This window comes from Rhinolophus sinicus, linkage group LG06 (genome assembly GCF_036562045.2).
Source record: "Rhinolophus sinicus isolate RSC01 linkage group LG06, ASM3656204v1, whole genome shotgun sequence".
NCBI classification, from domain to species: Eukaryota; Metazoa; Chordata; class Mammalia; order Chiroptera; family Rhinolophidae; genus Rhinolophus; species Rhinolophus sinicus.
The window spans coordinates 70985989-71107884 of record NC_133756.1 but is presented as its reverse complement, the minus strand read 5'-3'; the positions used below and the strand labels follow the sequence as shown (position 1 = coordinate 71107884).

The 121896-nt window shown below is 40.3% G+C and overlaps 2 protein-coding genes and 1 long non-coding RNA gene across 6 annotated transcripts in view; 2 read left to right on the top strand and 1 right to left on the bottom strand.

The window, feature by feature from the left end:
• Positions 1-431: 431 nt before the first annotated feature.
• DSP (desmoplakin) lies at positions 432-41611 on the top strand. Of its 3 annotated transcripts, none has more exons than XM_019745418.2 (24): positions 432-1207; positions 13015-13117; positions 15026-15174; positions 15955-16129; positions 19824-19952; positions 20872-20922; positions 21836-21997; positions 22599-22703; positions 23568-23663; positions 24036-24161; positions 24716-24868; positions 26061-26215; positions 27017-27143; positions 27896-28097; positions 28355-28581; positions 29260-29426; positions 29869-30007; positions 30576-30769; positions 31734-31896; positions 32392-32475; positions 32922-33029; positions 33592-33690; positions 34473-34970; positions 37698-41611. In XM_019745418.2, the coding sequence occupies exons 1-24, from the start codon at positions 1008-1010 to the stop codon at positions 40920-40922; spliced, it is 6837 nt and encodes a 2278-aa protein (XP_019600977.2). In that variant the 5' UTR covers positions 432-1007; the 3' UTR covers positions 40923-41611. The 3 variants fall into 3 exon arrangements, with proteins under 3 accessions (XP_019600977.2, XP_074191360.1, XP_019600976.2); XM_074335259.1 differs by having other exon boundaries at positions 34473-35438; XM_019745417.2 differs by having other exon boundaries at positions 34473-36767.
• A 3552-nt stretch (positions 41612-45163) lies between these two features.
• Positions 45164-68959, top strand: SNRNP48 (small nuclear ribonucleoprotein U11/U12 subunit 48). The gene is made up of 9 exons (XM_019745423.2): positions 45164-45365; positions 49485-49598; positions 49855-49915; positions 50766-50840; positions 57143-57331; positions 57828-57949; positions 65201-65289; positions 65629-65793; positions 67965-68959. Exons 1-9 carry the CDS (start codon positions 45210-45212, stop codon positions 68011-68013), a joined length of 1020 nt encoding a protein of 339 aa, XP_019600982.1. The 5' UTR covers positions 45164-45209; the 3' UTR covers positions 68014-68959.
• Positions 68960-118171: 49212 nt separating this feature from the next.
• LOC141572406 (uncharacterized) overlaps positions 118172-121896 on the bottom strand; it is a 15478-nt gene continuing 11753 nt past the window's right edge. For both annotated transcript variants that reach the window (XR_012497769.1, XR_012497768.1), the window contains exons 3-4: positions 120955-121360; positions 118172-118905 (exon numbers count right to left, since the gene is read on the bottom strand). This is a non-coding gene — a long non-coding RNA (uncharacterized LOC141572406). The remainder of the gene's footprint in view (positions 118906-120954; positions 121361-121896) is intronic.

The window sequence follows — 121896 nt, the reverse complement described above, 5'->3', positions numbered from 1 at the left end:
TTAAAAATGACCACAAACAGGCAAAATAAAAAGAATTGCAGTTTATATTTTCATGTTACCCCATGGAAAATGGGGCATAGTTTTTTTATCTTCATGCCAAAGAAATTAATTATTTATGGTGAAGACTTCTCCACAAAGTGGTGGTTCAGTGTAAAAATAGTTTTACGTGTCGGAAATCTGGCTTCTGAGACAATTTTTCTGGATTACTGGAATCAAAGAAAATAAAGTCCCCAAACAAAACCTCATCTAAGCACTCTCTCAATTATGTTTCTAGTTAAAGCTTGGCACCGTTTCCAGGGATGAGCAAAAGTTTTGTTTAGGAAGTAATTGTCCAATTGAATGACCCTTACTTTTCAGCTTATTTCCGCCCTGGGGATCATAGAATCCTAAAAAGCAGGGGCCACGCTTTCCCACCACTGCAGCCAGTTCTCAGAGTGTGGCGGCCCGTGCAATCGTACGTCCTTCCCTCGGTCCCCGCGCTCGGGGCGTTCGGGTCTCAGGGACCCCTCCCCTCCTTGTGTTACTCAGGCCTCGGAGGCGCAGGGCGGAGCCGCGGACCGGCGGGCTCAGGTGGGGAGGGGCGGCGGGAGCGCGTCTGTGACACTCGCGGAGGACGGGGGAGGCGCGGCGGCCGCACCCCTCCCTGGGAAGAAACGGGCCAGGTGTGGCTCGGCGCCGGCTGCCAGCTGGGAGGAGACTCGCGCCCTACCGACCAACACCAACACCCAGCCGCGACCCAGGTCCTCTGTGCCCTCGCCGCCCTCCGAGCTACAACTCTTCCTCCCGCTCCGGCTCCCCGCCCGTCGCCGTCGCCCGATCTCCGCCCGCCGCGCCGCGCCCGCAGCGGCCTGGACGGCCCCGGTGGAGAGGAGCGTCCTCGCGACTCGTCTGCACTTCCCTCTCCAGTTCCCGGGTTTTGGCCTTTCCTTTGAAGCACTCCGCCTTTTCCGAGCCGGGCGTCCTCGCTTATGCCTCCGTACTGAGTGGCTCTTTGAGTGCCCGCCAACATGAGCTGCAACGGAGGCTCCCACCCGCGGATCAACACGCTGGGCCGCATGACCCGCTCTGAGTCCGGTCCCGACCTGCGCTACGAGGTGACTTGCGGCGGCGGCGGCGGCGGCGGCGGAGGCGGCGGCGGCGGAGGCACCAGCAGGATGTACTACTCCCGGCGCTACACGGTCAATGACCAGAACTCGGACGGCTACTGGTGGGTACTGGGGCGGCACCGGAGCGCGCGGCGTGCGCGGGGCTCCGGGGCCGGGGCTGCGGGCTCTCCACACTGTCCTAGCAGAATCAGCCCCAGCCCGTTGGGAAAGCGGGACAGCCCTTCCCTGACGCCCGGGGATACCCTAGTCCAGAAGGAGGAATGTCTTTTTGCTCGAGGTCATGATAGCATTTCCTGTTCGCGCTGGGGCATGACCCAGGTGGTCTGACGTCCTTTGCGCTGCGGTGTGGGTGTGTGTTCCAGCGGGGACTACGTCTCGCCTTTGTCCCTTCCCGCGAGCCGGGGCAGGGGGCCACCCAGCGAGGGGTCGGGGGTCCAGGCAGGACGTGGCGGGCAGGCCGGGCGCCGGGGGTCTCGGCTGCTTCCGGGACTGTCCCTTGCACGGCCCGCCTGGGTGGTGTCCCCTTTACCGGCCGGCAGGTGGGGAGGTCAGGCAGGCGGGGCTGCGACAATAAAACCCAACTTATCCGACTGTAACCAAAAGTAAACAGCAGAGGAGCGGGGGCTCCAGCCTGTCCAGTGGCCAGGGTCGGACTCGGGGCTCCGTTGTGTCTACTGGCTCATCCCAAATACCTGGTCACCCCGAGACCATGTCTGCAGCGGCATCTGGGCTGCTTGGCCAGTCAGGGGCTTTTTGATAGAGGTTGCGAGTGCTGGAGGCGCGGGGTCCCGTCTCGAGAAGGCCCCCGCCTTGGTCTCCCCTGCTATTCAAACGAAGTTTCCCGGCAGGGGCAGTCACCTGGCGCCAAGTGGGAGCTCCGCGGGAAGAAACCTGTCCCCGTCAGTCCGCCGCGCGGTAGCCCCCGCAGGCGAGCGCACCTGTGGCCCCGCGCCTGCGCCCTGTTTCCTTTTTATAAGGCACCGGAGGAACGACCTCAAGGTCTTGGTCGCGGAGCGCTTTGCAGGGAAATTGCCCTCTAAGCAGCCGAGGTCGGCAGAGGCTTGTGGAGCGGAGGGCGCCGCGTCCCACCGGTGCGGGCCTGCGACGTTGGAGGCCGGCCCTGGCCAAGGTGCCCCAGAGAGGCCCACTGGGAAGATTTTTATCGAGGAAACCGATGGAGGGGTTCATTTGGGTGGGTGGAGGAAAACAATGAACCTGCATTTACCGGGTCACTGGTGCCGGGCTTGGGATGCCCATGTGAGGCGTGAGAATATTGTAGCTCGCACCCTCTCCTCCCCCTGCAAACCTTCCCCCCGCCCCCCCGCCAGCGTTTTCCATAGAAGGCTTTTGGAAAAGACGTCTGGGTTCCAGAATCCAATTTACGCTGCCTTGTGGCTTCAGGCTGGGGAGGAGCAACCGGGATAAACTCCAGGGGGTTTTGTTGGGCCAGCAGTTTTGAAGGCGGGACTACTCGAGTTGCAACCTGTTTTCTTAGCGATTTATTTTCCCCGAGCATCTTAATAATTTATTTTGTTGTGAGTTAGCAAAGAATTGCCTCAATCTTGGAGCTCTTTGTTTTTTGAACAAAATACACCTGGGGGTTTCCAGGAAAAATGTGCCAAGCAAAAAACTGGAGAAACTTTCCAGTTTTACTTTGGTTTTCAAGTCTGTTTTAAAACTTGGCCAGCCATTTAAATCTGAAACTTTACTTTTCCCTCCCAGCCTTCCAGTATTTGGAAAGCACATATTTTATACCCACGCATTTAAATCCAAGTCAGAGTTTGCAAGGATTCTCCCGCAGCTCTTTTTTTTCAGCATTTTATGAGCCAAGGGTTTTTTTGTTTTGTTTGTTTTTTAAATATGCTTCTGTTATCCTAGAGTCTATTTTTAAATTGACAATAAACATTACTGTTAGTTGAATATTTCACTCCCTTGGCTTCTTGTAGAAGAAACTTGTAATGAATCAATATATTAATTAATGACCTACATAACGATACGTGGTTTAAAAGGATTCGTCACTAAAACAAAATTTTGGAGAGTCTCGGTGTTTTCTCATAGTATAGCATCATTTCTTGTATTCGGTTTTTCCAACCTAAAAGCTGTTTGTTTATAAACTGTCAAGTTTTACATCTTGCTGAGAAGGGCAAACAGACTCAAATGAAAAATTACTTAACGTGGAGAAAGGTGTTTTACTGCGCATTGATGTTGATTTGCCCGGGCAGCGCGGCGTCAGGCTGGGGTCTTGAGTCAGCATGAGGTCGTTCTTTCCGGATCAGGTAATGGAATTACCCCAGCCTGTCCCAGCCTGGCCCGCCCACCTGCTGCCGACCCTTTTTGAACTGAAGAATTAGCACAATACAGAATAGCCCGCAAATACTGACTTCTGCATTTTAAAATACTGGTGACTGATGGAAGACAGACAGGGCACAGACCCATACATGTTCTCCTGGTGGCTTTTTGGTTTTGTGCAGAGGGATTTGTTTGTTCACAGCATGCACTTGGTAGAAGTAGGATGCCACCTCTGACCCGACTGCCCTCTGCTAAATGAATGATGATTAAAAATTTAATAAGTGTTTTTCTGACCAAATGTTTTCCTAAATATGTAAAGGTGTTTTGTTTTTAAAGCACAAAAGCAGCATGAAAAACACTGGTTGGATTTAAAAGCATTTATTTCAAAAACTGCTACTTTATTGGCTGAATTAGAATGGTGATTTTGAAATAATCAGTGTTTGTATTTAGCCTTTTTTTAATAAACTAATTTGAATGTGTAGGGAGCTCAATTCTTATTTTACCTTTTAAAGTGACTTTAAAACATCTTCTGTTTGTCCTTTACATTAATTAATATCGCTTGTCAATTTTTAGGGCAGTATTATATTAACTTCTACTAATTCTTCCTTCTTCCCTGACCTGGCTTTTGTGTCATCTTTATTTTAGGTTGGATGGAATCTGCATCTACTTTATTTAATTTCTTCTTGTGCTCTACTTAATATTTTAAAGTTTGTAAATGTTACGTGCTTGATAACATACTAGGTATATATTTGAAAGTATAAACTTTGGGCTTTTCTTTTATAGGATGTTATATTATTTTTAATTAAGGCAGAATTATTCTAGTTTTATTCCTGTAGTTCAAAGAAATTACAAATCTGTAGTGAAATTTGGTGGCCAAGTGACCAAGTCCCACAATTAAATCTTTCACTGGTCCAAGTGTGGATTTTGTAGGAGGATTAAAAGCGAATGTAGCCATTAAGCTTCAGAAATATGTGGTTTTAATGCTGTTACTTTTTCTCTAGAACTCATGATTTAAAAACCAAAATGCATGTGATTACTATGTGATATACGTTTTAAGTTTGTTTTAAATTACCTTTTAAAAGAAGCCTATATCGTGGCATGAAATAAACAGGTCCATTTGTACTGAATTTTGGAGTGGGAGGCAATATTAAGGAGTACAAAATAACCTCACTTTCCCACTTTAGAGACAAGGAGATAAAGACTTGCCCCAAGTCCCTAAGTCCACTCCTGGCTGAGTTGGCAGGAGAACCTAAGGTCCCTCCCCTCTGCCCTGCTGTCACCCTCTACCTTTAGAGAGGGTTCTTTGTGTATCAGACTGGACAATCCTGTACTTACATTAAACATATCTCAATTTCATTTATTCTTTCAGCAAATGTTTACTGAGCATCTGCTGTGTGTTAGGTGTTGGGAATTTCAAAGGTGAAAATACAAAGGCTTCTTGAAAGAATTGTATGCTCTTTAAAGGAAAATAAGTACACAAGTACTGGAATACGAAAGGATAATGGACAGAAGGGGTATAAATGACTCAGAGGCTTCAAAAGGAGACAAGATAACACCTGTAGTAAGACTTTAACTAGTAAGACTTCATAAAGGAAGTGGTGTTGAATTAGGCTTTGGAGTATTTATTTTATCTGGTAAAGGTGGGTAGGTAGAGAGCATGCCAGGGGGAGAGAAGAGCATGAGAAAAGCCTGAGAGTTGGGAAACCAGGAGCAAATTCAAGGCCTATAGAGCAGTGTCCCTTCTGAGCATTCACTCTGTGTGGGGAAGCAGTAAGACCTAAGGAGGAAGGATAGGTTGGAGCCAGGGCTTGAGAGACCTTGAGTCCATGGTGGGGAGTTTGGATCGACCATTCCAGACTTGCATTGAAGCTGGTGAATCTCCTGCATTGAAAGAGCAGGGAAATAAATAAGACGATCATAAGTGAGTTTTCGGACTGTTTCTGCGGCTGCAGTGTGCTGGGTGGCATGAAGTGGGGAGAGCCTGCAGGAGGGAGTTGGCTTAACACGTTGCGTATATGGCGGGGTTTAAATCCCTCATGAAGATTCTCGTGATCCGTACGCAACTTAAGGAAGCAATTATACTAGTGCAAAGAGGGAGGTGATGAACGTCTGATCAAGGTCGGAGGCAGTGGGACAGGAAAGTAGACATTTATTGATAGGTGGAGTGGCTGCTTCAGATAAGAATTTGATGTGAGAGGCGAGGGAGAGTCTGAGAAAACAGGCTAAGAGTTGGGTGACTCATAGAATGGATTTCCTAAACATTTTTCTAGGAAACGATTGCAAAGTAAGATTCAGTTCAGCTTGCTATGAGGCAGATAACATTTACATGGTTATTAAGGTTGAGTAAGTTACATATTTTACAAAAAGATCGGTGGTTAAAATAGTTACCATCACCTGGCAAACACCTATGATGTGCCAGGTATATTATGTATTTATCTCAAGCCTCAGGACAGACTTCCCACTTTAGAGAAGGGAACACTGAGGTAGTTACACTTGGCCTTGGTCACACAGCTAGTTAGTGGTTGAGCTACATTTGAATTCAGTGTACCACAATGACTCAAGAAAAGATCAAATAAAAGTTATTAGAATTCATCTTGGTTTCTACTTGTAAACTCTTCTATCTAATGTGAGCTGTTACTTCTTTTTAATCTGTTCCATTTCTGTGAAATATTTATTTCATGACCATTGTGTTCTTTTATTCGTATTCCTGTAGAGTTTCCATCTGCTTAGGGAAAAAACACAAGATGCTGCTGCACTAAGCCAGCTAGTTGGTCACATCTACAAAACAGCTTTCCACAGTAGTTAATTTTTTCTCTAAATATAGGCATCATTTCATTGTTGTTCAGGTGATTGAAATATCTTGGGAAAGAAGAAAAACTGCTGATGCCCCTGATGCCTCAATGCTGACTTCTTAGGGTGGAGTGAAGGAGGGCTTGGGTGTGACTGGGGAAGGCTAACTCAGTTCTTTGCTAACCAGTCTTTCCAGAAGAGGAGGTTCTAGGAGTGCTTCTTTAGTCTGGAGGCACCGGTACTTGGAGCACTGCCCCACCCTTTGTCTTTCTCTTTCTCCCTCTTGCACTTATGGGAAAATGGTCAGGCGTGGTTCTGATATTGAAGCCACCGCCCACAGACCCCAAGACTCAGTGAGCCACTCATCTGTGGCAATGTCCTGTAAAGTGCAGGCCCATAACTTATACTTTACCACCAACACCTTGGGCTGGAAGGGTCCAGGACCTTCAAAGGCATCATGAATGTGAAATCTATTTCATGAAAATGATGACACGTTAATAAGAGGCTACAGCAAATAGGTCTAAGTTTTTGTTTGGAATTAAAAATTTTGACACGCGCACATAACATCCCTTGCTTCATCTGGCACCTGAAAAATATGAAAAAGGACTTGGCTTGTTGATGGATAATCAGATAACTTGTAAATGATTTTTTTAGGCTTCAGAATGAATGTAAGTTTTCACACAGAGAAGTAATTCAAAATAGAAACCCTTATTTTGACGTTGAATTTCTAATATTCATATGTCATCCCCGCCTAATAAAGGAGAGGAATACATCGGTTTCTGAATTTTCTTACCACTTCGATAAGTTTCCTTCATGCTGTTAAACTGATGTATCACTTTCTTTGAATTATCTCAAACTCTTATTTTCAGGCCTTGTAGGTAATTTTAGGAACCTCTGCAATGTCTCACCCTTATACCTAATCCTCCATTTCTTCTTCTTCCTTTTTTTCTTTTTTTTTGCTTCTCATCCCACCTCCCTAATTTGCTTAAAATTATGAACTGAGGCAAAAAAAAATCACAAAGTAGAAAGTGCAATCTGAGCAGCAGCCACCATGTAAGAGCTGTCTTGCCTGGGGACTTAGATTCTGCTGGGCTTTGCAGCATTAGTGGCTCCACTAAGCATCACGCCAACCCCAGGAGAGGGTTGTGCCTCCATGTTGCAGATGCTGAAACTCCAGGCGCGGGAACCTCACTTGCTCAGTGTCACACACACGGAAGTGGCTGAGCAGGGAGTGGACTCCAAGTTTGCCTGGCTTCAAAGTCTTTTTGAAGTTAATGATGTGATCAGTTTACCCTGTCCCCCAATCCACCAGGAACTGAGAGAATAATAAACATGGAATGGAGGTGGAACTTTTACTAGAGTACTGCTTCCAAAGCCCCTAGGTGAGGACAAAATGAAGGATCAGAGGAGGCCCTCTTTATAAAATTTATAGGAAAAAAACACCTTTTTTGTCCACTGTTGGCGTGAGGATGGAGGGGTGGGGGGAGATAGATGCACTGTCTGACTGAGCTTTGGAAATGAGGGTAATGAGATGGGTGGTAATATTCTCATCCCAGCCTTTTATTTAACTTTTACTCCTCTTGTGCTAAACCAAACAAACATGCACCAGTACCTTCTGTGTTGTTAGGTGCGTGTAGGAGTCCAAGATGACTAAGGTGTGGGACTTTGCTCTCCAGGAGTGGAGGAGACAGGTGCGTAAATAACTAGTGTGGAATGAGGGCAGAGTGTGCGCAGGAAAATTCAATACAGGAGGCAGCATTTGCTCTGTAACTTCTGAAGGATGGTAGAGTGTTTAGTGAGTCTTGAATGTAGGGTATTGTCCTTAAATTAAGAAGTAAAAATATTTTTTACAAATGTTATGTTTTTTTTTCCTTTTTACTTAAGAGTCTTTAAAGAAACTCAAACAAAATAGTACATGTGAAAATTATAAAGAGCTAAGCAAATTGGTCTTGAGATCAATATTAATGCATTACATAATTATACTTCCAACAAATATTTATTGAGCTTTTCTGAGGGAGAAGGGGGCATGGAGGGGGAAAGAGAGAGAAAGAGATGGAGGAAGGGAAAGAAAGAAGGAAAGAAGGACTCCAGTAGGAAAAGCATATAGACAAAAGAAATACAGCTAGGTGACATGGGCCAAGTGTCTAATATACAGAATAGATTATTATAAAATTTTATGAAACAAGGAGAGTATTATTATTAAAAAATAGTTTTTTCTCGTAATACTGCATGGCTTTCTTCAAAATAATTTTTCCCCCTTGGCAACACATGTTAAACTAATACCTTAGGACAGCTAATTTTGGAGTCATTTTTTTAAGAAAAGAGTATTATTTAAAGATAGTAAGATAAAACATAGAAAGCTCTGTAATATTGTTCACACGTTCATGTGCTCCATCCTTGGATTAAAATCCAGAACATGTTTTCCTTTTAGCCATTGATAAAGGGATCTTTAGACAAACTGTTGGAACCAATACTTGTTTGAACAAGTTTTAGAGTGAACTTAAAAAAAAATGTTTATGCAGGCAGTTCTTTGTAGTATGAATCATTTGTCTTTGTGAGTTTGAAGATAAAACAGAATTTCAGAAAATTTAAACACTTAAGAAAAAATGTTGTTTTTTCAAGGACAGCTATTAATTTTAGTTTAGTCGATATTTTTTTGATTGGTTTGACCCAAATGCGTTTTTGTTTTTTTGTTTTTTTTAACATGACATCTTTCATCTTCCATGAAATGGAATTTAAAAATTGAACTTTGAGCTTGTTAGTTCAATTTCTAACATGGTTTTAAATCTCTGCACCCCTAACATCTACATGTACCAGTATTGAAAATTCTTTGATGATAGGTATTTTAAAAATCCTTGTATATTTGTTAAATAAGTCAATTTATTTAAAAATTATTTTTTCATATATGGTAGAATTTTGCATTTTCCCAAAGTGCACTATATCAATTGAAGAAGAAACTTGATTACCATTAGATGTAACAGACCTATGTATTATTTTCCATTGGAGGAGTGAGTTTGGTGGTTTCATAAAAGAGAATTACAGAAAGAGTGAGCTAGAGAAATCTTAGTTACCATCTAGAGCCCAACAGATGGGAAACTGAGGTCTAGAAATTTTCTGGGATTAAAAAAAAGATATAAAATTATGTGGTCAATAAAAAATAGGATTTGACTAAAAAGTTTTGAGTGACACACAACTTTAAAAAAATGTGTGTGTTCCCTGAAGCAAGCTCTCCTGGCTCTCATGCTGAAGAATCCAGTTTCACAGTGTGGAGTGTCTGATGCTGGACTGACCCAATGGGTCCAAATTCTTTCCACCTCCCTGTCCTCCTTGATTTGAGTATTGCCAGCTGTCTGTGTGTGGATTCTTCACTGGGCTAAGGCAGCAACCTGAAAGGTGAAGGTGGATTCTCTGCCTCAGTGTTAAATCTCCGGGGCCTGAGTCTGCCTTCTTCCATCTCTCTTTGATGGACTGGGCTATTCAAAAGCTTCCCTTTCTCACTGAGGTCTGGTCCCAAATGATGTCCTTAGCCACACTTCAGACTGAAGTGAGATTCTTACAGATGAAAGAAAAACAGGAGAGGTAGATCTCACTTAGGGACTAGATACAGTCTTGAAAAGTTATGGACAAGATGAAATTTGGTTAATCAGATCATACTTTCCATAGACAAGTAGTAATACCAAAGATTCTTCATTACATTGTTCTAACACTTTAGAAATTAGATTTTTCTGCATTCCTCTTTCCCATATTTATTAATTGTTTTACTAAAATGTCAAGCGAAACACATAGGGCTTTAGTGGATGTCAAGGGCATGTGTGGTAAACATGCGAGTCCTGTAGGAAAGCATGAATGATTCTTTTTAGCATATGAAGCCCCCTGTTTCTTTTTGTTTGTTTTTTCAACTTCAGATGTATGTGGGTGAGGGGAAGCAGATACGATGACTTATTTTTATAGAGATATCAGCTGCTGTCTCTAGAAGTAAAGAGAAACCAAAATAATGTTGAAAGTCCACGATTTTAAGGCAACATTTAATGGCCTCACCTTTCTTTTTCCTGGATATAGTTAATTTCTAAGTGTCCTGCAACTAACTACTTCAGTAGTTGGGTTAAAAGAAGCTGGTGAGTTTTATGTTTTGTCAAATGACTTTCGTCATAAACTCACTTGAAAAAGACTTGTATGTTCATTTTGGTACATTCATTCACAACTGAGTTTGGCCTTCCTGTTTTGTTGTTTTTTAAAATACATTTTTATTTTGGAATAGTTTTAAAATACATTTTTATTTTGGAATAGTTTGCATTTATAGAAAAGTTGCAAAGATACTGGAGAGCTCTCATATACCACTCACCCAATTGCCCCTCTCTGCCTTTGTCCAATAGCTCAGTTTGTGGGTTTTTTACAGTAGCACACGTTATAAGTAATTTAAGAAACTCTGACTTTCCATTGTGCTAAGAGATAACATTTTCATATGTCCTAGGGACTGGCTTTCTTCACAGGAATTACTCTCTGAACCAAACTGCTCAACAGAATTACTAAATGTTTCAGAAGAAAGGTACTCTCATCCCCCTTCAATAAAAGAAAACAAATAAATTACACAGGACCTTCCTAATTCTTTCTCCATCCTAGGGTTCTAAATGAGGTATTTCTGAATTTTTTCCTTTGTCTCTTGAATTTCTTTCCTCTATTTTATAATAGGTACATTTTGGAAAGTGTTCTGATTCTAAGTCAAGTGGAATTTTGTACAAGTTTGGACAACAAATGTAGTCCTGTTTATATCTCAGCACTTCGGGGTTGTGCCAGGTTTCCTGTATAGTTCCAGTGGAAGAAAGAGACTGCATTCATGGGGTGTGGGGTGTCCTGGTTTTGATAGGTGGGCAGTTCAGGCGGGCCCGTTGCCCAGGCCTGCCTGGGGGAGGCATGTCATCATCTGGGAGTGGTTCCCAGGGAAAGCTTGGTTCCTCACCCACATAGGTTCAGCTAGTGCTGGCTTGTTGGGGAGCCTTGCTTGCAAGGAGGGACTGTAAATAGGTGGCAGAGAGAGAAAGTCAGTGTCCTCCCCGAGTGAAATGACGCAGAATCAGGCACAGTGGGAGCAGGTTCCCACATTCTTATGCCTTTACTCCATCTGTGTACAGCCTGTGTTTTTCAAACTTTTTTTTTCAAAACACACACACACACACACACACACACACACACAAACCCCAGTGAAATTCTTTAAAACATGTACAAACACAACCATCCCCCACATAGACATATATACATATAAGAGAAAGTTTTATCTGCAGGCCCCCCCATCCCCCCAAGGACTGGACGGCTCTGAGGTCCTGTGAAGAACTCAGGCTTCTTGTAGCACATTCGTGAGGCCTTTTCCAGGACATTAAGCAATAATTTAATATGCTTTATTTATTTTTTAAAAATATGCTTTAAATTGCTCTTAATCGCTTGGTAAAATAAAAAGTAAGACTTTTATTATACCTTGCTCTTATATCTGGAGCAAGTTAAATTCCTGTAGTCTCTTTAAAATATGGAATATCTTTAACTTTATTCTTAAACACTGCTGTTGTTTTAAGGTTTCTGCCATGTGTCCTCCATAAAAGTGCTTCATTTGAAATGGACATGTGGCTGAGCATCATTGTGGAGAAAAATATTCTAGGACCATCTTGAAAGGAAAAGTGGCTTGTTTTGCATTCAAGATGTACACATTTCCTATCACTTTCTTCATACCTCTCTTTCTTTCTCTCTCTCTCTCTCTCTCTCTCTATCTCTTTTCTTTCTTTCTTTTCTTTTTTTTAAATAAATTTTATTGGGGAATATTGGGGAACAGTGTTTCTCCAGGGCTCATCAGCTTCAAGTCTTTCTCTTTCAACCTAGTTGTGGAGGGCGCAGCTTAGCTCCAAGTCCAGTTGCCGTTTTCAATCTTTAGTTGTAGGAGGCACAGCCCACCATCCCATGCGGGAATTGAACTGGCAACCTTGTTGTTGACAGCCCACGCTCTAACCAACTGAGCCATCCTGCTGCCCCTCTGGAAGCTCAGTGGTAGCTCATTGTCTTCAATCTAATTGTGGAGGGCACACAGCTCACTGGCCCATGTGGGAATCGAACCGGCAACCCTGTTGTTCAGAGCGCAGGCTACATCCGGCCGCCCCACACTATTATTTCTTTACCATTATTGTGTTTTACTGTGATTGCAGAGAATATTTTTGTTGAATAAGGTTTTCTCTTGCCTCCAATTGTTTCTTCAGCCAGACTTGCCAGTACACCTTAATGCTCCCCATTTGATCCCCCAAGGACTTGGGGTGTTGAGGGCTGGGCATTATGGACCCTGGTGGGATGAAGCAGGAAGGGTGATAGATAAGCTGCTAGAAACATGTTTTTACAACTCAAAAGAGTATTTCTGGATTGGATCTTGGACCTGGAAAGAAAACTCGCTGTGAAGGTCATTATTGCGCTAATTAGTAAAATTTGAAAAATTCCACTTTGCAGAGTGGAAAATAGTATTCTATTCATTTTAAATGTCCTGATTTTTAGAATTCTACTGTGATTATATAATTGCATGTCTTTATTTTTAGGAACTATATGCTGAAATATTTTGCGGTAAAGGGGCATGATTATTTCCAAATAGTTCAGAAAAAATGCATATATAACGTATGTAAACACACATACACACACAGAGGGGGATAAAGGAAACTCGGCAAATGTTAACGATTGGGGAATGTGGGCAAAGCATCTATAGGACGGTTTGTCTCATTTTGGCAACTTTTCTGGAAGTTTGAAATTATTTCAGAATTGAAAAAAGAAAGTCACACGTCTGCTTTCTTTGTGTTTGCCTCATCAGTCAAACCGGAACAGTGTCCAGACACCAGAACCAGAACACCATCCAGGAACTTCTGCAGAACTGCTCCGATTGTTTGATGCGGGCAGAGCTGATTGTGCAGCCGGTAAGCCCTCTTGTTCTCCTCAGGTATCAGCCACACCAATTTTGTTCCGGGTTTGCTTAGACTCTCATCGCCCTCACCTGTGCGTCCTTAGTCACTGCCTTCCTTCATTGCCCTCTTAGTGTTTGGAGGTTATCTTTTTCAAAACAGACTGGAGAGGAATGTGTATCTTCTTAACCTACTTGCAATGTTGGTTTAACAATGGGAACCAGTTTTCACACAGTGTTTTTTGTTTTTTTCCCAACAAATGTTTATACTGTAGATTGCCACCCTTTTGGAATTGTAACAAGCTGTTGTCATTAATTTTGTAATACTTTCTGTCCCTAGAAATGTTACCTGACATGTTTATGTCACTGGATTGTAATGTACGCCACTCATTCAATAAGTTTCTTTTTTTTTTTTTTATTTTAGGAGAACATATTTGAGAAACAAAAGATACAGAAAAATAAGCAATTGAAAGTTGAGGAAACTTTCTTGATATGAATGAGATAGATTAGGATCTCATTGAAACCGATTTAGAAATCATCGGTTCCATGATATTTTCGGTGGAAGATTTTTATTTGAAAACACTGTAGCATGTTCACATTTGCTCTGAGTTTGCTAAAAGCAGACTCGAGACTGGTGGGGCCATGGCCACCTTTTTTATCCCTTCGCCGATTGTATCTCTTCAGCAAGGGACTTGAGTGCTTCTGTCCTTGATGCTGACTTAATGCAGGGGTTAAATCTGGAATCTGGCGCATCACAAAGTCCCCCTGTTATATAGAAAGAGGGATTTTAATCAAGAGAATTTATGTGTTCTGTTTGGAGAATATGTTCATATTCTAATTTCTTAATTTTAGATGTTGTGTGGGTTCTAGTTCTGGTTTACTTCATCCAGCTTAAAACATAACTTCACTATAATCCATGGAAGAAGATTTGGGGGCTCGGCAGACCAGCTTGGTTGTAGTTGTGGTTGTTTCAAGTCTGACGTGAAACGCCCTCCTCTGTGTTCATCGCAGGCCTGGGATCCCTTTACGGAAAGCAGAACAGGGGCACCGGGGACCTTCCACTGAGCACAGGCACACCAGTCCCGGGCAGTGGGCAGTGGCTGTGGACCCGTTCTACACGTAGCTCCACAAATGTACATGGAGTCATGTTCTCAGTTTATTTTCACTTCTGCTCGTTGCAGTGCAATCATGTCAGGCTCACTTGGCCCAAGCCGAATGAAAGCAATTGTAAAATTCTAGAGAAAGCTCATATATGGCACTGAAGCAGCAGCCTTTTGTATGTAAACAGAGGAAGCTTTCTTTTCTTTTTTTTAAAAAGAAAAACAACTTTATTTTGAAATAATTGTAGACTCACAAGCAGTTATAAAAACAGTACAGAGCAGCCTCGCGTACTCATGACCCAGCTTACTCCAAAAGTGACATCTCACGTAACTGTAGTGTATCATCAAAAACAGGAAATCATTTGGTCCAATACAATGAATTAGACAGCTTTTTGTTGAAGAACTGAAAAGTCCTTTTCTCATAAGATTCAGGAAAAGCTCAGTTTGTGTGTAAAAGACCTTATCCAGCATAACTGTACAGCGTTCTTACCTTAATGGAATTCCCATTAGATGAGAGTTCTGTGTAAACATGAAAGATAGGCATTTAATAGTAAAGAAAGGGAAAGATCAGCATTCTGTAAAAATGCTTTTAAAAGCCTGGTGAAAATTTAAAATATAGTCCACAAATTTTGGTTCATGAATCTCCCTAGATTTGCCCCCTTTCTCAAATTAATAAGATAATTTTCAGTTAGCAATATTTTTGCAAAATGGAAGAGTGTAATATGTAAGTTTACAGCAGAAGCTTTTGCTTCCATTGACACACATGAAGCTTTTTCCCCCAGTACAGTATTCTGTGTTTCCTTCATGTGAATTCTTTCTTTTAGGAACTGAAATATGGAGATGGGATGCAGATAGTTCGGAGCAGAGAACTGGACGAGTATTTTGCTCAGGCCAATGACCAGATGGAAATTACTGATAGCTTGATCAGAGAGATGCGACAGATGGGCCAGCCCTGCGATGCTTATCAGAAAAGGTATTGCCCAGGGAGCACGAATGCAGGCAGGCCTCATGAAGAATGTCGTACACCCGGTTACACTCAGTCCCACGACTCAAGTCTTCCCTTGGAGGAGGCAGATATTCCCAGGGAAAGTCTCGCTTACTTGGTATTCCACAGCTTTCTGTATCTCTAATACAAATTGACTAAAACTTGACTTCATCTTTTGTGGAATCACAAAGCTGCTGTAGGAAGAACTGAACAGACATGCTCAAAAGAGTGTGCTTATTTTGAAGAGCTGAGTTTGTTATGAGTTGTTAACTGTACCTCCCTTGAGAGGAATAGCAAAGGCCTTTGGCACAGCATTTGACATTTAAGAATCTAATGTCAAGTCAAGCTCAGGTTTAATGGAAAAAAAAAAAAAATGACTCTTAGAGTTGAAAATGCAGTGTAAAGCAGAGGTGTGTAGTCTGATTTTGCTCTCAAGGTACCCGGAATTTTGATCTCAAAATTCCTAGGGTGACTGAAACTCATGAGAAAGTGAAAGCTGCTCCCAGGTTAGACAAAGCCAATGACACTTGTAAATTTTTCACATACAAAAACTTAAATAATATGATGCTCAAAGACTGAAACATCATAATATTTAAGTTTTTGTGTGTGATCAAGATTCAGATCATGTGGTAAAGAAAAATCTTCAAAGAAAGCATTTGTGACCTCTCTACTGAGACAAAGGAGACTCAGAAAAGGGGACATCTGCCCAGCACATGTTTTCATAGGCTGTTTTCCTGCCATGGTATAATGGTTTTCCTTCCCTTTCAGACTGCTTCAGCTCCAGGAGCAAATGCGAGCCCTGTATAAAGCCATCAGTGTCCCTCGAGTCCGAAGGGCAAGCTCCAAGGGTGGTGGAGGGTACACCTGTCAGAGTGGCTCTGGCTGGGATGAATTCACCAAGCGCCTCACCAGTGAATGTCTGGGGTGGATGAGGCAGCAGAGGGTAAGTGAGCGGCTTTCAGAGGGATGAGGGCTGGTTCTCAAACCTTCCAAGTCTGTGTAGGCCAGAGGTGTGGAATGGGGCAGGGCCAGCCTCAGTGGTCAGGCCATAAAAAGTGTTCTGGACCTCAGCTGGCAGCAAAAAACATGCTGATTTTGGAATTTTTCTCATATGTAATTTGAAAGTGGGCTTCTGTTTTGAAATGAATGAAACTTGACAGTTTTTCTCCCCTGCTTGTGTGGCTTACAGAATCAGCCTCATTGCTTAGTAGTCATACTTTATCACTCAGGTAATATTTAACAGGTGTAATGTAATTAGGTTTTGGCTTTTTACCTCTTACTGTGCACAAATGGAAAATCTGTTGTGGGAGTTTATGTGCTAAAAAACTCCTCCATTGTTGTCCTGAGTGGTAACTGACCTCTCCTGTTACTGATAGGTGCTTAAAAAAAGAAAAAACACGTTGTGGAGGCTCAAAATGTTAACAAATTTGGAGGAGCTAGAAACAGTAAAACTGGATATTCTGGTTTGGGCTCATTAGTTGCTTACCTTATATTTCTGAAGTGTCAGCTGTCTTGTTGTGCAATCATTATGTCACTGGTGTGGGAGTGAAGTAAAGTAATGGCAACCGGAGTATGTACTGAGGCTTTCGCTAGAACCGGAGTTTCTACAAAGTATTTTTCAATGCTAATTACTGTTTTGTTGTTTTATGTAGTAATTATGTGCTGTAATGAACAGGTGGCAGTAGAAATATGCCATAATCATGGAGATGGGAATTTTATAATGAAAACCTGATACTAATGAACCATTTTCCTCTTGAGAAGGTGGATATGTTAGCATGATAAGTTGTGGAGAGATCGTTTGTTGTGCAATGTGGTTGTGGTTGTAAGAAATACTGGTTTTGTTATTACTTGTTCTGGACCAATTTAGGAGTGGCTGTAAAATTTCTTGACCACTAAAAAAGTTCTGTATGCGTACTTTGCTAAGTGGTGAGGCTTATGGGACTAAACATTGATTCCTTCAGTTAACTTTTTAAACCACTTATTATAAGGACTAGATAATATTACAGAAATTAGGGCTTATACAGGATCAATGTAAGTTATTGTCATGCGGGGTCTCTGGTCCTGCTCCACGCACAAGAACACAGGACATGGTGAGGCCAAAAAGGAACAACAACAGAGCCATAGATAGGGGAGTCATACCACTATATTCTCGATGGTGGCTGGTCGAGACACAAAACAAACATCCGCCAGTACCCCAACAGGGGTTCTTCCTGCAGCCCAGTCTCGCTGGCGGCTGGGCAAGACACAGGAAGTAGGATCCACACAATCCGCAATCCACCCACCATTCACGCTTGCTAACCTCACTTGCTGGCTGCAATACGCCGCTTGCTTCTCTGCCAACCAACCAACCTCCTAGCATAGCCACAGCAGTTGTATTAGTGGCTAATGGCCAGTTGGTTACAGCTGATGGCCAACTAGTTACAGCTGATGGCCATCTACTACCCGACCCAGCACCTTTCCGTGTGAGGTTGAGAGCCAGGAAATTGCTCTCTAGGGCTCTGTCCCCACAGTTATAATCCCAGAAACCTAAATGCAAAAACTTATTTGCTGTTTTCAAATTCCCTTCTAATCTTTTAAAAATTGAGGTACAATTGACATAGAATGTCATATCAGTTTCAGGTGTACAACATGGTGATTTGACATTTGTATACATTGCAAAATTCCCTTCTAATCTCTGAACACACATTTCTTGAGCATTTATATGTATTGGCACCATGACCAAAAAATGAGGGTTCAAAAATTATGTTCCAGGGCCCTGAAAATGAATATTATGGAAGAAAACAAGATATGTACACCCAAATGCCAAATTTCTCTCCAGAGCAGAGTGGGATTAAATGCTGTGTTTGAGCTGTAATAAAATCCTGCTCAGGTAGGAGTGGGGGAGGGGTGGCACTCCAGTTCCTGTGGAATGGAGAGGTCCAAGGAAGGTGTGGTGGGGCTTGAACTACATGTTAAGGGTCAGCAATGTTAGGTGAAACAACCTTTGAACCAAATTATGAGACGTCATATCCCTAATTTCTTTTTAGTATGACAGTTATGTAAAACATCAGCTTAGAATTTGTCACTTTCTGTGTTCATGCTGGGTGTAGCTTTGTAAGAATTTCTTTGTAGCAAGGGCTCAACATTTTTAAATTTTGGAAAATGGCATTACTATACGGACTCAGTTTTCCTTTGTGGTGGTGGGAGCATTTTCTAACAGATGCAGCTGATGAATGATGCTTTTTGGAATAGGTATCCCCTATGGTTTCAAAAGAACTGTGCAGTTTTATCACTTACTGCTGGTTGTCTCTGGGATTCTCTCAGGCCCCTTTTGTCTTACCCCTTTTCCCCCTAAGCATAGCTTGCATTCTTGCTCTCACTCCCAGGAGACTGAGCTGCAGGGCCCCAGCTGATAAGGGAGTGCTGTCCCCAGCAGTATAATCAGTGGGCAGTCACACATCTCTGATGCCAGGGTTTTGTGTTGTTGCCCTGATTTGTGTTTCTGCTGATGGATCAGTCAGATACTATACACCTGGCTGGTAATGAGGGGCATGAGCCGGAGCCTGGTCATCTCATTGACTTCCCAGGGCACGCACCTGTTTCTGTGGAAGCCAAAATGAGCTGTGGGAGAAAAGGGTCAGAGTCCTGGGTAAATTTCAGTCGTCTGACTCTGAAATGGCTTCCCTTTCTGAAAGCTTGCCAAGTATATTGGAACATGGATGTGGCTTAGAACAATGTGTGTTATGTTCTTGCTGCAATAGCAGACTGGAATGTTTGACTTTGGCATGTCTAAGAGATGACACAGGTGATTTGGAAATTTACATGAGCTCAGGCAAAAGAAAGACGAGATAACAGACTTGACACAGTACGAAATTCGTGGCATAATGTGTTTGATTCTTATTATGTGGCATTCTTAAATTTGAAGGAGTGGAGACTCAAAATAGAAAGTTAGATTTAGTGTTTAAAAAGCTAATATAAATCCATGATCTTGGTGTTGCCAGCATTCATTGAAATTCAGGCATTGTGTATACATAGTAACTTCTCTTTGAAATGAGCCATAGGGAGGGAGTTCTGCTTCCTGAAAGGTAATAGTAAATGCTCACTTTAAAGATACATTAATCTAAACAATTTAGAGAAAAACAACAAAAAATACTTTTACATTAGTTATTTAGCTTGGGAAGTAGGATGTGATTGAGCTTAATGAACTGTTTTTGGTGCACATTTTAAAATGACTGACTATAGAAACTTCTATCAGTATTTTATAACATACAACATGTTGGATATAGTACAGAGACAGACACACATACTATGCGCATGTACACACACACCTCTTGCATGTGTACATGTAGATTTTTTTTTTCTTCAGAGGACATGATCTAGGTTTCAAGGATCTCTTTTTCTGCATCCTCTCTCCTCAGCATATCTTGAGCTGATGTCAAACAAGTTGAGGGAAGTATTTGGCAACCCCCATTAGATATTTGGAAATGCCAAGCCTTTAAACTTTTTTGGGGGGGGGGTTCAGTGGTGAGTATTCACATTTCCAGTTTTACCGGAATGGAAGCTGTGTATGTCCCTTGGCCCTCTGGCCCCTGATGCTGTCGGTGAGGGGAGGTGGGTGCATGGGATTCGGAATGAAGGGCTCGCTCTTTCCCTCGCAGGCGGAGATGGACATGATTTCCTGGGGTGTGGACCTGGCCTCCGTGGAGCAGCACATCGGCAGCCACAGGGCCATCCACAATGCCATCGGGGACTATCGCTGGCAGCTGGACAAAATTAAAGCCGACCTGGTACTTTGAAATGTTTCCCTTTAGTGGTTTCGGAAAGCGTACTGCAGGATTGTGCGTAATGACTTGATCCCAGGCAATTTTGTCTGACACATTAGTCTATGATTTCTTTCCCCACAGACTGGAAATTTTTAAAAATCCCATTTCATAAATGGGGAAGTGGAATCCGATAGATCTACTAGAGATTAACTCTCGAGGCGGGGGCAGTTAAACAAAAGGCTAAGGGAATACAGACACTCATTCGTGTGCAGTTTGTAAATGAGTATTTTTTGGGGTGGTAGTTCTTTTTTGCAGAAAGCAGAGCATCTCTTCAAATAGAGAAAATCCGACAGTCATACAGTTTTATGTCCTTGGTGAATCCTTTTTTATGTGGTAATTAAAATGTATTTCTACTGAGGGAAATTATGTTTCATACTGGTACCTTCCATTTGGTAAATGAACTGACTTGAAGCTGGGTTGAGAATTACAGCATAAAATATTCATCTGATTTTAGGTGCTTGATTTCCCCCAGATGTCTATACTTTTTTTTTACTTAGAACCGAGCTATTTACTACTCATCCTCCTTTCTTCCGGCTTTCTTTTTTGCCTTACTTTTGTCCACCTGAGTATCTGACCAATTTTCTCTAAGATCTAGGGAGTCCTAAATTGTATTTTTAGACTTTTACAATTTTGTAACAAGTTGGTCTTTAAATGACAGTGAGCACGCCTTCACTCTGTGGAGATGGCACTGCCAGGCCAGGGAGAGTTTGTCTTCAAACCATCTGGGGAGATGGCCCTGTAGGTAAACGATTTCATAGAGCGAATCGTCTTTCTATAGAAGGATGTGAAGTCAGTATCTGACAAAAAGGAGTTTTATGGGGGCTGCTGTTTCTATACAAACCCGCAAGGGGAATGAAATCATTACCTGCTCTTTGTCTTCTAGCGTGAGAAATCTGCCATCTACCAGTTGGAGGAGGAGTATGAAAACCTGCTGGTAAGCCAACTTCTTTCTGAGGTTTCTGTGTTCAGTTCAATTCAGTTCCATCCATATGGAGCACAGTCTGGGGGTAAGGTACGTTCCAGGTCATTGGTATACTAATGACCCTGGAAGTACCTGGAAATATACGTAGGGCCTTGTAGATGCTAATGTCATTTCTACTGCTGTGTTTCCTTTAGAAATGAATTTTAAAAGAATTTTTTTCCCCCTGAACACTGTACCTTGTGCTGTTCTACTTGCAAGTTAAGGGTCACATAAATAGCACTTGTCAAGCACTTGCAGTTAAAGCAATAAAGCTTTTCCACTTGAGGATTACAGCCTTTTTTATGAGGTATAAGCACAAATAAGGCTTGTTTCCCTTAGACAGAGGTTTACTAGACCATCATCACCATTTTGTGATGGACTCGGAATCAATTACTTGATTCATGAGAAGAGATATTTCCATCTTCTGCCTATTTGTGCCATACTATCTTCACTCTTCAATATTTCCTTATTGGAAGTGACACTATTTGAATAACATGGCTAGTAGTGACACAGTAGTTTTCATATTAGGTCTGGTGTGTGACTGACTGATGGCACCATTAATTTTTGGGCTGTGAGAGAGGGCAGAAAAAGCTTGATCTATCTTTTTAAGAATCCCATTTCCCCCTTTGTAATCCAAAACTAATCATTGAACCCAAACATCATCTGAATCGAGAGTCTTCAGGATTAGGCTGTTCAATGAATCTAAAATTGCTCCCTTGTTCATCGCAAGTTTGGATGGTCCTTTTCACATACCAGGTGGTCAGTGAATACAGGAGGTTAACCTTTTACTGATTCTTGTGCTCTTTTTGGTAAAAAGGACCATGTGGGTGTATCCTTGAAATTTGCATATTGTTATCCTAACGCTGCTTCTGAACGTCCTGTGCAGAAAGGGTCTTTTGAGAGAATGGATCACCTGCGACAGCTGCAGAACATCATCCAGGCGACGTCCCGAGAGATCATGTGGATCAACGACTGCGAGGAGGAGGAGCTGCTCTATGACTGGAGTGACAAGAACACCAACATCGCTCAGAAACAGGAGGCCTTCTCCGTAAGCTCCCCCTCCGCCCCCTTTCCTTGTAGGTGCTTGCCTCGAGGCTGTTGCCTTGGAGGCCGACAAGGTGACAAGGTGGGGATGACTGGACTGGTAATAATTTCATCAGCCAGTTGTGATTCAGCCTGTGTTAAAATGGTCGTGAAAAACCACTCCTTTCTGAAAGCTTTTCAGTGGACTTCAGAGGAGTAATGCGTTGTTTAACATCCCAGGAGACAGTGGAGGGTGTAAGAATGGGTTCACTCACATATCCCAGAGTGTGTGTACCACAGTAGCCCAGCGGATTAAAACCTGGAAGTAGAAAATCTCAGTGTCAGTTGTGGCTCTGTCACTTGACCTGTGTGAATTTGGACAAGACGTGTCATCAGTCTGGCCTTAGCCATATACCAGATGATTTCAAACATCCTTTCAGGTCTTAAACGTCTTTTCCAATATTAAAAATGCGATGATTTTTAATGCTAGGAAAACATAACAAGATTCTTTGGCATTGTTCATTTCCATAATGCAGTTTTGTATTCACCTTCCTTTAAATACGGTGGGAGTGATGGAAGACCAACGGTGACTTGCTCTGAAGGATTTGTTTTTCTTCCATTCACAGATACGCATGCGACAACTGGAAGTTAAGGAAAAAGAGCTCAATAAGCTTAAACAAGAAAGTGACCAGCTTGTTCTCAATCAGCACCCAGCTTCAGACAAAATCGAGGTAGGCTCCTTGAGATTTACGTTTTTATTAGGGAAAACAAGGGAAACTTTTCATAAAGTAGGACTATACAAATGAATGCTTCTTACCCGTCATAAAGACACAACAAGTTTATTTTGTATTTTGGGGTCAATACCCTAGACTAGGGGTTGACAATCTTTTTCTGGAAAGGACCAAATAATAAATATTTAAGGCTTGCAGGATATTTGGTCTCTGTCAAAATTACTTAACTCTGCCATTGTGTGAAAGCAGCCATAGCTATACGTAAATGAATAAACGTGACTGTGTTCCAATAAAATTTTATTTATAAATGCAGGCAGTGGGCTGGATGTGGCCCTTGGGCTGTAGCTTGCTGACCTCTGCCCTAGACTGCCATCTGGGGCTGTGCTCACGGCTGACATTAGCTGGTAGCACTGGTATGTTAAAAAATTGGTTGTTAAAAAATGTGAAATAGTTCCGTATCAGTTGGTAAGAATCACTGCCTTAAGTCTCTCCAGCCCTCTTTGTGGGTGCCTTGGAGCTCCCCATCTAGCTCCTGTACAGCAACAGGGCTTGGTGCAGGGGAGGAAGGAACCCTGCTCCAGTGTCTGTTCTGATTGGTCAGTAGTCATGTCATTTGGGTGAATACTTTGACTAATACTCTTATGGTATCTATTTGTTAAAACTGGTATTACACTTGAATTTCTACCATACCAGAAGTTCCCTGTTGGGAAGTTCTGTTTTTAACTTTTGGGAAAAAGTTTGCTTGATTTGGAATTTGATAAAAAGTATTTCATAGCTTTCATTCAGGCTCACATATCTACCCAAGAACAGATGCCTCTATAGGGCTGAGTGGTGGTGAGACAGCTGATGTTTTCTTGTTTCCAGGCATATATGGATACTCTTCAGACACAGTGGAGCTGGATTCTTCAGATCACCAAATGCATTGATGTCCATCTCAAAGAGAATGCTGCTTACTTTCAGGTTTTTATACTTAGTAATGATTTAATTGTCTTTTAGGTCTTAATACCTTATCTTTTGAATGTGTTTTTAAAAGCACCGAAAATAATCTTCAAAATATTGCATAAATTTATTTGCCATATAAATTTATTTGCAATATAATTTGCAAAAATCTTTATTGATTTTTAGTTTAGCGGAGTATAGATTGGTAACCTGGTTATCAATCCCTCAAATAGTCTCTTGTCATATCAGTAAATATACTTCCTTCTGTAATGCTTTCTTTAGCTACCTACCAAGTAGATTCTTAGCGAAGATCGTCCTTGAAATAAAACTACTGGATGATATTGCTCATTGAGTTGCTTTTCACTGACATGGGATCACTCTCATCCTTAATAGTTTTTTGAAGAGGCCCAGTCGACAGAAGCCTACCTGAAGGGCCTTCAAGACTCCATCAGGAAGAAGTACTCCTGTGACAAGAACATGCCTCTGCAGCGTCTACTGGAGCAGATCAAGGAGCTAGAGGTATCGTCTCAGACCCAGGCCCTCGGCAGCCTTCCGCAGGAGAGATAAAATGCCCCCACCAACGCAGTTCAGACCGCAGATTTGCATGATTGTACAGAACAGCGTATGCCCAGCTCAAGCAAGCATTTTCTTCATCTTTCAATGGCATTTCTCAAAATAAATTTCTTTACATGCTTGCTACCTTTGAAAATGACTTTTGCTTAAGTAATTTCTATTGCTCAAAACAAAAATGGAGAGAATACTGATTATAATACCTAACATGAAAATTCCTCTGGAAAAGAATACTTCAAGTTTTATCAACATAAATGTCCTCTTACACAATGATATTCTTTTCCTGTCCACTTAATTCATGGCTGTGCAGCTTCTGGAGTCACTTCTTATGACAGGTTCCCATAGTCCCTGAAGATAGATGAATTTGTGGTTTTTAACAGCTAATGCAATTATAACAGTATCTCATTTGTAATGTCATAGTAGCTATATTAATGTCATTTGAAGATCTTATCTAAAATTCACAGAGTATCTATGTTAAAGTATGATTTTATTTGTAATTGCAGAAAGAACGAGAGAAAATCCTTGAATATAAGCGTCAGGTACAGAACTTGGTGAACAAGTCCAAGAAGATTGTGCAGCTGAAACCACGTAACCCAGACTACAGAAGCAATAAGCCCATTATTCTCAGGGCTCTGTGTGACTACAAACAAGACCAGGTGTGTACTCGCTTATTCAGAGCAATACACAAGCTTTCCCTTCCTCTTCATACAGATTTTTGCCAGTCAAGAGAGCAGAATTTAATCTAGATTTCAGTGAGCACCATAGTAAGTGTCTTTTCTTTTGTATACAAAGCAGCAAGCTGCAGCAGCTTTGTTCTGAATTACATGATAGTTGTCAGTAATCAGGACACAGGGTATTTTTAAACCATTCAATTTTAAGGCTTACTACTTCTAATAGGAAAAACTTATTTATCTGTGATCACTTATCTTTAAAATACTGAATATAGAAGAAATGAGAAAGATGACCAGTATGCTGGATACAAAGTGAGTGTCATTGCAGATTTTATGCAGTAATTGAGCATATTAATTCTGCAGGTTCTGTGGTAAACACCGGCATTTATATAGAAAGATAACTTGTTTTTAGTAATCATTTATTATTAATTATTATGAATTCCCACAGTTCTACTTTCTTATAGAAGCTATGGAGGATTTAAGAAATATAAAATGTGTTTAGTTGATTAGATAAATGATATAAAACAGCGGAGTTTATTCTACCATGCAGAAATGTTTTAAGAGCTTTTGTGTGGAGAAATAAGAAGTACGAGTTGAAATGGAGATTGAAATACATAAATATCAAGGTTGTTACGTTTTACTAGTTAAGATACTTGTCGTATTTTAAATACCCATTTTAAGGAGCTATATAGAGTTAATTTAGAAAAGAAGCTATTTAGGTGCTGGAGTTAATTTAGAAAGGTACTTTTCTGAAGACCTGATACCAGAACTTTTTTATTTTTATTTTAAAATTTTGAGCGCAAATGAATGAGACAAGTGACTCCCTCACACTAAACTCTAATACATAAAACATGAACTCACAAACATAGAAAAGCCGTGGATTGAGTTTTTGCTTTACAAAAGGGCTTTTCACTTTATGGATGGATTCCCCAGGCTACCTTTGGAAAGTTACTTCACCTAATTCACTTTATACACACCTTTCAGGCTCACATGTATTATTTAAAGCATCAGTGTTGCTGGGTTATGTACAGATTATCTTCATGTGAGGAAAAAAGAATAAGATAAAAAGCTCAAACAGTTTGCATGTTGTCATCTCTATTTGTATCGTTGAGAAGAAAGATACAAAGGTATACTCATGCATAAAGCCACAACATGGATGGGGTTGCTTGCCTTACAGAAAATTGTGCACAAAGGGGACGAGTGCATCCTGAAGGACAACAACGAGCGCAGCAAGTGGTATGTGACGGGCCCAGGAGGCGTGGACATGCTCGTTCCTTCCGTTAGTCTGATTATTCCTCCTCCGAATCCCCTGGCCGTGGACCTCGCTGGCAAGTAAGTTGTGGAAGTTTCTAGTAGCCATGACGTGAACGAGAGTGGAGAGAAATAGGGCAAATGCTTCTAGAAGACACTTAGACACACGGTTCCCTGTGATAACCTCACACCCCAGGGGAACCTCACGAAGGTCCCTTTACATTGTCGTACAATCCCATGTTAAAGATACTATAGTTTTTAAGGGAGGATGAAAAGAATGACTGTAGGAGCACTGGACTATATAATTGCTGTTACATACTTTAAAGGCATTATTTCAAAGCTCTTCCCTTCTTAGACCATCAATAATTTCGCATGTAGCCACAAGTATAAAATGCCCCATATCAATATTTGCTCGTCAATAGGTGGAGCGTTCATTTTACAGATGGTCCATGGCAGATTCTTCTAAACCTTCAGTCATGGAAATCTTCAGCCACCTTCAGAATAGGGAGGGTTGCATAATGAGCCCTGTATGCTAATTTCTAAGCTCATTCCCAACCGCTTTCTCCCTGGTGTCCCACGCAGTCAGTAGTAGACTTCTGTCAGTTAAAAAGTGTGTGCTGCAAACAACACACAACAAAAAAAAACATAGTATTTTGATCAAAATGATTTGCGCTGTCTGTACTAATATAGGTCATTGAGAATGTACTTTGGGGGAGTACATCAGTCCAAATGCCTTGAAATGTTCAATGTTTTGCAAATTATCCATTTGCCCCTTACTCTCTTAGTTCGTGTTTTAGTTTTTTTGTGAGTTTAGGTAAGCATGGCCAGGTTTCCCATTTGGGATACAGTCTGACAGCTGTGATTTCCTTTTGTGCTGCCTAGGATCGAGCAGTACTACGAAGCCATCTTGGCTCTGTGGAACCAGCTCTACATCAACATGAAGAGCCTGGTTTCCTGGCACTATTGCATGATTGACATCGAGAAAATCAGGGCCATGACTATTGCCAAGGTAGGTCCCCAAGACCAGCCAGGCTGCCTGGAGGAGGCGCCAGGCTACTCCCTACCCTGCATGCTTCCACCCGCAGACCTTCTAGCGGTGCAGCTGATGCTGTTGTAGCTCATCAAGAGAACCAGCTCAGCCTGCCATAGAGGTTCTGGCCTGTCTGACACAGAATGGGAGGAATTCACATGTAGCTGGTTATGAGACAAATTAGTTACCTGACAAGCTGGTAGTACCTGTGGGGAAGGCATGGGGTCCTATAGTATTCTGGATTCTATTCTCCTTAGATGTAATGGTAAGTTAGGTTATAAATTACTGACTGGATATCACAGAAGTAAAAGAATTCTTGGCTGAACACCAAAGCTTTAGTTACTGAAGATCAGTGGTTATCAAATTGGGGTCCAAGAATCCCAGGTGAGGGGACTGTCTTGGGATGACTAGGGTGGCACTGAGGAGAGGGGCATGAAATGGGTCAAATTTGGCTCCCCTTAACCTTTCCTCTTTTTAGTCAGAGCATCTGCTTTATGTTTGGAGCTTCTGAATACTTCCTTTGAAGAATAAAATTGTGTAGCAAAAGAAAATTGAGAGCCCATTGCTATCCCTAGGGGCAATCTCTACCCCTCAAAGACCTTTTGTATTCCCATGGTCCCAGGGTGAGCGTTGCCTCAAGCCCCATCTAGCACAGGGTACTTTCCAGCAAACTTTTCCCTGGTCACACTATGGGGGCCACCATAAGTCACTTCTACCTGGTTTACTTCCAGCTGAAAACAATGCGGCAGGAAGATTATATGAAGACAATATCTGACCTTGAATTACATTACCAAGAGTTCATCAGAAACAGCCAAGGCTCAGAGATGTTTGGAGATGACGACAAACGGAAAATGCAGTCTCAGTTCACGGATGCCCAGAAGCACTACCAGACATTGGTTATCCAGCTCCCTGGCCACCCCCAGCACCAGACAGGTTGGTCTGCAGCATCCTTCTCTTTGTATCAACCCTACATGCAGTTTCAGTACAAAGGAAGTCGTTGGCATAAAACTAGTTTCAGAATTAGTTCTTTGAAAAATAATGTGTCAAAAGTCATTTATGTATACACTAAATTTTCTGAATCAAATCAGAGGAAGTAGCTATACTATTATGGAGTGTGGATTTTTTTTGAGGCCTAACACCCTTCTAACTAGGAATTCTCTGATTTTTGTGGTCCTAACATATTTTCACAGTAACCACAACTGAAATCACTCATGTTGGTTCCTGCCAAGACGTCAACCATAATAAAGTTATTGAAACCAACAGAGAAAATGACAAGCAAGAAACGTGGATGCTGATGGAGCTCCAGAAGATTCGCAGGCAGATGGAGCTCTGCGAGGTCAGAATGGCTCTTAAAAACATACTTCAGGCTGACCAAGGGTCTTCTCACCATATCACAGTGAAAATAAATGAGCTGAAGGTAGGTATCCATTAATATTTTGCCTGATTCTCAGTATACTTATATTTATCTGCAAACTAATTAAAAAACTTCTTGGTTTAAATATTTATAGGCAAGAAACATTGATTTTCAAGAAAACAGGATTTGGGCACAATTTCCTTTTTTCTTTCCCATGCTTCCAAATTTATAGAAGTTCATCAAGCTGGGGATTAAGCCACTTTTGTGTGTTGCTGAGTCAGGCTACAGGGTTCTTCCTTTGTGCTATATCTTCCTTTGTTCATTTCAAAAGTTTTCACAAACAATAATTTGGCTTCTGCCCAAAACAACCTATGATATGGGTTAGACAGGTGGAATTATCCTTACTTATGGACAGGAAACTGACACTAAGAGATTTGGTAGGTGAAGTAAAGTCTCAAAGCCATCGACAGAGCTAGGACTACAGCCCAGGTGTTTCACTTAATAGCTCAGTGATCTCGTCTGCCCAGACAAGCCTAGGCACTATACCGGAATGTCCCAGGTATATATTCTAAGTAAGAGGGTCACAGTTACACAGTGCTGATCAGGCCTTCCTGAAGAAGGAAGTGAGGGTCAAGTCAGTCTCTTGCTTGAATCCTTTACATTTATTGAACTTTATAAGGACAAAAATGATCGTAAGAATGATACAGCTAAATCAAAAGAGCTTTCCTTCTTTTTTGACAGAGTGTGCAGAATGATTCTCAAGCAATTGCTGAAGTTCTCAACCAGCTTAAAGATATGCTAGCTAACTTCAGAGGTTCAGAGAAATACTGCTATTTACAGAATGAAGTATTTGGGCTGTTTCAGAAACTGGAAAATATCAATGGCGTTACAGATGGCTACCTAAACAGGTAATCCCAACTAATGCTGATCTCAGGTATTTTGCTTTGTTTTAGCTTCACTTTGTCAGACTTCATTTGCTTTATATGTGTGGCTTGCCAGAGCCTTTGCCTGACAGTTTCTCTTTTCACTGGAGGCTTACTTACATTCTTCTGTGCTTTTGAGAAAGGATCTTCTAGCCAAGGGTGTTAATTTCACTGTTCTGCGATCTAATGTATCTTACAGCTAAGGTATACTCTAAGGGCCAGAATTTGGAATTCTTCAGTTAATGCAAAATGGTGGTCTGAAACATGACAGAGGGAAAAAAAATACGTTGCTCCTGCAGCTTATAAACTAGGCAAAATAAAATTTATCTGCTTTAATATTGTTTTCTTTCATTAATGGTGGCAGGAGCTAATATCCAAAGTTTAATGAAATGACCACAATATTATTTGCCTCTTTTGCTTTTTACAGCTTATGTACAGTGAGAGCATTACTCCAGGCTATTCTCCAAACAGAGGACATGTTAAAGGTTTACGAATCCAGACTCACCGAGGAGGAAACTGTTTGCCTGGATCTGGATAAAGTGGAGGCTTACCGCTGTGGACTGAAGGTAATGTGAAAGGATGTTAGCAGTGGCCCAGTTTACGGAGAATAATCCAGGACTCGGCTCCTAATTATAAAGCTGCGCTAAGTTTTCATGCGTTTCGAGGACTACCAGATTTCGTTGGCCACACATTGATGTCAATCGTTAATCTCTAGTACACTGTTGTTCAGAGCATGTGAGCAGGAACTATGTGAGAAAGTAATTTGTGGTGAGATTAGTTTGGGGAATGCTTAATTAAACATAGTTAAACTGGTTTCTTCACCACAGGACTTCTCAGAACCGTTAATACAGTAATATATATTACAATTATTCAGGAATGGAATGGAGTGTGATATTTAGCATTTCTCAAACTAATTTGTACATTGAGTCCTGTTGAATGGGGTAGCACAAGGAACGAGATCACTGACTCAAATACTGGAAAATGCAACCAGTAAATATATTTTCTTGAACTGATTGTTAATCACTTTAAAGTACGAATATTCGAAAGGGTTTTATAAAATTTTTGCATTTGGTGACTGTCAGTGTAGCATCAAGTAGGAGATGAGATGAATTTGTACTTTTTCTCTTATGACAGAAAATTAAAAATGACTTGAACTTGAAGAAATCATTGTTGGCCACCATGAAGACAGAACTGCAGAAAGCCCAGCAAATCCACTCCCAGACTTCGCAGCAGTATCAACTGTATGACCTGGATCTGGGCAAGTTCAGTGAAAAAGTCACACAGCTGGGCGATCGCTGGCAAAGAATAGATAAGCAGATAGACTACAGGTATGCCACATTCCTTCTGTACTTTCCTTCCATTTGGTTGTTCCCAAAATAATGTCACTTAAAATAATCACTATAAAAAAATCGTGGTTTTGTTGTGTGTATAAGTTAGGCATAGTAGGTGTTCTATTTACGGACTTCCTGTGGACAGCTTTGTTGGAAATGGAGAGAGAGTACGCCACAGTAGCCAAGCTTGAATCAACCCATGCCAGGTGCCATCTAGGTTCTTAGGGAAATAGCGGAAACCATTGATCAAGCTCTTTTGTGTCCTATAAACTCCTGTTATGACTGTTGGAAGAAGTAGAAGCTTTGAGTGAATGTTCTCTAAAAGTTTATGAAAATTAAATCTTTTACTGCAAATGAAGGTTTAAGAAAAAAAATCTCCAGAATCTTGTTCATGGTTCATTTTACTAGCAGTGCTTTCTAAAAATACCTTTATTGATATAAAATTCACATGTCCTACAATTCACCCATTTAAAATGTACAATTCAGTGGTTTTTATTATTCAGAATTGTGTAACCATCACCACAATCTAAGTTTAGAACGTTTTCATCACCCCAAAAAAGAAACCCTATATCCACTAGCAGTCACTGCTTCCAATCCCCCCAGCCCCAGGCAACCACCAGTCTACTTTCTGTTTCTGTAGATTTGCCTATTCTGGACATATAAATGCATATATGGTTGTCTGTGACTGGCTTTATTCACTTAGCATAATGTTTTCAAGGTTCATAAACGGTGTAGGATGTTTCAGTACTCCATTTCTTTTGATGGCTGAATAACATTCCATGTATAGCTATGACACATTTTGTTTATTCTTTTATCTGTTGATGGATATTTGGGTATGTTTTCATTTCTCTTGGGTACATACCAAATGGACTTGCTGGGTCATATGGTCACTTTGTTAAATACTTTGAGAATGGAAGCAGTGCTTTAACAATTTTAATAATATTATCTGTGTTTTCCCTAGATTATGGGACCTGGAGAAACAAATCAAGCAACTGAGGAATTATCGTGATAACTATCAGGCTTTCTGCAAGTGGCTCTACGATGCCAAACGCCGCCAAGATTCCTTAGAATCCATGAAGTTTGGAGATTCCAACACAGTCATGCGATTTTTGAATGAACAGAAGGTACAAGCCAAGTTGTCATTTCATAGCTGTTTTGAAATTATTTGGGTGTAAGCTGTATTTTCCTCTGGTTTTCAAAGCAGCGCCTGGGTTTGAAATGATAAATACTTAATATTACTAACCCATTTTGTAAATGCTTAAAAAGACTGCCCAGAGGAAAAACCATTGAGGTATTTACAAAGAAATGCAATTATGAACATAGAAATAATGTAATGTTGTATGTAGTAAAGGATCTTTATAAACTGACAGGAAAGGACCAGAAAAGAGTACTGACTAGAAGGTAACTTCTTAGGTAGATAATCAGAGTTGAAGGTCTTCCTTCTCTTTTCTGAATAGAAAAACATGTTCATCTCCTAAGATTTAACTGTGAAAATACGAGGTCAGTGCATGTAGTAATAAACTGAAGGAATAAAATAACAGTGATGAAAGAGGGAAATAACATTTATTTAAAAATATTTATGCACTTTAACATTTGTAAATATTTTATTTTTTATATAGAACTTGCATAGTGAAATTTCTGGCAAACGAGACAAATCAGAAGAAGTACAAAAAATTGCTGAACTTTGTGCAAATTCAATTAAGGTATGCTGGTTTTACAAAGAATGTTGGTATTTCATCCAGAATATTATTAACTGCATTATTTTCTGATTCACTTTCAAGATTATAAACTAATTGAAGATTAGTTTATATGGATTTTATGGATTTTATTTATTCTCTCCTGAATAAACCATAAACATTTGTTATCCATTAACTTGAATTCATCACACATTGGCAATATCTGTGGGAATATCTGTCTGATCTTCATTCTTTAGACTGGTAGTTGTGCAAAATTCTCCAGTTAGCTATAAAGATGTACTGCTTGGCTTAATAATATAATATTAGCTGCTTGGGCATTAGCTGCACATGATAGCCTTTGGGGTTGGTGATTAGAAGTAGAGCTTAATGATTTGAAACTGTGGAATTGTAGCTGTCAGTGACTCCTTTTAAGTTCATTCGGTATGTTTTTCTTAAACTTCATTATTCTGCAGGATTACGAACTCCAGCTGGCCTCGTATACCTCAGGACTGGAAACTCTACTGAACATACCTATCAAGAGGACTATGGTTCAGTCTCCTTCTGGGATGATTCTGCAAGAGGTATACATATCATTACATATCTCTGCGGGCTCACCCTACCTTCTTCCTCTTCTCTATTCCCTGTCCTCTTCCTGTCTTCCCTATAATCCTTGAATTCATCCCTTGTTATAGGGTTCTACTCAAAAAGGTTGAATAGTAGGTTATGTACCTTCTATTCAATATGTGATGCATTTTAGGAAATTATCTGTAGAAGTCTGAATCTGTATGTTAGAGTCTTTGCAGAAATTGGGCTCTGGGTTTAATGACGGAGACTTTTAAAGAGTGGAATATTTAGTGGATGTTTAAAAGATAGCTTCTTCCCAAAGATGTCAGAGAGCATCCATCACCTGTCAGATGGTTTAGGGGGAACACCTTGGATTGATGAGGATGGAATACAATGATTTTAGCCCTCTGTTTTGTTGTACTTCTAGAATTTGGCATTAGCACGCATGGAAGAAGGGAATTCACTCTTTAAATTATAATTTTACTATTTTACTGTTTTAGAAAACAAAATCTCTCAACTTGCATAGGACTGCTTTGGAATGTAATATCTTTTTCCCCCCTTTTGTTCCTTTTCTCCAAGGCTTCAGATATGCATGCTCGGTACATAGAACTACTTACAAGGTCTGGAGACTATTACAGATTCTTAAGTGAGATGCTGAAGAGTTTGGAAGATCTGAAGGTAATTTACTTTATTTCCTTGGTGCATCAAAAAATAAAATGGGATAGAACCTTATTATTCCTGCCTCATTATAACATGGATTTGGACATACTTAACTGATAAAACTCTATTTCCTCTACACAGTTAGTATAATACAGTTTGCTTGTAAGCCCGGGGTTTGTCCCATGCTCTAAATGGATTTAGGTAATATTTGCGTAATTACAGGTAATTTTACTTGCCCCCAAACAGTAATTTCATTCACTGTTTGGTCAAGGAATTATCTTTATATCCTTGTGTTAAATTACGAATAAACATCCTGGACTAGCTGCATTTGAGTTTGTCCTGTGGGGTGATTAATTTATTCCTCATTTCTAATACTTGAATGAAGTTTATATGGAAACTTACTTTATACTTGAAATAAAGGAAACAAGATTTATGAAATTGTAAGCTTTTGATCTTGGAAGAAATTACCTCATTTATAGATGAGGAAGCTGAAACTCAAAGATATATCATTTGTTAAGATCATGCAAGCAGTTGATAGAAGAATTATAAGGAAAATACAGATTTCTTGAATTTTTGTCAAGTAGTTTTTGTCTTATATCACTCTGTGTGTGCTTATATGTGTGGTGTGTGTGCGTGCTCGTGCGTGTGCTTGTGTGTCCGTATGTGCATGTGTGTGCATGCATATGTGTGTAAATAGAAATGAGAATGTACATTGGTCTGGGAGGGGAAAAGTACAACTGCTTCTTTCTTGTGATATGAGGTGTTTTTCTTTCAACGTGTCTCTCATTTCACTCTCACAGCTGAAAAATACCAAGATTGAAGTTTTGGAAGAGGAGCTCAGACTGGCCCGAGATGCCAACTCTGAAAACTGCAATAAAAACAAATTCCTGGATCAGAACCTGCAGAAATACCAGACAGAGTGTTCCCAGTTCAAAGCAAAGCTTGTGAGCCTGGAGGAACTGAAGAGACAAGCTGAGTTGGATGGAAAGGCAGCTAAGCAAAATCTAGACAAGTGCTATAGCCAAATAAAGGAGCTCAACGAGAAGATCACCAGACTTACTTATGAGATTGAAGATGAAAAGAGAAGAAGAAAGACTGTGGAAGACAGATTTGACCAACAGAAAAATGACTATGACCAACTGCAGAAAGCAAGGCAATGTGAAAAGGAGAGCCTTGGCTGGCAAAAAATAGAGTCTGAGAAAGCCATCAAGGAGAAGGAGTTCGAGATAGAAAGGTTGAGGGTTCTTCTGCAGGAGGAGAGCGCCCGGAAGAGAGAATATGAAAATGAGCTGGCAAAGGTAAGAAACCACTATAATGAGGAGATGAGTAATTTAAGGAACAAGTTTGAAACAGAGATTAACATTACGAAGACCACCATCAAGGAGATATCCATGCAAAAAGAGGATGATTCCAAAAATCTTAGAAATCAGCTTGATAGACTGTCAAGGGAAAATCGCGATCTGAAGGATGAAATTGTCAGGCTGAATGACAGCATCCTGCAGACCACTGAGCAGCGAAGGCGAGCTGAGGAAAATGCCCTTCAGCAAAAAGCCTGTGGCTCTGAGATAATGCAAAAGAAGCAGCATCTGGAGCTAGAACTTAAGCAGGTCATCCAGCAGCGCTCTGAGGAGAATGCAAGACACAAGCAGTCCTTGGAGGAGGCTGCAAAGACCATTCAGGACAAAAATAAAGAGATTGAAAGACTTAAGGCTGAGTTTCAGGAGGAGGCCAAGCGCCGCTGGGAATATGAAAATGAACTGGCTAAGGTAAGAAACAATTACGATGAGGAAATCATTAGCTTAAAAAACCAGTTTGAGACAGAGATCAACATCACCAAGACCACCATCCACCAGCTCACCATGCAGAAGGAAGATGACACCAGTAGTTACCGAGCCCAGATAGACAACCTCACCCGAGAAAACAGGAGCCTATCTGAAGAAATAAAGAGGCTGAAGAACACCTTAGTCCAGACCACCGAGAATCTCAGGAAGGTTGAAGAAAATGTCCAGCAGCAGAAGTCCACTGGCTCGGAGTTGTCTCAAAGAAAGCAGCAGCTGGAGATCGAGCTGAGACAGGTCACTCAGATTCGAACAGAAGAGAGCCTTAGGTATAAGCAGTCTCTTGATGATGCTGCCAAGACGATCCAGGATAAAAACAAGGAGATAGAAAGGTTAAAACAACTTGTCGAAACAGAAACAAATGAACGGAAATGCCTGGAAGATGAAAATGCTAAATTACAAAGGGTCCAGTATGACCTGCAGAAAGCAAATAGCAGTGCAACAGAGACGATAAGCAAATTGAAGGTTCAGGAGAAAGAACTAACGCGCTTGAAAATCGACTATGAAAGGATTTCCCAGGAGAGATCCGTGAAGGACCAGGACATCACCAGATTCCAGAATTCTCTGAAAGACTTGCAGTTGCAGAAGCAGAAAGTGGAAGATGAGCTGAACTGGCTGAAGAGGACAGCCTCAGAAGACTCCTCCAAGAGGAAGCAGCTAGAGGAGGAGCTGGAAGGCATGCGGAGGTCTTTGAAAGAGCAAGCGGTAAAAATCACCAGCCTGACCCAGCAGCTGGAGCAGGTGTCCATTGTTAAGAAAAGAAGCGAGGACGAACTTCGGCAGCAGAGAGACGTGTTGGATGGCCACCTGAGGGAGAAGCAGAGGACCCAGGAAGAGCTGAGGAGGCTTTCCTTGGAGGTTGAGGCCGTGAAGCGGCAGTTGCTCCAGGAACAAGAAAATGTCAAACAGGCTCACTTGAGGAATGAGCATTTCCAGAAGGCAATAGAAGATAAAAGCAGATGCTTAAATGAAAGCAAAATAGAAATCGAAAGGCTGCAGTCTCTCACAGAGAACCTGACCAAGGAGCATTTGATGTTGGAGGAAGAACTACGGAACCTGAGGCTGGAATACGATGAGCTCAGACGGGGCCGAAGTGAAGCTGATAGTGATAAAAACACGACTATCTCTGAACTAAGGAGCCAACTGCAGATCAGCAACAACCGAACCCTGGAACTGCAGGGGCTGATTAACGATTTACAGAGAGAGAGGGAAAATTTGAGACAGGAAATTGAGCAATTCCAAAAGCAGGCTTTAGAGGTATTAACAAACATTTGATCACAGCTTTACTGTCTCTCTAATAATTCACCCCATTGCCATCTTACCTGAACTATGCCCTTGCTCCTGATGCTTGCAGAAAGTCTAATTTTTCTTTTCACCGCTGTACTACTATCTGTCATCATCCAGACAACTGCTCTCGAGTAATTTCTATTCTGTTACAGCATCAAATGCCAATCTGTGTATAACCCATGTTTGGCCCTGCTTTCAGAACTTTTAGCATGGGTATAACATCTAAGATCACTTCCTCTGAGTGTTTCACTCTGTTTTCTAGAAGATAGCTCTTAGTGAGCTATTAAAGTTTTCCTAAATAAAAGCCATGTTATAGGCATTTTTCTATGCAATTTTAAAATCACTTTTTCTCTCTTGCTTACATGATTTTTCTGCACGCATTATTCTGTTGTCTTGCTCATGGCCCTTTTTGTTTGGCTTTTATTTTTTTAACCCCTAATTTAAAAATAACTTCTTTGACTTCTGTAGACAGGCAATATTTGTGTGGGGCTGGATATGGGGTGTGTATATATATCCATAGAATTTTATTTCTTTTTAAACATGTTAGTATAGCTGTAACAGGTGAACTGTAAGTATAGCAGGTGTGTAATTACCTGGAACAAAAATCCCCATATTTTTTCAAACCATAATTACTGTTAAGAATAAGACAGGTCTACAACTTCTAGATTTTTAATGGAAAAAAAATAGTAAGTATGAAGCCATTTATCAAAGTGGCAACATATATCTACAGAATTTTTTCATAAACTTGTACTATAACAAAATACTAGTATATCCAGGAAAAAACAGAGAAAGGGAAAGTAAGTAAACAAGTTTTAAAAAGTAGGAAAAGAGGTTAAATTATGGTAGTCATATGATATAATTAAAGCATTTTTTCCCCATTTCTTTCTTTTTAACTTCTAGGCATCAAATAGGATTCATGAATCAAAGAACCAGTGCACGCAGGTGGTGCAGGAAAGAGAGAGCCTTCTGGTGAAAATCAAAGTTCTGGAGCAAGATAAGATCAGGCTGCAGAGGCTGGAGGATGAGCTGAACCGTATGAAAGCAACGATAGAGACAGAAAGTAGGGTGAAACAGCGCCTGGAGTGTGAGAAACAGCAAATCCAGAATGACCTGAATCAGTGGAAAACTCAATATTCCCGCAAGGAAGAGGCTATTAGGAAGATAGAGTCAGAAAGAGAAAAGAGCGAGAGAGAGAAGAACAGCCTTAGGAGTGAGATTGAAAGACTCCAAGCGGAGATCAAGAGAATTGAAGAGAGGTACAGGAGAAAGTTGGAGGACTCTACCAGGGAGACACAGTCACAGTTGGAAACAGAACGCTCCCGACTTCAGAGGGAAATCGACAAACTCAAACAGCGCCCATATGGATCCCATCGGGAGACCCAGACTGAATGTGAGTGGACTGTGGACTCCTCCAAGCTGGTGTTTGATGGACTGAGGAAGAAGGTGACGGCGATGCAGCTCTATGAGTGCCAGTTGATTGACAAAACAACCTTGGACAAACTGTTGAAGGGGAAAAAGTCAGTGGAAGAAGTTGCTTCTGAAATCCAGCCTTTCCTTCGGGGTGCAGGAGCTATCGCTGGAGCTTCTGTTTCTCCTAAGGAAAAGTACTCTTTGGTAGAGGCCAGGAGAAAGAAATTAATCACTCCAGAATCCACAGTCATGCTTCTGGAGGCCCAGGCAGCTACAGGTGGTATAATTGATCCCCATAGGAATGAGAAGCTGACTGTTGACAATGCAATAGCTCGGGACCTCATCGACTTCGATGACCGTGAACAGATATATACAGCAGAAAAAGCTGTCACGGGTTTTAATGACCCATTTTCAGGCAAGACAGTATCTCTTTCAGAAGCCATCAAGAAAAACTTGATTAATAGAGAGACCGGAATGCGTCTGTTGGAAGCCCAGATTGCTTCAGGGGGTGTAGTAGACCCCGTGAACAGTGTCTTTTTGCCAAAAGATACAGCTTTAGCCCGTGGGCTGATTGACAGAGATTTGTATCGGGCCCTAAATGATCCCCGAGATAGTCAGAAAAACTTTGTTGATCCAGTCACTGAAAAGAAGGTCAGTTACATGCAGTTGAGGGAACGGTGCAGAATCGAACCTCACACTGGTCTGCTCTTGCTGTCGGTACAGAAGAGAAGTATGTCCTTCCAAGGAATCAGACAACCTGTGACTGTCACTGAGCTGGTAGATTCTGGTATATTGGGACTATCCACTGTAAATGAACTGGAATCAGGTCGAATTTCTTATGATGAGGTTGGTGAGAGAATTAAGGACTTCCTTCAGGGTTCAAGCTGCATAGCAGGTATATACAATGAGACCACAAAGCAGAAGCTTGGCATTTATGAGGCCATGAAAATTGGCTTAGTCCGACCTGGTACTGCTCTGGAATTGCTGGAAGCCCAAGCAGCTACTGGCTTTATAGTGGATCCTGTTAGCAACTTGAGGTTACCAGTGGAGGAAGCCTATAAAAGAGGCCTGGTGGGTATTGAGTTCAAAGAGAAGCTCCTGTCGGCAGAACGAGCTGTCACTGGGTATAATGATCCTGAAACGGGAAACATCATCTCTTTGTTCCAAGCCATGAACAAGGAACTCATCGAGAAGGGCCATGGCATTCGCTTGTTAGAAGCACAGATTGCCACCGGTGGGATCATCGACCCGAAGGAGAGCCATCGATTGCCAGTGGACATGGCATACAAGAGGGGCTACTTTAATGAGGAACTCAGTGAGATTCTCTCAGATCCAAGTGATGATACAAAAGGATTTTTTGATCCAAACACTGAAGAAAATCTTACCTATCTGCAACTGAAAGAAAGATGCATCAAGGATGAGGAAACGGGGCTCTGTCTATTGCCTCTGAAAGAAAAGAAGAAACAGGTGCAGACATCACAGAAGAATACCCTCAGGAAACGTAGAGTGGTCATTGTTGACCCAGAAACCAACAAGGAGATGTCTGTTCAGGAGGCCTACAAGAAGGGCCTTATAGATTATGAAACCTTCAAAGAACTGTGTGAGCAGGAGTGTGAGTGGGAAGAAATAACCATTACTGGATCTGATGGCTCCACCAGGGTGGTCCTGGTAGACAGGAAGACAGGCAGTCAGTATGATATTCAAGATGCTATTGATAAGGGCCTTGTTGACAAGAAGTTCTTTGATCAATACCGATCTGGCAGCCTCAGCCTCACTCAGTTTGCTGATATGATCTCCTTGAAAAATGGTGTTGGCAGCAGCAGTGGCATGGGTGTCAGTGTCAGTGATGATGTTTTCAGCAACTCCCGACATGAGTCAGTAAGTAAGATTTCTACCATATCCAGTGTCAGGAATTTAACCATCAAGAGCAGCTCTCTGTCTGAATCCCTGGAAGAACTGAGCCCTATTGCAGCCATCTTTGACACAGAAAACCTGGAGAAGATCTCCATTACAGAAGGTATAGAGCGGGGCATTGTGGATAGCATCACTGGTCAGAGGCTTCTGGAAGCTCAGGCTTGCACAGGTGGCATCATCCACCCAACCACAGGTCAGAAGATGTCACTTAAGGATGCGGTCTCCCAGGGCCTGATTGACCAAGATATGGCCACCAGGCTGAAGCCTGCTCAGAAAGCTTTCATTGGCTTTGAAGGTGTGAAGGGAAAGAAGATGTCAGCAGCAGAGGCAGTGAAAGAAAAATGGCTTCCCTATGAGGCAGGTCAGCGCTTCCTGGAGTTCCAGTACCTCACTGGAGGCCTAGTTGACCCGGAAGTGCATGGGAGAATAAGCACGGAAGAAGCCATCAGAAAGGGGTTTATTGACGGCCGAGCATCTCAGAGGCTGCAAGATACCAGCAGCTATGCCAAAATCCTGACCTGCCCCAAAACCAAATTAAAAATATCCTATAAGGATGCTATGAATCGCTCCATGGTGGAAGATATCACCGGCCTACGCCTTCTGGAGGCCGCCTCTGTTTCATCCAAGGGCTTGCCTAGCCCTTATAATATGTCTTCTGCCCCTGGCTCCCGTTCGGGCTCCCGCTCCGGGTCTCGCTCTGGTTCGCGCAGTGGGTCCCGGAGAGGAAGCTTTGATGCAACAGGGAATTCTTCCTACACTTACTCCTCCTACTCCTTTAGCAGTAGCTCTATTGGGCACTAGTAGTCAATTGGAAATTGTTGCTATACCTTCATTTACATGAATTTTTACTTTATTAAGTAATAAAGAAAATCTAGTGCTTGCAGTACAGTGATAGAATTTTCTATGCTTAAGCAAACATAGTTATGGTTGAAACCAAATAGTAAAGGCTTTTCTGGCCTTTTATCTTCTTAGCTCATCTTAACTAATATAATACACTGGATGTAGTGTATGTGAAGTGGTAATCAGTTGTAAGGATAACACAAATTGGATTTAGAATTTGTTTCTTCTGTGTTTAGATTTTTGATCCATTTTTCTTGAACTTATTGTTGGCCTATAATACAGATTTCTGTTCTTGGGGATGAAAATTAAATTGATCATTGATATTTTAGTCATCATTCTGTTTCTTATCTAAGTATTTCCATTTTCTATATTAGGAGAAAATTACACCTCTAGCCCTCATCTCCCCCAAAACTGACCCAAACCTAAGCATTTTGGAATGAGTCTCCTTTAGTTTTAGAATGTGGATTGTATGACCCATATACTCCCATGTATCTCTTTGGTTTGGTATTAATTTGACTGTATGTGCATAATAACCATCTTTGCTTTTCTTTGGTCAAAGTTCTGTTTATTTTGCTTGTCATTTTCGATATACTTTAAAAACGTGTCTAATGAAGTTGGCTCTTCTGGCAATAAACTTTTAGACTTTTGAATTTTTGTGTTTTGATTTAATGGCATGTTTATATACACAAGGGCATTTAGCAGCAGCTTTTTGATTATTGTAAAATATGTCTAAAACCACCTGTTTATAAATACATATGAAGAAAGGCCATTTACAAACTATTTTAGTTCTGAATTCTTGTTAGAATTTGGTCTTTGAAGTTAGTTTTTTCTACATTTCTTGAGTGCCTGTTGTATACCAGGTAGAGTCATTGGAAAGAAGCCTGTCTAAAGAGGCCAGGCTAGAGGTCAATACCCAGTTCTAGTTTATTCTGGACAGTGAGTACCAAGTAGCATGGGCACAAATCATCATAATATTTAAAAAACAACATATTTAAAAAAAACATTTTGGGTATACTCAAAATACATGGTATTTCATTTTGTCCCCTATAAGAATTGCCCTTGAATCTATGAATATAGTTCCTGAAGAGTTCTTGGCTCCCTGCCCAAGGACTAGGAGATACAAGACTATTCTTTGGATCAAAGAGAAACTTGGAATTCAGACACTTGTCATTAGTTAACATGACTACTGAATACTTATTTTGCATCTAGTATTGGGCTAAGTGTTATGAGGATTCAATAGAATGTAGATGCCTCTTGACTTTAGGCCTTTGCAGTCTAGATGGGCAGAAGACCTAAAGCAATCAGTGGGACAACTTGCATATGTCAGTATAAATTAATAGTCAAATTTTATAGATAGAAAACAGGAAAACGAAAGGCTAATTGTGTAGAACAAAAAAGATCATACTTAAGATAATACTTAAATTATTAGGGCTTTTGGTACTTAGGGTGAAAACCGCATTCGTGTCTTAACTCTTCTTGCTCCTCTTCCGATCTGGAGGACTTGTAATTAATTTCATTCACTAAATATTGAGTTTTTCTCAATGCCAGGCATTATGCCAGAAGCTGTGGATCCTGTGGTAGGAATACGTGGTGCAAAAATAGCCCTTGTAATATAAAAGGAAGAAAAACAATATGTGATAAATGTGTTGGGGAAAATGAAGGAGGTTCCTTATGGTAGAGCTAGGATGATGCTGTGTTACCGTGTTTCCCCGAAAATAAGACCTAGCCAGACAATCAGCTCTAATGCGTCTTTTGGAGTAAAATTAATATAAGACCGGGTCTTACGTTAGACCCGGTCTTATTTTACTATAAGTACAATTAAAAAAAATAAATAGAAAGTAAAATTTAAAATTACTTTATAGTAAAATAAGACCGGGTCTTATATTAATTTTTGCTCCAAAAGACACATTAGAGCTGATTGTCCGGCTAGGTCTGATTTTCAGGGAAACATGGTAGCGCTGGCTGCCATAAGATAGCTCAGACTGGTGGCTTAAACAAATTTATTTTCTCATAGTTCTGGAGGTTAGAAATCCAAGATCAAGGTGTCATCCCTGATTAGTTTCTGGTGACAACTTTTCCTGGCTTTTAAGCAGTGATGGGTAGGGAGGGAGCTCTGGTGTCTCTTCACCTTATAAGGATACTAGTCCTATCACATTAGGGCCCCACTCTTAGAACCTCATTTAGCTTAATTACCTCCTTTAAAGACCACGTCTCCAAATACAGTCACACTGAGGATTAGAGATTAAACATCAATTTTTGGGGTGGGGGGGCTGATGACAGTTCATCCCATTACAGAGGCCTAACCTAGAAAGGCAGGAGACTGCTCTAGGAAAATGATTAAACAGATTAACAAGCATCAGTGCAAAGCAGTTCCCAAGGTTGAACCAGTACGCCCCTCCAAGCTGTTGCCAAAGTTGTCATTAAGCTCTGAGATGCGAAAGTACTGTGTCCTAGAGAGAGGACATACTTGACCTGCACGAGTTTTGATTTGGTTCACATACACAGTGCATCCACCAAAAAAGGGAAATATATAGAATTTTCAGTGAAAATCATTTCACATCCAAATAGTCTCACATTTGCCAGGCTGCTGGGCTATGAAAATGCAAATAAAAAGGAAAAATACTGTGGGCAGAGTATGAATAAACTACTTCTAGAACTCACCGTAACTTACCCCACATCTGCTTGCAGCTACTGGCCTATTTATACATTTTCTGGTACTGCCTTTTCACACATCACCATTTTTTTGTAGGTCATGTTCACAAAAAAAATTTACTTCGCAGTTTGTTTCTTCATCTGGTAGCTACAAGTGCAAAGGGAAGCAAAAGTTTGACATCAGGCTTGAATAAAATAAAGATAAACAATATAAGAGGGATTCGATTCTGGGAGTTAAAACCATTTGGGGAAACTAGAAGGCTGATTCCCGGTCTTGGGTAGGAAATGTACAAAGTAAGTTTGGGTTAGTCTAAGTAAGAAAGTACTCAAGGACTAACGGGGACATGTCGAAAAGACCTAAGGTGTTTTAAAGTGGCTTCTACTGGTCAAATTTGGGGCAATTTGAGCATCAACAAGAATTATGATGGTAACAGAGTAGTAATAATGAATTAGAAGCAATTTAATAAATCAATAATTTAAAGAACCCCTTGGTTCCATCGTGGAACAACAAAATAAAGGTGTAAGAATGAATGCTATAATAGCTAATTAGTGTAAAAACCATGATAGTATTAAAGAATCATTTATAATTTCTAACATAACAGATTCAGTGAAGGACTGTGTGAGTTTGTTGGTGGAATAGGACATTTATATAACCTCAAGGTATCATCCTACACCAATTACTAAGAAGAAATGTACTATTAAAATAGAGTGATACTCCCACCTCCTTTACCAAGTGATCAAATTTTGCATTACTAGTAGCAGGAGAATCTAAAATATGTGTTCTCTATGAGATACAACAAAGAGGTACACACATCTTGCAAAAACGCTTAAACTGAATCTAATCCCAGAGGAAAAAAATCTGACAAATCCCAAAAGGATATTTTACAAGACAATTGGTTGAGGCTCCTGACAAAATTCAATGATTTAATTTAAAAAGGAGAGTAGGGGATACCGTACTAGATTAAAGAGAAATAATCAATTGTAGTTCGTGGGTTGAAAAAAAGTAGATGACTATAAAAGAAATTTTGGGGACAACTGGGGAAACTTGAATATGAACTGTGTATTAGATGATAAGAAATTATTTTCTTAGGTTTGATCATGTACTGTGGCTATGTAGGAAAATATCCGTATCCTTAGGAGATTCATATGGACATTTGGAGGTGAAGTACTATAATTTACTTTCAAATAATTCAGCAAAAATAGTGTGTGGGGCTGTGTAGGTGGAGAGAGCGGGAGAAAGCAAACGCGGCCAAATGTTAACAATTAAGGAGCTGGAGGACGGCTATGTGAATGCTCACTGTACTATTCTTTAAACTTTTCTTTAGATATAAACTTTTTTTTTTTTTTTTTAAATAGGGGTGGGGGCACTGCCGTTCAGGGAATACCAGGCGCAAATACACCCAGGAACAGTAATAAAACCAGCGGTATTTGGTAGAGATAGGAAAACCTCTTAAAATGACAGCTCCGCCCTTTCCCGGGCCTTCCCCTATAGGCGGTTCTAGTTACGTGACCTCGTGGCCCCGCCCACAACTCCCAGAAGCTCGCGCGCGCCGCGGTTAATTTCCTGAGCCTTTCTTTGGCAGGCCGGATGCGGCCATGGAGGGCGATCCTCCGCCGGTGGAGGATCGGCGGCGGCTGCAGGAGGAGCTGAGCGAGTTTGTGGAGAGCTGCTGTCGGACGCTGGAGGAGGTGACGGTGTCCTTGGGCTGGAACCTGGATCGGCTGGACCCCGGGGAGGAGGAGGCGGCAGAGGTGAGGGGTGTGGGCGCGCCGGGTACCTTTGGGGGCCCTCAGCCTGCGGTCTTCTGTGGCGGTAGAAGAATTAGCGCGGGGGGCCGTGGGCGCCCCCAACCCTCTGTAGAGCCGTGGTGGGCGCCCAGGACCGGGCTTGGAGCGCCTCTGACGCCCCTGGACCCTGGGTTGGGGCGCGCGAGTGGTCCGGGGCACTCCGCACCCATCACCTGTGCGGCAAACCCGCGGAACCTCGGATTTCAAGAAAAGGTGAAAATGGAATGGGTAAGGAGGGAATGTCAGATCTGGTGTTTATTAAGAAAATAAATGAATGGGTCTCAGGGTGCTTCTAGCAGAGGTATTGGCGGTTTGCTTTGTCATTTGTCACATGGATTCCACAATTGCACCAGTTTCACTGTCAGGAGAGCTTGGGTGCTCAGTTTACCTTTCTCTGCCTTAAAATTGCACATTTCCGACTGGGGACAGCACCGGCTCTAGGATTATTAAAGGATATCACTAAGAGATGGTGACTGCCAACTCTCCAAAGCATTAGAATTCTTTTGGAAAAAAAAATGTAGGCTACTATATTAGAGTGACCAATTCTGATTTCTTTTTTTTTTGGAAGTGGGGTGGGAGCAAGGGAAGTGTTCCAATGTGGGATAATTCATGATCTCTGAATTCTTTTTGGGTTTACCAAGCTATAATAATTTCTCTTAGGTTTAAATTACATAACTGATTCCCCACAGGCCTTAAAATTTTTTATTTTATTAATTTCAGCTGCACAAAACAACATAGTTATTGCACATTTACACACCTCACAAAGTGATAACCCCAAGTCCGCTACCCATCTGGTAGCATACATAGCTATTACAGTACCATTGACTGCATTCCATATGTTGTACTTTATATCCCGTGACTACATATATTTTTTAAATTATAGTTGACATTCAGTATTATTTTATATTTCAGGTGTACAATGTAGTGGTTAGGCATTTGTATAATTTATGAAGTGACCTCTTGATAATTCTAGTACCCATCTGCCACTATACATAGTTTTTATAATATTGTTGACCATATTCCCCATACTGGACTTTACATCCCCATGACTATTTCATAACTACCAATTTGTACTTCTTAATCCCTTCACCTTTCTCACTCAGCCTCCCAACCCTGTTCCCATCTAGCAATCATCAGTTTGTTCTCTGTATCTATGAGTCTATTTTTGTTCGTTTATTATGGTCTTTATATTCAATGTGGAGGTTCCTCAAAAGTTAAAAGTAGAAGTACCTTGTGACCTAACAGTTCCACTCCTGGATATTTATGCAACAAATCCAGAACACTAATTCGAAAAGATATATACACCTCCTATACTTCTGCAGCGCTATTCACAATAGCCAAGATATGGAAACAACCGAAATGCCCATCAGTAAAAGATTGGATAAAGAAATTGTGGTACATTTACACAATGGAGTATTAATCTGCTCTTAAAGAAATCTTAACCATTTGCAACAACGTGGATGGACCTAAGTTGAAATAAGTCAGATTGAGAAAGACAAATACCATATGATCCTAGAGGCATTTAAAGTGTATTTGATTTATATACAAACTGTTCACATTTATTGTATTCACAACATAGTGGAATTAAAAGAAAACACTTTATTTTTTGTTTAGAGATATATTTTAAGCTGTGAATTTCTATTGGGATCTACCAAACCTTTCCATGCCATTGTTTACTTAGCATTATAGTAAATTTGGATTTCTTGAATTAATACTTATATCGTACTTTGTATAGGCCACTTACTATACATTACCTTACCATTTACTCATTACCTTAATGAAGTAAATAATGTTAAGCCACGTTTTGCAGATGAGGAAACAAACCCAGAGAGGTTGGAATTTGTCGAAGGATACACTGCTAATGTCAGTTGGGATTTGAACCCAGGCATTCTGGCTCCTGAGAATCTGCGCTTAACTGCTATGCTGCCTTTCTAAAACTCCTTTGTAAAATTCCAAAATTCTGACAGTCAGCTGTGGGTATACATCTAACTTCTGCAAAACCAATAGCTATTATTCAGGAGAGTGACTGGCTTAAAAATCCTGGTAAATGACATCTGTAATTCCTAGACTAGGTGCAGTCCAGATAGTTAATGAATCTATACTGCTGGAGTGTTTTAATACTGAAGTTGAGTGAACAACAGTCACGGTTTCTGTCCTTACAGAGCTTACTGTCTGGTAATAGTGACAGAAATCAGCCATTACATTATAATGTGACGAAATCTATGACGGGTGGGATGAAATTGCTGTAGTACAGGTTGTTGTAGGCTGTGGTGGTACAGTGAAGACTTCCTGGATAAAGTGAATTCTAAGCTGATAAATAACATTGAGTGAATTAGCTAGGGGAAGCACAGAGGAAACATCAACAGCCTGTGTAGAAGTCCAGAGACAAGGGCATGACCAGGTCAGGAAACCTCCTGCATTTAAGGACAGCTAGAGCATAGGATGTGGAGAAGGAGGACAGTGATGGTGGGTAGGGGCCAGATCTTACAGGTCCTGTGTCAGCCATTTTAAAGAATCTATCTATCTATATATATATGTATATTTTTTTTATGAGGGCAATAGAGGAGGCATGGAAGTATTTTACGCCAGGGCATACCATAATTATATTTACCTTTGAATAAAGTAATATTTGCTTATATTTATTGAATACTTGCTATGTACTAGATCCCGTTCAAATTGCTGTATGTATGTCAATTCATGTATAACTTCATCTTGATAATAGCTTTGTGAGAGAGGTCCTGCTATTATACCTATTTTATAAATGAGGAAACTGAGGCAAAGAAAGGATACTTACCTTGACCAAGTTCATACAGTCAGTGAGGCAGAGCTGGGATTCAAACTAGTTACAGTTTGAGAATGGAATGGACAGCAAGACTGGAAGCGAAACGAGTTAGGCAATGGCTGTTGTAATCCAGGAGAGAGATGATGATATCTTGAGTTGGGAAAGTGGTAGTGGGGATGGATTATGTGGAGAGATTTCACAGAGTTATTTAGGAGTAAAAACAATAGGTGATTGATTAGATGTGGATGATGTGGGAGAAGAGGAAGTTTCTTGCTGGAGCAAGTAGGACCTTTCACTGAAATAGGAAACAAAAGATGAATGGGTTTGGGGGTCAGGAGATCATGAATATCATGAATTTGTTTTGGTCATGTTGAAATTTTAGTGTAAGGTACTCAAAGACAAACAAGGTCTCAAGATCTAGATTTGGGGAATCATCACGATATAGTGAAAATTAAAGCCATGAGTTCTTCTAGTAAGTGTATGTCAGTTGGTAAAAGACTGCTGGTTAGACCTACATGAAACACCAGCATTTAAAGGGGGACAGGTAGTGGTAACATACACAGTGGAATGTTATTCAGCAATAAAAATAATATTTTGCCATTTGTGACAAAATGAATGGACCTAGAAGGTATTATGCTAAGTGAAATGAGTCGGATAGAGAAAGACAAATACTGTGTAATTTCACTTATATGTGGAATCTAAGTAAAAAATGAATCAACAAAACCAGAAACACCTGTAGATATAGAGAATAAGCTGAAGGTTGCTAAAAGGGTGGGGTTTGGAGGTTGGGAATTAAAATAAATAAATAGGAAAAAATATGTGTAACCCAGGTATATAAGGTCACTTTGGGGGGGTGGAATAAAGGGGGACAGATAGAACACAGAAGACAGATCTTTAGAGGACCAAGTAGAAGGAGCTGAAGAGGTAGAAGGAACATGAAGAGTGTATCAGGATGACAGAAATAGACAAGTGGATTGTGACCTATGTTATAAGGACAATGGCATGTGCTTTGGCTATATAGTAGGAAGAAGGTAGGTGAGGTTGTTGAGGCAGTGAGTGGGAACAAATCCTAAATCCTCACAATTGGGTTTTGAAGGGGTGGAGAGGGGGCAGAGGGGTAGGGAAATTGAGGGAGGTTGATATTTTTAATATGTACATTACATTCAAACAGGGTTGGGAGTGGCCTGCAGAAGAGGACGTAACTAGATAGTACCACTTAAGTATAAACATTTAATGGTATAATTATTTAAATTTTTAAATATTATGTACCTTTTTTCTTTGTTTCTGTTTGATTTTCATAGGATGAAATTGTGATATGCCCTTATGATTCCAATCATCGCATGCCTAAATCATCTTTAGCAAAGCACATGGTATCGTGTAGATTGAGGAAACTGGGCTACACCAAAGAAGAAGAGGTATCATATTTATTATGTATATGTCATATAATTGATGCATTAATAAATTCACAATATATGGAAAGTACAATGTGAGATTTTTCTGACATAAAATAATAGTCATCTGTGGGGTAAAATGGTACTTGCCTAATATCACGAATTATTGCAAGAAATATTTAAACAATACTAATCAATTGTTGGTTTATGTCAAATCTTAAAATAGGAAATCCTCCGATACTCAAAATCACTAAGTGTTGTTTTTTGTTTTCCTGTTTAGGATAAAATGTATAATTCTGAATTTTTCTATGAGAATGTGAAGATACCTTCAATTACTTTGAGTAAGTATTAACTTAATAGGTTATAACTTTAAAATATCTTACTATAGATATGTCTATGTAGATATTGATAATTCATTTTTGAATTATCAAAAGAATAGACTTTATAAGTGTGCTTATGATTAAAGACATTTTATACCTTAAGAGGATGTAGGATTAGTTAATATATAGTGAGATTAGTTTTTGTAACCCGAACTTTAGAGACCAGACTTATATTAATAGGCAGTGAAAACCCTGCAAAGCTTTGTACAGTAGGACAGACACTGTTCTTGGTTATAACAAAAATTTGGCCAGACAACACAGTTTGAAGATAGGACTGAGGATGGAAATGTGTCCCAAGAGGTTAAAATCTTGGGCTCTGAAATCAGAATGCTCTGATTCAGCTCCTGGTTTTGTCACTAATAGATATGTGACTTTCAGCAAGGAAATTAACCTGTTTGTTGCCTAAATTTGTTTATAAGATGGGTATCATGGTAATAGTTCCTTTGTGAGGATTAAATGATATAAGTAATATTTTTAGAATGCTGCCTGACACTTAGCTGGGAATCAAGAAATGTTAGATATTATTGGTTGCTAAGAATTATGGTGGCTACTGCTGCTACATGTCTGATTATAATGTTTTCTGAACCACTTGAACTCTGGTTACTGACTGGGATCTAGCTAGACCTGGAAGAATTCTGCGTTCAGATTACGTAGGCAGTGATGTGGGTGTTTCCTCTATTAAGGTTCTTGAAGGTTAGTCTCTATGTGCCCAAAGAGCTTGGATTAGAAACCAGTTAATAATTTAATTGTGGACACTGATGATTCGTATTGTGTTTATGGGCTTTTTTTTTTTTTTTTTTTTTTTTGACAGATAAGGATTCACAATTCCAGATAATTAAGCAAGCTAGAACTGCAGTTGGAAAAGATGGTGACTGTTACAATCAAAGTAAGTGGCATCATAGTTTGAGCTAATTAATGAATCAAACTGTTTTCCTCCCACAAACACATTACTAATTTTTAAGAAAAATCTTGTGAAAACAATTACATGGGAAAGGTTAAGTTTTACATTTAATATTAGGCTGCTGTGCTTGGTGTCAACTTCATTTGTTAGATATTTTCTGCTCAAATATACCAGTCTCACCAGGAAACTATCTTAGCTAGCTCTTCATACTTTGGAATTACCCAATAGGAGAGATTGCCTTGTACATAATTTTTAAAATTAGGATTATTTAGTAAATAAATCCCATTGAGTGGAAGTGTTTTACCCTGAGATTTCCTCTTTTGAGAATTCGCCCACTGTTAAGTATAAGAATGTTGAGATGCAATATAAAAGGAAAGGCTAAAAGAGATCAGTTTCCACAGCTGCCTCTCAGAATTTAAAGCACAAAGTTTTACATGCACTTTCAGAGCGTTTGTGGATCCCTTCATGCCCAGCTTTGGAGCTGGGGTAGTGTTTCTGTCTGGGATTTACTTCAGCAGAGCCTAGGTGAGAATTTTTAAGTATGAGCTTTTCGTAAATTGAAAGAAAACTTAATCCATCAAAAACATAGACGTATATGAGTAAATAAAGTTAATTAGATTTCTGAACCTAGATATGACATCTAGTCTAAGCACGACTGGCTCCTTTTATAAGGATTTCTGAGTTGTCTTTTGAATCTTCTGAAGGTAGCTTTCTTTGGACATCATAGCTTTTTTTTTCATCACTCTTTTTTCCTATCTGAATTATATTCACCAGACCATTGTTATGATTTGTTTTCTTCCTTTTTGAAGTTCAGGATCTTAACCCATTGTGCTAGCAAACATCTGGGCTTGATTTCTCCATAATCACTCTGTGGCCTCAGAAGGAGGAAGTCTCTTAACCCTTAGTCTATATTATGTTAGTGCCTTACAACAGCCATAAGCACATTTCTTGTATTTCCTCTTTTGATGTACTCCCATTTTTATGTACTTTTGTGCTAAATTCCAGGTTTTTTTCTTTGAGGAAGACATTTGACTCTCATCTTATTTGACTCTCATCAAATTACTGATCTGTGATCAGTCAAGCCTTTTTTTGGCTCTTATTATTGGTTCTATCCATTGCCCCTGTTTAGTTATCAACCAATTAAAAAGAGGATGTTGTTTTTTGTTGTTTTGGAAGGGTTAATTATTAAAGGACTTTATGTGACCTTAACTAGTTAGATAGATTTACTGAATTTATTTTAGAGTTGAAAGAGACTTTGGAGATCATCTAATCCAGCGTCTGCTTTTTACAGATAAGGAGACAAACCCTCTCTGATATAGGTGATAAAGTCCTGGTGTGTTTGTTCTAAAGGTCCTCAATATTTTTATATTTGCAAAGAGATTCTTTTTTTCAAAGCTCTTATATATTTCATTACTCCTTCACAACAAACTTATGGTAGGTTGGATAAATCTTTTCCCCTCCATAATAGGTGAAGAAATAGAGGCACACAAAAGTGAATTAACATTCCTTTGCTAGATAATAGCAAAGCTGGATCAAGAACCAAGTTCTGAATTTTGCCACAGACTCTGAACTGAGTTATTCTGCTTTCTGTTAGAAACTCTACAGTTAGTGAAATTTGTGGATTCTAGATATTGCTCAAATATATTCATTATTTATTATGCCTGTCATTAAATAGAATATCACAAACTTTAAATCTGTACATACTGTTACAATTCGTACTGTTCATTGTTTATTCTATTTTGTGTAAGACTGTTTCAAAGAAATAAATTAGCTGCTTCGTCTTGTATAAATGACAAGTTTTCTGAGTTTTTGCTTCCTTTCCTGTGATATAAAACTATCTTGTGGTGTTGTTTAGAGCAATAGAGATAATGAATGCTGAACTAGCCTTAACTAATAATTGGTAGCTGCTATTGGTTAAGCAATTTAATTTCTAAGTAAATTAATGTATAGAAAGCAATATTAAGATAATGTATTGGGTGATCATATTTTTATATTTATGAGTAATTTTCTACAACATTAGAAAATGTTCTAAATTTTTTATTTATATAATTGAGTAATAAGGCAGATTAGGACATTGAGTTCTTTACAAAAGCAAAGCATTACTTTGAATGAATACTTCTTTCAATAGATAAGAGGAACTTATTTGATTTTGAATTTTTTGCACTAGCTTAAATTAAGATTTAATTGTTAAGAATATTTTTATATGATTTGTAACCCTCTTTTTAAAACTTTTTTTCATCTTGGGTAAAGTTCCACAATTTCTCAACAGAGATGATTTTTTATGGATCACTTATGTCTTAGACCTTTTAAATATTTTACCCCAGGACCTCTTTAATATCTTCTTAATTGATGTATTTACTTTGAAGGAAGATGACAAACATGAACAATTTTCCATTTTCCCATTTAATTAATATTTTGTCTGTTATTCACTAAATTATAATTTTCGATGGGATTATATTTATGTTTTCATTTCCTCAGTCTTGTCGGATCTAAACTTATGGTACAGAATTCACAATCCATTAACCTTTGTGAAAGCTTAAACCACCATTGGATCTACTTACTTATGTTTAGATCCAGTTACTTTGGTTAGTTTTATAACCAGGATGTTAATTTCAATCATAAACAATCATTTTGTAGTGGCTTATCTTTTTCCTTCAGTATTAAAGATTCCCGTTGCTGTCCTTCAGTTTCATGACGTATACAGTTGACCCTTGAACAACATGGGTTTGAACTGTGCACGTCCACTTATGTGTGGATTTTTTTGGCCTTCTGTATCTGTGGGTTTCGCATCCATGGATTTTGGTATCTGAGGAGGATACCAAAACAGTATTTTCGATCCACAGTTGGGATATCTAGGGATGCAGAGGGCTGACTATAAGCATTGTTCTACGCCATTTTGTGTAAGGGACTTGAGCATCCGTGGATTTTGGTATCCACGGAGGATTCTGGAACCAGTCCCCTGCGGATACCAAGGGCTGACTGTAGTTAAGTTTTTAGGGAGTCAAAAGTTATACGAGGATTTTCGACTGTGTGGGGAAGGTGGGGTCAGCGCTCGTAACCCCCACATTGTTCAAGGCTCAGCTGTACTGGCGTCATGGGCATGGTTTGAAGGTCAGTGTACTATGCTGAAGAACGCTAAAATTCATTACAGTGGTTCTAGAGCTGATCTGTTCCTACTGCATGGGAGACTTTGGCAAGTCAGTTTGCTTCTGTGGGCTTTAATTTCTTTATCTCTAATGTTAGGAAATTGAGTCTGTATGAATTCTCCCTAAAATTCTGAATTTATATCTTAGGAACAACACCTCTTGTTAATATTTAATATTGTATCTCATATGTTTAAGATGTCCTATGATGGCAAGAGTGACTAACAAGGAAGAATTGAGAGTTTGAGTTATTAAAAAGTTGATTAGAGTTTCAGTTTGGGGTGATTGAAACTTCTGGAGTTGGATAGAAGTGATGGTTGCACAACAATGTGTACTAATGCCAATGAACTATACACTTAAAATGGTTAAAATGGTAAATTTTGTTATGTATATTTTAACACAATTTAAAAAACTGTACAAAAAAGGAGATAGGTCACAGAATTGATACGATTATAGTGCATTCAGATAGATCTCTAAATCATATAGAAACTTACGTTTGAAAATTTACGTTTTATGTAAGCTTATTTAAGTGTGTTTACCCATTTTTTCTTCTCAGAAATATCTGTGTTCTGAATGATTTGAATGCAGTTTGTTTAACTTTTCCTGTACTTTTTCTTTTTCAGTAATTGGGGTGAGTATAAAGAGGAATTAGGAACCTGAATGTACTCCTTATTTAAAGATATGCAGTATCCTTTTTGCAAATGATATCCTTTTAAAAGTATCACTCAAATTTCTAAACTTTATTTTAATCACTGTCACAATATTATAGTCTTGATTTGGAATTAGTATCAATCTTCACCATACAGAAATTTAAGATGAATAAAAGAAAACTGCAGAATATTTTAAGGAGGAAATTATATTTCTTTGTTTAAAAGTAACCAGCAAAGGTTTATGTGGAGCTTGTTTACCATACAGTCATGCACTGCATAATGACATTTTGGTATACAACAGACTGCATATACGGTGGTGGTCCATAAGGTTACAATGGATTATAAGCAAAAGTTTGTAATGTTGAAAGAAAAGGCTGAATCTGATTACGTAGGATGTTGGATTTATTGCTAGCTCTGGGTGATTTAAATAGACCAAGAGGCTTAGCTTGTCTGTCTACCTGCCTTATGCCCTGCCCCTGGCTGGGGCCTGGAGTTGGTGAAGGAGTGAGGGGAGCAGGCTGAGGACGAGGGGAGCCCAGGAGCCCCCCCCCCCACATATGACCACCCACACACTCCTGCATACAAGCTCACTTCCCTTGCCTTCCTTTCTCCTTATCTCGCCTCCCAGTTGCATTCCTCCCTTTCTGTCTGTCTCTCCCCACTTTATTATTTCTTAGCTCAAGCTTTATCTGTCTCGTGATCTCTGCTTCTGCTCTACCTTTCTTTCCCCTTCTCTTTCTTCTCTCTCCCCCTCCCTTCCTCCCTCCTGATGTCTGTTCTCCCTCCCATGGTGCCTCTCTCTACAGTGCTCCCCTGCACCCCAACTCACAAGCCTACACACATACTTTATCTTTTACACTGTATTTTTACTACGTTTTCTAGGTTTAGATATGTGTAGATACACAAATACGTTGTATTACAATTACCTACAGTATTCAGTACAGTAAATGCCGTACAGGTTTGTAGCCGAGGAGAGATAGGCTACCCCAGAGAGTGTAGTGGGCTGTACCACCCACGTTTGTGTCAGTGCACTCGGTGATGTTCGTACAATAAGAAAATCGCCTCACGACGCATTTCTCAGACATAACCCCGTCATTAATTGGGGCATGACTGTACATCAGTGTTTTCTAATCTTTGTGTTTTTCTCCCAGACTTTTATAGCCTGTATTGAAAGGAATTAGGTTTATCAAAGCTAACTCATTTATGTTTTAACATCTGGCTACATAAAAGGGCTTTTCCTGGTGTCCACCAGAATTCGAATAAAATTGATTGACTTGAAAGGAAACCCTTCTTCCCCACTTACTTGAAATCCTTTGACTAGTACAAATTGCGGTGTATTGTTATCCCTAGCTGTTAAACCACGGACATGTTCAGAGTCAGTGTAGCTATCTATGCTCTTAATATGTAGACAAATGTAAAGTCAACTCTTTTTTTGTGTTCTAATGCTTAGTTCCTAGTATGCTTTTATTTGAACTTTTTTTTTTTTTTTTTGCCTCTTAGGAAGTCAACAAGGTTAGACTTTATCAAATATAAGTATCTGGGAAGAGCTACTGATTTTACATTGTTCTGTGAAGCAAAGTTATTACTTTGGGGTGACCTAGCAAAAATTAAAAGGATTCCTTTAGTAGCTCATGTTCTTTGTTTGCATTAGTGAATAATGAAGTCTGGGACTATCGTTTTAAAATGCTTTATTTACAGTTACAATAATTTTTTTATTTCACTGAGAAAATTTGAATCTCAAAACAAAAAATTTCTTCAGTGTTTAATACATCATATCAAGGTATTGTATTTACTTTTTTTCGTTAATGAGAAGATTTTAGAAGTTCTGTAACTGTCGTGGGGGCACCGCTGTTAACTTTTTTCAGTTAACTTGGTTAAGCTAATATGCTTCCTCTTCAGAAAATTAAAACAAGTTTAGTCTCACTTTAATCTGTCTTTCTCTGGTCTGAGGAAGTATAGGGTTTTTGCTACTGAATTGTTTTTTGGTCCTTAGCTCTAAGTCATTGCACAGATGGGATATATTTTGAATATGGTATAGCTAGCTTGATGAAATATTTTTCGTATTTCCATAATTTATTTTCAAAGGGACTATAATGTGTATTGCCTATTAAAAGTTTTTTTACTCTAGCTTTTATGGGAAAAAGCATATAAACAGAAAGGAAGTTAATATCTACTTTATAATATGGGTAGCCTTTTAAAAGTTGTTATCCAAAAAATTTTCTTATAAGCAAATGGTAATTACTGTCTGCCTTCATGGAATCTGTCTTTTAATGTTGTTGGAGAGAATAACGAACAGCTACAATACATCCTTTATTTGGATATAGCATTCAGAATACCATTTATCACTTAGGTTGATATTTTGTATATTTAATGATTATGAAAAGAATGTGTTAATCCCGCATTATTGCAGCACATGTTTAAATATAAGTCGTAGAATTTTAAGTCCACAATGCTTCATGTATTGTTTATTCTTGTGGTTTTATTTTTACTTTAGGGATTTATTCTTCATTGCCTGTTGAAGTTCCTCTGAATCACAAACGGTTTGTTTGTGATCTGACCCAAGCCGATCGTCTTGCCCTCTATGATTTTGTAATTGAGGAGACAAAGAAAAAGCGCTCTGATTCTCAAACTGTTGAAAATGACAGTGATCTCTTTGTAGACTTGGCTGCAAAAGTCAATCAAGGTTAGAAATCAGTATCATAATTTTATATTTTATAATTTAAAAAATATTTTACATTTTTATAATTTTATATTTCTATATTTTTATATTTTTTGTTGTCATTCCATTAATATATGCTGTGTCAGTTTACTTTGAGTTGGATAGGATGGTTTTGTATTATCTGATATTCACATATGTGTATATATTAAGATGTTTACTTAGTACATGAAATTTTGCTCTCTGATTTTTACATTAAGCATAGCTTCCTTCTGTAAGAATGTTGTACAGCTGTGCTGTTCCTTGAATCTTTTTACCTAAATACTCTTATGTTCAAATAATGGCTAGAGAAAATGAATGATATAAAACTTAGCATATTTACATGATATAGAATTTTTAGAATATTTTTGCATGCTACATTGAAAAGTTGAAATATAGTATGATTGTGGTGGTATTCCTTCCTGCTAATTTATAAGAATTTAAAAGGTAAGGACATACTAATTTTATTTTATTCTTTTGTTAGATAATAGTAGAAAAAGTCCAAAATCTTACCTTGAAATCCTGGCAGAAGTGAGGGATTATAAAAGAAGACGCCAGTCCTATAGAGCTAAAAATGTTCATATAACCAAGAAATCATATACGGAGGTAAGTTTTACATACTCTCGTAGAGCTTTGCCGAGAACAGAATTTCCCGTAGGTAGTTTTCTAAGTCTGTTTTGTGGATTTCCACAGTTCCTTGGAAAGGTTTTCTGAAAGTAAGTATCTTCTAGGTGGCCATACCTGATTTATATTTGCTCCATCACTTTCAGATTCACCCTTTGCCAGACAAAGGCTATTCAGATTACAAAAACCTTATATAAAGAGGTTGTACAGTCCTAAGAAACTACTTGTTTTTTTTTAGCTTTTATTTGTTAAGTGTGTTTTTCTAGGACCCGTCAGCTCCAACTTAAGTTGTTTCAGTCTAGTTGTGGAGGGCACAGCTCATAGTAGCCCATGCGGGATCAAACCAGCAACCCTGTCGTTATGAGCACCACCCTCTAACCAACTGAGCTAACTGGCTGCCCAAGAAACGACATACTTTTGAAAAAGTGGTCGGAACATGAGTTTTGGCTTTAAATAAACCGGTGCTTAAGTTTTGATTCTAATGTTTATCATTGGCTGTTTTCACTTGGTTGGGCAAGGTAGTTTTGAGCTTTTTAAGATTCGATTTTTTTTCACTTAATAATACAGACTTTGTAGGGTTGTTAAGAGAATTGATTGAGATTATGTATGTTGACACAAATTGCTCAATTAATAGCTGTCTTTTTTGGCAAAAATTTTAGTGTGCTTTTATGTATTCTACTAAATATTTGGGCTTAAGAAATATCTTAGGATAAATTATTTATAATTCATACTATAAATTATAGTATAAATAAATAGTTGATTTCTCATCTGAAATGCTTTTTGTTTTGCTGTTTTAAGTCTTTTTTTTCCTGTTGTGTAAATTCCACATGTACGATACTATAATTTGACATCTGTAGACTACAGAGTAATCACCTCCAAAAGTCTAGTTACTGTCCATCACCATGCAATTGTCCCCTTCCCCCTTTTTACCTACTGCCCACCCCCCTTCCCCTGGTAATCACCAATCTATTCTTCGTGTCTATGAGTGTCTTTGTTTTGTTTGTTCATTTTTTATTGTATTTTTTAGAAGATCCCACATATGAGTGAAATCATGTGGTATTTGTCTTTCTCTTCTGACTTATTTCACTTAGCATTATACCCTCAAGGTCCATCCATGTTGTCACAAATGGCAAGGTTTCATTCTTTTTTATGACTGAGTGGTATTCCTGTGAGAGAGAGAGAGAGAGAGAGAGAGAGAGAGAGAGAGAAAGAGAGCGATCCATTCATTCATCCATCCATGGACACTTTGGTTGTTTCCATATCTTGGCTATTGTAAATAATGGTACCATGAGCATAGGGGTACATACATCTTTTCAAATCAGTGTTTTTGTATTCTGGATAAATACTTAGAAGTGGAATTGCTGGTCATATGGTACCTCTATTCTTAATTTTTTTAAGGAATTTCCATACTGTTTTCCATAGAGGCTACAGCAACTTACAGTCTCACCAACAGTGTATGAGGGTTGCCTTTTCTCCACAGCCTCTCCAACATTTGTTAATACTTGTCTTTTTGATAAAGTCATTCTAACAGGTATGAGGTGATAGCTCATTGTGGTTTTGATTTGTATTTCCCCAACGATTAGTGATGTTGAGCATCTGTTCCTGAGCCTATTGGCCATCTGTATGTCTTCTTTGGAAAAATGTGTATTTATGGTGGAATCTTTAGTGTTTTCTATATATAGTCATGTCGTTTGCCAAGAGCAACCGTTTTACTTCTTTTCTGATTTGGATGCCTTTTATCTAGTTCTTGCCTAATTGCTGTGCCTAGTGCTTTTTCAAATATTATGTTGAATAAAAGTGGTGAGAGTTGGCATCATTGTCTTGTTCCTGATCTTAGAGGAAAAGCTTCCAGCTTTTCATCATTGAGTATGGTATTAGTTGTGGGTTTGTCATATATGGACTTTATTATGTTGAGATACTTTTCCTGTATATTCACTTTGTTTAGAGTTTTTATCATAAATGGATGGTGAATTTTGATTCAACAATGATTTTTCTGCATCTATTGAGATGATCGTATGATTTTTATTGTTCATTTTGTTAATGTGTATCACACTGATTGATTTATGGATGTTGAACCATCGTTGTATCCAGGGAATAAGTCCCACTTGATTGTGGTGTGTGATCCTCTTAATATATTGTTGAATTTAGTTTGTTAATGTTCTGTTGAGGATTTTTGCATCTGTGTTCATCAAGGCTATTGGCCCGTACTTCTTTTGTGTGTGTGGTGTCCTTATCTAGTTTTGGTATCAGGGTAATTCCGGCCTTGTAAAATATGTTTGGAAGAGTACCTTCCTCTTCAGTTTTTTAGAAGAATTTGAAAAGGATAGGTATTAAATCTTTGAATGTTTGCAAGAATTCACCAGTGAAACCATGTGGTCCTGGACTTTTATTTGTTAGGAGGTTTTTGATTACTGATTCAATCTCCTTACTAGTATCTTCTTGTTAGATTGACATCTTTATCATATACTGCCCTTCATTGTCTTATTAGTCTTTGTTTTAAAGTATATTTGTCTGATATGAGTATAGCAACACCAGCTTTCTTTTCATTTCCTTTTGTGTGGAATATCTTTTCCATCCTTTCACATTCAGTTTGTGTTTATCCTTCTGAAGTGAGCCTCCTGTAAGCAGCATATAGGTAGGTCTTGTTGTTTTATCCATTCAGCCACTCTTTGTGTTTTGATTGCTAAATTTATTCCATTTACATTTAAAGTAATCATTGATAGGTATGTACTTATTGCCATTTTGTTAATTGTCTTCTGGCTGGTTTTATAACTCCTCTCTGTTCTTTCTTCTTCTTTTTCTCTTCCCTTGTGGTTTGATGGTTTTCTTCAGTGTTATGCTTATAGTCCTTTTTAATTTTCTTTTGTGTGGTTTACTATATGTTTTTTCTTTGTGGTTATCATGAGGTTCTCATGTAACATCCTATGTGTATAACAATCTCTTTTAAGTTGATAGCAACTTAAATTTGAATACATTCCAAAGCTTTACATTTTTTCCCCTTCCCCCCACGTTTTATATTTTTGATGACACATTTTACATCTTTTTATTTTGTGTTTTCCTTGACTAATAATTGTAATTTTAATTTTCCTTCTTTTGTTTTTAGCCTTCATACTTGCTTTATAGATGATTGATCAGCCTTTACTGTATATTTACCTTTTCAAATGATATTTTTACTTTTGTATGTTTTCTTATTATTAATTAATGCCTTTCTTTTTAGCTTAGAAAAGTTTCTTTAACATTCCTGGTAAGGCTGATTTAGTGGTGATGAACTCCTTAAGCTTTTGCTTATCTGGAAAACGTGATCTTCAAATCTTAATGTTAACCTTGCTGGATGGAGAATCCTTGGTTGGAAATTTTTTCCTTTCAGGACTTTGAATATGTTAGGCCGCTCTCTTCTGGCCTATAAAGTATCTGCTGAAAATGTTCTGGTGGCCTTATGGGGTTTGCCTTGTATGTAGTAAGTTGTTTTTCTCTTGCTGTTCTCAATATTCTCTCTTTATCCTTCATGCTACCGTGTTAATTATAATGTGTCTTGGTGTGATTCTCTTTAGGGTCATCTTATTTGAAACTCCCTGGGCTTCCTGGATTTGGGTGTCTGTTTTCTTTCCTAGATTAGGGAAGCTTTTTGCCATTATTTCTTTAAATAACTTTTCTGGCCCTTTTCTGCTTTCCTTCTGGGACCCCTTTAATGTGAAATTTATTCCACCTGATGTTGTCCTAGAGGTCTCTTAAGGTATTTTCGTTTTTTAAAATTCTTTTTTCCTTTTGCTGCTCTGTCTGGGTGTATTTCGTTCCTGTGTCTTCTCACTGATTTTTACTTCTACTTCATCCAGTTGCTATTGAACCCCTCGAGTGTATTTTTCAGTTCAGTTATACTGAACTGGTACTTTCTTATATTTTCTATCTCTTAAAGTTCTCACTATGTTCATCCATTCTTCTCTCAGTTTGATGAACATTTTTATGACTTGCTTTGAACTATTTGTCATTAGTTTGCTGTTATCTCTGTTTATTACGGTTATTTTTCTGGGTGTGTTATGTTCTTTGGTTTGGAACATGCTTCTTTGTTTCCTCATTTTGCCTGACTCTCTGTCTGTATATATTAGGTGAAATAGCTACCTCTTCCAGTCCTGAAGGAGTGGCCTTGTGTAGGAGATGATCCATGGGCCCCAAAGTTCCATCTTCTCTTACCACCAGAGCCAGGTGCTGTAGGGGGGCTGTGCCTACTCATGGCCTGTGGCAGGGCCAACTGCAGTGTAAAGATGGGCAGATTGCAGAGCACTCATCAGGTGTAGCTGCTGTGCAGGGAGCGTGGGGCGTGTGGGGTGTTTGCCTGACTGGTTGTGTGGCTGCGGCACAGGTGGGCAGGGTGCAGGTGCTTGCCTGGCCTGGTAGCAGTGCCAGAGGGATAAATCACTCTACTGGTGCTGGCAGGCTAGAAGGAGGGCACCAAAAATGGTGTAAACCAGCTTCGTCACAAGCAAGTTAGAATGAGATTGCAAAAATGGTGCCAGCTAGCGCATTTGTCCCTGGGGAAAAATCTTAGCAGGTTCCTGCCTCTTTGGCAGCTGCTTTAAGTTTAGTAAGTGGATCTTTCTCACTTAATGATCTAGGCCTTTTCAGACTGCTTTGTGCTGGATCTCAAGGTGCGTGGGTCTGCACACATGCCCTTTAGGAGCAGGAGCTACATGCCCTACAGTTCTGTTTCTCCTGGATTTAGTCCCCATTGATTTTCAAAACCAGGCATTTTGGCAGCTCATCTTCCCAGTGCTGGATCCAAGAGTTGGGGTGCCTAATCTGGGGCACGATCCCTTCACTCTTCTAGGGTGAGTTCCGTATTTTTTTGGATCCCTCCTGGTTGTGGATCACCATGTCTGGGGTGGGGTCCCAGGTGAGACCGTTCATCTCTCCTGCCCATCTTGATGCATCTCTTTTATCTTTTGTTGTGGAGGCACTGTTCATCTAGCTCTCAGGCCCTTTTCAGAGGAAATTGTTCCACATGTAGCTGTATATTTGTCATGTCTATAGGAGGAGACGAGTTCAGGGCCTTCCTATGCCTCCATCTTGGACTGGAATCTTCACTGTTTGAAATCTTGATACCCCCTGTTGCCATGAGGTGCTAGTTCTGAGCCAGGCACTGGCTTATTGCATTTGTGCTCTGTACCACATGGCTTAGCGTTTAATTTTATGCTGTTCTTTTTGCAATTAAAGTACGTGTTTTAGACTTACCTCTCCCAGTAGAGGTCTGGGACCATGTCATACAACCTCAGTGATTCCTATAGTCCCTCAAACACTTGGTTGTACATCATTTGTTTCTTCAGTAGTCTCATAACCTTGCAATCAAGTTTCAGTGTTGCTGCTAGTGTTCTTTATAATTTTATGGTTAACTTTTTATTATGGAAATACTCAAACATGTACTAAAGTGGATAGAATAGTCTAACGAATCTGTATGTACCCATCACCCAGCTTCAACAATTATCAACATAATTAAGGAGTTTGGATCTCCTTGTCTTATTTATACTCCCACTCACTACCTAGCTCCCCTGCTCTGATGCTTGGTAATTTTGGAAACAGATCCCAAATAATCTTTCATCTCTAAATTACTTCAGTGTTTACAATTCTTTTAGTGACTTATATCTCTGATTTATATTTATATTCAACATTTTAGCCATTCCTAGCTTCATTTCTATCTTACATAATTTTTGTTTGCTTTGAACTAGAACCTGAACTTTGATAAATTTCAGTAAAAATGTATTAGGTAGTGTAGTTACTGTGCATAACAAACTACTGTGGGGTATGTAAGATAAATGTACACAGACCCCACTCTCAAGGAACTTCTTATAGTTTAACAAGTGAAAAAGACCTTTCAAAATACAGATTGCTATAAGTGCTAAAAGAAGGTGAGATCAACGTATGTATAGAGAAGATAGTACTTGAGGGGTAAGGGCATGTCTGTTTATTGGCTCTCTCCTTATGCCAGGTTGACTGTGTGGAAACTGCACCAGTAACATTTGGGCTTCACAGAGCTCACAGAGCTACTAGTCAGGGAGTTATATAGGCTACTCCGGAAGTGCTAGAGCTGGAATTGGGATTCAGGTATGTGTGACTCATGTCACTCCCTGGGTTACACCTTGACCTATCTTAGTTTTTCTACAAGACAATGCATGAAGGAGGGGAAATGGTGGATAGGATTTTCCAGGTGAAAGGACTAGTGTTCCTAAAAGGAAATAAAAGTACAGGGGTTTTCCAGAGACCCGTTAGTAATCCAGGGTGGCTAGAACTTAGTGTTTTTGAAAAACTATCAAGTGGGAGATAAGGCTGCTTCTACTATGTGATGTAGTAAAATTGTGGAAGGCTTCGAAGGCTCTGTTAAGGAATTTGGATATTGTGCCACTTCACTTCAGGCGCTGCTGAAAACTTCTTTGAGGTGGGGAGAAACGCAGTCTGACCTGAGCTATAGTGTGTCTCTGAGACTGGCCCTGTTTTCCATGCCTTTCTTCTTAAAACTTTCTTAATTAGTCATGAGGGAACCAACTGTAAGCTTCTATTTTAGTTTCATTTACGTAGTGACCAGCGTGGTGCTTGATGCAATAGGATAAATAGGAAAAAAAGAAAAACTTTTAAATATTCTTAGGTGATTTATAGCCTCATTGGGAAAGTATCTGAAGTGACTGTAATGTTTCATGTTTTGTCTGTCATCTTAATGATAAGGTTTTTAGAAAAGTTTTATTTGTAAATAATCTGAAACACACAAATAAATTGCAAAACTGAAATAGTACAAAGAACTCCTATCCTTTATACAAATCACCTGTTTTAACATTTTGCTCCATTTGCTTGTCATCTTTTCTCTCTTTATCTGTACATTTTTTTTCTCAGTCTCTATCTACATAATTTTTTCTGAATTATTAAAGGGTTACATACATCATGATTCTTTATCCCTAAATACGTCGTATGTGTTTCCTAAGAATAGGGATCCTTCCTTACATAATCATAGCATGGTTATCAACTTTAGCAAATTTAACATTGATATAATGCTTTTATCTACCATTCATATCCCAATTTGACTATTGCCTTTTTTATGTTTTCTAAACTGCACACGTCCCACAGTCCACTGTATCAAAGCTCTTATTAATAAATATTTGATTGATTGTCAGCAGTGACTTTTTTTTTTAGCATTATAGTCTTAATTGTTTGAACAGCTTCCTTATCTGAAATTCTGTGCTTACCTCTCCTAAGGTGATTCGGGATGTGATAAATGTGCATATGGAAGAACTCAGTAATCAGTGGCAAGAAGAGCAGGAAAAAGCGGAGGATGACACTGAAAAGTATGTCATTGTATTTATCAGTGAAAATACTCTCTATAATCTGTTACCTATAATTGTTTAACTAAACTTTAGCATTTCCAAGGCCCTTAGTAGCACACTATAATTCATCAGAATGCTGATGGTTTCTTGTCATTGCTCAGGATTATTATACCAGAGTTGTAAAACACATTATAAAAGCTATGTTTCTTTGATTACCCTCTTATATGGAATGTAAGATTATACACATTTATTTAGACGCTGTCTATCACTGGTCTGATACAGAACATTGGGCTTTAGGATGGTCTATACTGGAGACCAGTGGTTAAAACTGACTGATTGATGTTCCTTTTGATGTTTCAGGAATGAAGAAAGGCGATCAGCCTCCCTAGATTCTCGGCAGTCCGGTGGGAGCTATTTGGATGCTGAGTGTTCACGACATAGAAGGAATCGGAGTAGGAGCCCACATAAACGAAAAAGAAACAAAGATAAGGATAAAAACTGGGACTCAAGAAGAAGGAAAGAGAGGTAAGTCTAACTCTACATCATCCAACATTGAATTGTTTAATTTTGAAAAATAGTTCATTTTGTTATAGACCATGTTGAAAAAAATAGATTGTAAGAGTAAATTAAGGAGAGTAAATAATTGATAAAAATTCTTAACATTTGTCCTATTTCAGTTCAAATAACCACAGCTCTGATGACAGTTCTCTATATGCCTGATTGGATATAGGTTTCTGTTTTTTATTACTTGTTTTTTAACCAGGGTGTATGAAAGTAATGTCTAGGTAGAAAGTTAGTTATGTTAAAAAAAGTATTTGCCTTTCTTCTGCTCCTTCCTTCCTTCCTCTCTTTCACCCTCTCTCTCTTACTTTTTCTTTCTCTTGCTAATTCCTCAGATAAAGGGTATATAGTGTCAGAGAGAATATCCAAACTTTAATGTCAGTCAGTGGACCCTTGTTAATATCCTTGATGACGTTTTGATAGCTGAGAGATATGAACTTGTACTAAAATAGTAAATTTAAATCAATTGAGGTCTCTTCCTGTATTCTAGCTGCTTACTGGGCATCTACCTGGATCTCAGGTTCATCAAGTCTGTGACTGAACTTATTTTCTTTTTCTCAGTTTGCTCCTCCTTCCCCAGTGTTTGCTGTCCTAGTTAATGGCTGACCATCACCTGTTCATCTGAGCCAGAAATCAAGGGGTCATGTTAGATCCTCCTTTTTTATTCCTTACCATCTGGTCTTAATCTCTGTCAGTTCTACCTGAAGATACCTTATATACACCTTCTCCTCCCGTCATTATTGCTGTCTATCTGGAAAGTGATGGTAGTTTTCCTAATTGTTCTACCTGTCTCTAAGCTTGTCCCTTATGGATCCAGTCCTACCCTACTGCCAAAGTGAATTTTCACCTCTTAAAACTCTTTAGTGGCAAAATTCACATTCCTTAGAATGGCTCTCAAGACCTCCAGGATCAGGGCATCTGCCCACCTATCCCTGTATTTTGTCACTACCCCATGAAACGCATTATTTATGCTCTAGCCAGCCCAAATTTCTTACAGTTCCTCCTCCACACTGTGCCCCAACTGTGCCTTTCCACGTCATGTTCCGCTGCCTAATTTTATTTTAAAGCCGGCTTGGTAAACCCCTCCTCATCCTTTAGACCCAGCTTAGTCATTCCCATGAAGCCTTTTTTCACTCATTCAACAGAACTGATCTTTTCCATTTGTTACCGGTCTACCTAGCACATTCTTTTTATGGAACTTAATTATTACTCTCCCTACTAGACTGTGAGCTCTTTGAGGGCAGGTCTGTGTCTTACTTAGTATTACGTGCACAGCGCTTGTCTAATCATATGCTCTCAAATGATATCTCTCCAGGGCCCCTGGTGATCAGGAATTAATAGGTTTATTGGTTTAATCATTTTGCTCATATGATCATGCAATTCATGTTTTTAAAGCTAGCTATGACTTAGTCCTTCTCTTATAAAAATGAACTATTTGCTTAGTAATCCCTTTTGATTCGTATAATGAATGATATTTTGTAATTATATACTCTTGTATATATATATATATAATTATATACAAAATTAACTGTTGATTAGCTATCAGAAATTGTGCACTCTTCTTTCTGGTTCGTTAGTGCTTCTTCTTAATTAATTTTTGACATGTCTGATCAGTCCCTATTGACTTAACTACATTAGACAGCCTCAAAATCTAAACATGAACAATTTTCTTTTAGAAAGGATAAACTGTATATTAGCAGGAAATACTTCTCAATAGGCTAATCTTTGATATTCCCCTGAGATGGAATGAATTGTGGGGAGTTGAGATAGGAATCAGGGAAGGATGTCAGATAGTTTCTGAATTCCTTTTATGACTTTAGTAGTCTATTGAAAGGAATTCTCTGGTCATAAACCACGTATGAGTATGTACATTCAAAGTTAATTTTAGAGTGGAACTCCAAGCTGCAGTTTAAAAAAAGTCCATTTTGTTTATCCTCTTCTCAGTTTTGTCCCTTAGTTTTAATGATGCATTTTTCATATATACTCTTAAAATAGTCACTGTTCAGTTCTAAATGCTGTTTTTACTTGTTCTGTTTTATATCTGATGTAGGTATGTTACTGATGAATGATTATTTAAAGCTCTTATATTAAAATGTCATCATTTATGATAATTTTTTTCACCCCTTCCATTTCAGGGATGGGGAAAGACATCATAGTCATAAAAGAAGAAAGCAGAAAGTGTAAATGAAGTATTTGCATATATCAAGCTGATGCCATCCATGATACCAACATGCCAATATTTTCATTATAATTGCTTTGAGTAGGAGAATGTGTTTCTGTGACCTGTTTAGTGCTCAGATCATTATTTTTCATAACTGCTTATATCTCACACCATGAATACACTATTTGCCCTATAACTTTGTTTTCCTTATATTTTAATAGGTGATTGCTTCCTATTCCTATTTTGTTTCATTCTTTTTTGATAATTTATGTATCAGAAAATTCTTTAAAGGCAATATTCAATTATATAAATAATACACAAATACATTCTCATTGTAAAAAATTCCAACCTTACAGATAAGGCTAAAGTCTCCTTGGAACACATCTGCAATCCCGATCCTCTCTTACCCCTCATGGTAACTACCTTACTAACCATTAATGCTGTGCAGACTGGTGAAGTGTAATAGGGAAAAACAACCTAAATGTCTGTCAGGAGCGGAAAGGCCTGGCTAAATAAAATGCACTGTAGTCATACAATAGGTTACTGTATTGGATTTAAAAGAAATAAACTTTATCTATATGAACATGCATAGATCTCAGAAACAATGCTAAGTGAAAATAGCAAGTTGTAGAAAGGGTGTACAAGTTATATATCTTTGTACAAAACAATACGTATTCAGTGGCTGTATATGGATTTAAATATATTCTTAAAAGTCCAGAAGAACCCCTGCCAGACTCACAATTGATTATTTTGGGGGAGATGGTACAGATAGGGGGAATAAGGGGTGGAAACCAGGACTGGGAGGGTGGTCAAAGGAAATTTGAGCTTTATCCATAATATATTAATTTTTTAAAAATAAGGTTTTCATGTTTTACTTGTTAATTGAAAAATACTGTCATTCTGTTTTTTGTACGTGAACTTTATTGAGGTATTGTTTACATAAAATAAAATGCACCCATTTTAAGTGTACATTTCGTTGCGTTTTGACAAACTTATACCCCCCCATGTAACTATCACCTCAGTCAAGGTAGAGAATATTCCCATCACTCCCAAAAGTTCCCTTATCCCCCTTTTCATAATCAATTTCTCTACCCACAGCCATAGGCAACCAGAGACCTGCTTTTCGTTACTGCTGATGAGATACGTCTTTTGAGAATTCATATAAATGTAGTGTACTCTGCCTTCTCCCACTACACATACTTTTGAGATTGAGCCCTGTTGTTGTGTGTGTCAGTGGTCTATTGATTGTTGTTGCTAGTAGTGTATTCTGTTGTAGGATAGATCATTCAGTGAAACTTTGGCAGTAAATGTTAAGCATCTCATGTCTGAATTGCAGTATCTTGAGTCTTGAAAACCTAGCTTAAAGATTCCAGGTGGGTTCCAAATAGAAATGAAACCTTAATTATTTCAATATGTAACTGACAATATGTAACAGAAAGGTTCACTGGATTCAGATCCGATTGGCTGTTAGACTTCAGGTATAGAAAACAACTTTCAGATTCATATGTTGGAAATCAACAGGTCACTTGCCAATATGAAGCCATATTACTGCCATTGTATTTAATTTCTAAATATATAAAATTCAGATTTAAAAATCTTAAAAACGAGAGCTTTGGAGTTACCATAATGATGAGCTCTGTGAAATTACTGCTTTTGAAGGTCAAAATTATTTGAATTATCAGCAATTTCATATAGCATAATTTAATTTATAATTTTGGTTTTCATTATAATTTTAATGATTTTACTAACTGGAAGAAACTAAGGGGAAAATTAAAAGGAATACTTGGGTTTTTAGTAGAAGAGAAGTAAGTGGGAAGGAGTGCGGTGGTGTGATTGGGGAAAAATAGGGTAGTATGGAAAAAGATGGTCTAAAATGTAACCAGAATTCTTTACAGTCCCAAATTTAAAGAATTAACTGCTGCAAACTATCTAATAAAATGTAGAATTAGATAGTGTCAGGTATAGTATTTGTGTGATCCTTGAACGTATTAATTTTCCATGCTTATCTATTTGTGTTTTAAACTCCTTCACTGCATTACTAGCTCCTTTATCAATATAATCCCCATGCCTAGCATATAATAGTTATTATTTGTTATTTTAAATTTTGACAAAAGCATTTGCAAACCCGTTACCTAACCCGTTACCTAATTTTTTTACTCATAAAGTGCTGATATTAATAATTACTGTAACTGCTGTCCATCTTAACTATCCATTAATTCCTAACTCAGATGACATCTTCTCGTCTACATTTTTTATCTAACCAAACTTTTTCTCTTGAACTCTTTAAAAACAGTAAGGATAGTTAATGTTTATTGAGTATTTACTATGTGGCAGACTCTGTTCTGAGCTTTTTTTTATTGTAAAATCAAAAAATTTACCACTTTATCCGTTTTTAGATGTATAATTCCCTGGCATTACATACATTCACGTTGTACAGCCATCAACACTGGCTATCTCCAGGATGTTTTCATCTTCCCAAACTGAAACTCGGTGCCATTAAACAACAAGGGTCCGTTTACTCCTTCCCCCAGCCCCCAGTAACCAGTATTCTACTTTCTGTCTATGAACTTGAGTATTCTAGGTACCTTTTATAAGTGAAATTACAAATTATTCTTTGGATCCTGACTTACTTCCCTTAGCATAGTGTTTCAAGTTAAATTCATGTAGCATGTGTCAGAATTGAAAGATTTTTAAATTAAAAATGTAGCTAACATACAATATTGTATTAGTTTCTGGGGTACACCATAGTTATTCAACCTTTCTATACCTAAAGAAGTGATCACCATGATAAGTCCAGCAACCATCAGATACTGTACCACACACACTATCCCAGTATTATTGCCTATATTCCCTATGCTGTTACTACATTCCAATGACTTACTTGTTTTATAACGGGAAGTTTGGACCTCTTATTCCTCTTCACCCCCCCTTTTTAATTTTCCAACTACAATTGACATTTAATATTAGTTTGTATTAATTTCAGGTGTACAGCATAGTGGTTAGACATTTATATAATTTAAGAAGTGATTTCCCCTGACTAGTACCCACCCGGCACTATACATAGTTATTACAATATTATTGACTATATTCCTTATGCCATACTTTACATCCCCATGACTATTTTGTAACTACCAATTTGTACTTCTTAATCTCTTTACCTTTTTCACCCTGCCACCCAAACCCCCTCCCATCTATCACCCTGATAAATGTAGTACCCCTCTGTAGTACCATACGTAGTTATTGCAATATTATTGACTATATTCCTTATGCTATACCTTACATCCCCATGACTACTGTGTAACCACTAATTTGTACTTCTTAATCCCTTCCCCTTTTTTACGCACATCCCCAACCCCACTACCATCTAGCAGCCATCAAAATGTTTTCTGCATGAGTTTATTTCTGGGTTTTTTTGTTTATTTTGTTCTTAAGATTCCATATATAAGTGAAATCACATTGCATCTGTCTTTCTCTGTCTGACATACTCCACTCAGCACAACACCCTCCAGGTACATCCATGCCACCACAGACGGCAAAACCCATTCCCTTTCATGGCTGAGCAATAGTCCATTGTATATATGTACCACCTCCTCTTTCTCCCTTCATCCATTGATGGACACCTCAGCTGCCTCCACGTCTTGGTTATTGTAAACAGTGCTGCAATGAACATATGGATGCACATGTCTCCTTCAAAGTAGCATTTTGGGTTTCCTTGGATAAATACCCAGAAGTGGAATTACTGGGTCTTTCTTTGTCTCTTGTTATAGCCTTTTTAAAAAGTCTATTTTGTCTTTTGTCTGGTAGAAGTATTGCTACCCCAGCGGTTTTTTTGTTTGTTTTCATTTTCATTTTCGTGAAATACTTTTTCCATTGTTTTACTTTATGTCTGTGTGTGTCTTTTAATCTGAAGTGAGTCTCTTGTAGGCAGCATAGGTAAGGGTTTTGTTTTCTTATCCGTTAAGCTTTCCTATGTCTTTTGATTGGAACATTTATTCTATTTACATTGAAAGTTATTGATAAATATGTTGTTATTGCCATTTTATTATTCATAATTTTGATTCCCCCCCTCCATCTTAAAGAAGTGCCTCTAACAGTTCTTATAATACTAGTTTGGTGATGATAAGCTCTTTTAGCTTTTTCTTGTCTGGGGAGCCCTTTATCTGTCTTTCGATTTTAAATGATAGCCTTGCAAGGTATAACAACTCTGGGTGTAGGTCCTTGCTTTTCACCATGTTGAATATTTTGTGCCAATTCTTTCTGGCCTGTAAAGTTTCTGTTGAGAAATCAGCTAACAGTCTTATGGGGGCTTCCTTATAAATTGCTATTTGCCTTTCTCTTGCTGCTTTTAGGATTCTCTCTTTGACTTTAACCTTTGCCATTTTAATTATGATGTGTCTTCGTGTGGTCCTGTTTGGGTTCATCTTGTTGGGGACCTTCTGCATTTCCTGGGCTTGTATGTCTATTTCCTTCACCAGGTAAGGGAAGTTTTCAGTCATTATTTCTTCAAATAGGTTTTCAATCCATTGCTTTCTCTCTTTTCCTTCTGGTACCGCTATCATGTGAAATGTTGTTACACTTGATGTTGTCCCAGAGGTCTCTTAAACTATGCTCATTTTTATTTTTTATTTTATTTTATTTTTCCTGTTCCAATTGGGTATTTTCTGCTACATTGTCTTCCAAATCGCTGATTTGATCCTCTGCTTCATCTAGTCTGCTGGTGATTGCTTCTAGGACATTCTTCATTTCAGTTATTGTGTTCTTCACTTCTGACTGGTTCTTTTTTATGGTTTTTATGTCCTTTTTTATGCTTGCTATCTCTTTGTTGAAGTTCTCACTAAGTTCCTTGAGTATCCTTATAACCATTGTTTTGAACTCTGTCTCTGGTAGGTTGCTTGCCTTCATTTCCTTTAGTTCTTTTTCTAGATTTTTCTCCTGTTCTTTCATTTGGGATGTGTTTCTTTGTTCATCATTTTGGCTGCCTCTCTGTGTTTGTTTCTATGTATTAGGTAGATCTGCTATGTCTCCCAGTCTTGGCTGGGTGGCCTTATGTAGTAGGTGTCCTGTGGGGCCCTGTGGCACAATTTCCCTGGCCACCTGAGCTGGGTGCTCCAGGAGTATCCCTTGTGTGGGTTGTGTGTGTCCTAGTTCTAGTTGAGCCTTGATTGCTATTGGCACATCAGTAGGTGGGATTGACCCTCAGGCTGACTGGCTGTAGGGTTTAGCCACATCCACAGATTATGGGATACTTACCTCACTGACTAGGTGCCTGTTGAGACCACCCTTTTTGTGTGCCACTTGTGGGGCTAATTGGGTGGTTCTCTGCTGTGGTCTGAAGCAAACCTCCAAGTATGTTCATTCTGGGGCCTCTTGGGAGGGCCAGGTCAGTCACTGCCTGTGACTGGCCAGGGGCTACCTGGTAGGAGCTACAAAGTGATTCACAGTTGTTCACTGCCTGTGCTAAACCTAAAGACACATGGGAGAGGCCATGCTGCAAACCTGAGGACAGCTGCCATAAGTACCAGGCCTGGGGTAACTCTGCAAAAAACCAGGACACCCAGAGGCCCGCTGCCACCTGCCAGCTCCCTTAAGGTTCAGCTGTTGATAGAGCCTCATTTGGTACACAAGTTGGGTGAGACGGTCTCTGAGTCACCAGAGTGGAAGCGTTGTGGTCACCAGATTAATAAAGACTGGTTTTGTGCCAATGCTGAGCCTGGGGTGACTCAGCAAAACTCTCAGAGCTCACGGAGGCCAGTAATTGCGCCCCCTGGGGCCTGTGGACTCCGATAGTTTTCCAGGAAAGAGCGCAGTATGGGCAGGGCTGGCTGCTCGCTGTGAAAGTGCCTTGGCAGTGTGGGAGTTGGGTGGAGTAGTGTCCCAGCTGAGTCTGCAGGGCAGAGCAGCAGAGCTCACCAGGCCAATCAGATTCAGAGTTGGCCTGTGGGGGAGGGCTCAACACAGGAAAGATGGCACCCACCTGCCAGCTGCACAGGAAAGGACTCCTTACTGGGAAAATGCAGACTGTCCTCCAGTCCTCCCCCTGCAGCCACACACATAAGTCTATCCCCGTATTCCTCTGAGTACCTCTGAGTCACCATGCCTCCACTGGAGCCCAAGGTGAGTGCTCACGAGTAAGTCTGCATGCGGCCCATTTAAGAGGATGTCTGGGTTTCCCCACAGCCTTACATCCCACCCAGATGGTCAGAATCCCCACTGTTTCACTGCCAGATGTTGTGGGGGCTCCTCTTCCTGGCACCAGTACCAGGGGCTGGGAAGTCTGGTGTGAGGGGCTGGGGTTCCCTGCTCCTCCAGGGGGAAACTTCACGGCTGAGATATCCCTCCTGATTCTCAACTGCCACACAGAGGTTTGGGGCCCATTCTGCGACTCGGCCCATCCTACCAGTCTCAACGTGACTTCTTCTTTATATTTTTAGTTATAGGACTTTCATTTGGCCAGGCTCCAGATGGTTCTCCAGGTTAATTGTTCTATAATTTAGTTGTAATTTTAATGTGTTTATGGAAGGACACAGGCACAGTGTTAATTCTGCTATCTTGGATCTCCCATTTATCTTATTTTGTGACTTGGAATTTTTAATCTTACAGGAAGGGGTCTTTCAGACTTGAACAGGCTTTTGTTATATATCAACTCTGTCGAAACTTTTCTGATCACATCTCCCTTCTCTCCACCCTACAGAAATCTGCACTCACAACTTCTGTGCAGCGGGTGAAACACCACAGTGCCAGTAGAGGCACTGTGGGAGCTGCTCGTCTCCCCCTGAGATCCTGACCCGCTGCCTGGTTTGCTCATCCTCCTGCCTGTTGTGACCTGTCCCATTGTGCACCCTTTGTCCTCCATCCCCAGCAGTTGCCTCCTCAAGGCAGGGCCACCCTCCTTCCCTCCAAAATCCATCATCACCTGTACAGAGCAGGCCCACCCACAGGGGACACATACAGCAGTGGGGTGCACAGCTCTATATTCTTGTCTCTACTTAACTGATAGGAAAATTGGGGTTTGGCACCCCAATCTTTCCAGCTATGTTTCTTCACGTTCTAGATCTCTAGGTAGAAGCAGAATTCCCTATGGGAGGCGGAGTGGGGCTGGCTGGCAGAGCTCTGGTCCTACAGTGGCTCATTAGTAACTACTGTTTGCGTGACCTTTGCTCGTTAGGTTATTCTGACCCCAGGTATCACCATACAGGAAAGCCGATACCGTCTTACGGTCCTGATGCCTGAAGGCTAGGCCTGTGGGATTTGATGCCCCTTCCCAAATGTTGGCACAGGAACCTGCACTGGGCTGCCTGCATCAAGGTCATGGGGGGACTGAAAAAATATAGACATGGGGAGCTCTTGGAAAGGTCGACACTTGACCTGTGACCATCCTCATGCCTGAAGGAGCAGGACACTGGAAACATAAAAACCACCCTGACGGGTCAAAAGAGAGATCATGGAAGAAAGGAAAAATCCTTTTTGTTTTTCTGCTCTGTGAACAAGGGGCCCTGCATTTTCATTTTGCACAGAACCCTGCGAATTATGTAGCCTCCCTTTTTTCTGTGATTCATAGCCTAATAGCTTTAGTGAATGACTATAAGGAGCTGTTTGTCCACATTAGAGAATGTTAGCACAGACAAAGGGAGAAAAATTGCTCTTATCTTTGCTCTTTTATTTCCACTTCCAGTGTTAGCATTTTAAAATAATCATTCCTTTGATGTAGTACCATTCTTTAATATTTATTTGGCAATGAAACAAGCCATTCTTTTGCGAATTAAAGGCTAACATGGTCAATGTTATAAACTTTCCTTTTGGTGCAGAGTTTAGTCATATTACAGATACTCAGTAAGTGTTTCTTTTCATGGTCTTGCCATTTAAGGATGGCCAAGGGTTTATAAAAGTTTACTATTTTGAGGAAAAAATACATAGAGGTAAAAAAAACCCCAAAAAACCCAGCTTTGATTAAACGAAATATGCATAACTTGAAGGGCAATTGTTTATTTCTTTTTTTAAAACTTTTATTTAAGTTTATCTAAGTGTGTTTTTCCAGGACCCATCAGCTCCAAGTCAAGCAGTTATTTCAATCTAGCTGTGGAGGGCACAGCTCACAGTGGCCCATGTGGGGATCGAACTGGCAACCTGGTTGTTAAGAGCACCGCGCTCTAACCAACTGAGCTAACCGGCAGCCCCGGCAATTATTTTTTAATAATGATTTTGATATATTGCAGATCAAACCAAGTGCCCAAAATAGGAGCGTAGCACATTTATATAACAACCACCAGAATCTCATTGTCGTGAAGCCTGCAGGCGATTCTAATGAAATGGCCTGGTTCTATTTCACTGCTCAGTACTGGAGAATGGTTGCCTGATCCATTGGTGTAAAGCAATCAGGTTTTCATGCATTTCATCCTTCCTCAGGGGTCTTAAAAAATTCTGATCTTTGAGGCGATTGTTTGGTTAGGGGTTGGGGAAGATGAGGAAAGAACTGTACATTTGTGCCTTTAAAAAACTCATGTGTAGATGAGTTAATTTTAAAATTATCTTAATATTGAGTTTTATTTTCATGTTAGAAGCTCATGTCTTTATTTATTGGCTTCCAGGGAAGAAGGCAATGATTCATGAGAATTTTTGGTTATTCTTGATTATTAGGTAATTCAAGACCTTATTAGTCAATTTACAGTTGAAGTACACTTCCGGTCTCTCCTCCCATAGCTTACTTGACTCACATTAACATCACCGTCACAAGCAGGGGCAAGGGACTAGAAACGAAATACGTGCACATTTGGTGCTCTGATCAGCTCAGGGTATAATTTAAGGTGCATACTCAGTGCCTCTATGGTTGTTAATGCTCTCTAACGTTAAATTGAATTGCAAACCAAAACCCATAATCAGATAGCCGTTAATCACACTCCAGTGAGTGTGATTTGTATAAATGTATTTCCTCTGCTGGGTTTTGAAAGTTTGAAATGTATCTCTCATCATAAAAGGAAAGAATTAGTTTACCTTAAAGGAACTGAAAGTCTCAGAATGCTGATGATGGTAGAAGAAGTTTTTAGGGGGAGCGTTCTCATATCATGGTAATCATGCTCCCCTCACTGAGGGCGGCTCTAAGACTGCTTTAGTCATTCTTGTGGTATCTGGGGATGGGGGCGGCGAGGCTGCAGTTTCTTTTCTCAGTCATCTCTGGACCAGGATGGAAGTTGCGGGCTGACTTGCCTGCTGGAGCATCAGGAAGTGGAGAGCTAGCCCTTCTCGGAGGCAGCTGGGACCTGAAGCCTGCCCTGCCTGAGCAGGAAAGATCCCTCCTTCCTTTGTGATTCCTGGGTTCTAAGAACCCACAGTGAATCTAGCCTTCTCTCATCCCTGTAGCTCAGCCTGGGGCCTGTCCTCACCCTGTGCCTGAGGGTAGAGATTGTGCCATTGGTTGGTTTTCAGGCCAGTTAGGCTAGAAGATGATGGCTGGTATCAAACGTGACTAAGAGAAGCTAAGCTTTGGGCTCTGGAGGTGAGCTTGTAGAAAACTTTGGATTGGGGGACTCAAGCCCTCCAAAAATGAGTGTTAGCTATATGGCATGAAGACATATTATGGTTTACTATAAAATATGCAGGTCAAACAGGAGACTCAGGATTGAATCCCAATTCTTTAACTAACTAGCTGGGGCTTTGGCAAGTAATGTGACTTCTGTGTGTCTTATTTTCTTTAATCTACAAATACACCAGGAGTGGGGGCTGTACCCCCACCATGCTGTGATTATGAAATGACTATTTCATTTTTAGGACATCCCATTTGTTGTGAGTTGCAGTCTTTTAAAACTCCCTGGGCAAATCATAGTAACTTTCTTTCCTCTGAAGTCTTTGAAATCTCTGTTCCTAAAGTTAAGGGTACATGTCAGTCTATGCCCAGGACCCCCCTCCTTTGCTGCCCATAGGCTCCAGTGTACAGGAATCTCTCCTTATGACATCATCAGCCACTGGTTTAAATTTCATTCAGAGACACAGATTTTATTCCACGGCTCTCCATTCTGAGATGATATTACAGGCAGGAGGTGTGGGAACTCAGAATGTGCTCTGCTTTTGCAGGCTCACTCCCAACAGGCGTCTGAGTGACTCGGTCCTCATTCCTGCTTTATCTTGTTCCTGTGTTAGTGCTTGGACCTGTGTTAGGAAAAAACAGTCATGTGGCTGATCTCAGATGACTGGAGGAAAATCCAGAACTGCAAGCTGGTGTTGTCGTATCTAACCAGCCTATCAGGGCTGATTTCCTCTACCGATGTTTTCCTGTTTGCACATAGTTAACTACCCAGGTCAGTCCTGTGCCTGTACTGAGGCCATTTAGGGTTGCTCCACATGGACTACTGTCATTAATAGGATTGAGGGAGATTAATGAAAAAGGGATTGATTTTTCTCTCCCAAGGCAATAATCCCAAAGATTCCTTGTTTCTTAGGGGTCAGAGTCATGGTGGTGGCCATAGAAGTGACACATAAGAGAGGAAATCTGGCTTGTCTCAAACTCACCCTCCATTACCTCCACACTTTACCCCCATTATCTCCACACTCACCCCACTATCTCCACACTCACCCCCTCATTGCTTCCACACTTACCCCCATTATCTCCACACTTTACCCCATTATCTCCAAACTCATTCCTCTTTACCTCCACACTTATGCCCATCATCTCCACACTCAACCCCCTTTTATATCCATACTTACCCCCATTATCTCCACATTCACCCCATTATTTCCACATTCATCCCATTATCTCCACACTTACCCCCGTTATCTCCCCACTCACTCCCCTTTACCTCCCCACTCGGCCCCATCTTTACACTCACCCCATTATCTCCACACTCACCCCCTTATTTCTTCCACTACCCCCATTACCTCCTTACTCAACCCCCATCATCTCTACACTCACCTCCATTACCTCCACACTCTCCCCCATTACCTCCAGGCTCACCCCATTATCTCCACAACTCAAACCCCATCATCTATACTCACCCCCAGTATCTCCACATTCACCCCATTATTTCCACACTCATCCCCCATTATCTTTTCACCACATAAAGTTCTGGAATTGCCAAATTCTACAGCATGAGCCGAGACACATCTTTCAGAATCTGACTCTTCACACAAATTAAAAAATGCAAAAGGTTGTTACAGCTTTTTTCTATTTACAAACCATCTTCTTCCTGTTTTCCTGGATTTATGAAGCAGTTCTTGCGGCAGCTTCAGTTACAATGCAGGTGACTTCCTGGTTGAGAGGTGGTCGCAGTTTGTCACTCTGCCTTTAGCATGTCTTTGCAGTTACTGAGACTATTCCTATATATCAGAATGCCTCAACCCTGTAATTGTTTGGTTCCATTTGAATATTTAATGCGTGATATCCCTACAGATGTTCAGAACCCTGCTTGTGCCCCAAAGAGGTTGAGAATGTGAGATTATATTATGAATATTTACCACAATTAAAAAAGCACAGTTCTTTCTCCAAAGGAGTTCCTGGCATTTTCAGTCTGAAATCTTCACATTTAAACCTTACCAAACTTAGTAAGAGTGAAACAACTTTTACTTGGCGTGAAGGAGTATTCCTCAATCCTTCCAAAAACATTTAGGCTTACACTGAATATTCTATGTGTGGAAATTTTTATCTTTAAAAGGAAATGTTTTCAGAGGGTGCAGTTTGAAAGGAGGGAGGTAAGAATAAAACATTTGCCACACATAACTATGTTGTTTGCTATCGTGAATGTAGTGACAAATGAGGGCACTTTTAAGGAAACCCACACAATATGCATATACAGTTTTAATGCCTAGGAAAATTAGGCAGGGCTGGAGATGCCTTTCCTCCAACTAAAATATTACACTGCCCTCCTTGTGTGATGAAGAAGTGACAGACGTGCTTTCAGCGGGACATGAATTTTGAGCTCTTGGGATGCACTGTGCCTGGAGCAGACACCGTTGGTGCCTGAGCCACATCTCCCCAGCCGACCTCTGAGCTTGCCTGCAGATAGTCCTTGCACATACCCTTGGCCGCTGTGCGGCTCTGTGTCAGGGCATTTGTTGGCCTCTGGGAAGTGCTTCGCTTGGGTGCAGGCAGGCTAGAAGGGCCAGAATTAATGCTCCCGGAGCAACCAACTAGGGGTGCAGGTGGTGGATAGATGCCCAGCTCCCTCACTCTCAGGGTGACCATTCTGAGATGTGCTGTCCCAGAGAAATTAAGCCCCCGTTGCAGTGTACCCTGTATTGAACTTTTTTCTTCTCTCACAATGCTCCCTAGGGTTTCCTCCCAAAAGAACTACTTGGATCCATCCATGTTTTTATTTTTAATAAATGTTTTTATTGTGGTAAAATATATATAACATAAAATTAAATGTTTTAACCATTTTCAAATGTACAGTTCGTGGCATTAAGTATGTATGTTCACAATGTTGCGTAACTATCACCGCCATCCATCTCCAGAGCTCTCTCATTTTCCCCACCTGAAACTGTACCCATTAAATAACTCCCCTCTTCCCCTCCCCTGCCCCTGACAACCACCATTCTACTGTCTGTCTCTATGAATTTGGCTACTCTGGGTACTTCATATAAATGGAATCACACAATATTTATCATTTTGTATCTGGGTTATTTCACTAGGTATAGTGTCCTCAAGGTTCATCCATGCAGTAGCAGTAGTAGTAGTAGTAGTATATGACAGGATTTCCTTCTTTTCTAAAGCTAAGTGCTATTCCATTGTATGTATATACTGCGTTTTGTTTCCCCATCCATTGTTGAGGGATACTTGGGGTGCTTTGGATCTTCATTCTTACCTCAAGGTCTGCTTTGGGAGGAAATAAGATAATAAGATAATAGGCAGATGTTTGGAATACTGCCTAAAAGGGAATGCGATGGTTACTGGAAGTTGGAACCAACTAGTTAAATGGTGGGATCCCAGAACTCCTTGTAATGTAGGCCCCTCTCCTCAGCCTGAAAAGTCACCTACACCCCAACATGAGAGTCTGGCTGGTTGTGGGGATAGTCGACCTCAGACCGTGGGTGCAGGAGGTAAGGAACATGAGGCAAAGTGCAGACATATGGTTTTGCAGTGGGTACAATATGTAAGTAAGTAAGGTTATGTGTTAAGTTCTGTTAAGCGTCAGATAGCTAGTTAATATTTGACCTAAGCCCGGAACTACAGAAGAAGCGTATATGCAAATGTCACAGACAAGAAGAATATAATATTAAGCAGATTTATCTAGTCAGTGCTATTTTCCTTCATAATACCCACAATATACTTGCTACCAGTGGTTCTGATGGATTATAAATATTTGGGACCCAATTACCAGTTCATTGGCATGACTTTCACCCTTGTACTAGTAACAGTATCACTTGCCTTCAGCAATAAGTATGATATGATGATATAGAGGACACGGGACGTCCTGAATGCAGAAGCAGAACCCACGTCCACCCTATAATTTGGTGAAAGTAGAAGTTACTGCTGGGGAAATCTGTGTTTACTTCTTACAAACACGTGCAGAAGGGACGTTTTATAGGACATACGAACACATTCTGTGCACCAGGATTCTCTCTCTCGTCCCTTAGAAGGGACGTACATGTACCACAGGATGCGTATGTCGTTTAGAGTCAGGAGTGCTTGCTCTGGAACCTGAAATAACACTTCTTATGGAAATTGCTTTTCCAGAAAGTGTATTTATTAATATGAGCAGTTTGAGCTCATATACCTTATTTATAAACATCTTTTCCCTCATATATCTTATTTTAAACTATTATATCTGTACTGTCTTGCAAATCAGAGATTCACAACCTTAAAGAAAAGGGGGGTGTTTTAAAACTATTGGCTCTGCCCTGGAACCAGCGCCAGTCGGTGTGTACGAGTGGCAGGGAGGAGGGCATTTGCAATGGAAACAGGAAACAGGAGGAGGAGCTACAGTATTGGAAAGAGGATTGCCTGTCGGGTCCTCATCCTGGGAGGACCCTATGTGGTACTGGATACGACCTGAAATAACTCTAGTGGGACTGGAACCTTTTACCTTCAAAGCTGAACTATGTTTTATTCTTTTTAATTAAAAAGTTTTAAAAATTTATTTCTTTACCAGCTTTACTGAGGTGTTGACATATGACATTTGTGTAAGCTTAAAGTGTAGAATGTGTTTATTTCATACATTCATATATTGGAGAATGAGCACCACCATAGCATTAGCTAACAGCTCCGTTATGTCATGTAATTACCATTTCTTTTTCATGGTGAGAACATTTAAGATCTACCCTCTTAGCAACTCTCAAGTATATAATTCAGTATTATTAGCTTTAATCACCATACTGTACATTACATCCCTGAACTTGTTAATCTTATAATTGAAGGTTTGTACCCTTTGGCCAATATATCTCATTTCTCCCACCCCCTAGCCTCTGGTAACCACACCCTACTTTTTCTCTGTGTGAAGCTGAATTATTTTTCTACTGATTCTACATTCCCTTCTGTTTCACCCTATTTTTATATACATATAAATATATTTATATTATTATAATATTAACAACATGTTAATATTATATTATAATTTATAGATTTACATTATATATGTAAATATATACATATACATAATTATGATATTATAATTTAAAACAAATTTCTCACCAGCCTATCTCAGCTGTGCTCAGAATGAGCCAGGATCGGGGTGGTCTGGCAGCGGCAGGCCCAGGGTGATGGAGGCGGTACCACGTGAAGGGAAAGGTCTCTAAGGAGCAGCTGAAACTCTCAAGAGTCTCAGCTGACCCAAGGTAGTCTCCTTTAGAAGTTCCTTGGTTATCAGAACAGAGGGATTCCCATGTGTGCTGAAAAATGCATTTGTCAAAAACAATGGGCTTTGGCCAAATGAATTACAATCGTTTCTTTTGGAAGCCACAGAGCACAGCAGCCTTCAGGGAAGCTCAGATCAGGGGGAACTTCTGGGCACCCACTGGCTGTGAGGTTACAGATGGTAGTACTTCAGTTCCAACTGCTGGTCCAGCATCGGAGGAAACATGGGTCACCCCTTTTAAAAAACATTTTCAATTAATCGCCATCAAGGTCTGCTCTCCCACCTGGCGTGCTGGATATATTTGGCTGATAAAAGTCATCAAATCAGCCAAGAATGGTAACGGCTGACTATTTTTGACAATGTCGAGATCAGTTTGTGGGAAGAGTCACCAAGCTTTGTGTCCCTCCTGATTATTTAAGAGCAGGCAAATGACCATCAAAGTCTTAGAAGCCTGGCCCTTGTTGGCATGACGTCTTATCTTCCTTATCCCAGCCTTATCCCTTCCATGGTCCTTGCCCCACAACGGCAGACGAGCGCGATCCCAAATGGCAGGTGAAAGGCAGCAGAGTTTGACCTAGAGAGAGACAAACCTTTAAGCATTTTTCATTTGAGAAAAGCTTTTTTCCTACGTAAAAGGTGGTCCTGGAAACACAGTAAATGCTCAGATTGTATCCTAGAGATATTAAAAACAAAGTAAGAAATAAATGAGACCTCCAGTTCAGCAAAGGTGGTAACACTGATTTCATGTCTAAAGAAACTGACTTACCAAGTTGTAAATCTGTGGTTTCTTGTCTGTTTCTCAAAAAGACTGAGCGCCTTAGCAGAGAATGTTTATTGTATTTTGTGAGTATCTACTATTCAGAGGAACTGAAATGGAACTCCATCAGTTGAACACTAGAATCAGGTGGAACTCGTGAGCTCTGATGGTTTTTTGCTCTTGTGAGAACCACCCTAAGAGCGGCTGTGCTGTGCTGGTGGCCCATACAGCTGTGGGGGCTCCTTCACTCAGGGTGCTCTGACCCCTGTGGCTGTGTTAACTGATGTCCATCTTGGTGGGAATACCCAATTCATACGCCAGAGTGAAAGAGTGAAAGAGAAAGTGGAAGCCAAAAAGAGGCGACAGGTAAGAGTGGCATTTATCAGGCTCTGAGGAAATAATTTTAAATAACACCCCCACCGCAGTCTGGTTCTCGTGAAAGGGATCTGCAAGGCCTGCCGTCACCTCCCTTGAAGCATCCCTTACTTGGTATTTTCCATTTACCTCAGAGCCACAGACACACGTGCAGGGTGGATGTTTTCCATTCTCTTGGAACAGCTGGGACATCTGGGGTCATTCAGTGGTTACGTGATGATTAGAACTGGCAGTAATATGAAATGTGCTTTTTAAAAACAGAAAAAACCCCATGATTTTGAAGCAGCAAATGTGAGTAGCTGTGTTCTGCCTGGTGACTCTCTCTAGAAGTGAACAGTGCTGGGATCCATGTTGAAATGGAAATGGTGGTCCATACAGTCAGTGATTCAAGATCAAGATCAGAATTTGAGACTGCTGTTTAGAAATTGTGCCCCAAGCCTACTCAAGAGGAGCTTCCAAACATCTTTGCACATGAAAAACACTTTAAGAAATGCATTTTCTTTGTCTCATTAGTTTTACCCAATCTTTCGTTAAATTCATGAACACTCCCTTCCCTACCCCCGCATATACTCTTAATTAATACTCTATACTAGGGATGAAAACATACATTATTTTAGCAGCTGGCATCAGAATCCTCTTAGGAAGGGTACAGAAGAGTTTTCCTCTGAGCTCCCACAGCATTTGGCCTATACTTTCAAAAAAATTGTGGTAAAATACAACAAAATTAACCATTTTAACCACTTTTAAGTGTACAGCCCCATGGCATTAGGTACATTCACACTGTTGTGCAACCATCACCAGCATCCATACACAGAACTTTTTTTCGCTTTACAGAACTGAAACTCTGTCCCCATTAAACGCTAACTTCCCTTTCCCACTCCCCTAGCCTTTGGCAACCACCCTTCTGCTTTTTGTCTCTATAATGTTGACTACTCTAAGAACCTCATGTAAGTGAAATCATGCAACAGTTATCCTTTTGTGTCTGGCTTATTTTACTTAGTGTAATGTCTTCAAATTTCATCCATATTATAGCGTGTTTCAGAATTTCTTTCCTTAATATTCCATTGTACGTATATACCACTGTAGGGACAGAGCCAGGAGTGCAGTTTCCAGGCCCTCGGCCTCACGTGGAAAGGTGCTGGCTTAGGTAGTAAATGGGCATCAACTGTGATTGGATGGCCGTCAGCTGTGGCTAGTTGGCCATCAGCTGTAACCGGTGGGCCATTGGCCACTAATATAGCTGCTGTGGCTACGCTAGCAGAAGATGGGGGCTAGCACAAGGGCAGAGGGTGGGGTGCGGATTGCAGAGAAGTGGACGGCAGGTTGCAGATAGTGTGGCTCCTGCTTCCTGTGTCTCCAACCCAGCCGCCAGTGAGACTATAGGGATATGACTCCCCTACCTATGGCTGCGTGGGTGTTCCTTTTTGACCTCACCATGTCCTGCATTTTTACATGGGGAGCGGTACCAGACCTCACATGACACCCTGCATGACAACCACATTTTGGCCTATACTTTAAAAAAATTGGGATATAGTTGACATATAATATTAGTTTCAGATATACAATATAATGATTTTGTGAAATTATCACCATAATAACTCTAGTTAACATGCATCGCCACATAGTTACAAAATTTTTTTTCTTGCAATGAGAGCTTTTAAGATATCTCTGAGCAACTTTCAAATATACAATACAGTATTATCAACTATAGTCACCATACTGTACATTCTAGCCCCAGGACTTATTTATTTTATAACTGGAAGCTTGTACCTTTTGACCATATTCACCCATTTTGTCCTCCTTACCCCCCACTCTGCACCTCTTGCAATCACCAATCTCTTGTCTGTATCTATGAATTCAGTTAAAAAAAAGTTTTTAAAGATTTCACTTATAACTGAGATCATACATTATTTTTTTTTTCTGTCTGACTTATTTCACTTAGCATGTGTCCTCAAGGGCCATCCATGTTGTCACAAATGGCAGGATTTCCTTTTTTATGGCTGAATAATATTCCTAGTATACCATATTTTCTTTATTCATCCATTGAAAGACACTTAGGTTGTTTCCATGCCTTGGCTATTGTAAATAATGCTGCAATGAACATGGTGGTGTGGATACTGTGGGGACAGAGTCCCAGAGAGCAGTTTCCAGGCTCTCGGCCTCACGTGGAAAAGTGCTGGCTCGGGTAGTAGATGGCCATCCGCTGTAACTAGTTGGCCATCAGCTGTAACCAGTTAGCCATTATATAGCCACTGATATAACTGCCGCAGCTGAGCTAGCAAGCACGGATTGCAGTTAGCAGGTGGGTTTGGTTGGTTGGCAGAGAATTGGTCGGAGGATTGCCCATCATGTGGCTCCTGCTTCCTGTATCGCCAATCCAGCCGCCATTGAGAATATAGTGGTATGACTCCCCCAGCCATGGCTCCATTGGTGTTCCTCTTTGGCCTCACAATGTCCTGTGTTCTTGTGCTGGGAGCAAGACCAGAGATCCTTCATGACAGATATCCTTTCTAGTTAATTTTTGTTTCTTTTGGATAAATACCCAGAAGTAGAATTACTGGATCATATGGTAACTCTGTTTTTAATTTTTTGAAGAACTTCCATATTGGTTTCCATAGTGGCTGCACCAATTTACATTCCCATCAACAGCACATGAGTGTTCCCTCCTCTCCACATCCACTCCAATGCTTGTTATTTCTTGTCTTTTTGATAGAGTCATTCTAACAGGTGTGAGGTGGTATCTCATTGTGGTTTTGATTTGCATTTTCATGGCTTATTCTTTTGATACAGCACTTACCAGTTACTGTCTCTTTCAGCCTATAAGCTACATGAGGACAAAAAAGACATCAAATTTTATACTGTTAATCCATTCACCATGTCATGCGGCAGAGTATCCAGCATATCATATCAGTACATATTCAAATAGTCCTACCTTTAATTTTAACTTTACACACACATATGCACACACCCCAAAATCAATGCAGGGGCATGATTAACTGTTACTATAACACTATCAGTGAGAGGATAACGTGATCCTAGTAATAGATGGACTGCCCAGCTGACTAATTAATTCAATCAACAAATATTTTATACACTTTGTACACGTGTTAAGCATTTTACTAATGACTGAGGCTACAATGCAGATATAGTGGAGTTTGTCTTCATGGAGTTTCTGACTACTTGTGGAGAAATTAAAAAATAATTTTCCAAATAAATATATAATTATAAGCTGTGATAAAAACTGGGAAGGAAAAAGATTGATAGGCTGGTGTATGAGATACAATACAAACATATACTTTCCCCCCCTTCTTCCGCCATCCCCGCCCCCTGCCCCCCGCCCCTCGCCCCCCACTCCAGTTCAAGCCATTGTTTCTCAATCTAGTTGTAGGACACAGCTACCTGGCCCATGTTGGAATTATGTGCCTTGCACTCCCCCTGCTGAGGCAGTCGGTGCCTGGCAGCTGCTCACAGCGGCTCAGGGCAGCACACGGTAGCCTGTGGCAGCTCACGGCAGCCCAGCTCCAGGGAGAGCTGTTGTTCACAATCTTAGCTATAGAGGGTGCAGCTCACTGGCCCATGTGGGAATTGAACCTGTGACCTTGGCATTAGGAGCACGGTGCTCCAACTACCTGAGGCATGGGGCCAGCCCCAAACGTTTACTTCTAATGAAATTTTTACATAAAAAGCAAACATATTCATCAGGTCTCTGACCTGCTATTGAAATAGACAGTGGGAAGTCCAATCTCAAAATCTTCCTTCTTCCAACAGCTAGCAGTGTGAACAACCAAAGAGTGAGTCAGCAAAAATCTACCAGCTGAAATAAACAAAGGAAAGGATGAGTGTCAATAACAAGGTAAGACATGAATATCCAAGAAACCGGCCAGCAGTTCAAACTAGTTCCCTGCAATGCCTAACTCTGCCCTCCACAAAAACATTATCTGTAAGAAATGAGCACATGAAATCCTGACAAATCGCATAAGTGACCTCTACACTGCAGAGAGGCAGAAGGGGGACAGGCTGCTCAGGGAGAAGAGATGCATATAACAGGTGACATATGAGATCATCCAGCCAGACAGTGAAGGGGGAAGGGCTGAGCTGGGCTGATGCTACCATTTGGACATCAATTGGAGAACAAGGGGGCAGCAAAGAGGAAGAGTAGCCAGAGACGAAGGGGGAAATCAGGTGACCTCACAAAGCTGAGAGGAGAGGGTGTGACAAGAGGAAGGATCCATCTGCAGTGAAGAGTGCTATTGAGTGATTCTAAAGGGTGAGCACTGAATACTGTCATTGGAGCTGGCAAAATGGAGAAGGTAGGTCCCTGCCCACGAGCAGTTTGAATGGAGTCAGATACTCTAGCTAATGACACTCAGGCCCTTTGAAAGTCACTTTGACCCGTGGGGTCCCGCTGTTGTCAATCTGCAATGGTTGGGTTGGCGGAGTTATCTAGTGACTGTGCCCTGAGATGGTCTCGCAAGCATGACTCACAATCACGACTCGCAATCACGACTCGCAATCACTGCTGTGACAGTGGAACTGGGCCATCAGTCACCTGCACCTTACTGAGCTTCCTATCATACGTGGGCCTGCAGTTTCCTCTCCCCAGCTTGTCTCAGCGTTCTCATCTGAGTCTAGCTTCTGCTCTCTCTTTGTTGTATAAAAAAGCAGAAGATGTGAGATTAAAAAAAGGATGTGTCAGTAAGGGAGAAAAGCCCCAAAGCCCATCCCAGTATGCCGTCACTGACAGAGATGACCCCCTTCTAGAAATGACTTCCTCTGGTGTTCACATTCTCCTCTTTGCTTCAACCAGGGCTGTGAGCCTGTGAGCCTGCGATTTTTGTCTCAAGTTAAGGATGCTTGCTGATTCTGGGTGAGCAATTTGAGGGATGCTCAGGGGGGCTAGAAGTTTCCCTAAAAGGTATCTTCATCTCTGGCAGGCAGAATGTGAGCTGACAGTTAATTTTTTTTTCCATTTAGCATCCATATTTCTAGTAGTTTTCTGTGTTTATTTTTTTCATCTTTTAAAAACATGAATTATTCACCATGTTACAAACATTACTCTGTATTGGCAGGATGGTTTTTGTAGTATCAATTTATGTTTTTCTTCCTTTCTAGTCTCCAATTCAAGCAGCAAACAAGTCAGTTGGGTGGAAAGTAGAAGTTACATCTAAGACTTTTTTTCTTCTGATTCTCATTTACAAGTCTCTGTGGGAACTGTACCCTGCTCCCAGAGGTGGCAATGCAGTCTAGGCATGAGGGGAATGGGGTATAGGATCCTACCCTTGTCAAAGATTCCTGTGCCCTGAGAATCTCATAAAAGTATCAGGGGTGCTTGACATTTGGAAGATGGAACGTATGGATGCACATGTCTCCTAGAGGTAGTGCTTTTGGTTTCTTCGGATAAATACCCAGAAGTGGGATTATTGGGTCCTTCTTTGTCTCTTGTTTTAAAGTCTTGCCTATAAACAAAGTCTTGCCTTTGTTTTAAAGTCTATTTTGTCTGGTATAAGTATTGCTACACCAGATTTTTGTTTTGTTTTGTTTCCATATTCACAAAATAACTTTTTCTGTCCCTTTACTTTTAGTCTGTGTGTGTCTTTCAATCTGAAGTAAGTCTGTTGTAGGCAGCATATATAAAGGTCTTATTTTCTTATCCATTCAGCCACCATATCTTTTGATTCGTGCACCTAATCTATTTACATTGAAAGTAATTGTTGATAGATATATAGTTATTGCCATTTTATTATTCATATTTTTTATCTCTTCCCCCTCACCCCCTAAAGTAGTCCCTCTAACATGCTTTTAATACTGGTTTGGTGGTGATGAACTTAGCTTTTTCTTGTCTGGGAAGCCCTTTATCTGTCCTTCAATTCTCAATAATAGCTCTGCTTGGTAGAGTAATCTTGGTTGTAAGTCCTTGTTTTTCATCACATTGAATATTTCCTGCCAATCCCTTTTGGCCTGCAAAGTTTCTGTTGAGAAATCAACAGACAGTCTTATGGCAGCTCCCTTCTAGGTAACTAACTGCTTTTCTTTTGCTGTTTTTAAGATTCTTCCTGTGTCTTTAACCTTTGGCACTTTAATTATGATGTGTGTTCTTGCGGGTTTCTTTGGGTTCATCTTGTTTGGGACTCTCTGCGCTTCCTGGGCTTGTATATCTATTTCCTTTGCCAGATTAGGGAAGTTTTCCATCATTATTTCTTCAAATAGGTTTGCAATTCTTTGCTCTCTCTCTTCTTCTTCTGGTACCCTTATGATGTGAATGTTGTTATGCTTGATGTTGTCCCAGAGACCTCTTAAACTGTCCTCATTATTTTGGATTCTTTTTTCTTTTTGCTGTTCTGTTGGGTGTTTTGTGCTACCTTATCTTCTAAATCACTGACTTGAGCCTCTGCTTTGTCTAATCTACTGTTGAATCCCTCTCATGTAGTCTTTTTCATTTTTAAAGAACGAGGTGTTTATTTATTTATTTAATTTTTTTTGAAATTGGAGAATATTGGGGAACAGTGTGTTTTTCCAGGGCCCATCAGCTCCAAGTCAAGTCATTGTTCTTCAATCTAGTTGTTGAGGGCACAGCTCTGCTCCAAGTCCAGTCGCCGTTTTCAATCTTAGTTGCAGGGGGTGCAGCCCACCATCCCACACAGGAATTGAACCAGCAACCTTGTTGTTAAGAGCTTGCGCTCTAACCAACTGAGCCATCTGGCCACCCCCCTCTCATGTAGTCTTCATTTCCATTATTGTATTCTTTATTTCTGATTGGTTGTATTTTATGTTTTCTATCTCCATTTTTATGTTTCCTATTTCTTTGTTGAAGTTCTCAGTAAGATCACTGAGCTTCCTTATAGCCAGTGTTTGGAACTCTGAGTTTGGTAGATTGTTTGTCTCCATTTTGTTTAGTTCTTTTTCTGAAGCTTTGTTCTGTTCTTTTATTTGTAATATTTTTTTTGTCTCACCAAATTTTAGCTGCCTCCCCATGTTTGTTTCTATGTGTTAGGTAGGGTTGCTATGTCTCCCAGTCTTAGTAGAGTAGCCTTATGTAGTAGGTGTCCTGTGGGGCCCAGTGGCACAGTCTCCCTGGTCACCTGAACTAGGTGCTCCAGGTGTGTCCCTTGTGTGGGTTGTGTGTGCCCTCCTCTTGTAGCTGAGCCTTGATTGCTGTTTGCACATCAATAGTAGGGATTGGCCCATGGACTGATTGATTATGAGGACTGGCTGTGACTACAGTGGAGGAGCTGTGATGCAGGGGCTGACCCTACAGAGCAGGATTCATTTTAACAGGGTTCTAGTGCCTGCCCAGTCTGCCCTTCACATGTGTCATCTTTGGAGGTTGCTGGGTGATACTCTGGCTCAGTTCAAAGCTGGACACTGGGCATGCCAGCCTTGGGGCCTCCGAGGAGGGGCCACCCCACAGGCCAAGTTCAATCACAGCCTGTGCCCTATCCAGGGCTACTTGGGATGAGGCACAAAGCAACCCACAGCTGGCCACCTGAATCTGCATGCCAGGAGGGGGGAGGGCTCAACAAAGAACAATGGATTCTGCCAACACTTCTCTCTGGGAGAAAGCTGCTCCTGCAGACTTCATACTGAAGTCAGACAACTGAATTCCTTCCTGTATGTCCCTGGCGCCTTTCCAGCTGCTGCCCCAGTGCTGGAGCACAGAGCGACTGAATCTGTCAATGAATAAGTCCATGTGAGGGCGCTTTAAGAGGAGCACCTGGGACTGCAGCCATCCTCTGTCTCAGCTAGCCACCATCTCCACTGGATTTTACAGCCAGAAGTTATAGGGACTTCTCTCCTTGGCACTGAAACCCTGGGCTGGGGAGCATGGTGTAGGGCTGGGACCTCTCACCCCTCGCGGAGGTAACTCTGCAGCTGAGGTATCCCTCCTGATTCTTAAAGGTCACACTTTGGTGGGATCAGTCTGTTCCATGTCTCCGCCCCTCCAACCAGTGTCTAGGTAGCTTCTGTGTGTCCTTAGTTGTAGGAATTCAGTTCAGCTGGACTTTAGGTCATTCTCAACAATGATTGTTCTGTAGTGTAGTTGTAATTTTGATATGGTTATGAGAGGAGGCAAGTACAGCATTTACCGACTCTGCCATCTTGATCAAAACTCTGTTCATTTTAAAATTACATTTGTGAGTCAAGAAATTCCTCAGTCATGGCCAATGAAAGACTTGAATCAAGGAGGGAGGAGGGGAACCATATGTTTGACATAAATTGGATGGGATAAAGAAACGGATTTCAAACTTAAATATTTGAAAGCATGCCCCAGAGCTTTCCCCTATTTACTTCCTTGTCGACATTTAATCAAGTCTTAGAATTTATGATAATTTGAAAAAACTTCTTGCTCAATGATATTCTTGTTTTGCTGTTTTGTTTAATCACTAGTATGGCAAAAGCCTTAGATTTTTCTTTTTTTGGTAGTATATAAAAAGCTTTTCTCATGCGTAATACTTTAAACATGCATTTGTGGGCGGGTGGGAACCCAATCGCTACCGATCATATTTCTATGGGAAAATGCATTCCAAGATCCAAGCAAATGACTTACAAACAAACTATTAGTAAATAACCTGTCTCTAATTTGCTGACTGTCTACTTTAAAAACATACAGTGTAATGAAGTGGTTAAGGACAAGGGCTTTGGAGCTTTCAAACAGTTGTGAGGGTGAGTCCCAGTCTGGCCATCTGTGGTAGTGTTACTGTGGGCAAATTGCTTAAATCCCAAAAACATCAGTTCCCCAATGTGGAAATGAAGATAATAAATACTATTTCATAGATTTGTTGTGAGGATTAAATGAAGTTTTTTAGCACATAGAAAGTGCCCAATAAGTGAAATTATTCTACTCTAGAGATCATCTCATAATATTCATAACATTTCAATTATTTGATAATAAATATCGTTATACTTTGCTTTCCAAATGAGCAAACAGAGATATTAGTAGTTACTCTTCTAAATTCTCTATGCTCTATGTATAGTATACTCTATGTATACTCATGATTTCTGTGTTGCCAAATCCAAAGGACAACTGGCACTTTTAAATGAATGGGGCTCTGTGTGATGTTTGACTCTATCAAACTCACTGTGATGGGCTGAATCATTTCCTGCCAAGTTCATATGTTGAAGTACTTACCTCTGATGCCTCAGACTATGACTGTATTCATTTAGAAACAGGGCCCTTAAAGTGGTAATTAAGTTAAAATGAGGTAATTACTGTGGACTGAATTCAATAGACTTCTGTCTTTATAAGAAGAGATTAGAACATAGACACATACATAGAGGAAAGATGATGTGAAGACTCAGGGAGAAGATAGCCACCTACAAACCAAGGAGAGAGGTCTCAGGAGAAACCCTCCTGATCTGGGGCTTCTAGCTTCCAGTACTGTAAGAAAATACATTTCTGTTGTTTAAGCCACCCAGTCTCTGGTACTTTGTTATGGCAGCCCGAGCAAATGAATACAGCAGCGCCTGGTTTCCCACAGTTCCATGTTCGTCTGGTCCTCTTCATCTTTTTCCAACTGTTCTTTCTGGATGGACTTCTTGTCCTTTGCCCATCCTTAAATATTGGTGATTCTCACGGTTGATGTCCTTTCTCATTCTATATGCTCTGCCCAGCAGATGTCACCCACTCTTAGTTTGAACAATGCTGACAGTAACAAATTCTCTTTCATTTTGACTATGCTGACAATAACCAATTCAATGACTTCAACCTAGCCCTCTCCTCCAAGCACCATGTTTATGTGTAAAATTGCACATTTCCCTGAATGCTCTCCACATACTTTAGAATCTACAGTCTAAAACTGGTCATTACCTTCCTTCCAAACTGGCTTTGCCTCCTGAGTCTTGTCCCTCACATTCTGTTCATGTCACCATCTTTCTGTTCACCTATGCTAGAGACCTGAGAGCCAGTGTTCAGTTCTCCCTTTCCTTTCCTGCTACATATTACCTCCTAAATATATATTAAGGCCATCTTCTCCTTCCCATGTGTGCTACCCTGCTCTAGTTCCAGCAGCAAGGATCTCTTGCCTAGACTGCTGCAACCATCCTCTCCAGTCGCTCTTTCTACCTTCATCCTCATTCTTGAACCAGTCCTGGTTGCAGTTACCTAGGTAATGGCCTGGACTCCCTCCCCCATGCTCTTCCTGGGATGGTACCACACATCCTTGGAGAGTCTGAGCAGGTATCACCTCCTCCAGAAAGCCTTGTAAACCTGCTTAGAAAGGTTGCACAGGGAAGGGCTGACTGAAAAGATGCTATTTATGGTGAGACCAGAAGGATGAGGAAGCACCAGTGCCGTCCTTCAGAACACCCGTCGGGTCTTAGATAGATAGATAGATAGATAGATAGATAGATAGATAGATAGATAGATAGATAGATAGATAGATGATAGATAGATAGATAGATAGATAGATAGATAGATAGATAGATAGATAGATAAAGAGAGAGAGAGAGAGAGAGAGAGAGAGGATAGATAGATAGATGATAGATAGATAGATAGGTTGATAGATAGGTTGATAGGTAAATAGATGATAGATAGATGATAGATAGATAGATAGATAGATAGATAGATAGATAGATAGATAGATAGATAGATGATAGATAGATAGATGATAGATAGATAGATGATAGATAGATAGATTCAAATTCTACTTCAACTTTTGCCATTTTCCCCAAGGTGTTAAGGGTAGTTTGGTTTACAGGCAGTCATCTACTGCCACCTTATGGCAAAAAGTTGAAAAGAAATTCTCACGCATAAAATTCTAACTTCTAAAAGCCTGATCATGTCTTCTATTACAATGGATGAATTATTTTGTGTTCAGCCTAAGGACACCACCTCTTCTTATGCACTGGAAACTGTCCTCTCTCACTCACCCAAAGACGTTGTTTGTCACATTCCCTCTATCTTGCAGCATTCATTTTGCTGTGTTTATGGATTCATTCCTCTCAGCACTCAAACCTGCTGATAGATCCTTCATCTGAAAACAAAACAAAACAAAAAACAAAACAACAGAAACCAAGCACCTTACCTTAACTCTATACTCCTTTCTGGTTACACCCCATTTCTCAGAAGTTTCTATACTTGCTGTCCTCACTTCCTCTTTTCTTTTCTTGTTATCTGTTGTGTTTATACCCAATTAAATTTTTCCCTCTAACACTTCACCCCAACTACTGGATCCAGGCCAGTAGTGACTTTCACATTGCCAACTCCAATGGCCAAGTCTCAGTGCTCACCTTGACCTAATGTTGACATCGTTGCTGAGTCTCTTTTTGAAGCTTACCTCATGACCAAGAGTCCACTCTCTCCTAGTTCTCCCTTCTACTTCACAGGCCATTCCTTCTCAATATGCATTGCTCCTTCCTTCTTTTATCTCTGAGCATTGGATATTGAAATTCCCATGGCTCAATCTTCCAACCCTTCTCTACCTGTATTCACTCCCTAGGCCATCTCATCTAGTCTCTCCATTTTAAGTACCATTCATATGCTGACCACTCTAAACTACTCCAGCCTTTCCCTCTGAATTACAGACTTGATATTACCACTGCATATCTAATCAGTATCTCAAATCAAGCATGTTTAAAATCAAAGCTTTTTCTTAAAAAATTTTTTTAAAGTTTTCTTTTTATTTTTAAGATTTTTTGTTAAAAAATATAGCTAACATACAACATTATATCAGTTTTAAGTGTACACCATAGTTGTTCAACACTTATATAACGAATGAAGTGACCACCATAATTCAGCAACCATCTGACACTGTACTACACTATCAAAATATTATTAACTGTATTCCCCATGTTGTACATTACATCCACATGACTTATGTGTTTTATACCTTGAAGTTTGAACCTTATTCCCCTTCATCTTTCCCTCATTTTAAAACATTTTTCAATTACAGTTAACATTCAATATTATTTTATATTAATTTCAGGTATACAGCATAGTGCTTAAACATTTGTATAATATGAGAAGTGATCCCCCTGACTAGTCTAGTCTACTCTAGTCTAGTCACCTAGCATTATATACTGAGGGTGCCAAAAAAATGTATACAAGTGGACACTTTGGTCAACGTTGCTCAAGCAGTAGTTCGCTGTAATCAGAAGTGTCTGGACTCTGATGGTAACCACTTTGAGCACCTCTTGTCATTGCAAAAGTCAACATGACTTGTATTCATCTTTTGTTATCGGTATATACTGAGTATTACAATTTTAATAGTTTTTTCCTTTCTTAAAATGTGTATACATTTTTTGGTACCTCTGTATACCATATTATTGGCTATATTCCCTATGCCTGACTTTACATCCCCATGAGTATTTTGAAACTGCCAATTTGTACTTCTTAATTTCTTCACCATTGTCACCGTGTCCCCCAACCTTCCTCCCATCTATCACCTTGATAAATCAGGTACCCATCTGACACTACACATAGTTATTACAGTATTAGCGACTATATTCCTGTACTATACCCAGCATCCCCATGGCTACTTTGTAACAACCAATTTGTACTTCTTAATCCCTTCCCCTTTTTCACCCAGCCCCTAAATCCCCATCCCATAGCGCAACCATCAAAATGTTCTCTGTATCTATGAGTGTGTTTCTATTTTGTTTGTTTGTTTATTTTGTTCTTTAGATTCCAAATATAAGTGAAATCACATTGCCTCTGTCTTTCTCTGACATACTCCACTCAGCACAATACCCTCTAGGTCCATCCGTGCTACTGCAGATGGGGAGAACCCATTTCCTTCCCTGGCTGAGCAATATTCCATTGTATATATGTACCACCTCCTCTTTATCCATTCTTCCATCAACGGACACCCAGACTGCCTCCACATCTTGGCCATTGTAAACAATGAACATATGAATGCACATGTGTCCTCGAAGTAGTGCTTTGGGTTTCTTCGGATAAATACCCAGAAGTGGGATTTTTGGGTCCTTCTTTGTCTCTTGTTTTAAAGTCTTGCCTATAAACAAAGTCTTGCTTTTGTTTTAAAGTCTATTTTGTCTGGTATAAGAGTTCCTATCCCAGCTCTTTTTTGTTTTGTTTCCATTTCCATTTTCATGAAATAACTTTTTCTATCCCTTTACTTTTAGTCTGTGTGTGTCTTTCAGTCTGAAGTGAGTCTCTTCAGATATAAGGGTTTTGTTTTCTTACCCATTCAGCCACCCTATGTTTTTGATTGGAGCACTTAATCCATTTACATTGAAAGTAATTGTTGATAGATAGGTAGTTATTGCCATTTTATTACTTATACTATCTATCAATCTATCTCTGTCTGTCTGTCTGTCTATTTATTTATCATCTTAAAAAAAAGTCCCTTTAAGATTCCGTCTAATACTGGTTTGGTGGTGATGAACTCCCTTAGCTTTTTCTTCTCTGGGAAGCTCTTTATCTGTCTTTCGATTTTAAATGATAGCCTTTCTGGGTAGAGTAGTCTTGTTGTAGATCCTTACTTTACATCACTTACAATATTTCCTACCAATCCCTTCTCGGCTGCAAAGTTTCTGTTGAGAAATATTATGGGAGCTCCCTTATAAGTAACTAGCTGCCTTTCTCTTGCTGCTTTTAGGATTCTCTCTTTGTCTAACCTTTACCATTTTAATTATAATATGTCTTGGTGTGGGCCTGTTTGGGTTCATCTCTGTGTTTCCTGGGCTTGTATGTCTATTTCCTTCACCAGGTTAGGGAAATTTTCAGTCATTATTTCTTCAAATAGGTTCTCAATCCCTTGCTTTCTCTCTTCTTCTGTTACCCCTATGATTTGAATATTGTTATGCTTGATGTTGTCCCAGAGGTCTCTTCAACCATCCTCATTTTTAAAAAATTCTTTTTTCCTTTTGCTGTTCCAATTGGGTGTGTTCTGCTACCTTGTCTTCCAAATCGCTGATTTGAGCCTCTAGTCTGCTTCATCTAGTCTGCTGGTGATTCCTTCTAGTACATTTTTCATTTCAGTTACTGTATTCTTCACTTCTGATTGGTTCTTTTTTATGTTTTCTATCTCCATTTTTATGTTTCCTATCTCTTTGTTGAAATTCTCACTAAGATCACTGAGCTTCCTTATAACGAGTGTTTTGGACTCTGTTTCTGATAATTTGCTTACCTCCATTTCATTTAGTTCTTTTTCTGGATTTTTCTCCTGTTCTTTCATTTGGGCTATATTTTTTTTTTTTTTTTTTTTAAAGATGTTACTGGGGAAGTGGAACAGGACTTTATTGGGGAACAGTGTGTACTTCCAGGCCTTTTTTTTCCAAGTCAAGTTGTTGTTCTTTCAATCTTAGTTGTGGAGGGTGCCATTCAGCTTCAAGTTGTTGTCCTTTCAGTCTTAGTTGTGGAGGGTGCAGCTCAGCTCCAGGTCCAGTTGCCGTTTCTAGTTGCAGGGGGCACAGCCCACCATCCCTTGTGGGAGTTGAACCGGCAACCTTGTGGTTGAGAGCCCATACTCCAACCAACTGAGCCATCTGGGAGCTCAGCGACAGCTCAGCTCAAGGTGCCGTGTTCAATCTTACTTGCAGGGGGCGCTGCCCACCATCCCTTGTGGGTCTCGAGGAGTTGAACTGGCAACCTTGTGGTTGAGATCCCACTGGCCCATGTGGGAATCCAACCGGCAGCCTTTGGAGTTAGGAGCATGGAGCTCCAACAGCCTGAGCCACCAGGCCGGCCCTGGGATGCATTTTTTTGTTTTCTCATTTTGACTGCCTCTGTGTATTTGTTTCTATATATTAGATAGATCTCCTACATCTCCCAGTCTTGTGGAATGGTCTTCTGTAGTAGGTGCCCTGTGGGGCCCAGTGACACAGTCTTCCTGGTTACCTGAGCTGGGGGTTCCAGGAGTGTCCCTTGTGTGGGTTGTGTGTGTCCTCCTGTTATAGCTGAGCCTTGATTGCTATTGGCATATCAGTAGGTGGGACTGACTCTCAGGTGGACTGGCTGCAGGGTTTGGCCACATCCACAGATTATGGGCTTCTGTGTGGGAAGTTTACCCTACTGAATGTGTGCCAATTGAGACCACCCTTTGTGTGTGCCACTTGTGGCGTTAATTTGGTGGTCCTCTGCTGTGGTCTGAAGGAAACCTCCAAGTATGTTGGTTCTAGGGCCTCTTGGGAGGCACTCTGGTGCAGGCCCATGTCAGCCACTGCCTGCGACTAGCCAGGGACAGCCTGGTAGGAGCTGCAAAGCAATCCACAGTTTGTTGCTGCCTGTGCTGGACCTGGAAGAGCATGAGAGAGGCCATAATGTGAACCGAGGATGGCTGCCACCATAACAGGGTCTGGGGCAGCTCCACAAAAAGTCAGGCTACACTGAGGCCTGCTGTAAGTTGCCGGCTCCTGTAAGGTTCAGCCACTGATAAAACCTTGCGCAATACAGAGTTGGGTTTGGTGGGGTCTCAATGAGTCCCCTGGGTGGAGGCAGACTCAACATAGGAAAGATGGCACCTGCCTGCTGGCTACATGGGAGAAGAATCCTACACAGGGAAAATGGCAACTATTTTTCAGCCCACACCCCAAAGCCACACACCTCAGTCTGTACCCTGTATGTCTCTGAGACCCCCTGAGTTACTGTCCCTCCACCGGAGCCCAGGGTAAGTGCCTGTGAGCACATCTGTGTTGGCCCTTGAAGAGGATGTCTGGGTTTCCCACAGCCTTCCATCCCACCCAGATGGTCAAAATCTCTGTTGTTTTTCACAGCCAGTTGTTGTGGGGATTCCTCGTCTCAGCACCAGTACTCTGGGCTGGGGAGGCAGGTGTGGGGCTGGGGTCCCTTGCTCCATGGGGAAGCTTTATGGCTGAGATATCCCTCCCAATTTTCATCCACCACATGAAGGTTTGGGGCCAACGTGTTTCAAATCTACCCCCCACCCCCACCAGTCTCGATGTGGCTTCTTTATATTTTTAGTTATAAAACTTCTGTTTAGCTAGATTTCAGATGTTCTCCAAGTTGGTTGTTCTATAATTCATTTGTAATTTTGATGTGTTCACAGGCTGAGGCAAGCATGGTGTGTATCTACTCTGCCATGTTGGAACACTTAATTTTTATTTTTCAATTACAGTTGACATTTCAATATATATTAGTTTCAGGTGTACAGCACAGTGTTTAGACATTTATATAATTTACAAAGTGATCCCCCAGTAATAACCATACAGTTATTACAATATTATTAACTATATTCCATATGCTATAATTTAATCCCTGTGATTATTTCGTTACTACTAATATGTACTTCTTAATCCCTTCACCTTTTTCACCCAGCCCCCCCCCCCCCCAAACTCCCTCCCATCTGGCAATCATCAGTTTGTTCTCTGTATTTATGAGTCTGTTTCTGGTGGTGTTTTTTTGTTTGTTTATTTTGTTCTTTAGATTCCACATATAAGTGAAACCATATGGTATTTGTCTTTTTCTGTCTGACTTATTTCACTTAATATCATCTAGGTCCATCCATGTTGTCATAAATGGTAGGTAAAACTTCATTCTTTCTTATGGCCAAGTAATATTCCACTGTATATATCTACCACCTCTTCTTTATCCAGTCATCTATTGATGGACTCTTAGGTTGCTTCCATATTTTGGCTATTGTAAATGATGCTGCAATGAGCATAGGGATACATATATCTTTTTGAATTAGTGTTTGGATTTCTTTGGATAAATACCCAGTAGAAATGGAATTGCTGAGTCATAAGGTAGTTCTATTTTTAATTTTTTGAGGAACCTCCAAACTGTTTTCCATAATGGGTTTTTTTTGTTGTTGTTTTTTTTGCAATCCCACCAATAGCTCATGAGTAGTCCCTTTTCTCCACATGGTCGCCAACACTTGTTGTTTGTTGATTTATTGATTATAGCCATTTTCACAGGTGTGAGATGATTTTAATTTCCATTACTCTGATGATTAGTGACATTGAGCATCTTTTCATATGTCTATTGGCCATCTATAGGTCCTCTGGAGAAATGTCTATTCATGTCTTCTGCCCATTTTGTAATTGTGTTGTTTGTTTTTTGGGTGTTGAGTTGTATGAGTTGTTTTTTTTTTTTTTTTTAATAAATCTTGGATATTAAAACTTTATTGGATATATCTTTGGTGAGTATCTTCTCCCATTCAGTAGGTTGTCTTTTTGTTTTCTTGATGGTTTCCTTTGCTATGTAAAAACTGTTTAGTTTGATGTGGTCCCATTTGTTTATTTTTTCTTTTGTTTCCCTTGCCTGAGGAGATCTGTCCAAAAAATATTACTAAGAGCAATGTCAGAGAGTTTACTGCCTATGTTTTCTTCTAGGAGTTTTATGGTTTTGTGTCTTTCATTGAAGTATTTAATTCATTTTGAGTTTATTATTGTATATGGTGTAAAAAAGTGGTCTAGTTTCATTCTTTTTGCATGTATCTGTCCAGTTTTCCCAACACATTTTATTGAAAAGACTGTATTTACCCCACTGTATATTCTTACTTCCTTTGTCATAGATTAATTGACCATATAGGCCTGGGTTTATTTCTGGACTCTCTACTCTGTCCCATTGATCTATGTGTCTGTTTTTATGCCAGTACCATGACGTTTTGATTACTGTGGCCTTGTAGTATAGTTTGATATCAGGTAGCATGATACCTCCAATTTTATTCTTTTTTTCTGAAGATTGCTGTGGCTATTTGGGGTATATTGTGGTTTCACATAAATTTTAGGATTATTTTTACTAGTTCTGTGAAAAATGCCATTGGTATTTTGATAGGGATTGCATTGAATCTATAAGATTGCTTTGGGTAGTATGGACATTTTAATAATGTTAATTCTTCCTGTCCATGAGCACAGTGTATACTTCCATATATTTGTGTCTTCTTTAATTTATTTCTTCAATGTTTTATAATTTTCTGAGTAAAGGTGTTTTGCCTCCTTGGTTATATTTATTCTTAGGTGTTTCTTTTTTTCTTTTTGGTGCAGTTGTAATAGGATTGTTTCCTTATTTTCTGTTTCTGATCATTCATTATTGGTGTATAAAACTGCACCTAATTTCTGAATATTAATTTTATATCCTGCTACTTTACTGAATTCATTTATCAGTTCTAATAGTTTTTTGGTGGAATCTCTAGGGTTCTCTCTATATGGTATCCTGTCAACTGAAAATAATGGCAGTTTACTTCTTTCTTTATAATTTGGATAACTTTTATTTCTTTTTCTTGTCTGTTTGCTGTGGCTAGACTTCCAATACTTTGTTGAATAAAAGCGGTGAAAGTCAAAATCCTTGTCTTGTTCCTGATTTTAAGGAAAACACTTTCAACTCTTTCCCATTGAATGTGATGTTAGCTGTGGGTTTGTCATAAATGGCCTTTATTATGTTGAGGTATGTTCCCTCTATTCCCACTTTGATGAGAGTTCATATCATAAATAAATGATGGATTTTGTCAAATGCTTCTTCTGCAGCTATTGTTATGATCATATGATTTTTAGCCTTTGTTTTGTAAAATCAAACTTTTGATTATCTTCTCAGCTGCCCATCCTAACCAGCCATTCCCTGGTTTTCCTCATCTCAGTAAATTGCAATAGCATTCTTCTAATGGCTCATCATTAACTGTTTTTATCATACTCACATCCAATCCATTGGCAAATCCTATACTTTATCTAGTGTTTTACCGCTTTTTACCGTCACCACTACCATCAGCTTAGTCCAAGCTGATATCACCCTCAGACTATCAGAAAAAACTTTCTACTGTTTCTCCCTGCTTCTACCTTGTCCCCCTTATAGCCTATTTCTCCACAAAGAAGCCAGGGGCTAGCACAGTTCTTTTAAAATGGAAGTAAGACCATGTCCTTTCTCTACTCAAAACCATCTAGTGGCTCCCCATGTCACCCTGAGTAAAATACAAAGTTCTCATGGAGACCTGCAAGGCCCTAAATGCATTGTGCTCATCGCTGAGCTTCTGCTCTCACCTCCTATCGCTGTCTCCCTCACTCACTCTGCTCTAGTCTCCTCAAGCACATTAGTATTGATCCTCCCTGTTCCTTCTGCCTGAAAACCTTGGTTGTTACATCCTCCATTTCTCTACTCAAAAGTCATCTTATCAGAAAGGCCTTTCCAGACAATCTTATCACAAATTGTGCTCTTTCCTCCCTTTCCTCCTGACTGTTATTTTTCTCTATAGCACTTTAAGGACCTAATATAGCTTATGAAAATATAAATTTCACAAGAGCAGGGGACTTGGTGTTTCTGCTCACAGTTGCAACCCCAGTAACTACAGCAGTTCCTGATAGATAGTAGGCATGTAATTAATATTTGTTGGATGAATAAATGAAAACCTGTGTCCAAGATAATCCAATTTCAAAAGAAGGAATATATCCTCTCTAGCCCATCTACTTCTGCTTGAAAAAAGCAACAGCAACAATATCTTCAATCAAGTATTATTATTTATTAAAATTATTTTAAGATTTTATTTTGTTTAGAGCAATTTTAGGTTCATGGCAAAATCGAGAAGAAGATACAGAGGTATCTCATATACTCCCTGCCTCCCCACATGCATGGCCTCCCCCATTTCAACATACCCGACCTGAGTGGTACCTTTGTTATAATTGATGAACAAACATTGACACATTACAACCACCCATAATCACATTAGGGGTCACTCTTGGTCTTGTATATTTTATGGGTTTGGAAAAATGTATAATGATACATATCCATCATTATGGTATTATACGGACTATTTTTCACTTTCCTAAAATCCTCTGTGCTCTCCCTATTCATCCCTCTCCTCCCCAACCTCCAACCATTCTCAACCACAGATATTTTTTTTAATCAAGGAGTCCCTTTTATTTTAAAAAAATTTTTGACTTACAATATTATATTAGTTTCAAGTGTATAAAACAACATAGTGATTAGACATTTATATACCTCACAAAGTGATCACCCCTGTAAGTCTATTACCGATCTAACACTGTGCATATGTGTACTTAGTACAATACGATTGACTATATTCCCTATACTGTACTTTATATTCCCGTGACTATTTCATTTTTTTCAATTTCAGTTGATGTTCAACATTATTTTATATTAGTTTCAGGTGTACATCATAATGCTTAGACATTTATATAATTTATGAAGTGACCTCCCCATTAAGTGTAGTGCCAGGTGAGTGCTGGACTTATTGGGAGATCACTGTCTCCAAGTTTTATCTTTTCCAGGATGTCATATGGTTGGAATCATACAGTATGAAGCCTTTTTCAGATTGGCTTCTTTCACTTAATAATAAGCATTTAAGGTCCCTCCATGTCTCTTCCTGGCTTGATAGCTCATTTCTTTTTAATGCTGAATAATATTTCATTGTCTGATTATATTAGAGTTTATTCATTCATCTAGTGAAAAACTTCTTGGTTGCTTCCAAGTTTTGGCAACTGCGAATGAAGCTTCTATAAACATCCATATTCAGATTTTTGTGCGAGCCTAAGTTTTCAGTTCCTTTGGGTAAATACCAAGTAGCACGATTGCTGGATCATATAGTATGATTATGTTTAGCTTTGTAAGAAACTACCAGAACATTTTCTAAAGTGGCTGTGCCACATTTCCCTTCCTCCAGCAGTGAATGAGAGTTTCTATTGTTCCACAGCATTGTCAGCATTTGGTATTGTCAATGTTTCTGATTTTGGCCTATTCTAATAGGTGTGTATATCTTGTTTTAATTTTAATTTGCGTTTCCCTGATGACAAATGATGTGGATCATCTTTTTATACGCTTACTTGCAATCTGTTTATCTTCTGTGGTGAGATGTCTTTGGCCTATGTTTTAATTGGGTTTCTTATTTTCTTATTGTTGAGTTTTAATCTTTAATCAATTTTTCATTTGTGTGTGTGTGTGTGTGTGTGTGTGTGTGTGTGTGTAAAGAATCTGCCTTTGCTAGTTGTTTCTCTGTCTAGATGGAGACAGTAAGTCAGGTTTTCTCTGTTTCAGGAAGAGTAAGGTGAGCTCTCTGATTATGTAAATAGACCTCAAGCCTTGCCCTGTGGGGGTGGGGTAGGGCCTTTTTGGTGACCTGATTGAGGCTACCCAACCCTCTGGTTACCAAAGTGTAGGAGGACAAAGAACGTCCCATGAGGAAAGAAATGGAAGCTCCAACCTTTTCCCTTTTGAGGTTGAATGTTTTTGTACCTCCATAGATTGTGATGGTTCCTGCTGAGGAAGGTCAACAGAGAGAAGGAACTGCCAAGGTCTTCCTCAGGTAGCTGGCCATGAGAGAAGTGGAGTCTGGCCTGGTGGCCTGGACTTAGTGGGATGGCCTAGGGTGTCATGGGAGGAAAGGTGGTTCTGATGTAGTGTTGGGTGGGGGTACCTCTCTGCCTGGTGTGCGGTGAATGCTTGCAGTGGGACCTTGGGAGCGTGGGCTGGTTTGAGTGTGGAGCTTCTTGGGCAGAGGTATCCTTGGAAAGTGGGATTTTTCTACCTTAAAGAATCGTTATATCTTGAAGCCCACAGCAGCTCTAACGAGTCCTTTGAGTCAGACAAGATGAGTCCTTAATTGTGGTTCTCGTGGTCCTCACTGCCTGGTGGGGCAGCTAATTCTGGAGCAGCTGCTTCTGGGCGTGGCTGTGGTTTCCTTCAGCTCCAACGGCGCCTGTCTCAGTTTTGTTTCATGTGACTGATTGGACAGGACTGGCTTTGAAGACACTAATAAGCATGTGGGGGTTTTAGACAATGGTAAGAGGTTGGCAGGAAGCCGCAAGCGGGAGAGGTTAAACTTCTGCTAATCTGGCATGTTGCAGCCTGAGCCGAATTCATTTTGAAAAATAAAAGTTATGCTGCCTTCCTTGTGCCATAAACCAGGGGGGTGGTTCATTCTCATAAGCCAGGGGGGTGGCTCATTCTGGTTATGTAACAGTATGGTGTCCTCTACAGAAGCAAGCAGGGCACGGCACTCCCATCGTCTGCTTCTTCTGTCTGTCAGTCTGTCATGCCGCCCACTCTCTTGCCCATGTCTCTGGTTCCAGTGGCCATCCATCACACCCAGGTGAAACCCAGCCTGGGCTAATCCAAGTCTTTCTCTCTGTTCCTACCCCTGTGTTCTGGACACCACAAGACCCCAGACTGGTGTCACTAGAGGGGTATGGACCCCAATCACTACCTTCCATCCCTTTAACGTCCCTCTTTCTTCACATCTTCTTTGCTTTCCTCAAATGACAGCTTGTCCCCCTTCACTCCGAAACAAACCCACAGAAACTTCTCCCACCTCCCCCGACCAAAGCTGTTCCCTGAGCAGGGTCTGGAATGACAGCGGCTGATTCACATTGAGAGTTTACAGCCACCCAGGGTTGCCCTCCATGCTTCATTTGCTAACTCATTTCATCCAGTGTTTGCCCTGTTTTACTGAAACAAACAAAGGACAACAACAAAAACCAAAAACCACGGCACAGAGAGATTAAGTAGCCTGACTGAGGTCAAACAACTAATGAGAGGCAGAACTGGGATATAAATTCAGCCAAACTGACTCCAGGAGGCCCAGCACCTGTTCGAACTCAGTGCCTGGAACACATCAGCATGAATGTGCTGTGTACAAATGGGTTGAGTGAATCAATACATGAAAAACTGAATCTGCGAAAACAAGGAGGTTGAACTCCAGCTTTAGATTAGGATGCTAGTCACTCAATATCAGACAGAAGGGGAAAATCACAATGATTTTGGGGGAAGGAAGTGGTGAAACATAGTAAATTTGTATTTAAATTTTGTTTTTCTAATATGAATATTATACCTACCAGTTGAAGAGTATATGAAAATTCACAAAGGTATAAAGCACAAAAATGGAATCCCAGTAAAATCCATTCCCTTTTGAAATTCAGATCTCTCTGGAAAAAAAAATATTATAGGCTCCTGTCATTTTACACCTTGTTCTGTGTAATTTCGATCTTTTTTTTTGAAATCAATTGTGATAAATGTCTAAGATTAAAAATGCCAGCTACTTGTCCCTCTCCTATCTCTAACTGATGAAAAAAAAAAAAAAAAGATTCAAGGGGCCCAAGTGGGTATTATAAGAGTTGATTTTATTACTGGCAACAAAATCAAGCGCCCACTGAGCCTCAAAGTGCCTGGCCCTGCAAAGCCAGATTGGAGGATGTAGCTGGATCTCCCACATCTCTCTCCACATTGAAACTGTGTGAACTGAAAAACTGAATTACCACTGTACTAGTCAGGGTTCTCCAGAGAAACAGAACCATATACATCGAGAGAGAGAGAGAGAGAGAGAGAGACAGAGAGAGACAGAGAGACAGAGAGAGAGACAGAGAGAGATTAAATTGGCTCATTGATTGTGGAGGCTGGTAAGTCCAAAATCTGTCAGGTGGGATGGTAGGCTGGAGACTCAGGAAAGGTTGCAGTTCAAGTCAGAAGGCCATCTGCTGGCAGAATTTCTTCTTGCTCGCGGGAGGTCTGTCTTTTTGTTCTATTCTGGCCTTTGATTCATTAGATGAGGCTCTCCCATATTATGGAGAGTAATCTGCTGTACTCAAAGTCTACTAACTTTCATGGCAAATCTCATTCCCAAATACCCTCACAGAAACATCCAGAATAATATTTGACCATGTATTTGGGCACTATGGCCCTGCCAAGTTGACACATAAAATTAACCATCACACCCACCCAGTTCAACTGGGGAATGATTGCTGTTCCCCAGTGAGGAGCCCACAGAGGCTGGAGGTGGAGAGCTGAGTTCACTGTCCTTGAACTCAGGCCGTCTAAGGGAGTTAAAGTCAAAAGGCCCTGCCAGACAGGGCAGGTACTACCTGGAATGTATTAGGTAGAACTGGGGGCAGATCCCATTTTTTTGAGCCTCTAAGTAACAATTACAAAATTAGGTACGAGGCCTTGAAAGGGTTCCTGAGGCATAAGCTTCATTTCCTCATCGTATGCCATCGATGAGGGAGAGTTCAGGTGGAACAGAAAGGGGACAGAGGCCACTTCCCAGCATTCTGGAGCAGGTTGTGTTTGTATTATAATAGGAGGCTGAAGGAAGGAAAATTTAATGGTGAAGGGGGATCTTTGTGGGGAAGATTTGGCCACTGGGGGCTCTGCTTCTAAATATAACTTGCTACCTCCAGGGAAGCACAACTGTTTGAGCTTGTCCATCTCCAGATTGCTTTCCTCTAAATCAGGGGTTGGCAACCTTTTTCTGGAAAAGACCAGAGGGTAAATATTTTAGGCTTTGTGGGCCATATGGTTTCTGTCACAACTATGCAACTCAGCTCTTGTAGCACAAAGCAGTCACAGACAATAGATAAATGCATGAGTGCGGCTGGGTTCCAGGATACTAATTTTATTTACAGAAATAGAAGATGGGCCAGATTTGGTCCCCAAGCTGTAGTTTGCTGACACTTGCTCTAGATCACAGGTTTTTAATCTTTCAAAACAGAATCTTTTCTTTAAATAACATCTCCAATACATAAAGTTGATAAAAGCAGCTGCCCCAAAGTTTGGGTAGGTGAGAGGCAGCCTAGGGCCCAGTCCTTCCATGGTGGCCCCATGAAAACCTCCATCGAGCTTCCTGGGTCCCGAGGAACCCAGTGTGAATCCACCACGCACTCTAACACCCTCAGCAATGACCCTCACATTTGCTCTCATGTTATTTATTATCTCCACGACTGCATTGTAAGACCCTTGACAGCTTGGACCAGGGTCTTGTCATCCCTCTTCCCTCTCCATAGTGTCTGGCATTATCAAAGGCTCAGCTAGTTGTTTAACATAGTCTATTGGAGACCTTGGTGTAACGTGAGTCAGCCAGATGCTGGACTATAGAATGACCCCATCCACCAATTTGTCAGATGAGAGAATGAGGCCCATCTGTTCATTATGTAATTTACTTCTGAACTTTGCTCTTGCCCTGGCCAGAGTTTTACTTTCTCACAGGTATTAAGTTTGGTTTGTCCCTGATTTTTTTTGGAAATAGCCTTTCCAGGTTTTCGTGGGAATTATTAGGAGAAAGGAGCCTGGTGTTGTTAGTATATGTCTGTTAAGTGTGAGGGGGATGCAAGGTGGGGTGAGGGGAGAGTGCTGTTCAGGGTGTACTGTTCCTTCAATAGAAAAGGAAATATATGCTGCAAATCAAGGGAATACAACTGCCAAAGGTGCTTAGATGGTTAATTTTATGTGTTAACTTGACTGGGCCATTGGGTGCCCAGATATCTGGTTAAATGTTATTTCTGGGTATGTCTGTGAGGGTGTTTCCAGGAAAGATTTGCATTTGAATCAGTGGACTGAGTAAAGCATATCACCCTCCCCAATTGTGTAGGTATCATCCAATCTGTGACTGTCTGGATAGAACAAAAAGGCAGAGAAGAGAGAATTCACTTTCTGCCTGACTACTTGGGTTGGGACATCAGTCTTCTTCCCTTGGACTGAGGCTTTCGCCATTGCCTTTCCTGGTTCTCAGGCCTTTCGACTTGAACTGGAGCTACACCACTAGCTTTCCTGTGTCTCCAGTTTGCAGAAAGCAGATCATAGAACTTCTCAGATTGCGTAATCATATGAGCCAATTCCTCACAATAAATATCACACACACACACACCTCTCCCCCCGCCCCACCACACACACACATATATTCTGTTTCTCTGGAGAATCCTGACTAAAACAGTGCCTCCTACTTATTGGGTGAGTTAAATGAAATGGCAGGCTCAAGGAGTCCTCATTATTTGAGTTCCTCAAGTTATAGAGTTGCACAGAAAGCAAAAATATACACATCATGAAAGTAAATACTAAGTAATGGACTGGCCACATATAAAATCTTTTTCTGCTCCAACGTCTGTCCCACATACCAAATACCTCTGATTAGAGTCTGGTGTTACAAGCACTCAATAATATCATGCCAAAACAAAAGGACTATGTAATGACAATGCAAATCTGCAAAAGAGGTAGGATTTTTCATGAAGTTGATGAAAATGATGGTGGATCACTGTCCAGATCTGTGCAAAGCCATCAGCATGACACTCTGGAAGCATGAGACCAGTTAAAGAATGAAGAAAAGAAAGTTTACAAGGAAAGCTAGAGGAGATGATTTAAACATCAAAGGACTAAGAGAAACCCTTGGGAGAATTGATGACGTCCACAAATACTTTTGTAAAAATGATTGTGCTGTAAAAAATGAAGGAGACTATATTATACAATCGGAGAACTTTATCAGAAAAATTATCGTCCCTCCTAAAAGCCTGATTTATTTCTTATTCATTTTGTAAATTAGTTTATGGTTCAAATTATAATGAAAATGTTGTTAGATGTATAAAAAACACTAATTTCATTTTCCAGATAAAATTTCAACCCCAATTTTTAAAAATTATTTTCTTGGTCCCGGTTATCCTCAGATAATGGGAACTATTTTCCATAGTGTCAGGGTGGGAAGAAGCCTTTCTAAGCAAGACACAAAATGCCAGGGAAAAGACTGTCAGAATTGACCACTATTGATGAAAACTTGATACTTTTGCATGACAGACTAAAAATAGACAATTCACTGGGTTAGAATCTGTGTAACACATATAATCACAAAGTGTTCATAGCCATGATATGTAGAAAGCAAATACAAATCAATAAGTAAAGAGAAAAGTAACACAGGCAAAAAACGGTGGTTGGTGGATTCACAGAAGACGAAAAAAGGTAAAAGGGTGGGAGTGGCTAACCAAACTGTGAAAGGAGACCCACCACCATTGGTAATCAGGGATGTATAGACTGAAACATCCAAACGCCATTTCAACACACAGATTCCCTAAGACTTGGAGATAACATCCAGTATTAGTGCAGATACAGATAAATGCACACTCTCACACACATTTTTTTTCTTTTGAGACACAGTTTAGTAGGGTCGAGCAAAATTAAAATGTTTGTGACTTTTAATATAGCAATTCCACTGCTAGGAATAGAAATCTATTTCATAGAAATACTCACACAAGTTTACACAGAACTATCTACAAGTTATTTGCTAAAATCTTTTAATGGAAATATTGGAAATTGGAAATATTGTTATTACTACAAGTAATAGCTAATACTTATAAAGGCCCTCTCTGAGTCTGTACTTTTCTAAGCACTTTACACAAGTGAACTTACTTACTCTTCCAAGACAACCTCATAAATGACTTTATTATCCCCATTATACAGATGAAGGACCTGAGACACAAAATGGTGAGGAATTTTATTCAAGGTCTCACAGCTGCACGAGACAGAATTGGGATGCGATGTGCCCCAGGCAGTCCGGCATGAAGCTGTGCTCTATATCAGTTGTTGTATATCCTACATCCAGTAGAAGATTGGTTGAATAATTCATAGAAAATCCTTACAAGGAATACCATGACATATTGTAAAGTGAAAATAGTAAGTGGCAGTATAATCCCATTTATGCAATAGGCAAACTGTGTATGCTTGGCATGTGTGTATAGTGTGTGTGTGGTTTGTATATATGCAGAGGGTGCCAAAAAAAAGTATATATATTTTGAGAAAGGAAAACTGTATTAAAATTGTAATACTCAATACATACTGATAACAAAAGATGAATACATGTCACATTTGACTTCTGCAATTACAAGAGGTGCTCACAGTGGTTTCCATCAGCGTCCAGACACTGCTGATTATGGCGAACTACTGCTTGAGCAACATTGACCAAAGTGTCCACTTGTACACATTTTTTGGCACCCCCAATATGTGTATTGTGTGGTGTATATAATGTGTGTGTTGTGTGTGTGTGTAAGTATGTAAATGCGTGAATGAGGGGAAACAAAGAAACACAAACTGTTATTAGTGGTTGCATCTGGTACAGGATGTGTGACTGGGGGCAGGTGATGGGCGGTTGCTGGTACAAGGAGATATTTTTTATTTCTACTCTATTTCTAAATATTTGAATTGTTGATTTTTAGTGGAATATATTTTTTAGTTGCATAATTTTCAGATGTAGAAACCAAATACTAAGGGGTTGCAGGTATTCCTGATGGTCTATGAATAGCTCAGTTTGAGGCTCAAGGATTGTTAACAAGTTTTCCTCGGGGGTGAATAGTGGTCCGCAGGCAGGAAAGCCTGGGTCGTTTGGGGAAGAGACCCAGTGAGTGCAACCGTGGGCTGGCAGCTCTCTCCCTTAAACAGAGCAGCTTCACTGGGTCCATCCCAGCCCTGGTCTTGGGAACGAGAGAGAAAATGGGAAATGTTTCTCACCTGTCACTTACACACCATTTATGAAAGGCCTGTTTGTAATTGTAATATTCTAACCAGCCAACTGTACCACAGCACTTGTTCTCATGAGTAAAATATTTATCTGTTTAAATAAAGACATATTGGGGATGGCAGAGGAGAAAAATAAGAGGTAAATTAACACGAGTGCCCTGAACAGGGCAAGGACATGCTTAATATAATTATGTCATCATGGATTGGCAAACCTAAAGCCATTTAAATTCCCCTTTGCCTTCCTTAACTATAGACTACTTTCCCAGACGCCCTTGCAGGTAAAGGGTGAACAGACTGGGTGACCAGGCCTGGTCCACGAGATGTTCACTGATATCATTGATTGGACTTCCAAGAAAGCTTCTTAAAGTTTCAGACTAGACTGGAATGGCCAATCAGACTTTCTCTTCTTCCCTTCTTCCTGATTAGACCACAGATGTGATGCCTAGAAATGCAGTTGGCAACCTGTAACTGTGAGGATGAAAGTCACACACTGTATTAGTTTGTTAGGGCTGCTGTAACCGATTACCAAAAATTGGGTGGCTTGAAACAACAGAAATTTATTCTCTCACAGTTCTAGAGACTAGAAGTTCAAAATCAAGGTGTCAACAGGGCCGTGCTCTCTCTGAAGGTTGTAGGGGAGAATCCTTTCTTACCTCTTCCTAGCTTCTAGTGTTGCCTATAATTCTTGGTATTCTTGGTTTGTAGAAGCATCACTCCATCTCTGCCTCTGTTGTTACAAGGCATTCTCTCTGTGACTGTGTTTCTTCTTGTAAGGGAACCAGTCATATTGAATATGGGGCCTACCCTACCCTGGTGTGACCTCATCTTAACTTGATTGCATTGGCAAAGACTCTATTTCCAAATAAGATCACAGGTATCAGGGTTTAGGAAACAGGCATATTTTTGTCATAAAACACACCGAGACTAGAAAATGGGAAGATAGAAGCCCCCAGTAGCCTTGTGGAATCACTACCAACCTTGGACAGCCTACTTATGAATTCTTGTTGTGTGAGTTAAATACGTTTATTATTTATTTAAGCCACAGTTGAGGTTTTATTTTGGTTGCAGCTGAGCACATTCCTAACTGACATATTCGTAATTGCCATATATATCCATCCATCCACTTATCCATCCATCCATCCAGTGAACCAATTTTTAGAAGATATCTAAAGTGTTCTAGGCAGAGAGTTAGGTGGTGTCTTATTCTTGTCTTATTCTTGCTAGGGCTGAGCCTGGCACAGAGAAAGTAATCAGTATTTGTTAAGTGCATGAGTAGAAGATAAATTCCTTGCTTTCATGGAACTTATAGTTTAGAGGATACACAAAAAGTAGACAATTTATTTGTAGAGATATATTGTGTGATGGGGCTTACCTAACTCTGATTTGGAGTTTAAGAAAGGTTTTGATAGTGGGAGAATGTACAGAAGTCAAAGAGAGCATGATCTTTTTAAGAAACTGAGAAAAAATGTATGATGACTGACACATGGTGGGGGTGGGGGAGTGAAGAGAGGCAAAAGGAGAGGGAGAGAGAGATTGTGTGTGTGTCTGTGTGTGTGTGTGTGTGTGTGTGTGTGTGAATATGAAGGGCAATTTGGAGACATGAAGCTAGAGACATAAATACAAACACTTGAGATCATTCTTTAATATTTGAACCTGTGTATGCCAAAATGATGAATGTGGAAGGACTACTGTATGTACTGTTGTATTTTGGGAGAAAAGGGTCTGTCAGTGGGATGTCTTTTAATTTTTAAGTTATGTGGCTGATATGACATACGTACAGTGCATACCAGAGGAAAAAGGGCCTTCAGATGCAAACATCACTCTTGTTTTGTTAGATCCTGTCCTGGTAAACTCTTGGTTTTGGGGTCAATAGAGTCTGAAACTCAAGTTTTGTATTGTCCGTAGCATGTGCTAACACTTACGGGATGCTCCCTGTAGGCCTTGCTTTTGCACATTATCCTCATGCAGCTGTGCTTTCTGGATGAGACCCACAGAGAGCTGATTTATGCCAAATGCTCGCTCCTGACTCTCGGAGTCTCGCCTTACGTCTTGCTTGCCAAGGGAACAGGCAGAGACAGCTTTCACTTCCATGGGCTTCTTTTTCTGCATCTCTAAAATTAACCTAAAAAACTCATTAAAAAAATCCAAAATAAAATAAATGAAAACTGGCACATAGTAAGTGTTAAAAATTGATTGAATGAATATATATAAATTAAAATAATCTACGATCCTATATCTTGGGGAAAAATCATTGTTATCATTTTGAGGAGTAATCAGAAGCAGGTTGATTTTTATGTCCCATGGCCCCTAGTGGCTGACCGGTTCTGGCCCTGGCCCTGGCCCTAGATGAACACTCAGACAGGATCCACGGATTTTCTGTTCATCTTCACTGGTACTGAGCTAGACTTGCTGTGTTCCGGACTTGGCAGATGTTTAAAGCTGAACATTTCTCTAGAGGGTTCTCTTATGGGTTCTTAGGAGAGCCCCCATGAACTTGAATCTCTCATCTTTTTTTCCCTTTTATTTATTTATGTATTTATTTATTTTATTGGGGAATATTGGGGAACAGTGTGTTTCTCTGAGGTGCATCAGATCCAAGTTGTTGTCCTTCAATCTAGTTGTGGAGGGCACAGTTCAACTCCAAGTCCAGTCGCCATTTTCGATCTTTAGTTGGAGGGGGTGCAGCCCACCATCCCATGCGGGAATTGAACTGGCAACCTTGTTGTTGACAGCCCACGCTCTAACCAACTGAGCCATCCAGCCGCTCCTCTGGAAGCTCAGTGGCAGCTCACTGTCTTCAATCTAGTTGTAAAGGGTGCAACTCACTGGCCCACATGGGAATGGAACTGGCAACCCCATTGCTAAGAGCTTGCGCTCTAACCAACTGAACCATCTGGCCGCCCTCATTTTCCTTTTCTTGGCATAGGTGAATACATCTCCATAATAGCTTGTCCCCTGTGACCCTTTCACAGTCCGTTGGCATCTGTATGTACCCCTCTGGATTCCTTCTATTAAGGGTCACCTTGCCCTCTACGGGAACCCTTTTAAAGGGAGACCTAAGATGACCCCTCCTTGGTTTTAGCTCATGACCCATCCTTTGCCCATCACACATCATTACCATGACTTATTCAGGTTGCACAGGCCAAACCCAGTGAAGCAGCCCCTTCTTGCCTAAAACTAACCAATCCCTGCCCTCTTTAGACTTATTAGGCATGAGTCAGACACCAGTCCTCTGGGTCTCTGGGTACTCCAAACTACAGGAGACACACATTTTATTTTCTAAGTGGTCCCACAAAAGCCCCTTTTCCTAGGCTTGAGGTGAGGAAAAAACACTTCCACCCTACCCCAATGGGGGAGGGGTGGACACATAGCACACTGAGTACTCTCTACATACATCCCTCTTCGTCAACACCCACTCCTCCCTTCTATCCCTGTGGTTTACGGACCCAGGAGTCATGAATCAATTTTGAAAAATTTGTGTTGCTGTCTTTGGATTAGGATTTGTGTTGTTTTCATGCTTCATGCTAAACTTGCATGAAGAACAGGATGAGAAATTTAACATCCTGTTACAATTTCTCTGAACCTTGGTCCCTCATCTGTAAAATGGGGTATATACAGATATGTAGATATCAGCCATATGGCTGCTGTGAGGACTAAAGGGGATATCTAAACAAAGTCCTAACTGAATCTGGCATGGAGTAGACGCTCAGCCAGTGCTTCTTCTTTTCCACTTGAGCCCATGCTCTTGAAGGTGTTATTTGAGGTTGGTGGTCATAACTTGCCTGGCAAAGTTATTTTTTATGTCAGCTTTTGGAGGAGGAATAAGATCCCCTGATTATAAAGCCCTGACAGTCCCAGAGGTCAGTTTCTCCGCTAGAGCAACACATAGCTCAGTCCACACAAGGAAGCAAAGGGCAATTCCTCTAAGTATGGGCCTCTCAGTACTCCACCCAGAGGAACTAGCATTGATGATACCTACAGACGACTCTGGATGTCACAGAGCCCTGAGGACCATGGAGTTTATCTGAAGGGTGAATGAGAGTCATTGCACAACAAATCTCTCCCTTCTGGGGCTTCTTTGTCCCTCTGCAGCCTGGTCCCTACATTGCATCCCTTGGTGTGAAGGAAAAAGGGGAAGGGGGAAGGATTGTTTCCTGAAGGGAAGGGAAGTGATGCTGAGTGAGGCTGAGAAACTGGCTCTTCGTCTCCCATTGAACTTCATCTTGTAAAACTGAGTCTCAGAAACAGCCAAGATTTCACCTGGTGGAGGGAGGAAAAATATCTTGGAGGAGCTGGAGAATCACCAGTTTCCATTTTTGAGTCTTTTGGATGTAGTACCAGGGTCCCTTGACTGGGCCAGAGTGGCGGGTTAGGCAACACTGCCCTCTAGAGGTCCTCTTGATCATATTCCCCCAGCCACAGAATTTTGGGGTATCATCTTAGGCATCACAATATATTACACTTATAACAGACGGTCAACTACATCCCTTGATGTGTAATGATTTGGGCGTTCAAAGGAAATAAATTGAACCTTATTCACAGATAAGCTTCAGGCATATACTGACCTGTACTTTCATAATGACCTGAAAGGCCAAGTTCAAATTCAGAATTCTTAGACTTCTTGTGCTTCCACTTCTGAACATCACAGTGCGGGAGAGCTAGCGTGTGGCCTGTCTTCTGCCTGTCTTCTGTTTGCACATGCGGCTCCACCTGTCCCTACAAGAAGATTCAAAGGCTCGTATGTGGACACCCTGGACCCCACTTCCAAGCTATGTATACAGCAACCCCCACGGCAACAGTTGGCCCATGGCCACTCCCAGGTGTAGGCTGCATGTACCGGACGTGCAGCCTGCCCTTGGGACAACAGACCCCAGAGAAGAGGGTGTGCTGACTCTAGACGTGATCTTGGGGCCATTTGGGTGGGATTCCAGGATCCCGAGTACCTGAAACTTGGAAGACCGTGGTCTCTGAGTGAGCATGTTCTCCTGGTCCTATGGACTCCTCACCCTATGAGACTGAGCATATCTAAGATGCCATAGCAGAGCCCTCTAAAACATGGGGCTCAGGACAGGGATCCTCTTACTTGAGTCGTGCTTGACTGGGGAGTCCTTAAAGGAAGCCATATGTCTAGAAGGACATCTTGGCCACTGAAGAAAAAAAAATCAACAATGAGTGAGAAAGAAGGCTAGAAGAGTTGGCAGATTGAGTAGCACTATTCAGTTGACCAAGGTACAGTGGTTCCAAGTATGGGGTGAAGCTATGCTTGATCAGTTCTCAATCGAGTGGCTGCCCCTCCAGCAGCCCTCATCCCACCCTCTTATACATGCTGGGAAGAAGAGGGCATTCACATGAAGAAACCACCATATCCAACTTAGGAGCTCAACAACTCTGATATGGGAAGTGCCTCTGAAAGAGTTGGCTACGAGGATAAGGAATCATTTCCCACAGGTCCGAGGAGGAGATTCTCAGAGGTTGGAGATGTGGAAGACTTGTGGGCGGTGGTGAGGGGTTTCCAAGATTAGTGGTAGTTGGAGCAGGAGAGGCAACATGAAGAAAGCAGACAAAAAACAGTCAGTGGGGGGATGGAGAAGGCAGTGGACCCTGAAACAGAGGTTCTTGCCCTGATTATAGGTAAATTCTCTTGGAACCACCAGACAGAAAAGCCTAGTGAACAATCTGGTTACATGTATAAGTCCTATGGGGATTTTGGAAACTATTGCAGAAGGGGATACTGGGAAAAGACAGGTCTTGTGAGTCAAGGCAATGAGAATCAATCAAGTGAGGAATCAGAGCGCCTAGATATGGCATTAATGGAACATGATTAATTTGAATGCATAAGTCTGTAGGGCCTGGGCTATCTGGTTCCAGGCGCTTTTTGGAAAAATGAAAAAAAAAACCAAAACCCCAGCAATCTAAAGAATTAACTTGTTTCATAAACAGGAGTCTGTGCATTGTATACTTGTAGTATGTTCTTAATTAAAGTCTATTAAATAATTGTGTGCACACACAAAAAAAAACTTCCTACATCCTAGAGGTACACCCATCTTCAGCACGAGGCAACTGAAATAGACTTTGCCATCTCATCCTCAGTTATAATCCTTTTCCAGTTCCTAATTCTCAGGAAGACAGATGTTTCCAATTTAGCCTTGAAAAGTACACAGTAATAAAATAATCTCCAAATTAGCATGTTGGTAGAACCCAGTGTTTACCATACATTTTGAAAAGAAGGCTCTGCCTTTGCATGTTTGAATTTCCATCAGGAAGATGGGGTTGCCAAGCAGGCATTATCATGTTATCTTTTGAACTTTTATGTTCAGATTCTGATTTAGACATAACATTCTTTCTTTGAAGTGCTCTGCAGAAGCTGACCAAGTATTTATGTGTTCCTCAAACATACAGTTCCTTCTTCTTTTCTTCTTTTTTTGTTTTGGTGGTCAAAAAGTCTGCCTTTCTGATGAGACCTCATTACATCTTATTTTAATGTTTGGGAAGCTTTGTCAAAGACACTAGAGACCTGTTCAACCAGAGAAGCCTATCGGGGAGTGAAAGATTCCAGGAGAGACCCATGATATATTTAAGTCAGAGAAAATTCAGATGAGCAGTGCAGAATGACAGAAACAGCACAGGGATAAGAACGTGGCTGACCATTTAGTGTGTTCCACTGAGGTCCACAGAAGGAGAATGTGACTTCTAAAACCTGGGATCTGGTGAAGGCCAACCACCCCAGCTTCTCAGGAGCAAGATGTCAGTCCAATTTTCATTCAAGTAATGGTAACCTTGATCTAGGATTCACTTCTGCCTCAATCTTTATCCAGATTCCAGGTCTGTGCTTGTTCAGACGGAGGGCATTGTGATGGCTGCCATTTCTTTGGCACTTCTCCTATGGAGAGATAGAAACGACTTCTCATCTCTTTGAATCTGGTCTGGCCTATGACTGTTCCAACTACCAAGTATGGTAAAGGGGTGCTATGGCAGTTCCAGGCCTAGGCTTTGAGAGGATTGCAGCTTCCAGTCTGGTCTTTTAGAGTTGCCAGATAGGAAGACCAACTGCTCTGCTGGAAAGACCACATGGAAGGGCCCTGGACTCCATGGAGAGGGAGAGGGGTCCAGCTGAGCCCAGTCTTTTAAACGTTTCTATTGAAACACCAGACATGTGAGTGAAGCCTTCTCAGACCCTCCAGACTGAGACCAGCCACCAGCTAAACAACATTCAGTGACCCCAGTCAGCATCACAAGGGGCAGAAGAATCGCCCAACTGAATCTGCCCAAATTCCTGACCCGCAAAATTGTAGTTTTAAATTATTAGATTTTGGATAGTTGATTTATGCAGCAACAAATAACTGGAATAGGCATAACTGCCTCTCAGAAAACAGGCAGAGAATTCAGAAATTGTCATGGTGCACTTTGGTGGAGTCTGTTTAGAGGGATTGCATTGTCAGAAAATAAACCAGAAAGAGGGTTTCCTCTAAACATTTCCCCCCTCTCCAGAGGCCCAAATTCAACTAGTACCCAGGTTACGTGTTATCACGTCTGTCTTAGACCCCCTGCAAATAGACTTTCAATGGACAGACTCTCTCAGTCCATCAAACTACACATCTGAATCTTGTGATCACGCAGCTTGGATTCAAACCAGAACTTGCTGTCAAAACAGTATCTCACTTGTACCCGAGGTCAGCATCTCTGATCTTTCAAATGCTCCTGGATTAAATGACTCCTTCCCCATTACTGTGCTGACAAAAGAGTGATGGGTGAGGTTGGTCTCCCACCAAATATAACCCTAATCTACATCACAATCGTCTTTAAAAAGGGAATTTTCACCATGAGAATTCTCACAAATACAGCGATAGTTGGGGGAAGAAAAGAACACAGTGGAATGCTGCTTTGTAGATAAGAATAAAAAAATATATTTTAAGTTATAAAATTTACTAGCTGCTCAAGACTCAGTATATATCAAACAGACAATAAAATAAACAAAGTCAGCATTATTTACTCAGCATGAATAACTCTTGGCTCTAGAACTACGGATGTGTCATGGAGTTTAAGCTGCTTTTTGCTGAATTGTGTTTGTCAGGTGGTCCTCTGAATATAATGGCTTATTATGAAACCGCATGAAAAAATCTGAAGGGCTGGCATTATTTCTGAGGCAATATCTCTTACTACAGAAAATGGCGTTAAATTGGTTAATATAATGAACTCTATTTACAGACTTTAACAACTTTTATTCCACTGATAGGAAACATAGTGTGAAACTGGATTTCCTCTCACTTTTTTTTAAGTGCATGTTTTGAGACTTTTTCTGTGCTGAATGGTGACATTTTGACTTGAAAGATTTCTGGATAGAAAGCAAAAAGCTCAACCAGTGTAATTTCCCTAGAAAAGATCTCAAATCACATTTGTTATGCTCTTTCATTCAGTAGGAATGTCCTGGATGTGTACTGAATTGACATTTTTGGTTTCTGTTAGGGAAGTGTGTGCCTTTCAGTAGACTCATGAGTTCTCTATGAGGATTTTATATTTTGGGTTTTAATTCTTATGACATTATAAGAAAATTAACATTAGCATATTCTGACTCATCTGAATGGCTGTACTATAACCAAGTACTGCCACATACTTTCAGTGCCTCTGTTTGTTTGAATTTAATTTATAAACTCATTTTTAATTTATAGTTGCATAAGAACTATACCCAGCACTTCAGTCCTAGCTTTATTTTTGCATGTATATTTCCTTATTAAGTTCATTTCTTTGTGTAGGCGCTGATCTAAAAACTACACATGTATTATTGCCTTTGCTCTCCACAGCAACTCAATGAAGAAGGTAGACGTATTATCACCGTATTGTATATGAGGAGTGAGTACAGAGAGGTAAAGCTTCAGTCCCAGAAAACTCAACTCAGAATTTCTTAGATGGTAACAGAGATTTGTCAGCTTACAACATTGAAAAGTCCAGAGGTAGCGTGAGCTTCAGGTATAGTCTGGCCGGTGCTTTGTAGGTACTTTGGCTCATCCCCTGCTGCATGTCAGCTGTATTTTCTGGTTGGCTTCAGTCAGGATCACAAGATGGCTGGTTTTATCTGCTCGAACCACGTTTCTTCATTTACATCTAAGGAGAAAGAGTCACTCCCACGCTGCTACTGGTTTTGCTTTGATTGGGTTGCGTCAAACCAGTCTCAGTGGCCAGGAGTATGTTTCACACTGGTGAGTTAGGCTTGAGGTAATCACCATGTCAGTGGGCTTGGGATTACCGTGATTGGCTCCATAGACCCACCAAAGTCTGCCCATGGAGTTGAGGGAGACTTATTCCCACTCAAAGGACGTGGCTGCCATGCAGTGGATCTGCTGAAATGGAGTGGAGGGTAGAAGTAATCACAATTTTCACCCTATTTAGTAAGTTGCTCAAGGTGATGTAGTTAACAAGTGGTAGCTAAGATTCTGACCCAGCAAACTGACTCCAGAGACAGTTGTCTTAACCCATATAATACAAATCTAAATATCTTTATAATGAAAATTATTTGAGTGAACACCAAGTCTATTCAATACTCAATTTTAAGAAAGACTATGTGAGAGACTATTTTAAAAGGAGAAAGAGAAAAGATAAATAATTCTGTATCAGTTATCAATGCTGTGTAAGAAATCACCCCCAAACGTAGTGGCTCTCATTTTGTAGTTTGTAGGGATCAGGATTTCAGGAAGGGCTTGGCTGGGTGGTTCTGGCTCCAGTCTTTCATGTGGTTGTTGTCAGACAGTGGCTGGAGCTGGGACAGTTGGGGCTGGCCATACATTTCTTGCTTCATGTAGTCTCAGAGACTTGTCATGTGGCCTCTCTCCATAGGCCACTTAGCGCTTCCTTCAAGGTAACTCAGTTCAGACCTCTA

Excerpts from the sequence above, each read along its gene's own strand:
- SNRNP48 (XM_019745423.2), top strand. The coding sequence starts at position 45,210 with ATGGAGGGCGATCCTCCGCCGGTGGAGGATCGGCGGCGGCTGCAGGAG. Across the intron at positions 49,916-50,765 it reads GATACCTTCAATTACTTTGA|ATAAGGATTCACAATTCCAG; the intron begins GTAAGTATTAAC and ends TTTTTTTGACAG. Across the intron at positions 65,794-67,964 it reads TCAAGAAGAAGGAAAGAGAG|GGATGGGGAAAGACATCATA; the intron begins GTAAGTCTAACT and ends CTTCCATTTCAG.
- DSP (XM_019745417.2), top strand. The coding sequence starts at position 1,008 with ATGAGCTGCAACGGAGGCTCCCACCCGCGGATCAACACGCTGGGCCGC. Across the intron at positions 15,175-15,954 it reads TGCGATGCTTATCAGAAAAG|ACTGCTTCAGCTCCAGGAGC; the intron begins GTATTGCCCAGG and ends CTTCCCTTTCAG. Across the intron at positions 24,162-24,715 it reads AGCAGATCAAGGAGCTAGAG|AAAGAACGAGAGAAAATCCT; the intron begins GTATCGTCTCAG and ends TTGTAATTGCAG.